Source organism: Mchenga conophoros, linkage group LG15 (genome assembly GCF_057382185.1).
Source record: "Mchenga conophoros isolate Kocher_MC1m ecotype Shallow Benthic linkage group LG15, M_conophoros_male_GT1.1, whole genome shotgun sequence".
In the NCBI taxonomy this organism is placed as follows: domain Eukaryota; kingdom Metazoa; phylum Chordata; class Actinopteri; order Cichliformes; family Cichlidae; genus Mchenga; species Mchenga conophoros.
The window spans coordinates 42,067,990-42,212,168 of record NC_140540.1 but is presented as its reverse complement, the minus strand read 5'-3'; the positions used below and the strand labels follow the sequence as shown (position 1 = coordinate 42,212,168).

At 42.2% G+C, this 144,179-nt stretch overlaps 5 protein-coding genes and 1 long non-coding RNA gene across 7 annotated transcripts; 2 read left to right on the top strand and 4 right to left on the bottom strand.

Moving 5' to 3' along the window:
* Positions 1 to 33,281: 33,281 nt before the first annotated feature.
* LOC146558979 (uncharacterized) lies at positions 33,282 to 38,646 on the bottom strand. The gene is made up of 11 exons (XM_085246426.1): positions 38,423 to 38,646; positions 38,236 to 38,324; positions 37,890 to 38,039; positions 36,884 to 37,008; positions 36,321 to 36,457; positions 35,882 to 35,975; positions 35,462 to 35,579; positions 35,100 to 35,323; positions 34,799 to 34,970; positions 34,493 to 34,620; positions 33,282 to 34,004 (listed from the first exon to the last, which is right to left on the bottom strand). Exons 2-11 carry the CDS (start codon positions 38,321 to 38,323, stop codon positions 33,687 to 33,689), a joined length of 1,554 nt encoding a protein of 517 aa, XP_085102552.1. The 5' UTR covers position 38,324; positions 38,423 to 38,646; the 3' UTR covers positions 33,282 to 33,686.
* Positions 38,647 to 57,123: 18,477 nt separating this feature from the next.
* On the bottom strand, positions 57,124 to 59,643 carry LOC146558978 (uncharacterized). Its single transcript, XM_085245925.1, has 2 exons — positions 59,415 to 59,643; positions 57,124 to 58,975 (listed from the first exon to the last, which is right to left on the bottom strand). Exon 2 carries the CDS (start codon positions 58,969 to 58,971, stop codon positions 57,124 to 57,126), a length of 1,848 nt encoding a protein of 615 aa, XP_085102051.1. The 5' UTR covers positions 58,972 to 58,975; positions 59,415 to 59,643.
* Positions 59,644 to 60,325: 682 nt separating this feature from the next.
* On the top strand, positions 60,326 to 66,483 carry LOC146558977 (uncharacterized). Its single transcript, XR_014888669.1, has 3 exons — positions 60,326 to 60,388; positions 66,183 to 66,277; positions 66,386 to 66,483. It is a non-coding gene; the product is annotated as an uncharacterized LOC146558977 (long non-coding RNA).
* LOC146558974 (uncharacterized) lies at positions 61,608 to 94,978 on the bottom strand. Of its 2 annotated transcripts, XM_085247688.1 has the most exons (6): positions 94,898 to 94,978; positions 72,521 to 72,642; positions 63,748 to 64,714; positions 63,269 to 63,436; positions 62,852 to 62,947; positions 61,608 to 62,375 (listed from the first exon to the last, which is right to left on the bottom strand). In XM_085247688.1, exons 3-6 carry the CDS (start codon positions 64,711 to 64,713, stop codon positions 62,043 to 62,045), a joined length of 1,563 nt encoding a protein of 520 aa, XP_085103814.1. In that variant the 5' UTR covers position 64,714; positions 72,521 to 72,642; positions 94,898 to 94,978; the 3' UTR covers positions 61,608 to 62,042. The 2 variants fall into 2 exon arrangements, with proteins under 2 accessions (XP_085103814.1, XP_085103813.1); XM_085247687.1 differs by lacking the exons at positions 72,521 to 72,642; positions 94,898 to 94,978 and having other exon boundaries at positions 61,621 to 62,375; positions 63,748 to 66,198.
* LOC146558976 (uncharacterized) lies at positions 83,102 to 86,782 on the top strand. Its single transcript, XM_085247378.1, has 2 exons — positions 83,102 to 83,577; positions 83,701 to 86,782. The coding sequence occupies exons 1-2, from the start codon at positions 83,503 to 83,505 to the stop codon at positions 85,555 to 85,557; spliced, it is 1,932 nt and encodes a 643-aa protein (XP_085103504.1). The 5' UTR covers positions 83,102 to 83,502; the 3' UTR covers positions 85,558 to 86,782.
* LOC146558975 (uncharacterized) lies at positions 86,627 to 88,563 on the bottom strand. The gene is made up of 2 exons (XM_085247379.1): positions 88,243 to 88,563; positions 86,627 to 87,737 (listed from the first exon to the last, which is right to left on the bottom strand). Exons 1-2 carry the CDS (start codon positions 88,546 to 88,548, stop codon positions 87,402 to 87,404), a joined length of 642 nt encoding a protein of 213 aa, XP_085103505.1. The 5' UTR covers positions 88,549 to 88,563; the 3' UTR covers positions 86,627 to 87,401.
* Positions 94,979 to 144,179: the final 49,201 nt, after the last annotated feature.

The following is a 144,179-nucleotide window of genomic DNA, read 5'->3' as shown; positions in this document are numbered from 1 at the left end:
CACACTCCCCAAAAATACTCTATATCCCAGGTCCGGGTACCCCTGCCCCTAGAGGGGCAAACCGTACCCAGACCCAGGAGATCTAGCCCTTCTCTATGGGGTGGAGGAAAGCAGGCCGCCTCCTTATCTGCAATAGCAGGGAGGCCCCGCATCCCAGACCCCAATCCGACGGTTAACAGAACAGGAGTGAGTGAAGACCCCAAACCTCCCTCCGCCCGCTCATATGTAGTGTTGCTGCATGCTGTTCTAAAGTGCATTTAAAACATGGGAGGGCATGGTGGTTCCATGGTGGTTGGAGACTGGGGGGCCCTCGGGCCTCTGGATTTCTGCGGCCTGGATCCATGCCTGCTTCATGCCCTGTGGGCTATGGTTCCCCACACTAGTGCCACTGGGCCCTTTGACCACCACCAGTAGGCAACGGGTGAAGTGTCTTGCCCAAGGAGACAACGACCGAGACTGTCCAAGCCGGGGCTCGAACCAGCAACCTTCTGATTACAAGGTGAACTCCCAACTCTTGAGCCACGATCGCCCCAATCTAAACCCTGCAGTACATGATCTCACCCTGGGTCAACACACCTGAATCAAATGATTAGTTCATTACCAGGCCTCTGCAGAACTTCAGGACATGTTGAGGAGGTAATTTAGGCATTGAAATAGCTGTGTTGGATCAAGGACACATCTGAAACCTGCAGGACACCGGCCCTCGAGGCCTGGAATTGGACACCTGTGATCTAGCACACCATTACATGGGGAAATCTTTTGAATACAAGCACGCTGATTCACACAGGTGTGCACACGGGTGTTCACTGTTCATAGACATAAACTACACCTTTATTGGCTGCTATTTCCAAGCACATTGTGCGCTGTCGGTCCTTCTTGCTACACAACAACATTCGATATTTAGTATTTACTGCTGTTTACACTTGGCTAGATTAACGTGATGGTGTTGTGTTTAGTTTGTTGCTCTGGGTTTTTTTTTTTGCTTGTTTTCTCTTCTTTTTCTGTCAACAGGTGATCCAGGAGATTTTTTTTTCTTCTTTCTCTTTTTAAGTGCCCTTTCTCACTGTCCCTCCTTTTGCTTCTTGTTCGCTCTCTTTTATTGTCTTCTCTCACTGTCCCGTTTCTCCTCTGTTTTTCTTCACCCCCCCCCCCCCCCCCTCCTCTTTCTGTTAGGGTGAAATTGTTAAATGTTGCCATTATTGTACGTACATTTTTAAGCCTTGGTTCAAACTGTATGATCAAAGACATTCTGTTTCTGTCCTTATTTAGTGAGGATGTTTACTTCTTTCAATTTATGGCCCCGCCTGTGCTTGTGTATGGGTGACCATTAAAGGGGTTGAGGCATATACAGGGTGAGGGGAGATGACCCTTTGTGATCAGCAGGAAGTCACACAAAAACACCCACATCCACACACAGACTCACACACGTGCACACACACGTGCACACACACGTGCACACACACACACACACACACACACACACACACACACACACACATGCTCGTACATGCATACGCACACACTCAGTGCCGTAGTTTTATGACGCACTATAGGGTTTTTTTTTACGATGGGTGTTTTTGTAAACTGTGTTCACAGAATAAAGGCTGCAGGGGAATCAAAATTCAAATTCAAATTCAAATTTTATTTGTCACGTACACAGTCATACACAGTACGATATGTAGTGAAATGCTTGGACAACTGCTCGTGACCTAAAGAAAACAAAAAAGGAAAAGGCTATGAATAAGATAGGAAATAAATATGAAAAATTAAAAAGGGTAAATTTAACTAGGAAGGAATAAAATATAAATTAAGGTTAAAAATGAAATAACTGTACAACACAAATTAGAATGAAGGGTAAATTTAACTGGGAAGAATAAGATAAAATATATAAATTAAAGTTGAAAATAAAATAACTGTACAACAAAATACACAATACACAATATAGAACTATATAAGAATGTATGAAGAAATCTAAATATAAATAAATATATACACAATAACAGCAGCTGTACAAGTATTAACCGGAATGAAGAATATAGTGACCAGTGTTGTGCAAAACCAAAGTCCAGAAAGTCCAGTGTGTGTGTGTAAGAACCATATGTGTGGGTCAGTACTGTGTGGTGGTGTGATTGAGAGACCGTATCGCCTGCGGGAAGAAGCTCCTCCTCAGTCTCTCTGTGTTGGTCTTCAGGGAGCGGAATCGCTTTCCTGACCTCAGCAGAGAGAACAGTCTGTTGTTGGGATGGCTGAAGTCCTTCACCATCTTCCTGGCCTTGGTCCAGCACCGCCTGCTGTAGATTGAGTGCAGGTCAGGGAGCTCGGAGCGGATGGTGCGCTCAGCTGACCGCACAACCCTCTGTAGAGCTCGTCTGTCCTGCATGGTGCTGTTCCCGAACCAGGTTAAGATGTTTCCCACCAGGATGCTCTCTATGGTGCACGAGTAAAAGTTCCTGAGCACCTTGGAGGGCAGTTGGAAGTCTCTCAAGCGTCTGAGGTGGTAGAGACGCTGTCGGGCCTTTTTCACCACGGTGTTGATGTGACAGGACCATGACAGGTCCTGCGTGATGTGAACTCCGAGGTATTTGAAGCTGTCCACTCTCTCCACTGGGCACTCGTTGATGACGGGGGTCTGGTAGTTCCTCTCCTGCTTAGTGCTGAAGTCCACTATCAGCTCCTTTGTCTTACTGACGTTTAGAAGGAGGTTGTTCCTCTGGCACCAGTTCTCCAGATTCCTAATCTCCTTCAGGTAGGCCGTCTCGTTGTTATCAGAGATCAGGCCCACCACGACGGTGTCGTCAGCAAACTTGATGATGGTGGTGGAGCTGGTAGTGGCCACACAGTCATATGTGTACAAAGAGTACAGTAGGGGGCTCAGAACACACCCCTGGGGGGCTCCAGTGCTGAGAGTGGTGGAGGCTGAGACATGTCCGCCCATCCTTACTGCCTGTGGTCTGCCAGTTAGGAAGTTGGAGATCCACTGACACATAGATGAGCTGAGTCCCAGATGCTCCAGCTTGGTGGTGAGTGTGGAGGGAATTATGGTGTTAAATGCAGAGCTGTAGTCTATGAAGAGCATTTTAACATAATTCCCCCTTCTAGTGTCCAAGTGAGTGAGTGATGTGTGGAGGAGATGAGAGATGGCATCGTCTGTGGAACGATTTGGACGGTAAGCGAACTGTAGTGGGTCCAGTGTGTCTGGTAGTGAAGAAATGATGAAGTCTCTGACCAGGCGTTCAAAGCACTTCATCACTACTGAGGTGAGGGCTACAGGGCGATAGTCATTGAGAGAAGCTGGGTTCTTTGGAGTGGTCTGAGACCGAGGGCAGAGGTGCTGCTCTGAGATCCTCCCCTTGCTAGCAAGTAAAAACCGGTTAAGTTGTTGTCTTGCTTTCTTCACGGGTGATAAGTCTTTGAACTAGCGGGGCCGACCTAACACTTTCTCTCTCCCTTTCCCATTCCCCAGTCATGTCTGTCCCGTCTGAATAAAATAAATAAATAATAACAAAGATCAATCAAATTGACCAATACGGCAAGGCCGTGATAACAAAGGTAAAGTAAATCTGTTGGGTATCTTTCTTGGCCTTCACACAGTAATTCTGATGGTTAAAGAACCAACCGGGACAGGCAAAAAAAGAAAAGAAAAAATAAACAAAGTGATTGTACTTTGTTCCCACTTCTGTAGTTTAGCACACAATTTGTTTGTTAGCTAAAGGTACGGTGGGTGTATTTCCCAGGCAAAAAATTTATGTTAATGCATGGCAGCCAAAGGGATAAGCAGACTGTGCAGCTGCTTAGGGCCACCATGGTTCTCCAGAAGAGAGCTTGATAGTCAGGCAGGTCACAAGACAGGTTGATGAATGATTATTTATTGTGTTTGTGTATATCAATAGTAATCACACAGTTCAGCACTCATACCCAAAAATCTATGCAAAATATTTTGATAAATCCGTCACGATCACATCTTTGAGTCCAGTAAAAACAGAAATATATGTTAGTGCAAGTTCTCTATTCTAATGATTTCAATTCAATTCAATTCAATTTTATTTATATAGCGCCAAATCACAACAAAAGTCGCCTCAAGGCGGTTCATAGATACAGAGAAAAACCCAACAATCATATGACCCCCTATGAGCAGCACTTTGGCGACAGTGGGAAGGAAAAACTCCCTTTTAACAGGAAGAAACCTCCGGCAGAACCAGGCTCAGGGAGGGGCGGGGCCATCTGCTGCGACCAGTTGGGGTGAGAGAAGGAAGACAGGATAAAGACATGCTGTGGAAGAGAGACAGAGATTAATAACAGATATGATTCAATGCAGAGAGGTCTGTTAACACATAGTGAGTGAGAAAGGTGACTGGAAAGGAAAAACTCAGGGGATTGGGAAGGAAGCATATCTGTAACCTGAAGGTCGCTGGTTCGATCCCTGGGCTCTCTGTCCTGGTCGTTGTGTCCTTGGGAAAGACACTTTACCCTGCCGATGGCGCGATATGGCAGCCTCGCTTCTGTCAGTCTGCCCCAGGGCAGCTGTGGCTACAACCATAGCTGCCTCCACCAGTGTGTGAATGCAAGAGTGAATGAATAGTGGCATTGTAAAGCGCTTTGGGTGCCTTGAAAAGCGCTATATAAATCCAATCCATTATTATTATTATTATTATCATCATGGGAATCCCAAGCAGCCTACGTCTATTGCAGCATAACTAAGGGAGGATTCAGGGTCACCTGGTCCAGCCCTAACTATATGCTTTAGCAAAGAGGAAAGTTTTAAGCCTAATCTTGAAAGTAGAGATAGTGTCTGTCTCCTGAATCCAAACTGGAAGCTGGTTCCACAGAAGAGGGGCCTGAAAACTGAAGGCTCTGCCTCCCATTCTACTTTTAAATACTCTAGGAACAACAAGTAGGCCTGCAGACCGAGAGCGAAGTGCTCTAATAGGGTGATATGGTGCTACAAGGTCATCAAGATAAGATGGGGCCTGATTATTTAAGACCTTGTATGTGAGGAGCAGGATTTTGAATTCTGGATTTAACAGGAAGCCAATGAAGGGAAGCCAAAACAGGAGAAATCTGCTCTCTCTTTCTAGTCCCTGTCAGGACTCTTGCTGCAGCATTTTGGATTAGCTGAAGGCTTTTCAGGGAGTTTTTAGGACTTCCTGATAATAATGAATTACAGTCGTCCAGCCTGGAAGTAATAAATGCATGAACTAGTTTTTCAGCGTCACTCTGAGACAGGATATTTCTTTCTTTTTCTTTGTGTCCTGTCTGGCACTGTAGCAATCAGAATTATTGTCTGAAGGCCAAGAAAAATGCCCAACAGATTTACTTTCCCAAGTGGGCCTTTTGCTATACTAGTCCACTTGATTGTCATAGTTTATTTGATCTTTATTAGTTATTTTTATTCTAAGTTATTGTAATCAGACCAGACTGGACTCAGGGATGGGAAAGAAAAACAAGAAGAAAAGTTCAGAAGAAAGTTAACAGAAGGAGAGGGAAAGAAAAAGGAGAAAAGAGATAGAGAGAAAAGACAATGAAAATCTGCTTCATCACCTTTTTTTTCTTTCTCTTTTCCTGGATCACCTGTTGAGAAAAAAAGAAAACAAGCAGAAGAAGACTAGAGCAATAGAATAAACAACATCACGATGATCTATGGGAATATGACAGTAAATACTAAATATTAAACATTATTGTGCAGCACATAAGATCAACAGAACACAGTGTGCTTTGAGGTAGGAGCCAAAAAGGGTGTAGTTTGTGGGTGTGATCACCCGTGTGTACACCTGTGAGCATGGACGGGCTTGTTTTTAAAAGGTTCCTTCATGTAATGATCTGCTAGAGGGTGTGGGGGGGCCACAGCCCCGTCCTCCAGGGCATGAAGCAGGTATGGAGGAGATCAAGACTCCAGACATCCAGAGGCCCCCAGAACACAAGAGACCAAGGAAGACCAACAGAGGGGCAGCCGCGCCACTGTCCCAGAAAGAGCTGAGGAGAGTCCCAGATGAGGGCTCACTCAGCAGCCGCGGAGCAGAAGCCAGGGGGAGTTGCAGTGACGCGCCCGTGAGCTCCGCCGGCAGCCAGCCGTGCCTGACTGACCGAGCCCCAGGCCCAGAGGCCGGAGACAGGATATTTCTAACTTTAGAGATGTTGCACAAATGGAAGAAAGCAGTCTTACATATTTGTTTAATATGTGAGTTGAAGGACATGTCCTGGTCAAAAATGACTCCAAGGTTCCTCACAGTGTTACTGGAGGCCAAGGTAATGCCATCCAGAGTAAGAATCTGCTTAGATACCATATTTCTAAGATTTTAGTACAATAACCTCAGTTTGATCTGAATTAAGAAGCAGAAAGTTAGCGGCCATCCACAATCATAATCATAACCCAGACTGCTCTGGTCTTCTGATGCTCAATTTGAACTTCAACAGCTCAGACATATACATGCATTGAGCTGCTGCCGTGGGACTGATTCGATAGTTGCATTAAAGACCATTTGAACAACGGGTGAAAGATGGGATCAGCAGCCTAATTTTCCCTAGATTAGCTATGCTGATAACAAAATTATTGAAAGTGAGATCATTATAGTTATTATTATACTTAACTTCATTGATAGGATGATATTAGGATATCAGGATTGGGATGAGAAGCTTTAAGAATTAAATTAATTTTGTCATGAATTGCAAAAAAGGCATTGTTAATAAAATGAGATGGGATTTGGAAAGTGGGCTCTTGATGAGAAGCCTGAGACACAGCCATACTTACCATGGTTAAAATATTATGTAGTATTCAGTAATGTTACACTGTCAATTTTATAGGAAGTTAGAATATAATTCATTGATACTGCAGTTGGGAAACTTGAGCTCTGTTAATCATTCTGATCATCAATCTGTTTTACAAGTCATGTGATTAGTTTTTTTGTTTTTTGGTCTCATTTGCTAGTGACAGCTACAGAGTGGGTGGGTGGGTGGGTGGGGAGGGTGGGTGGGTGGAGAGCAAGGAATGACATCCAGCATGGGCCCTGGGACTGGATCAAGCCATTAAAAACTCAAACTGGGAATAAGGGATGAGATCTGCAAGGTGAGCAAAGGGGGTGACCCCATACTTTGCATTTATAATCAGCTGAATTTGCTCAATTTTAGTCAATTAAAAGTATGATATAGTCATCTTATTGAATCTTATAGTCTTTGGTCCTGTCTAATATTTCACAACATTTCATATTTTTTAAAGGGAACATTTAGAAGCATAAGTAAAAAAGCTAAATAAAACAACATGGAAACAAAGTAAATTTTACTTAAGCAACCGTCACATAAATCATAATATTTGGCAGAAAAATGGACAGAGTCAAAGCAACAAGCAGAAATTAAGCAAAAATAAATAAACGGTGTCAGAACATGACAGCAGATAAAAGCAGAGCAGGCAGATCTGCACCAACAGCAGTCACCTCAAGGCACTTTTTCACACTACCAGAGGCGACTTGCTGAGATGAAGCTACAAATTGATGCCTGACACGTGTTGCTACATGACAGGTGTGACCGTAGACCAAATTAAAAGTGGCTAAATGCTTTTAGTGTTGTTTCTGTGTATTCTAGCTTTAACATCAACTTAGCAAAACTGTGTAGTAGCATGTTTGTCTGTGCATGATTATTATTTAGACATCCATTTATGAATAAGTGAATTTTGTTGATACAGCTGGTCACAAAGGCATCCTAAATAGATTTGTATTTGATGAACAAGAAGAAATTGGTGCATGAATTCTATGGATAGAAATGTGTGCCTACAGAAACACAAATATTAATTAAGGCGTCAGGTGTAGCAGGTAGGTATGAACAAATCCAACTTTTTTCAGTTCTGATACGATATCATAAGTAAGAGAAAATGTAATTACAGCTTTTCTAACGTTATGTAAGAAATTCAACAAAGAATTATTCAAAAACCTTAAAGTTCTTGAATTTGCGTTGAAGTAGTAAAATAAAAAGTGTTGTTTATGTTATAAATCATCTGATATCAGATGATTATTATAACTGTACTGTAAACTGATTTTGTTTACAGTCCCACTAGTTTCTCATTTCCTTGCTCTCAGTGCAAATTACACACAAAACCTGCTCTGTGTGCAGCTTATAAGAAACACCAAATCTTTGTTTTCAGTGCAATGAAAGCACTAAAGTCATAAAATCTCATTACTGCACTTTGTTAAGTCCCAAACTACTGCAGCCTCGGTCGTTGTGTCCTTGGGAAAGACACTTCACCTGTTGCCTACTGGTGGTGGTCCGAGGGCCCGGTGGCGCCAGTGTCCGGCAGCCTCGCCTCTGTCAGTGCGCCCCAGGGTGGCTGTGGCTACATGTAGCTGCCATCACCAGTGTGTGAATGGGTGGATGACTGGATGTGTAAAGTGCTTTGGCGTCCTTAGGGACTAGTGAAGCGCTATATAAATACAGGCCATTTACCATTTACCATATATAAAGAACAGCTGTTGGGACAGCAGGTGTGAAAATCATTCAGACTTTTAACTTTGTGCTGTTAGCTTCCACCATGCTATGTTAGCTCGACTGCTAGCTACTGATGCACGATACAGTAAATATAAAAACACATAACTAAATAAAAGGGTTCTGCAGATACCCAACTTCATTGTGCCAGGGTGACGATACAATGTGCAGGCTGCTCAAACCATTGAGCTAAACCAGCACCCACCTTAGCCTTTCTGACTTATAATTGAACTAATAATTAGTAAGAAGACTAATGAAGGAAATCATTCTTTCACCAGCTTAATTGCTTGGTAATAAAGAAATGTCTTGAAATGATGTTTCCAGCCAAGAAAAAGGGAATAAGCAGAACAAAATAATTCACCCTCCACCCTCCATTACCAGTATGAAAGAGCTGTACATTATTGAAAGACCAGTGTAAGCACTCAGTTGTCCATTGTCTGAAACAAGCTTCCAACAGAAGGAAGTAAACATGAAGAGTTGGTCAAAAACTTTAAAGAACTGAAGAGCTTTACATAATGTGATAAAGGTTGGGTGTTGACAAAGTTGTTATATATTACAACGTGTGTGTGTGTGTGTGTGTGTGTGTGTGTGTGTGTGTGTGTGTGTGTGTGTGTGTGTGTGTGTGTGTGTATGAATGGGGTCTGATACTCCATTAAAAACAAAAACAAAAGTCACCTGTTTGAAGGCTTAACTTAACATGATAACTTAGAACCCAATTTGCCTTTTGAGGCAAATAACAAATTTAACTTGAGGGGTTTTAAACCTGTACAGCACTAAGCGTTTATGTCTTCAGATCTTAAAACAAATGAAAAAAACATTATTACAAAAGAAATTACAAAGAAAATATTTTTTTAAAAAAACTAATGGACGAACACCTGAGAGAGCATACTTCAAGCAGAACAGGTGTGAAACAGATGTTTTGGTTTCCAAAGGGCAACATAGCAGATTAACAACACAAAAAATATTCAGTCACTACACAAAGCTTGTTTTATCCATTGGTGACCACACTGGTTATCACTTTGTTGCCTGTTGTATCAAAGAGGCAAACTGTACTGACTGAGCTGAACTTGTGAATGAGAGATCTGAGGATTAAATAACTATCAGCCTTTCACATCATCAGTCTAATGCAACAAAACAATCAGCACACACCTCCTACCTATTAGCTTTTGTTTCCTGACATCTCCTTAATAATGTGTTCAAAGTAAAACTATGTTAAGTGACTGTCAGCCTCATCAGGTAATTAGAGCATGGTTAAGACTGGACTACTCTCTCCTCCAGGAGAAAGGTCAAATCTAATTGGATACAAGACCACTTTCTGCTTCTCGTTGATGAGAGATGATCTATCCTCAAAGGTATGTTGTGAAGTAGCATCTTGGGCTAAAAAGGAACCACAAGGACCAAGGTCTTCACATTAATACAGCTTTCCCTTGCTTCTCTTGCAGTACTTAGAGATATGAAGTGTTCAGTCAGCTATCAATGTTTTATCATATATTTAACAAAGGATGGCCATGGATAACCTTTGCTATAGTCCTTAATTAAACACTATCAGAACTATCAGAACTGTGCATTACAGTGACACATTTTCAGAAGGGTTGTGCACCAGCAGCAGCTTCACATTTAGACTGAGGGGTGTAGTGGCCTAGGACCAGAGGACTCGTTGGCATCACCCAACCCAAACAGTACAGGCATTCTGTCTTTCCTGTATTATTCATATCAGTCTTATAAAAATAAGAGAAAAATAGAAAAATCATGGCTAGACTAAGAGCTTTCTAAGAATCATGTCACAGTAAAGAAACTAAAGGACAGCTTAGAAACAAAGTCACTGAAATTCCCCACTGACCCAGGGGGCAGCCTTTACCCTTCAAATCCTCTACCAAGGCTTGAAGGTCCTGTGCAATATCTTTGCTGTTCCTAGGACTGTGCTTTTCTGGAGAGAGATCTCAGATGTTGTTCCTGGGATCTGCTCACTGCCCCAAGTGCTCCACGAATGCACAGAGACCACTGCTTCTTGCTTACTGACGTTGCTATCACTTGGTAGAGCTACATCTATCACTACAGCCATCTTCTTCTCCTTGTTGACCACTACTATGTCTATTTGTTTTCTGGTTAACTATCACCAGTTTTTCTGTGTGTATCTGGAAGTCCCACAGGATCTTACCTTGATCATTCTCAGTCACCCACGGGGGCAGATCCGATTTCGCCCTGGGAACATCCAGGCCGTACTCAGCATATATATTTCTGTATATTATCCTGGCCACATGGCTGCAGTGTTCCATATATGCATGCCTGCTAGCTTCTTGCACCCTGCTGTTATGAGCTAGATTGTCTCAGGGACCTCATGCACAGCCTGTACCTGGGGTCTTGCCGTGTGTGGTAGACCTTAACCTCTACGGATCTTGTGTTCAGAGCTTGTTCCTGTGTTGCAGTGATTAGTGCCTCCAGCTTTATCCAGCCCCTGGTAAGTTTTGTGAAGGTCAGCCACGTCTTCTATCTGATGGTGGTACATACCATCAGTTTAGGGACTAATGCGTTATTAAGTAACGCGTTACAGTATCGACGGTATTATTGTGGTAACGAGCACGGTAACTAGTTATTATGCCAAAATTAGGAAAGCGTTAATCGTTACTGGGATTTAGATAGGCTCGTTATTCGTTACTTCATGTGTTCGTTCGACTTACCTCCGAAATCAGAACACGAACCTGGGAATGATGTCACACTCGAGTAAACGGAGTTCTGGTTAGCCTCGTCAGAGAAGTCGGGATTCCAGTGCCCTCGAAAACGGTTGTTTTGCTAGCTCTCTACAAAAAGAAATTCCTACTAAACACATATGCAGCCATAGCTGGACTCAGTGGGCCGATGGTGATTTTTTGTTTTTATGGGCTGATGGTTTTTTTTCTTTTTTTTCAGTATAAACAGTGAAAGGTGGTGGATTGGCCAGATGCTGGCAGATGTGTAAAAATAGCTCAGTTGCTTGGTGGTGGCTATGGCGGAGCTTCCACAGAGGCCAGCGGGTGGATGAGGGAAGGGGAGGCAGGAGAGCCCCGAGGCGGCTGCCGGTCCGAGTGTCAGGTGAACTGAGCTTCAGGTAAGAAGTTATGACCTGCAGTCTATCTGGGTCAGATATGAACCAAGTTTAGCTGGAGTTTATTTTCGTTGTGCTGACTTTTTACAGTCAGTTACAATAACTCGTACTGCGTGCTAGCTAGCATGATGGAGTTTCTATACAGCTGGGTGGTGCTATGATGTTACTGATGTTGCACTTTATTCATAAGGTTAGTTAGTAGAGTTGCCAACCGTCCCGTAAAAGACGGAATTGTCCCGCATTCAGAGAAATTATTACGCGTTTCTTATTGAGGTGAAAAGGAACAGTTTGTCCCGCACTTCAGCTACAATGAAAAAGACACAAAGCTGGAGTTATTCTGTCTTTACGCTACAGCTGCCTCTTCTCCTCTCATCCTCTCCCCTCCCTCGCCTGTTCCGGGTCTAGCAATGTTTTGCCAGGGGGGCAGGTAGGGCATTAACAGGGGAAAGGGGGGGCACAAAGAAATACTTTTCTTTCTTATTCTCATTTAAAATGTCTCGCTTTTAACAAATAAATATCTGAATCTTACAACCAACGTTTTCATCCGATGTAAAATGCATAGAAATCCATTATTGTACATGGTAATTTTTTTCAGGGTCCCATCTTAATTTCTTCAGAAGTAAGTACTGTAAACGATGCCAGTATTTTCCCACATTGTCTAGATACTGTACCAGTCAATTAAGTTTTATTGTTTCTCACCTGTCTCTCTGTCTCCTTTCACTTTTTAAAGGTTGCCATGTTAGAAAAAAATATTTTGCTTTCCATGCTGTTTATTGATGTGGTAAATAAATAGTTTATGAAAATATCACTAAATCTGTCATTTATTATTTTTAATATTCAGTAATGATCAACTCTCACCTCTAGTTTTCTCTGTTTTAATTTCAGGTTTCCACCACCTGTTGTAGATAGTTCAGGAGGTTAACTCGACCAAGCAGTCTTTTGGGTTTCGGCTAAGTACTGTTTAGAATACCAGAATAGGGAGGATGGTGTAGGTTTAGGTTTATTAGATTGATTGATTAATTAATTAATAGATTAGTGGGATTTCTCTCGTGGAAATATGCACATTTTTTTTCTTTCTGTTGATAGGTGGCACAGTGCACTGTGGCAGCAGGGCTGGACTGGGACAAAAAATCGGCCCGGGCATTTTGACTAGAGACCGGCCCACCAAAAATGTGACGTCATTCAGGGGTAAAACCGCAAAGGATTCTGGGAACTTGTGGCAAGAGGTACTAGTGCATGCAGGCTTTCAATTGAACTCAGTCACACAGCGATAAGAAGAAACACAAACAATGGCAAGAAGCTGTTGTATTATTACTGCAATAGCCGGTGTTGTGCCAAAAACTGATTGTCTGCCAAAAACTGATTGCTCGTATTTAAATTGCTATAAGTAACTTGTTGGGCTATAATATGTGAAACACATGTCAAATGCATCCCTCATGGATGACATGAAGTCATCTCTCCATCTCTCTCTGCTGCTCTTCTGTCTCCTCTGTCACAGACTTCTCCACTTTAGATGATAAATCAGCCTGGTGCAACATGTAAGGATTGGCACAATTTGTTAAGATTTTGAGGAGTTTGAGAAACTAACCTTAAGCATAAAATAAAATTAACTATCAGTAACTTCATAGCACCCGCCCAGCAGTATATAAACTCCGTCATGCTAGCTAGTACACAGTACCAGTTATTCTAAGCGACTGTAAAAAGTCAGCACAACGAAAACAAACTACAACTAAACTTGGTTTATATCTGACACAGACAGCAGGTCATAACTTCTTACCTGAAGTTCAGTTCCTCTGCCACTATGACCGGCGGCCGCCTCGGGTCTCTCCTCCTCTTGCCTCCCCTTTCCCTTATCCACCTGCTGGCCTCCACCACTTGCTGATGTTGCTAAATCTGTGGAAGCTATGCCATAGCTACCGCCAAACAATTCAGTTATTTTTACACATTTGGCAGCGTCTGCCTGAAGGGCTTGTTTCTTTTTGGCCCTAATTTTTTCTGCACCTTCTTTCCTTTTTTTGTTCTCCATTTTCTTTAGTCCGTCTATAAGATTGCTAAACAAGGGGGAGGGTGCATCCGACCTCCTCGGCTGTAATTGGTCCAGCCCAGAGTCGATCATGACCAATTGGCCAATCCAACACCTTTCATTATTTATACCCTTCCAAAAAAAATCGAGCAAGCTAGAAGACTGGCATCCTTGCTTGGTATCCAGTGTGGGAAGCAACACATTAATAAGAGAACTCTGAGTAAAACCAAAGTTACTTTCCCTAGTAACTAGTTACTTTGAAAGTAATGAGTAACTTGAAGTAACTGAGTTACTTTTGATAGAAGCGACTAGTAATGTAACTGCTATCACCACTGGAGATCAGTTTCACCCACCCAGGAAGGGATGACTTTGCATAGAGACAAACAACTTTTTTGCAGCAGACTGTAAATATGCTGTGTGGTGATTATTACTTTGGTATTTTAATAGAGCGATCTACGATTGACTCTATTTTGAAAGTAGCTTCAAATGGCACTCCAGGAATCATAGCTTCAGTTTTATTTTTCAGCTTGCTGTTTAGAGCAGCCCATTTAGCTCCTCTACCTCTCCTGTTAACTTTCTTCTGATTGGCTGCTGTCATAAACAAAAGATTTCAATAGCAGGTGTTCATATATCCTACTGACATCATACAGCTAATAGCTCTGTGCTAGTGTGAGTTCTCCTTGGAACTTCTCGCCAGGTTATTTATTGCACTGCAGTCTATGTAAAGCATGTGTGCCATTTAGGCTCCCTCACAGTAAATCGGCAGACTGATGCATGAGCACACTCCTACCTGGGGTTCGATGCAGAAACAGACTCCCTCATAATTAGCCTGGAATTCAATTAGAGCACACTCCAGCTGTTTGCCCTTGAAATCAGTGCTGGGTTTCCAGGGAAGCCACCTGGTGTCAGCGTCTCAGTGTGGACAGATACACGCCAGCACTCATCACAGAACCGGCCAGGAATACAGGACCACAATGCCAGCACTCATTACCCATCTACCAACCTGAGTTTTTTCACTGGTCTTAGGCCAATAGAAAATTCCAGTACACACACCATCTTGGTCCATTTTGAATAAACAGAAATTTCTTCTGTTTTACAGTTATTGAGAAGCTTTTTCAAGACACTACAAGTTCTAGCACCAAGCTCTCCCTCCTGTTACCAGCCACATTAAGATTATCAGCCTTTGTTTAACCATTTATGTTTGTAATTACGAAGGCTAAAGTTTCATACAGCCCTGGGGGCCTATAGTGTTAGTTATGAAGCAACAATATAAATAGTTTTAAAACGAGATATGATTTGGAAAACTTAATTATTGTTCTTCTCTTGCAGCTTTGATAAAATACAGAAATTAAGACAATATGGAAAACTGCCGTTTATGACAGCTTGGTTTTTATATTCAGTTTTTATTTATTTATTTGTTTTTACATCAGTCTCTTATGGATTGAGAAATATCACAGCCCGTCACCTCTGAGAGGCACTGATCCCGTGGTGGCATTTTTCCTAGCAGCCTCACTTTGTTATCCACCCTGGTGAGATGAAAGAGCTTCATACCAGTCCAGAAGAAACATGGTTCCCATTCTATGGGTTTTGCTTACTGTAAACATTAATTTCTTTATTAACTACATATAGCTGCAATTATTCCAGTGCTCAACCATTGCAAATCTGCATACAGATAGGGAGAAGTATGGATCATGTTGGTTCAGTTTCATTAATACAGTAGTAGACACAGAAGCTGTTATCTAAAGGCACTTTGTGTGCCCTGGGACATATGCTAGGGTTCAGTTTTTGGACATCAGAAACTTCAGACTTCAGGCATGATGGTGTAAAATGCCAAACTCACCAGCCTCCATCTGTCAGTAGATCACAAACGTTCTGGCAGATAGGAAGCAGGTGAGACTAGGAAGAATCACATCTGGTACTTGGATAATCAGCCCTGGAGGCCCCCAGAGATGCGTCGTCTCTCCTCTGCTTTTTTCCCTCTATACAAATGAATGCACCTCAAATGGGCCGTCTGTCAGTCTTGTAAATTTTGCAGATGAGATGTAGGGATGGGTACCGGTAATGGCACCGGTTCTGACATAAACGGTAGTAACCAGACCGAAAAGCAGCGCACATTTCGGTGCTTTATTTCGGTGCTTTTTTTTCCTGAGCTGTGATACACTTGTAGCCAATCATTTTACGTTTCCGAGGATAGTAGGCGGGCCCAGGTACGTCCGTTCTTTTAGAGCAGAGCTACAGATTAAAAATGCCCAAGGCGAAGCGGCCAAACGCTGGCTGTACTTCACAGCAAAAGATGCAAACTCAGCAGCAACAAGTGCTTTAAGCTGATACTGTGATACTGTCAAAGGAGGTAACACCTCGAATCTGATGAAACACCTGGCGACGCATAGCGTTTTTTTTAAAAGCCAAGAAATGCGCCGTATTTGATAGCTTGCTGCGAGACCTCACACCGAGCACATCTACTGCGGGTGTGGTGCCTGTTATCAGACCCGGAGCAACATCCCCCAAAAACCTGAAGAGGAGAGTCCTGGCCCCTAGCCCTGCCAGTGTAGCAGGAATGATGAGGATGATGATGCAGCAGCAGCCGTTCTTCTCTGCGTGAGTAGCTTAATGTTGTTCGTGTGTAATTTACATTGAGTAGGCTAACCACGTTATTACATTAATGCATGTAAGGTGAACTAGCAAACATCATCATAGCTACATGAGGCTGTCTTCTTGTTTGATGGCAGATACTCCCTTCACCCTGGCCAAAAAGGATAAAATGACCAAAGAAAAAGTGGAAAACAGCTAAACATGAGAGGTTTTTGGACAAAGTTTGTGTTTTTTCCATTGTTTAAGCACTGCTTCCAGCCAAGAGTGATGCCATATATGCCCCATAGCTGCAGAAAAGGCTAACATTGTTATCTTTTTACATAAAAACAGCTGAACACGAGAGGTTTTTGGACCAATTTTGTGTTCTCCATTTATTAAGCACCGGTTCGAGCACCGCTTAAGCACCGGCACCGTTTCAAAAGTACCGCTTTGGTACTGGTATCGGATAAAAGCTAAACGATACCCATCCCTAATGAGATGACAGTTAATGGACTCACCAAGAACAGGGATGGGTCTGCATGCAGACATGGGGTCAACTCTGTGGTGCAGTCAGAAGAACCTGGAGCTGATTATGCTGAAAACAGTAGAGATGTCAATGGACTTCAGAAGGACCCCGTCTCTATTATCCCCCTCACCTTAATCAGTGTCTGGGTTCCGCAATCTCACAGGATCTGAAGTGATCATCCAATTTAGACACAATCATCAATCATTAACAGCTAAAGATAAACTCCAGCTCAGGAAGTTCAACCTGCTGATCCAGTTCTGCAGTAACTGAGGCTCTCTGCTCATCCATCATTATATGGTTTGGATCAGACGCCAAACAGGACAAGAACAGGTTACAATGGACAGTGCGATCTGCAGATAAACTGACTTGTTCTTGATTCTGGATTTGTACAAATCGTGTGGAGTGTGTGAGGAGGAACCAGGAGCTGACACAGACAAGGAGACAGAACTGAACGAAGAGGGAGCCTTTATTTGGCTGGAAGCAAGTGATACACATGAAACTATGAAGACTATGAAAAACAAAGAAACTACTACGACTGTGACTATTATGACTTTATGACATACGCTATGATTTAAACTATGACCATATGTGAAGAATAAATAGAAAACAGAATAAATAAATGGAAACACATGAGGAGACAGCTGACACAAATGCACATAATGACACACAGGGGAGGTGTAAAGCTAAGGGAAACACAGGACCTTTACAAAATAAAACAGGAAACGTAGACAAGACAATACCAACTTAACAGACTTGGCACACATTAAAAAATTAGACAAGAACCCAGAAACCAAGGAGACAATGACAAATAATGACTGAACTTATCCTCAACTAAAACCTAAATAAGAACCAAACAAACTATATAATCACAAATCTAACATAAGACAAATACAAACTACAGTCAGAGTGCGGGGTCAGAGACCCAGCCTGTGACAGCTGCTGAATGAAAGCTCGCTGTACATTTAGTTCTGTTGTACATATTTGTATACCCACTATGCATATATATTGATAGTCAAACCCTGTGTATATACTGCATACACACTAGTTATCCATATCCTTATTTTTTAAATAATTTATTATAATATCTTTGCCCTCTGCATCACTGCACCATACATATAAACATGCTAAATGCCCTGTTGTTGTCTGTTGCACAGTCTGTTATGCACACTGAAAGCAAAGAAATATCCAGAGTCCAGGTCTTTGTATGTGTGCTCATATTTGGCCAATAACTCTGATTCTAATTCTGTTTCCATGATCCTGATTCTGATATCTGAAAGTACATACTGTACATATTCATCCATATACCGGTATATATACATATATACTTAAACAGTCAAATACACAAGTACAGTTAAAAATATCCTACAGTTTCCTTTCAGTATTCCCAACGGACTTCCCTGTCTGTAATTCACAGGTTGTTCAGCTGTTTATGTCCTATGATGACATCTAACCAAGGACTGTGCACCTCATCAAATAGTTGTAATTATGAACGGCATGTTTTTGGAGTGTAGTGCTTCTTCTTCCAGTGTATTGTGAGAAAACACATTCCATATGACAGAAAGCCCTGACTTGAACCAACTGTCTTAAGAAATTATAGACAAATCATATACATTATATTCTAACAGCTGGTCAAATGGTTTGTTTCAGGCAGAACTGATCACAGCACAGAAACATCGCTGGTTAAAGTTATAAATGATCTTCTTATGGCGTCACTGGATTCATCTCTACCTCAGTGCAGTGTTTGATCTCACAAACAATATTATTTTACTGCAGAATATGAATGATCTCAATAATAATAATAACATTGGTGTAGTTTTCATTGTACTCTATTGTGGTTTCTTTTCTATGCAAACATTTTAACCACACTGGTTTTACACAGTGCTAAAGGAACTTTATCATATTATTATCATTCATTTGCTCACAGAGAGAATTCAGTATGACACATTAAATGGTTTGTGTGACTTATAACCCAATTTAATTGTAGAGTTTTCCTGTTTTGAGGGAGGGATTTTCATTTGCGTGAACTTAAAAAATGTTGGTACTAAAATGTAAAAGAAATCGACAGCAATCGGTGAATCTTTCCACTCTAGATTGTGTACTTTTTTAATAGATGTCTGGGATGAGTCAATAGGTGATCACAGTCCAGCAGTTATTCATAGAAGTGTTACACACAATTTAATATGTGCACTGATCGCTCTCTCAGCTGGGACAGACACACTGAAACTCTTAAGGTAACATCAGAGACGTTTAAAGAACATTCACACAAACCTGCGTGTAAACTCTGCATCTGAAATCTGCGACTCATTATAATTAATGAAGGCCTGACGCAAAAAACTAAGACATAACTTTAAATACTACTATTACTTTTATTATTATTATTAGTAGTAGTAGTATTTCAACTGAATTATTATTGACTTTTACAGTGAAAGGGACAAAAAAAGAAATTAATAGATTTAATTGGATGTAATGTTCTCATTTTATGGGTTTTTTTTTCTTTTGAAAACAACATATAGGATGATTATCATCATCACAGTGAACATGGAAAGCAATTCACTGCATAGAGTACAGCTCTGCTCTATTGGTGTTTTATCTGGTCTGGTTTCTTTCCCAGGGCAGCATATGTATCCATTTAATCACAGCCTGTGGTGTCTCACGGATACACACAGGGTGTACTATAGCCTCAGTGCCTGATTCAGCAGGTTTAGGCAAAAAGGACATAGATCTGTCTGGCCTGTTTATATTCCACACAGACAGCAGTTAGTGTTAAAAGTCCCTGCTCATGTCACGTAATACAGTTTAACAACTAAGACCTCTAATCAGAAGTACCTGACTCCGTGGTATAATTCTCAAACACGTAGCCTAAAGCAGATGACTCGTAATCTGGAGAGGAAATGGCGTGTCACAAATTTAGAGGATCATCATTTAGCCTAGAGAAATAGTTTGCTGCTTTATAAGAAAGCCCTCCGCAAAGCCAGAACATCTTACTATTCGTCACTGATTGAAGTAAATAAGAACAACCCCAGGTTTCTCTTCAGCTCTGTAGCCAGGCTGACAAACAGTCAGAGCTCTGTTGAGCCAACCATCCCTTTAACGTTAACTAGTAATGACTTCATGAACTTCTTCACAAATAACATTTTAATCATTAGAGAAAAAATTACCAATAATCATCCCACAGATGTAATATTATCTACAGCTACTCTTAGTACCATTGATGTTAAGTTAGACTCTTTTTCTCCAATTGATCTTTCTGAGTTAACTTCAATAATTACTTCCTCCAAACCATCAACGTGTCTTTTAGACCCCATTCCTACAAAACTGCTCAAAGAAGTCCTGCCATTAATTAATTCTTCGATCTTAAATATGATCAACCTATCTCTAATGATCGGCTATGTACCACAGGCCTTCAAGCTGGCTGTAGTTAAACCTTTACTCAAAAAGCATCTCTAGACCCAGCAGTCTTAGCTAATTATAGGCCAATCTCCAACCTTCCTTTCATATCAAACATCCTTGATAGAGTAGTTGTCAAACAGCTAACAGATCATCTGCAGAGGTTTATTTGAAGAGTTTCAGTCAGGTTTCAGAGCTCATCACAGCACATAAACAGCTTTAGTGAAGGTTACAAATGATCTTCTTATGGCCTCTGACAGTGGACTCATCTCTGTGCTTGTCCTGCTAGACCTCAGTGCAGCGTTCGATGCTGTCGACCATAATATCCTATTAGAGCGATTAGAACATGCTGTAGGTATTACAGGTACTGTGCTGCAGTGGTTTGTATCATATCTATCTAATAGACTCCAATTTGTGCATGTAAATGGAGAGTCCTCTTCACACACTGAGGTTAATTATGGAGTTCCACAGGGTTCAGTGCTAGGACCAATTCTGTTTACATTATACATGCTTCCCTTAGGCAGTATCATTAGAAGACATAGCATACATTTACACTGCTATGCAGATGACACCCAGCTCTATCTGTCCATGAAGCCAGATAACACACACCAATGAGTTAAACTGCAGGAATGTCTTAAAGACATAAAGACCTGGATGGCCGCTAACTTTCTGCTTCTTAATTCAGATCAAACTGAGGTTATTGTACTCGGCCCTGAAAAGCCTAGAAATATGGTATCTAACCATGGTATCTAACCATATTACCTTGGCCTCCAGTAACGCTGTGAGGAACCTTGGAGTCATTTTTGACCAGGACATGTCCTTCTATGCCCATATTAAACAAATATGTAAGACTGCGTTCTTCCATTTGTGCAACATCTCTAAAGTTAGAAATATCCTGTCTCAGAGTGACACTGAAAAACTAGTTCATGCATTTACTGTATTACTTCCAGGCTGGACTACTGTAATTCATTATTATCAGGAAGTCCTAAAACTCCCTGAAAAGCCTTCAGTTAATCTAAAATGCTGCAGCAAGAGTCCTGACAGGGACTAGAAAGAGAGAGCAGATTTCTCCTGTTTTGGCTTCCCTTCATTGGCTTCCTGTTAAATCCAGAATTCAAAATCCTGCTCCTCACATACAAGGTCTTAAATAATCAGGCCCCATCTTATCTTAATGACCTTGTAGTACCATATCACCCTATTAGAGCACTTGGCTCTCGCTCTGCAGGCCTACTTGTTGTTCCTAGAGTATTTAAAAGTAGAATGGGAGGCAGAGCCTTCAGTTTTCAGGCCCCTCTTCTGTGGAACCAGCTTCCAGTTTGGATTCAGGAGACAGACACTATCTCTACTTTCAAGATTAGGCTTCAAACTTTCCTTTTTGCTAAAGCATATAGTTAGGGCTGGACCAGGTGACCCTGAATCCTCCCTTAGTTATGCTGCAATAGACGTAGGCTGCCGGGGATTCCCATGATGCATTGAGTTTTTCCTTTCCAGTCACCTTTCTCACTCACTATGTGTTAACAGACCTCTCTGCATTGAATCATATCTGTTATTAACCTCTGTCCCTCTTCCACAGCATGTCTTTATCCTGTCTTCCTTCTCTCACCCCAACCAATCACAGCAGATGGCCCCGCCCCTCCCTGAGCCTGGTTCTGCCGGAGGTTTCTTCCTGTTAAAAGGGAGTTTTTCCTTCCCACTGTCACCAAAGTGCTTGCTCATAGGGGGTCATATGACTGTTGGGTGTTTTCTGTATCTACCGTACAATATTAAGCGCCTTGAGGCAACCTTTGTTGTGATTTGGCGCTATATAAATAAAATTGAATTGAATTGAATTGAACAACTATTATCTTAATAATTATCAGACTTTTTTTTATACAAGAGCAAGTCTTTAAACAATGTGTAGGTGTGGTTTGACCAGATGGGTATTTGCACGTGTTCTTCTCTTCTATTCTCTTTTTATACTAAACTAATTGTAAATATTGAAGAAAACCTGCAGTCATTAAAATGATAAACATAAAAATATTTAATGAGTAACACTGAATTACATTTGTTTAATGAGTTCTAGCCTTGTTTGTACTCTGTAAGCTGTTGTTGTAGAGGCTGCTTCCTAATCCAGAGTTCTTCCTCCATCACTCTGTCAGCTGTGTCTCCTCTAACTCCACTCAGTGTGGGTGATAAAGAAGTGCCTGTCTCAATTCTACTGCATTCTTCTTCTATGTAAGTGTGCCTGTGTCCCCCGAGATGACACACTTGTGGGTTCAGTGCATTTATTAACACAGGATGTGTAGAAGTATGTGCCTATGTAATTGGAAACGAGTGTGGTTTCTCAATCAGCAGCAATGGTATTATCAGGTGAGTTTTATGAAGGGCACGCTAACATTATCACCTGCCAATCACAAGCTTTGCTATTATTTCTCCTGTGAAGAATGAAGGCTTTGCTGAATGTCAGTGCAAAGTGTGTACAATTATTCCTAATGATGCTTAGTCTGCGCTGGTGTGTGAAATATTACATATGTGTTTTCAAAGCACAGCTTTATATAAGTATGTGAGGTTTAATGTGAAGATGAAAGTGTGCAGACACTCCTGTGGGTCATATTTCAGCATGCAAAGAAACCTACCCACCACAGTATTTACATGTTTCATTTACATATATAAAGCTCCATTTATAGAAAACGGCAGGTAGAGCTCATGGTTGAGTGTTTTGCTTATGTTCCCTTTGGTTCCTCTCCCTGAAAAACAGGGCTGAGGGGCGTTGACAGTGATGAGGAAAGGCCGGCTGTGAGTTGAGTGGGAAAGGGATGGATAGCAGGGATCAGAGGGAGAGCTGGGGTGGGCAGAGATGTGAGCTGTAATTGATGTGTTTGTGTCTCCAGAAGCAAAGAATTCTACTGCAGTTGATCTCATTTGGCACTCCTCCAGAGGACTGACGATTCACACAAGAAGAAAAACACAGTTCCACATATTATTCATGCCCATTTAGCGCACGCACGCACGCACACACACACGGTAAATACAAAAACACAGGCATGCATAATAATAAACTCTTCTCCCGCCCCGCACCTACTCCCACACAAATCACCCATTTAAGTTCTGCATTTATGTTTTAATGAGTTTAAATGCATTGAAATCATATAATTCTGTACTTGAAAATCTGCTTGTTGAAAGTATAATTATAGTCTTTATGTAATTAAACTTTGTCAATTAATTCTGTTTTGCAGAGCTTACTGAGGCCTACCTACTTAAATAATACACACAAATATGGTATTTCTCTCCACTTGACATAAGCATATCATATGGTCATTTAGTATAACAGTATTAGTGTGGGCTGTGTCGAACAAATTGTGTTTTACCAGCTGAAAATGCTGAAAAGCTCTTCAAAGATCCTGTGTTTTGTTCAGCTGAGACACTTTGGTTGATATCATACTCACACTTTTGTGGAAGTAACGCTACCATTAACTGTCTGTTTGAGATTACTGGTCCTGCAAGCATAATTTTTCATAGTCCAGAAGTGTCCCCATGTTCAAAAATGGACTTATATTAACATAACTCTGTACTCATTAGTGCCTTAACGTGTCTGTAATCAACACATAGAAACACACAAATATGACAGTTTCACTGAAAGACACAGTTGGGATGTAAGACACAGTTCACTGGCTCAGATTACTGAAGGTGAGGCTCAGCAGACAGTGGTCAGCTACATCTGCCAGCACAGTCAGCACCTGCCAGCCAAAACAGACATGCCCCAAACTTTAAGTCTATTACAGTGAAATTCTGAATTTTTTGGGATTCGAACTTGTCGTGTGAGGTGTATAAACACCAAACACATTGTGTTTTTGTGGAAAATCTGTCCTTAAATATAATCAAAATAGTTCCTGTGAAATAATAAAGTCAGCATCAAACAATAACCAGCTGGTCTGAGTTAATATAGTATTATTATACTATTTGTATATTTAGTACCAGTGATATAAACCTGGCAGAAGCTTTTATCTGCAAACAAGCTGTCTGTGACACACTCAGATGCATTTGCCACAGAGTTGTATGAGAACACCAAGACCCTATACAGTATCCCTGAACCAGGTGCCAAGTCAAGGCACAAACAGAGGAAAATGGAGGATTTTGTGCTGGAGGCAACTGTGGGTTCATGAACTGAAAATCTCTTTGTGGCCTAAGATGTTTAATCTGTCCAAAAAAGTTGAAAAGCAATTTCTCAGTCTTTGTTTTCTGTTTGTGAAATTTTGTGCTCATGTACTATGTTCATTCATATTGTGTGCTTCTCTTGGGGGCTAAGGCCCCCCCTTTACTTAAAACCATGTGACGCCCCTGTTATGACCCAGGTCATTGGCTGTGTCCCAATTCAGGGTCTGCGCGCTTGAACTACGCGCACTACGCGTACTACGTACGGTGCATACTATGAGTACGAGAAGTGCGGAAGTGAGAGGCTTGTGAAATGGGACGGTCTAGCCTTCGTCGCACTGTCCAGGTTGCCTAGCAACCATGATACTAACCGCGAGAAACGTTACATACAGCTTTGATTGACAGAAATGAAGGAGAAAAATGTTTTGTTGGTCATTCATTTTTGTCATGACATCACTTTGATTAGGTGAGTATCTGAGGCTGAGACCACAGGACTGTAAACATGATTGTTGGGCTTCATTTCTGTGCTGAACAGTCATTTCAAGAGTAGTTAGGAAATAACAATTAGCTCATGTTGTTCATGAGACTAAAGTCATCTCACTGTGGTAATGTAAATATAATATGGCCAATATTATAGTACTGTCAGATTATTATGATATATATATATATATATATATATATATATATATTGCTTGTGAAGCTCGCACGCAAGGATTTCACTCACATGTACTGTACCAATGTTCCTGCACATGTGATGTGACAATAAAAGTGATTTTGATTTGATATATATATATATATATATATATATATATATATATAGCAGTTGTCAGCCACCTCCTGTAAATGGATGACATCAAGCTGTATGCCAAGAGTGAACGAGACATTGATTCACTGATCCACACTACCAGGCTATACAGCAATGACATTGGAATGTCATTCAGGCTGGAGAAGTGTAGTCGGATGGTAACAAAGAGAGGGAAGGTAGTCAGAACTGAGGGGATTGAACTACCAGAAGGCAACATTGCAGACATAGAGGACAGTTACAAGTACCTGGGGATCCCGCAGGCGAATGGGAACCATGAAGAGGCCGCTAGAAAAGCTGCAACCACCAAGTACCTGCAGAGGGTCAGGCAAGTCCTGAGGAGTCAGCTGAACGGTAAGTACAAGATCCGGGCCATCAACACGCACGCCATGCCCGTGATCAGGTACCCTGCTGGGATAATAGGCTGGCCAAAGGAAGAGATAAAAGCCACTGACATAAAGACAAGAAAGCTCCTTACCATGCATGGAGGGTTTCACCCCAAGTCCAGCACCCTGAGGCTGTACGCTAAGCGGAAGGAAGGGGGCCGGGGACTGGTGAGTGTCAGCACCACAGTCCAGGATGAGACAACGAACATCCAAGAATACATTGGGAAGATGGCCCCAACTGACCGAGTGCTCAGTGAATACCTCAGGCAGCAGAAACCCAAGAAAGGAGGGAGACAAGGAACCATCATGGAAAGACAGGCCCCTGCACGGTATGTACCACCGGCAGATAGAGGAGGTGATATCCAGAAATCCTACCAGTGGCTGGACAAAGCTGGACTGAAAGACAGCACAGAGGCACTAATCATGGCAGCACAAGAACAAGCTCTGAGTACAAGATCCATAGAGGCTGGGGTCTATCACACCAGGCAAGACCCCAGGTGCAGGCTGTGTAAAGATGCCCCAGAGACAATCCAGCACATAACAGCAGGGTGCAAGATGCTAGCAGGCAAGGCATACATGGAACGCCATAACCAAGTGGCCGGCATAGTGTACAGGAACATCTGTGCCGAGTATAACCTGGAAGTCCCGAGGTCAAAATGGGAGATGCCCCCAAGGGTGGTGGAGAATGACCGAGCTAAGATCCTGTGGGACTTCCAGATACAGACGGACAAAATGGTGGTGGCTAACCAACCGGACATAGTGGTGGTAGACAAACAGAAGAAGACGGCCGTAGTGATCGATGTAGCGGTTCCGAATGACAGCAATATCAGGAAGAAGGAACACGAGAAGCTGGAGAAATACCAAGGGCTCAGAGAAGAGCTCGAGAGGATGTGGAGGGTGAAGGTAACGGTGGTCCCCGTGGTAATCGGAGCACTAGGTGCGGTGACTCCCAAGCTAGGCGAGTGGCTCCAGCAGATCCCGGGAACAACTTCGGAGATCTCTGTCCAGAAGAGCGCAGTCCTGGGAACAGCTAAGATACTGCGCAGGACCCTCAAGCTCCCAGGCCTCTGGTAGAGGACCCGAGCTTGAAGGATAAACTGTTTTAAAATGTTTAAATGTTTAAAATGTTCTAAAATGTCTTAATGTTCTTCGTTATTAAACATTCGCACATAAATAAGTGACATCATATTCAGTACTTACTTTTGACAGTTCACTCTTCGGCCGCTACCTTCTGCCGTATTTTGCGGCAAAATTATCCACACCCACCGCCGCGCTATGAATTGTGGGATATATGGGACCACGAAGCGTGCACGACCACGCTTGATATTTGGGGAAATCGACAGCGCATTTGGAGTATGCATTTGAAGTATGCATTTGAAGTACACTTGCTGTTACTCGCCACACCAGGCGGGAGCATTGTTTGTACTCTGTGATGTTTGTGTTATGTAAGTTTCCAGGTGAGGCTGACCATTGGTGGAAGATGGAATGAGGCCGGCTACAAACTGGGACCTGACTGGGCCGGCAGCCCCTCCTACTTCCTGTTTCCAGTGAGCCGCGCGTTTGGCCTCTTTGTGCCGTGTGACTGAGTTTTCCGAGATGAGAAGAGCTAGGCTGCAGTGAAAATAGTGTAGAAAGACTTCTATCTGGACATGGTGGCTGTAGGGGTGGAGGTGGAGGAGTTTCTTATGTTTTGGTTTATTTTTGCATTATGGATTAGTTCTTGTTCTCTGGTGATACCGTTTTGATTATAATTATATTCTGATTCTTTAGTTATCCGATGATGATGATGATGATGACGATGATGATTATTTCTGGTTTAGGTTTTGTTATCTCGCCCTCGTGTTTGGTTCAGGTTGCCTGTGCTTAGTCTTCTCTGCCCGTATGTCCCTCTGTTTGCCCATGACGTCATTATGCCTGTTTCAGAATCAGAATCAGAATACTTTATTGATCCCTGGGGGAAATTATTTTTTGTTACAGTGCTCCATTATAAACCAACATTAAGACAAGACAGACAATACACTAACTAAGAATAAAAAAAAAGAATACGTAAGAAAAAAGAGCTAAACTAAGAGAAAAGCAGGAGTGACTGTAACAGGCTGCACGCTGGTTGGCGCATGTGTCTCTGTCTGTCGTGTGCTTCCTGTTTTATTTTGTAGGTCTGTGTCCTTTGTCAGTGCGTTCAGCTTTGTGCTCTCCCTGTCTCGTCAGTGTAATCCGCGTCAGCCGTGTCTCCCAGCTGTTTCCTCTTCGCTCCGTTCACCTCTTGTATTTAGTGTCTGTGTCTTCCCCTACTCGGTGTCGCGTCGTTAACGTCTGTTCACTCTCGCTTCCTCTGTGTGTTCCGTTTACCAGCCTTCCTGCCTAGTTATTCTGTTCTTCTAGTTTAGTTAGTGTTTTTCTGTTCTGCTTCCTACCAGCAATAAAGCTGTGTGTTTTGAGTTACTTCCGTCTCAGTGAGTCCTGCATTTTGGGTCCTCTCTTCCTGCCTGCCTACACACAGACATGACAAAGAGGCTTGTATTTTCTTTTGGGGTTGTCTCACTGTAGGTAAGTCAGTTCGGATTAATTTCTAGTGTGTTTATTTTGTTGTTTTGGCCACGCCCACCCTGATGCTCACTACCTGTCGAGTTAATAAAACGTCTAGTCATTGTAAAGCTGTGGCTGTGTGATTTACTTCTTTGTGGTCTTTTTCTTGTAGTCCTTGTGTTGCACTCCGGTTTCCCCTAGGCCAGTGTGTAACAGCCCCTGCATGTCAGAATGAAACATATAGCATATTTCCCAGTATATACAAACATCTCATAACCTGAGGAACGATGAATAACCTGGGCGCGCACACACACACACATCCTATTATTACTATTGGCTATTGCTCTTTCATTGTACTGTAAATTGTATTTGGATGCACTGGAAATATTGCTTTTAAAATCTGCCAGTGCCAGTAAAAACCACTGAAGTGAAATTAAGAATGTGTCTCACCAAACACACCCACAACCTTACCATTATATGAACATGCAGACATTGTGGTCCAGTGTTTTAAATTACAACAAAAAACACGTTTTTTTCTTCTGTTTTTTGCCTTTTATGCATTTTGTGTTTTAATAACAAACATAATATCCTCACTAGTCCAGGTTTGTTGTCACCATGGACTTTTCCAAACTACTGCAACAGGTGATGTTTTGGTTTGAGGCTGGTTGATAATACCAACCACATTAGCTTCAATTATCCAGCCCCTCACCTCCCATTTTTACAATGAATTTCTTAATAACTAAACTTCTTCGGGTTCCTTAATGTTGGAAAGTGTATTAAAACAGCTACATGGCCTCTTTTGTAAACAACAGAAGGTACGCAGTGTTAAAGTGTATTGTTTGGCTATTTTATATACTTTGACAAAGTAAGTTCAAAAATGTGTGTGACAAACTCCAATAACATTTAACAAAGCCAGTTTTTGCCTTGTGATCAGAGATGGGCAGTAACGCGTTACAAGTAACACGTTACTGTAATCTGATTACTTTTTTCAAGTAACGAGTAAAGTAAGGGATTACCTCTGTCAGTGCGCCCCAGGGTGGCTGTGGCTACAATGTAGCTTGCCATCACCAGTGTGTGAATGTGTGTCTGAATGGGTGGATGACTGGATATGTAAAGCGCTTTGGGGTCCTTAGGGACTAGTAAAGCGCTATATAAATACAGGCCATTTACCATATTGCAAAAACGGTAATTAGATTACCGTTACTTTCCCGTTGGAACGCTGCGTTACTGCGTTACTAAAACCTTGATTTTTTTGCGAGAATGTCTCATGACAGTGACGTAAGCGAGTGCGATGTTCGTGACAACAGCTGTGTGCAGATCAACAATGGATCACATATCGATTGTGGGAGAGAGTATGAGCGTGCAGCGTTTAAAGCGTGGAAGTACTGACCTTACTTTGAGTTTGATTCCATAAAAAGTGACAAAAACATTAGTGTCCGTTGTGCGTGGGAAGAAAACTTCTCTTTACAGCGAAAAAACCCCTAAACTTCTGAGCAAGCACCGAGTAGCTACGACGTAATGGGAAACTCACAGAGAAACTCGCGGATTCTTCCACTGACCGCGGCACACCTGCACCAGGGTAAACCTCCGCCTACCCCACTCCTGCTTTACAGGTGAAAATAGAGCAACAGGACCGCTGAGTCTTTGACTTCATTTATTTTCTGCTGTGTTTTACTTGCATCTATTTGAAAGACTGAGTGTAAACACAAAAAATATTTTATTTTCTGTGCTGGAATGTGCAGAAAATAGGTTTAAATGTTAAACTAATTTCTTCCAGTCAGAGAATGTTGCATATAATTAAATGTTTGCTTGATGCATAAAGTTAAAAGATTAAAACGAATAAAACAAGTTTTAAAAAGAGACTTTTCCATTTGATTACATTTTGTATGATGGATTATGCAGAAAAAGTAGAATTGGGCTGAAAGATCTATCGCTTTATCACCTCTTCAGGTTGTAAATCGTGTTTTTAAAAAGTAACTAAGTAACTAAGTAATTAATTACTTTTGAAAATAAGTAATCAGTAAAGTAACGGGATTACTTTTTAGGGGAAGTAATCAGTAATTAGTTACTGATTACTTTTTTCAAGTAACTTGACCAACACTGTTAGTAAGTGAGGTTCGTAAGGTAAATCACAAAGAGAGCTTGAAACATGAGAGTCAGCTACCAACTGGGTCGATGACTAACTGGTGGTGAATGAGCATCAGCGTGAGACTTAAATCCCTCTGCCTTGATTGCCTGCAATCAGCTCCAGGTGTGAGGAGCTGGAGGAGGAGGTGGCCCTGCCCAGGGGCGAGTGTGAGTGAGTGCTTACTCCTGTTTACCCTCAGTGGCTCAAAACTGCAACTTCTGTGGCTGGGTCAGTCCACTGAAGAAGTTGTGGCTCAGAGAGGCACAAAAGGCTTGACCACAGCTGTGTCTACAGTTGGAGCAGTGTTCATCACTGACCAGTATGATGTGAAAAAGAAATATCAGGCCTTCAAGTCTTTAGAAGTAAAGCATGTTTGTTTATCTCCTACTGTCTCAGATTTTCTCTTGCCCTACTTTCATTTGTCTGTGGTTTTAGCCTTAATAATCTGTCTTTTTAAAAATGTCATCTGTATTTTATCAAAGTCAAAGTCAAAGTCAACTTTATTTGTCAATTCTGCCACATGTACAGGACATACAGAGAATAGAAATTTCGTTACTCTCAAACCCTAGATGAAATAGCAAATGAACATTTAAATATAAGAGAGTGATTAAAAAATGCAAATAAAATAATTAAAAAGTAAAAATTTAAATAAATAAATACAATACAAATTAACAAGAAAGCTATGCAATATACAATATTCAGGTAAGGGTAAATGACATTGAGTGTAAACCAGGCAGAGTAGTGCAAATAGGCAAATGTCCTAATGTCCTAATTCCTGCCAAATCCTCTTTGTGACTGCACTGAAAAGTTAGGAGAAGAAAGAGGAAGCACTCTTCTTTTCCTTCCTACTGTTGCCAAAGCGCTTGTTCACAGGGGCTCATCTGACTGTTGGTGTTATTTGGGGGCATTTTTTGACCAAGTATGTTTGCACATATGAAGGAATTTGACTTTTCTCTCAGTGTACACAACAGAGCAGACAACAGAGAATACTGACAACATGGCATCGACATGACACACACAGCATGGAACACACAATAACAATGTGTATAGCATGAAACCGATACCACAGATGTGAATGAAATTCATGTTTTATCAATTCATTTATCAATCTCCAGCACTCAGCTTGCTGTGAAAAGCCAAAATATTCCCTAGAATGCATCAGATTGTAATTAAATAATAGAGATCAAACTAGTAATTTCAACCATCAAGTTTAAAATCTAAAAAAATATTACACTGACAACACCGTTACTGAAAAAGTAGCAAAATACTGAATCAAAAAGCATCAAGATGCAGCACATGAAGGTAACATCATCTTTCATGCTGTGCCTTTTGCTTTGTCTTTGTCTCTGCAGGTTTAAAGTGAAGTTTTGCACCTGATTGCCACGAGTAGTGTGTGCGTTGACTGTAGCACCTTTACTCTTGCCACACTTTATCAGTATCACCAAACACGGCTCATAGTCTGTAACTGAACGAACCAGCTAGAAGCCAGAAGGCTGGCTTACATGTAGAAAAAACACATTTATCATGTAAATACTAGGGGTGCAACGATACACAAAATTCACGGTTCGGTTCAGTTCGATACTTTGGTGTCACGGTTCGATAGTTTTTCGATACAAAAAATGTTCATGTTTTTTAATTTGTCATTTATTAAAATTATAAAAATATATTTTAACTCAAAAGTACAGTTTTTAAATTTAATGTTGCTGAAACAACAAAATAATAAATCTATCTGATGGAGGAATCCCTCATCTTTGGAAAAGAGAGTTTATTACAGAGAAATGGCTCTTTCAAAATAAAAGCTATACTATCCACTTCTTCTGGGCTATATTCTCAGCAGCATATTAAACATATCAGGTCCCCATAAGGAGAATCATGTGCTAACGGCTGTCTAAATGACTCGGCTAAAGTTTGTAGCATGCGTGCTTGTTGTTTTTGTCTGCTTCCACTTGTCTTTGCACTAGGATGCTGTCGGAGTAAATGTGCAGTCATATTCGTTGTGTTCCCACTAGTGCTGTCAGCGTTAATCTCGTTGAAATGACCTTAACGCCACAACACGGCAAATCTCCGTTAACAAGCTACCGCGGATCGCCCCGTGCATGGGGCTGGACGGCCAACACGTTAACGAGCTAGCTGCGCTAACACACTAGCTCCCACCCATGTAATTGAGCACTGCGTGGCACATCCAACATACTGTTTTACTTTAGTCCATGACGCGCTTACCTTCAGGGTCATACGTCACATGAAGACCAAAATAGTTCCAAACGCCAAATCTGAATGAGGGTGGGGGAGGTTCAATTTGCCATGTTGCAAGGAGAGCTTAACTTCTGTCTCGCTAGCTTGCGCTGCGCTCAGTGAATCTGCGTTCGACTACTCCGCCTAGGCTGCACTGTCGAGCGCAGATCCACTGAGCGCTCAACACAGACAGCATCGTCAGAAGGAAAGTTGATAAAATAAATTTAAAATTTTGTATTGTTCGATACATATGCGTACCGAACCGAAAGCACTGTATCGAACGGTTCAATATCGATACGAGTATCGTTGCACCCCTAATAAATAGTATTACCTATAAGTGGTATCGACGATACTGATCCGATACCGATACTTTGTACAAAACTTAATGCTTCATTGTATTTCGTTATACCATATATAATTGTATTGTGTAATTGTAATAATAATACAATAATATAGCTTCATAATGATTACAGGACATCAGACTACTTGTTCTTATCACTTAATAATGCAGAATTATCATATAGAAATAAAAGACCTGAAGTTGTGGCTATTTGAACACCTTGCCTGCAGCACTAAAGGACTCCCTGAGACGTCTGTCTCGCCCTAGCAGCACCTGCACAGTATAATTCACTGAGTAAATTTTACTCAAATTGAAAAAAATTTTACTCTAAAAAAGACAGTATTTGGTCCCAGTCTAAATGGAGTAAAGTTTACTCTTACGGTAGAGTTAAACTTTCAGAGTTAAATCTACTCTATTCAGTGCAAATATTTTAATACACATGATGATAATTTACTCAGTTTAGTATAAAATAAAAACAACTCCACCCTAATTTTACTCTGAGTAGAACAGAATTTTACTCTACATAGTATTTTATTCTAAATAGAGCAGAATTTTACTCAGAATTGAATTCTAATTTATTTCAAATAGAACAACATTTTCACTCCAAATAGAATTAAAATTTTACATACAACTAAATTTTACTCTAAATAGAATTAAAAGAAGAAAAATATGTGACTTTATTTCGCCCTCTATGTATTATCATTCACTGCAAGGTACAATAAATAAATCAGAAATTATTTATATTTTAACAGCCACCTTTATTGTTCACAGGAAACAGTATGGTACAATATAAAAACTGGAATCACTATCACTGTATGACACCTGTAAATCAAATGCTTTACAACAGAAAAGCTCTTCAACACAAATTACATGAGGTCCATCTCTTGTACACAAAACTTGAACCCAGAAAATGTGCCATAAACTTGAGCACAACCAAACTGGCCACATTTAAGACGAAGAGTCTTACTAGAACAGAGTCCATGGATCACTTTGAAATGCTTTATCAAGGAATTAGCATTTGTCTGGGACCTCTTGCAAATGAAACAAAACATTCCAGCTCAACACTCTTAGTAGAAAAAAAAATATTCAACGCAGCATCCGAGCCCTCAACTCTGCAACCCTAGGATTCACTTTGGTTGTATCAACATCTATCTCGTAAATGGTGGTCTGCAGGAAGTTGTACATATTGACCAGATCGTGGTCATATGACGTACCAAAGACAAAGTGAGCTTTGAAAAGCTCATCAAAACAAGCAAGAGAGCCTGGTGACTTACAAGGTACTGCATGTTTGTCTATCACAATGAAGTACTTGTGAATCACATTCCTCTGAGTGCCCACTGCAAGAAGGTATGGTTGAAGGCTCTCTGTGATGCCATCGAGATGCCCCTGGATGCTAGTTCCCGTCTGTGACACAAAGACAGATAAACGTTCCAACATGATAAGACTTCGGTTAAAAAACAAGAAGCTGACAGAATTAAGGACAGATACAAAACAGACAAAACTAGTTCAATTTTAACTACTAGCTTGTCAAAACTAGTATCTGTTATCTGTATATCTACAAAAATCTATATGCAGATATAATCTATAAAAATATGTTAATTACCATGACAGTTAATTTGTTGAAATTGTAGCATTTCTATTTACAATGAACTTAAAGTTTGGAATGACTTGTTGTTTGTGTACTTTACTCAAGTGATAAAAGAAATGTGTGATGTTGCAAATACAGCCTACATATGGTTGTGGAAGACATAAAGGCTGCTTGACTGAGCTGTATACATCTCTTGGTAATGACTAAATTCATAGTTGTATTTAAACATACACCTTTTAGTTCGTCTGAAATATTGTTATCAATGTAAATATAACTAGTTATGTTTCCTTTACTGTAACTTTACCTTGACAAACTTGACAAGATGGTCACAGGCTTGTCTGGCTGAGAGCTTTCCTGGTCTCTTGCGGCCATGAGGTGATGGTGGTAACAGGTGTACAAGGATCAAAATGGATGACATGTCACTGTCCCATCCTGGAAACATAAGTAAATTGGAAACAATAATTAGCTGCCAAAACACGTTATCTGCAACTCTGTTAACACTTACATTATAAAGTTTTGAAAAAAAAAAAAGCGACAGCAGGTGACGGTGTTACACTTTCAAATGCTCCAATTAAAACATAACAATAAAATTCCATTTATTTTATCTCACCATTTTCCACTTCTATTGTGCATTCAGCATTTTGCACAAGGTACTGAAGGTCATCTGATTGCGTGAGACCACGGCTTTGTTTGAGGACTTTCTGCTTGTAGATAGTGGGCCACTTCTCCAGGAACTTTGCAGAGGTGGCTTCATCGAACATCAAAGTAAAATCTTGTTCAATCTGCAGAAGAGATGAAATTAAGTTTTTGAAACTCCTTGTATCAAACAACTTTTATGCTCACTTTTTTCTCAGATGCACCTCAACTTATAAATGTAACAGTGAGGGAAGTTGAAGGTAAGATAAACATACTAATCCTCCTATATCCAGGAATCTTGGGAAGTCCAAAAAGATATCAGATGACTTCACTGGATCATGAATCATCTTTTGGCGATAGTTGAAGGTCTGCTTCATCTTCATCATAACAATTCCTTCATCAGCTGTATGTTTCATCAGTGCAATAGCCTCAGAACACAAGCTGTCTGTCATTAGGCAGTTGTCTTCTCTGAAACAGTCTCTATCAGATGTTGGGCCCCCTAACAGTGGATATGAATAAGACAAAAAAGTGACACCGTGTCCTACAAGGCTTGAGAACTCAGCTAGAATTTTCATGCATGCAGTTTAGTCTCCAGATGAGTGAGACTTGAATTATAACTACTAACAATATCACATACCCATTTGCGTTTTTGACATTCTGGGAGTCTTGTTTTGTCCATTAGAAGCTTCCTTTTGGATAAACTTCAATCTCCAAGCCAGATACCCACTCCCATCTTCTGCATTGTAAAAATGCTCCTAAAATTAAATGAAATATTTTAATTAACATGTTAAAATATATTTACACTTTCAATCTGAAAATTGCAGCAATTGAGCTCCCTTGCTCGGGACTGGAGCGCTGAACTCTAAAGGGATTTAAATAATGAGAGTTAAGAAAAGGCAGCACAGAGGAAAGTCCTGCGAAAAGAAAAACATCTTCAGCTTTACTCAATCCAGAGCCAAACTGTTAAGTAAATTCTACATATATTTCATGCCTGAAAAATGTCTTACATTCACGAGTGAAAAGTAAATTGTTTGAACTTATTCTTTTTTGTACTTACATAGCCCAGCCTGCTCCTAGGATCAGCCAGGTATGGGAACAGCGTGATGATACCCTTTGCATATTTCTCTTTAACACGTCTTGAAGGACTTGTCCTACACAGACAAACACAAAGTTGAAAGTCTAAATACCACCTCTAAGAAAATAAATGAATGAATAAATGACAGCAGGGCAGGGATAGCTCAGTAGGTAGAGTGGTGGCCCCATGATCGGAAGGTCGGGGGTTCGACTCCACTGAACGGCTACCCTGAGGTACCCCTGAGCAAGGTACCGTCCCTACACACTGCTCCCCGGGCGCTGCACTGGCGGCTGCCCACTGCTTCACTGGGTGAATGGGTTAAATGCAGAGGAACTATTTCTCTATGGGGACTAACACGCACACTTAAAATGATAAATGAATTTATCATATATATACTTATGAAATAACTATGTCAGCATACCCATGTTCACTTGTCATATGTGCAACTAATATCTTGACCATGTCACGCCGTCTGCTATCCGTTAGGCTTTTTGTCCGGGCATACTCATTGATGATCCTCTCTCCTCCTGGTTTGTTCTTTAGAACATCTTCAACCATCTAAGTTACAGTAAAATAGAGCGATATAATAATATATAATCAATATATCATAAATATTTTTCTTGTGATACTAAAAAAGCTTTCAGGTTCGTTCTAGATCAAATCAAAGGTCTATAGTCACGAATACATGTTATTTTTTTTAAAGTATGTTTTAGTATAGAATTGAGGTTCATTAGATATTCATGATCACTGTGCTTCAAAGCCACCTAAAGTTCTGTTAAAAAGCACAAATAATTACCCTTAAATTTGTCTGTCTCTCAAGCACACTAACTTTTTATGTTGCCGATCTGGTCTACAATTTGCAGACCTGTGCTGAAGGAAAGACAGCAGAATCTTGTGCTTTTATGACAGTGATAATAATACATATAATATATTCAAATTTGTGTCAACTTTCTGAAAGGGTATACAGCAAACTACATAGCTTACTCGGGCAAGAGAAGTGTCGTCAGCTCTCCGTCTTGTTGTAGGACTGTGTTCCAATAATATGGTGTCATCAGAGTCCACTTCAATTTCTCCACTGGAACTGGTAAAGGAGGTGCTTGCAGAAGAATCTATCAAATCATAAAAATTATAGAGGTCACTTTTGTGCTGCCCCTGACTGCAACAATGAGGTTCATGTAGCTGGGTTTGTAAAGTGCTTTATGAGTGAGCAGTGTTGAAGATTTTTAGTTGTAGTGCCTTGATGTTCCTGTTTTAGCCAATGAGTGACAGAATCGATAACATAAACTAATTTAAGTTTATTAGTCACAACCAACCACATGACATCACATTCCATAACAAACAGAAAATCTTTTTAAATGTTTAGCAGTTATTTCTTAAATCCAGCTTCAGAAATAGTTAAATCCATGTCAGTTTTTGAGAGCAGGGCTCCATGATGTAAATTAGCCTTTATATGTTTAGTGTTTCATGTCTTCTTGCCTTCTTGTTTAAGTTTGTATGATGGTTAGTGTTATTTACACAATCATAAACATTGTAGTACCCAGCAAAATATAGGATTATTTGAAAACAATTCAGTAAATTTATTAGCTTGCCTTACACAGAACATGTTCTACTAGCCAGGACTTAAAGCATGAATGACACAGTGGCTCAGTGATTGAGTGATTCTAGTGACATTTACCTTTCTGCAGATGTTAGATTTTTCTTTGCTTAAGTTAAAATGCTGTTACCAAGCTGATGGGACATTAAACTGTTAAAAATTCCATCAGGGATAGAAACTCATCATTATTCCATTCCCGTGGGATCCTGAAAAAAGTTTGGCCAATCTTAATATTTGGACCAAGTAATTTGATAGGACAACTGACTGTGTTACGTAACTGCTCACACCCTATCAACTTGCAACCAGGAAATAAACTGGACTGTGGTTTCTCTCCCCACTACCCGGTCAATTAAAAGTTTAAAAATGACGATGATGATGACATTCCAAGATACTTACCATCTGGATTTGGACCTTGTGCTTGACAAATCTCTAGCACACCAAGGTTTTGTTTTTTCATAAGGAAATCAAAAACATCCTCATCAACTTCAGTCTTTGAGTCATCAAAAACTTTGAAGTCCAAGTTTGGAATGTTGAACTTCTTGGCAACTGTGAACATTATAAAATTGCATTATACATTTGAAATTAATACCAGAACAAGGCAAAAAAAAAGTGAAATTACATAAACTGAACCAGAAAAAAAGCCTAAACATTTGGTATAGCAGCTATTATAGCACCATCCCCAAAGCTTGACTGATTCACACAAGCTATGAAACACACTGGAAACTTTGATTTTTTTACTCACCACATTCCAAAAACGATGTGTAGGTCAGTTGGCCCTCAAAACAGATGTACTTTTGTTGTTCTCTATACTTTACACGCACAGCTTGCATCCTTCATGATATGAAAAGGATATTGTTAAATAATCAGATTTATTACAAATACTTGCAAAATTGAACAAAACACACACATATATTCCTTGTATGTCTTACAATCTCACGATGCTCTGTTCTGATGAAAAAGCATGTAAAAAAAAAACACATAAGTAATAGAAAGCTCTACATTGCAGCAATAGGAAGTTTGTATAATGCTAATCTAATACACTAGGGGCTACAGACTGCAACCATGCACACAATTCAATTCTGAGTAAAAAACATGTGCTCACCTACCATTTTGGATAAAACATTGGTGCACAGGATTTGTTAAAAACACACTTCCCTGGTCAATTATACTACCTAAAAACAGCTATTCAGCAATGCTAAATTAAGTTTATTGAAATATAGCTGTCTGAGTGGTCGAACAACATTAATTTTGTTGGAAGCTAACATTAGCATAAACCTTGGCAATTATGTAGCATGTAAGACCCACAAACTCAGAAGCTGTAATATAATACATGCATTACCCTTCACATAAACAAAAACTCCACATTTTATTCTATATAAAATCATTATTTAGCACTTTGCTCACTTACCTGGCTTATGCTGACAGTCGCCTCCGTTCCACTGCGGGATAAGAAAATGGCGGCAGAAACTAAACTTAAGAAGCGAAAATGGGCGTGGTCTTTCTATATTACTCTGATAGAATTTCCTCTGTTTTTTGGCTCCAACTCTAGCGGCCAATTGAAGTGATTAGGTTCCAAAACGTGCAATAACTACTCTTTTAGATGAAAATGATGTTGACCCTGGAAAAATTACTCTCTCCGTTTTCCTGTGTGTCCTTCTCCTCCTCTTCAGTTCGCCTCAACATAAGCTCGTCATATTCTGTGATATGATTTACTCTGAGATGTTTGACGAGGTTAGTGATGTTGCCACAACACCGCACTTTCTTGCCGGGGCCCTGTGCTTCGTACGTCGCTTACTACATCCAAGATCAAATGAAACATCCAAGACCAAATCATCGCGCTAACTCTGAGCTCGCTATTCCGGTTCCCCGAACACACCTGTTGTTGACGATTAGTATAGCTGGATGAAGTAATGTGAGATCACTGGGTGGCCCAACAGGGGCTACGCATCGATAGTAGAAACATTGATCGGCAACCCTTTGATTGGTCGGCGAAAATGTCGAAGGAGCGCGCTCGGTATTTTTCGGCAGCAGAGCAAGAACTCTTGAGTGAGGGATTTCAGGAGTTTCAGAGTTTAATTAAAACGCAAGGGAACACTGCAAAGGCTGCAAAAGCAAGGAGAGAGGGCTGGCAGAAAGTTGCTGACAAATCAAACTCGTAAGTAATTCAATAATAACAATAATAATGGAGTGGATTTATATAGCGCTTTTCAAGGCACCCAAAGCGCTTTACAATGCCACTATTCATTCACTCTCACATTCACACACTGGTGGAGGCAGCTACAGGTGTAGCCACAGCTGCCCTGGGGCAGACTGACAGAAGCCAGGCTGCCATATTGCGCCATCGGCCCCTCTGGCCAACACCAGTAGGCGGTAGGGTAGATTTATCATATCACACCATATTATCCAATATTATATTACATTATATTATATTATAATATGTTATATTATATCCCCTTTCACATTAGAGCCACAACAGGACCCACTAGAACATGGGAACAAGTAAAAGTGGAATATAAGAATATTCTACAGAATGGTAATATTTATCACTTATATTGCTTGTCGTCTCTTGGAAAGAGACCCTGGAATACTCTGTTTGTTTGTTCATAACAGCAACCAAGAAAAGGGCAGAGCAAAAAAAAAGACAGGTGGTGGTCCTGCACCCCCTCGTCAACAAGTTGGTTAAGTAAATAATACCCTCACGGGAAAATCGATATCTCTCTATGAGCACACTGTCGCGCTGAGCTAAAGGATCCTGTCTGTCCCGCAATATACGCTGAATTCTGAGGACTCTCCTTATCAATCTTGCACCTTCCGCAATGGGTTGCTCGCGTAAACGGACAGGATATGACTGCGACAGACTTCCCAAATCCACCTTCGCTTTTATAGCCGTGGTCTCTCATCTTGATTACACGAAGTAATTTACAATTACTACTCTGAAATATGAATTACATCTGTAATAATCACATACATGTAATAGAATGTTAATAGTACATTTCCCTTTTTTAGGGAATGACCTGTATGTATCTGTGTGACATCAATAAAAGGATCAAGTGCTGCATTATCTTTGGTTACAGTGATGTTATTTATTTATGGTGAAACAGTGGTGGAATATCGCTGTTGCTTTCGTATGAATGACGTGGCCATACCTGCGTGGCCGCGATCTAATCCTGTTTACATAAAGTAAACCTGCTCCCCAGCAGGTTTACGCTTACGGCTCTGTTGCTATGACAGCAAGTCCCGGATGAGTTTCGGGGAACCGAACGATCCAGGATCACGCGAAATCGTCACCAACTCATCCAGCTAACTCACTTAGCGCGGTACGAAGCACAGGCCCCGGATGTATCGCAAACCAGGTCTTGGCTGTTTGTGCACAGCAAATTCAAAAGTGTTAAATGTTTTGGTGTTAATAGTCTTCTTGCAAAAGTAGAGTTAATTTTACTCTAAGTAGAGTCACATTCTTTTAATGTAACTCTGAGGTGTAAAATGATAGTAGTTAAAATCGAGTGTTAAAAATGAGTGTTTCTCTGTCAAATCTGGAGGTGTTACAATGGAAACATTAACTCTTGACCTCTTAACTCTGAACTCCTACAGGGGCTATGACACCAACAGAGTAAATTCACAGACTCCGCCCTCAGCACGGCTCCAATCGAAGCTGAAGTGAAGCCGTTTCAGAACATTTTGCAAAAGAAATTTCTAGAAGTTCAGAACAGTAAAATTCCCGCTTTTTAGAATGAATTAGAAGATAACTCTTACGTAGTTAAACTAAAATACTCTTTGAGAGTTAATATATAAACTCTTAACACCAAGTGTTAAATTATCAACTCCAGACAGATTTGGTGTTTAACACTAAATCAGAGTTAACGTACCAACTCTCCAAAAAGAGTTAAATTAACACTCTCTGGTGTGGACCCATATAGACACTTTAATAGTGTTGAAATCAAATCCACACATGACTCTGTTTACACTCAGCCATTGCTGTGAGTGCGCACGCCAGGGGCTGTGACACATTTATACAGCCGTGTTTTGCACATGACTGTGAAAGTCGGTAGAGGAAGTAGTTCCTTCCAATTTAGATGATCCGAATGATATAGTTTCTTTCCACTGTGTTCCTGTTAATGAAAAACTACAAATTTACCCCAGAGTACTAAAATATTGATATTTTAATATGAGAATCGATTCTAGAACATAAATTACTGGCATCGGAAGAATCGATATGTCAATATCGATCCGCACACCACTAGTAAGTAGTAAATATAAACACAAACATGCCTATTGTTAACATCACACACTGTAAACTTGTTTTTTTAGAAATTAACTTAAATATATATTTACATCTACACTTTATTATACATGATTGTCGACATGGGTTTTATATATGGATCATTATGAATATTTAAATAAACATGGATTTTAGTGTTTCAAAGCTTGTTGTAACTTTATTATAAGAGTCTATGATAGTGTGTGTATAACCCCAGCCTGAACTTCAGGTTCCAGTTTCCCTCTAGTGTCACCAAAAACATCCACTACAATAAAATCCAATCTAAAAGTCAGAGAAATTATGTGTTTTACACATTGTGTAATGCTTTTGGACCAATGTTGACATTCAAATGTGGAACACAGACCTTGCGTTGTGGGCAGCAAAAGCATATTTAACATTCAAGAACTACATCTTTGATGAAGGAGGGGCTTTGAGGCTTTTCCTGAGAGAGATTTGTCTGGGCAGAGCGACACAGATCCTGAGAGTATGTCCTGTGGATGAAGTCTCTAATCTTCCATATGTTGTCACTTTCTTCCAGTTCCTTTTAGAGGTTAAATGTCTCCAAAGCATTTTGAAACTGCTCTGAATAAATTGCGCTATTTAAATAAATTTGCCTGGCTTTGCTTTCACGATGCAAATGAACAGGTCTCTCTTTCAACTTAGCTCAAACTCCCAGTAATGCCTGTGTTTGACAGAGGCAGGAGAAGGTGCAGCACGGCAACAAAGGAGAGCGATTCTAATATCAGAAAAAGACTAATAGGCGATTATGTTAGAAACTGGAGGCTTTCTGGAAGAGGCAGCAAATGCACTGTGGACCACGGATGGCATTAATTTGCAATGCAGACTGTACATTGGCTCCAACAAAAATCTGATGGATGCAATACTTAAACTAAACAAACAGCAAAGGTCTCAGAACAAAGGAAGTGTGTGACATGTAGATGATACAGAAAACTCTTACAGCAACAGAAAAAGAGGGAAACAATCGCAGGACTTTTCTCTGTTGCTTTGATTGACATCAGAACATTTTTTTTAAGAAATCCTTCAGATGTGTGAGCTCTGTCTTTGTCTTCTACAGAGAGACTCCGCCATTAACGCAAACAGCCAGTTTTTGGACATGAACTAAATCTAAGTCACAGCACTGACCCTGTACAACTGTGTATAATAATCTCTTACATGCCTGTGTTTGCTTGTTATATTAGCTAATGTTCATATCCCACACATTCATGTGAAGTAAGCACAGGGCAGGAAAATGATGCTTTCTTTCACCGTGTTTGTGATCCCTCTGTAGTAAAACGTTTTATTAATAAAAGGTCATAGTAAAAAGGTCAGACCCAATAAATGATTCACATCCATTTCACAACAGAAAAAAGCATGAAAGCATGGTGATGCAGAGGTTAGTGCTGTTATCTCAGAGCAAGAATGTCCTGGGTTTGAAACCTGCCAGCTGGCCGGTGTGTGCATGTTCTCCCACGTGTGCGTCGGTTCTTCCAAACACATGCATATTATGTTAACTGGCAAGTCAAGTTGGCCACTGGTGTGACTGTGAGTGTAAATGTAGCTCAGGAGGTAGAGCAGGTCACCTACTGATCGGAAGGTCGGTGGTTTGATCCCTGGTTCCTCCAGTCTGCATGTCAAGTATCCTTGGGCAAGATACTAACCCCAACTTGCTCTCCAATGCATCCATCGGAGTGTGAATGTGTATAAATGTCGTTAGAAAGCACTAAGTGTAGATAAAGTGCTTGTGAGAATGGGTGTGATTGGGTGAATGAGGCATGTTGTAGCGCTTTGAGTACTCAGTGAGAGTAGAAAAGCGCTCTATAAGAATCAGTCCATTTACCACAGTCCTCTGATGAATCTGAAGTGGGAAATGTCTGTATTTGCATTCATACCTGTGAGTATATCTGCACTGCTTCGGCATCCAGAGTGAAACTGAGCTGCTCCTGGTAGTCTTATAGGTAATAATTTTAAACTTAGCAAGGGGAAAAGAAGTGATTCAAGCAGTAGGAATAATTGTCACGGTCCCCGTGTCTCTCTGGTTGGCCCACGCTGGCTACAGGTTTTGTTGTTGTTAGTTTTAGTTTTTTGTCTCTCCTCCTCCTCTCTGCCTGGGTGGAGCTCATTACGGGCTCTCACTCTTGGCACACGCACCCCTGTGGATGGTGTCCACCTGCGGCTGATCTGGCTGATTTCCCCAGCTGCTATTTATGGCAGTGGCACAGAGCAGCTCACCGCTGGAACGTCGAACCACCTGAGTTCGTGCTCGCGGCATATTCAAAGAAGAATCGCTTACACGTGTTTTATGTTGTGGAACTAACCTTTGACCTTCTGTCTGTAGATTCTGGACCGAATCACCGGACCTGTCCAAGTGGGGCAGTGTGTGGAGTGTTGGAGCGAGTGCGGCTGAAGAGGAGTGCGTGTGTGCGGAGGAGCGGTGGCGGTGACTGAGTGGAAGAGGAAGCGTGTGTGTGGATTCCCCCCCCCCTTCTCTCCCTGGAGCCCTGGACCCCCTCCCAACTCACTGTACATATATTTTGCACTAAGGTGATCCCTATTGTAAATAAATCCCCTTTTGTTTCCTTGAAAGAACTGTCTGCGCGTGGGTCCGTTCAGTAGCCATGACAATAATGTTGAGTAGCTGAATGTCTATACTGGCAGAATAGCTATTTACGTTAGCATGATGAGCAAACTGATGCCTTATTTCCTTGTTCCTTTTACTCTGACACACACACACACACACACACACACACACACACACACACACACACACACACACACACACCATTCCAATTCAGTTCAGTTCAGTTTTATTTATATAGTACCATCGCAACAGCAGTCACCTTGAGGCACTTTATAAGGTAAAGACCTCATAATAATAGAGAGAAAACCCCACCAATCAATAGAGGGAAGGAAAAGCTCCCTTTTGACAGGAAGAACCCTCGGGCACACCAAGCTGTGGGAGGGCAGCCATCTGCCACGATCAAACTGGGGGTGAGGGAAGGGGGGCAGGACAAAAGACACAGTGTGGAAGACATAAAGAGATTAATAATAGCTAATGATTAAATGCAAAGTGTTGTATGAACACATAGTGTTTCACACTGTTTCCTTGTCTTGGCACACAGCTAACAAGTGTTTTGTACTGTTGTGATCATATTAAGTTATCTGCTGAGGAGCTCATCCTTCCCACTGTGAAGTAAAACCTGAACGCTGCTCCACAAGCAGTAACTCGAGTCTGTGTAGAAACATTACCATGCTAGTTGTGGATTATGTGGTGAAGGATATGAAGTCAAATCAATATATTCAGAGGTCAACAAACAGCAGGCTGCACACCCTGTGTATGTATCATCAGCACACACACGCTAAAGAGGTGTTTAGTTTTGCATTTCTCTAAAAAAACCTTCATCAGGCAGAAACATCAAAATGTATAGCATTATTTTCAAGGCTCTTCTCTAATGTCTACAAAGGAGTAAGGCCCCAAAACGAGACCTAAGAACTTTCAGAACATCTGCATCCAATCCATCCACTGGACTTGGATAATTGGTGTTAGATGTCTAGATCAGGGGTCGGTTTTAGCTGAAGTGTATTTTATTTATGTTAGTTATTTTTGTAGTTCTAAATTGGAAGATTATTGTGATATTGACATATAAAAATAAAATTATATTTAATTATTTTTTCATCGCTCAAAATCAGAGTCACACTCGTGTAAGCCGGTGTACCCACCGAAACGTGTGCATTTATGGAGACTTTCAACCCCAGCCAGGCCAGTTATGGATCTTCGGATCCACATTATGTCGGCAGCTGTTCTCCACCCTGAACTATGATGAAAACAAACGCCGCTCACGCTTCACAGATGACAGCTTATAGTTCTGCGTAAAGATGAAAGTGACTTCGTACAGCCCCGATCTGCAGACGCTGTGCGCAGAGGTTCGGGACCATAAGTCCCATTGTAAACATACCACGGCAGACCTGACGATGTTTCCATGAACACGCGTTTCAGCATCTCTTTATTGACCACTTTTCACACACAGTTGCTGTGCGCATACAGCCGGCTGTAGCTTTGCAGCTCACAGCCCGACATACAGTGGGGCAAAAAAGTATTTAGTCAGCCACCGATTGTGCAAGTTCCCCCACCTAAAATGATGACAGAGGTCAGTAATTTGCACCAGAGGTACACTTCAACTGTGAGAGACAGAATGTGAAAAAAAAATCCATGAATCCACATGGTAGGATTTGTAAAGAATTTATTCGTAAATCAGGGTGGAAAATAAGTATTTGGTCAATAACAAAAATACAACTCAATACTTTGTAACATAACCTTTGTTGGCAATAACAGAGGTCAAACGTTTACTATAGGTCTTTACCAGGTTTGCACACACAGTAGCTGGTATTTTGGCCCATTCCTCCATGCAGATCTTCTCGAGAGCAGTGATGTTTTGGGGCTGTCGCCGAGCAACACGGACTTTCAACTCCCGCCACAGATTTTCTATGGGGTTGAGGTCTGGAGACTGGCTAGGCCACTCCAGGACTTTCAAATGCTTCTTACGGAGCCACTCCTTTGTTGCCCGGGCGGTGTGTTTTGGATCATTGTCATGTTGGAAGACCCAGCCTCGTTTCATCTTCAAAGTTCTCACTGATGGAAGGAGGTTTTGGCTCAAAATCTCACGATACATGGCCCCATTCATTCTGTCCTTAACACGGATCAGTCGTCCTGTCCCCTTGGCAGAAAAACAGCCCCATAGCATGATGTTTCCACCCCCATGCTTCACAGTAGGTATGGTGTTCTTGGGATGCAACTCCGTATTCTTCTTCCTCCAAACACGACGAGTTGAGTTTATACCAAAAAGTTCTACTTTGGTTTCATCTGACCACATGACATTCTCCCAATCCTCTGCTGTATCATCCATGTGCTCTCTGGCAAACTTCAGACGGGCCTGGACATGCACTGGCTTCAGCAGCGGAACACGTCTGGCACTGCGGGATTTGATTCCCTGCCGTTGTAGTGTGTTACTGATGGTGACTGAAAGAAATCTCCGTCCCGGGTTTCTCCGTGGATCGGGTTTCCTCCAAGGCGTGAGCACCGATAAGCAGAGTTTTGTCCTTTCCTTATAAGATTCCTAATTATTCAAAGTAACGCTCAGGTATGCCGTTCAGCAGGTTAGTTACGACGTCGGGAGCAGTTAGGAGAACAAAGCGATACAGAGACTGTTCAGGTTGCTCTCCCACAATCAACTCAAAGGTTTATTCAGTATACAACAGTTTATATAGAAGAAAAAAAGGTTCGTGTGTCAGCAGGTTCTCAGTTCAAACCGGTACAGACCAAATAAGGAAACGTCTTCCTGCCTTCTGAGCAAAGAAGTATCCTTTGTGTAGTTTATCAGTTCAGCTACAATTTATGATCATCCCAGCAAAATACACTCCTAGACATAGAATACAGAGTTCTTTCATTAGTGAATTCTGAAACAAACCACCTGGCCTTTAACAAGCTCTTTTCCAGGAGATAAAGAAGGGAGGATGGGAGTAAGGGAGTGATCTCTGTGGTGTTTTCAACCTTGAGGTACCATCCTGTGATTCTTACACATTAATTCTTGGGTCACAGAGAAAGAGAAAAACAACTAGTAAATGGGCCTTATTGAGTAACAGTTTTCCTGTATAATATCACTATAAAACAATATCCTGTAAATGCTACCATGGTATCAAAATATCACAACAGTGACCTTTGTTACTTTGGTCCCAGCTCTCTGCAGGTCATTCACCAGGTCCCCCCGTGTGGTTCTGGGATCTTTGCTCACCGTTCTCATGATCATTTTGACCCCACGGGATGAGATCTTGCGTGGAGCCCCAGATCGAGGGAGATTATCAGTGGTCTTGTATGTCTTCCATTTTCTGATGATTGCTCCCACAGTTGATTTTTTCACACCAAGCTGCTTGCCTATTGTAGATTCACTCTTCCCAGTCTGGTGCAGGTCTACAATACTTTTCCTGGTGTCCTTCGAAAGCTCTTTGGTCTTGGCCATGGCGGAGTTTGGAGTCTGACTGTTTGAGGCTGTGGACAGGTGTCTTTTATACAGATGATGAGTTCAAACAGGTGCCATTCATACAGATAACGAGTGGGGGACAGAAAAGCTTCTTACAGAAGACGTTACAGGTCTGTGAGAGCCAGAGATTTTCCTTGTTTGAGGTGACCAAATACTTATTTTCCACCCTAATTTACGAATAAATTCTTTACAAATCCTACCATGTGGATTCATGGATTTTTTTTTCACATTCTGTCTCTCACAGTTGAAGTGTACCTCTGGTGCAAATTACTGACCTCTGTCATCATTTTAAGTGAGGGAACTTGCACAATCGGTGGCTGACTAAATACTTTTTTGCCCCACTGTATACCAACAACAGCAGAGAGAGCACAGACGTTAATGCGGCGAGGCGTGATTGCGGGTGCCGCTCAGGTGCGTCCGACTCCCCTGCTGCGGCGCTGCAGACCACGCCCCACCACACATATTAACCTGGTAAAATACATATTTAGGCAGAATTTTGCAAATATCTATTTTACTTTTTTTGTCATGGTCCTGCGCCATGTTGGCCCAGTATTCTTAGTTTTTGTGTGTTTTTGTATTTTGTTCCCTATTTATGCCTTGGTTCCTAGGTTATTTAGTTAAGATGTTTCTTATTTGGTTACCTCCTGTGTGCCCCTGTGTATCTGTGAGCCCTCGTCTCTCCTTGTGTTTTGTTCCATGTTTTCCCCAGCCCGTTATGTCTGTGTTCTCCCCGTGCTCTCTCTCCTCCTGTCTGAACCTCTGTGTACTTCCTGTTTTACTTTGATAGTCTCTCGTCAGTATGCGTCATGTTGTGTTCACTCCTGCCCTGTCTCGTTATGATTATCTGTGTCAGCTGTGTTCCCCGTGTGCTCCCACTTCCCTCGTTAACTCTCTGTGTATTTATGTGCATGTCTCCATCAGGTCAGTGTTGCGTCGTCAATGTCTTCTCCCCGAACCTGTGTGTCTTTCTGTGTTCCCACGGTCTTCTGTTAGTATTCCCAGTTTAGTTCTGTTCCTTTGTGAAACCTGCAATAAAGCAGTGATTTTGAGTTCAGTTCCTGCCTCCGTGAGTTTTGCGTTTGGGTCCTCATCTGCCTCCACACAGCCGGTTCATGACAGTACGACGCGACCAGTAATGGACCCAGCAAACTCCCTACGGAACCGGCAGCGTGCAGACCCCGCCTTCCCTAACGAGAGGAGAAGGCAGGAGGCTCGGCATGCCTGGGAGCGCGAGTCTGCCTTTTATGGGACTCGATTGGCTCTAGGTGGGCCACGCAGCCTCCAAACTACAAACGCTGCTGCCTTTTCCCCACATCGTCCCACGGTGATAAGAGTTGGAGGATTCAGCCTACCGCCACAACATTTCTAAGTTCACCTCTGCACCTATTAAGTATGAGACTGAGTTCATTGCCCCCCTAGAGACTGCAGTTCTGTGTGTGTCATCCCAGAGACCGTTAACTCTGTGTCTGGTAATTCTGGGTCAGTTAATCCACAGCCTGCATTACCTACCCTCACGTCCCTGTTTGAGAATGACTGTTTTTCCTTTGCTCCTCCCAGGTCAGCAGTAATTAACACACAGGCTAATAATCTCACCTTAGAGAAGCAAAAGACTAATTTTGAGTTGCATACTTGTGAACTGAATATTAAAACAAACAGTCCTGTGGTTCCTGTTCCTGCTGAAACCAGAGGGGACCCCCTGGAAACTGACCTGTGTGTCTTCCAACCTTCAAAGGCTGCGCTTTCTGTTCCTCAGGTTGCTTTTGACCCGCTGTCACATTTAACTCTTCCTGCCTTGTCTGTTAGCTCTGACTCTGTTTCTCCAGGGATAAAGAATGTTGCTCCTCTCGAGTTAACACTAGCTGATGCGAAGTCTGTTAACTCGGGTTTGGAAAACACTAAGACTGTGCATTCCATCACAGTTGTTAAGGTTAAGGGCAACAAGTTACCGTCCGTCATGTGTAAACTGCTAGGGAAGCTCAGGTTGACTATTCCTGAGTTAGTTTCGCACCCAGTTGCCTCAGACACCACCTGTGTTACTGAGTACCCATATGGAAAAGATATATATAAATCTTATAAAGTTTGTATCTGTCTTGTGTGAAACTTGTATGTAAAGCATATAAGAGTGAAAACAGATATAAGATCCCTTGAAAAATTATATAATGAAACTTGTATGTTTTGGATACTTACGAAAACAATGTATGAAAGTAATGAGAAAGTGGCCACTTTCATGAGTAAATCATGTAAGCCTTATATGATTTACTCATGAAAGTGGCCACTTTCATGAGTAATCACATATAAGTTTTTACTATTTCTTTTCCATATGGGTATACTCCTGTACCTGCTGAGTATAAGACTGTGGATGGTGTTTCTTCACTCCTGGACTATGCTGCTCTCCAACCTGCGTATTTAGAAACAGTCTATGAGAATGCTTCTATGTCTATAACGCCTCCCTCTGAGCCAAGAATTACAGACTCTAACTCTGCTAAGCCTGGATCTTTCTGTACGATGACTGTTTTAAAGACTGCTACCTCTAACATGGACAGCTTAAGAACAGCAGAGTTGCTAAGATTGGCCTGCCATAAGTCTCTGTTTGCTGAAACTGTGTTTGGCTCCACTAACTTGGTTTTCCCAGTGTCTGTTACTGCTCCTGAACTCAGCTCTCCAACTCTAGTTCCTGTAACCAGGGCGGCGCGGGCCCAGCTTTCCCCTGCTCCCGTATCAGTTTCTCGGGAGAGGGTGGCTGAGGTCCAGCTGGTCCCCGCTTCTGTCCCCAGCCTGGCAGAGGCTCCGTTCATCCCGGCGCCCGTACCTGCTCCTCGGGTGGGGTTGATGGACACTCAGCCTTTGCCTGCTCCTGTTCCGGTTCCCCGGGTGAGGTCAGCCGTGACCCTGCCGACTCCTGCACCCGTCTCAGTTCCTCGGGTGGGAGCGACAGAGGTCCAGCTAGCTCCTGCACCTACACCGGCCCCCAGGGTAAAGGCAGCCAGAGCCCAGCTCGTCCCTGCACCCGTATCTGTTCCTCGGATGGGGATGGCTGGTGTTCGGCCAGGCCCAGCACCCATTCCTGTTCCCCGGAGGAGAGCAGCCAAGAGCCAGTCACCTGCTCAATCACAAGTTCAACTACCTGCTGACCCACCATCACTACAACCACAACTACAACTTGCACTTCTGTCCATAGCGCAGTCATTAGCTCAGTTATTAGCACAGTTTCCTGTTTTGTCACCAGCTCAGTCTCTAGCACAGTTATCAGCTCCATTACCTGCTCAGTCATCCGCTCTGTTACCACCTCAGCGTCTTACTCCATTGCCTGTTCAGTTAACGGCTCAGTCATTATTAGCTCTGTCATTACCTCTGTCACCAGCTCAGTTCATAGCTCAGCAACCCGCTCAGACACTGTCAACCTCAGCTGGAAGCCTTTGTGGGCTTTCTCCACCAGCTGAGGACTGCGTGGTACTGACGGACTTTGGACAGACTGTTTGCCCTGCACAGCCCCAGCCGTTGCATCCCAAGCCAACTGCGTGCCCTGTGCAGCTACAGTTAGCGTCCGCTGAGCCAGAGGTCCCCGCATCTGCTGGCTCTGCATCCGTCTCCGCTGGGGGTTCAGGAGGACCCCTCCAGCCGCTCCTCGTTTCCGCTGGGGGTTCAGGAGAACCTCTCCAGCACCTCCTCGTCTCCGCTGGCGGCTCTGCTCAACCCGGCCAGCACCTCCTCGTCTCCGCTGGCGGATCAGGGGAACCTCTCCAGCCGCTCCTCGTCTCCACTGGCGACTCAGGTCAGCCCGGCCAGCACCTCCTCGTAACCGCTGGCGGCTCAGGTCAGCCCGGCCAGCACCTCCTCGTCTCCGCTGGAGGGTCCGAGGGACCCGTTCAGTCATTGCCCGGTCCGGCCTCTGTATCAGCTGCACCCACGCCCGGTCCGGCTCCCGCATCGCCTTCAACGTCGCCCGGTCCGGCTCCCGCATCGCCTTCGCCTGGTCCGGCTCCCTTGCCTGTGGCTGCCACGCCACTGTCTGGTCCTGCCTCGTCTGGTCCTGCCTCGTCTGGTCCTGCCTCGTCTGTTCTCTTCTCGGGAAGAGTTTGCCGCAATGAAGCGCCTCGGCATAGTGCAGCGCTCGAATAGTGCCTGGGCTTCTCCGCTACCCATGGTGCCCAAGTCAGATGGTCGGTGGCGGCCGTGTGGGGATTTTCGCCGTTTGAATAATGTCACGGAGAACGACCGTTACCCCATTCCCCACATCCAGGATTTTTCCGCCCACCTCGCCGGCACCTCGATTTTTTCTAAAATTGACTTGATGCGGGGGTATCACCAGGTTCCCGTGCGCGCCGAAGACGTCCCCAAAACTGCCGTTATTACCCCTTTCGGCCTGTTTGAATTTTTGCGCATGCCGTTCGGCCTGAAAGGCGCCACCCAGACTCTTTAGCGGTTGATGGACTCCGTTTTGCGCGGGCTGCCTTTCGTCTTCGTGTACCTTGACGATATATTGGTGGCCAGCTGCTCTGAGAGTCAGCACGCGTCCCATCTGCATCAGGTTTTCCAGCGCTTGGCGGCACACGGCCTGATCGTCAACCCCTCCAAGTGCCAGTTCGGCTTGCCGGTTCTGGATTTCTTGGGCCACCGCATTTCTGCTGACGGTGTGGTTCCATTGCCAGACAAGGTCCGGGCCGTTTCGGCTTTTCCGCGTCCTGCGTCCGTTAAAGCGCTGCAGGAGTTCTTGGGGATGGTCAATTTCTACAACCGCTTTCTCAGAGCTGCACACCTGCTGCAGCCTCTCTATGCTGCCTTGAAGGGTAAAACAGCTAAGAACCTGATTGATTGGCTCCCTGAACACATCCAGGCATTTTCTGGGGCCAAGACCGCGCTGGCAAATGCCGCCCTGCTGGCCCACCCGTTTCCGTCGGCGGAGATTGCGTTGACCTCCGACGCGTCGGACGTGGCAGTGGCCGCAGTGTTAGAACAGCGGGTCTCCGGTGTCTGGCAACCGCTCGCTTGTTTTAGTTGCACACTTAGAGACAGTGAGCGCAAATATAGCGTTTTTGACAGGGAGTTGCTGGCCCTACACCTCGCCACACGGCATTTTCGTTTTTTTCTCGAGGGTCGGAGCTTCACCGCGTACGTCGATCATAAACCTTTGACATTCGCGATGTCCAAGGTCTCTGATCCGTGGAGCGGGCGCCAGCAGCGCCAGTTGGCAGCCATTTCCGAGTTCACAACGGACATTCAGCACGTGGCTGGTAAGTCCAACTGCGTGGCTGACTGTCTATCCCGCGTGGTGGTTTCTCCTGTTTATGTTGGCATAGACGTTGAGGCTATGGCCGCTGACCAACAGGCCGACCCAGACGTCCTTGCCCTTCGGTCTGCGCAAACGTGCCTTGTACTGGAGGACAGACCAGTGTGGAACGGCGGGCCTAGCCTGCTTTGCGATGTTTCCACCAGCCGTCCACGCCCTGTAGTTCCCCTTTCGTGGCGTCGTCGCGTTTTCGACTCCGTACACGCCCTCTCTCATCCAGGCGTCCGGGCCTCGGTCAAGCTGGTCAGCTCTAGGTTTGTTTGGCCGGGCCTTCGTAAATCGGTGAAAGACTGGGCAGCCGCGTGCATCCCATGCCAACGCGTTAAGATCCATAGGCACACACAGGCGCCCCTCGAATCCTTCCGCGTTCCAGGGAGGCGTTTTGATCATGTGCATGTGGATCTGGTTGGTCCTCTGCCGCAGTCACAAGGTTTCACGCACCTTTTGACTGTAGTGGACCACACAACCCGCTGGCCTGAGGCAGTGCCTCTGGCGTCCACTACAGCAGCAGCAGTGGCCAGGGCATTTTTGTCAACGTGGGTTTCGCGTTTAGGTCCCCCCGCCGACATTACCTCAGACAGGGGCCCCCAGTTCGTTTCCGAGCTTTGGTCTGCCAAGGCTGACGGCCTGGCGGTCAAGGTTCACCGCACCACTGCGTACCACCCGCAGGCCAACGGGATGTGCGAACATTTCCACCGGTCGCTTAAGGCCGCGTTCCGTGCTTCTCTCACAGATGGCAACTGGGTTGACCGCCTTCCATGGGTTTTACTGGGGTTGCGCTGCGCGGTTAAAGAAGACCTTGGGGTTTCCCCGGCTGAACTTGTCCTTGGTCAGCCCCTCTGGGTCCCTGGGGAATTCTTGCCTGAGAGCCCACCCCCGTGCTTCGCTCCCACTGTGCCGTCTCTCCGTCCCCCAAGAGACTCGTTTTCTCTTCCTGGCCCAGTGCACCATTGTGTGCCTGACACCTTTGTTCCGAGGTCGTTGGACTCTTCGCAGTTTGTTTTTGTCAGGCATAACGCTCATAGGCCTCCGCTGCGTCCACTGTATGACGGCCCCTTTCGGGTTATTCAACCGGGCCGGAAGCATTTCCATTTGGATTTTGGGAGTCTGTTTCTATTGACAGACTTAAACCAGCACATGTGCTTCTGGATGACCAGGTGGTGCTGGCTCAGGCCCCCCGCCGTGGCCGCCCGCCTTCCACTGGACTGGACAACCCTGCTTCTTCCTCTGGGAGCGCCCCACACCTGGCGGGGCCCGAGCTATCTTCAGTTTTTCCTGACCGCCCGTGCCAGCCTGGCCCTCAGGGTCGTTTCCCCTCCGCCAGCTCTCCACCTCCCCGGTTCAGCCGTTCTGGACGTTTAATTAAAGCAAGGGTTCTGGACTAGGGGACTAGTAACATAAGCACTATAGTAACATAAGCGCTATAGTGACATAAGCGCTATAGTAAAATAAGCACTATAGTAACATAAGCACTATAGTAACATAAGCACTATAGTAACATAAGCGCTATAGTAAAAAAAGCACTACAGTAAAATAAGCACTATAGTAAAATAAGCGCTATAGTAACATAAGCGCTATAGTAAAAAAAGCACTACAGTAAAATAAGCACTATAGTAAAATAAGCGCTGTAGTAACATAAGCGCTATAGTGACATAAGCACTATAGTAAAATAAGCACTATAGTAACATAAGCACTATAGTAAGATAAGCACTATAGTAACATAAGCGCTATAGTAACATAAGCACTATAGTAAAATAAGCTCTATAGTAACATAAGCGCTATAGTAACATAAGCGCTATAGTAACATAAGCACTATAGTTAAATAAGCTCTATAGTAACACATAAGCACTATAGTAACATAAGCGCTATAGTAACATAAGCACTATAGTAACATAAGCACTATAGTAACATAAGCGCTATAGTAACATAAGCGCTATAGTAACATAAGCGCTATAGTAACATAAGCACTATAGTTAAATAAGCTCTATAGTAACATAAGCACTATAGTAACATAAGCGCTATAGTAACATAAGCACTATAGTAACATAAGCACTATAGTAAAATAAGCTCTATAGTAACATAAGCACTATAGTAACATAAGCGCTATAGTAACATAAGCACTATAGTAACATAAGCACTATAGTAACATAAGCACTATAGTAAAATAAGCGCTATAGTAACATAAGCACTATAGTAACATAAGCACTATAGTAACATAAGCGCTATAGTAACATAAGCGCTATACTAAAATAAGCGCTATAGTAACATTAGCACTATAGTAACATAAGCGCTATAGTAACATAAGCACTATAGTAACATAAGCGCTATAGTAACATAAGCGCTATAGTAACATAAGCACTATAGTAACATAAGCACTATAGTAAAATAAGCTCTATAGTAACATAAGCACTATAGTAACATAAGCACTATAGTAACATAAGCTCTATAGTAACATAAGCACTATAGTAACATAAGCACTATAGTAAAATAAGCGCTATAGTAACATAAGCGCTATAGTAACATAAGCGCTATAGTAACATAAGCGCTATAGTAACATAAGCGCTATAGTAACATAAGCTCTATAGTAACATAAGCGCTATAGTAAAATAAGCACTATAGTATCATAAGCACTATAGTAACATAAGCACTATAGTAAAATAAGCACTATAGTAACATAAGCTCTATAGTAACATAAGCACTATAGTAAAATAAGCACTATAGTATCATAAGCACTATAGTAACATAAGCACTATAGTAACATAAGCGCTATAGTAAAAAAAGCACTACAGTAAAATAAGCACTATAGTAAAATAAGCGCTATAGTAACATAAGCGCTATAGTAAAAAAAGCACTACAGTAAAATAAGCACTATAGTAAAATAAGCGCTATAGTAACATAAGCGCTATAGTGACATAAGCACTATAGTAAAATAAGCACTATAGTAACATAAGCACTATAGTAAGATAAGCGCTATAGTAACATAAGCGCTATAGTAACATAAGCACTATAGTAACATAAGCACTATAGTAACATAAGCGCTATAGTAACATAAGCGCTATAGTAACATAAGCGCTATAGTAACATAAGCACTATAGTTAAATAAGCTCTATAGTAACACATAAGCACTATAGTAACATTAGCGCTATAGTAACATAAGCACTATAGTAACATAAGCACTATAGTAACATAAGCGCTATAGTAACATAAGCGCTATAGTAACATAAGCACTATAGTTAAATAAGCTCTATAGTAACATAAGCACTATAGTAACATAAGCGCTATAGTAACATAAGCACTATAGTAACATAAGCACTATAGTAACATAAGCGCTATAGTAACATAAGCACTATAGTAACATAAGCACTATAGTAACATAAGCGCTATAGTAACATAAGCGCTATACTAAAATAAGCGCTATAGTAACATTAGCACTATAGTAACATAAGCGCTATAGTAACATAAGCACTATAGTAACATAAGCGCTATAGTAACATAAGCGCTATAGTAACATAAGCACTATAGTAACATAAGCACTATAGTAAAATAAGCTCTATAGTAACTAGGATTGCAAAGGGGCGGAAAATTTCCGGTAAATTTCCGAAAAGTTTCCGGTAAATTTCCATGGTAAGTTAAGCTTGGGAATTTTGGAAATATTCCATATTGGAAACTGTCCATGGAAATAATGGGAATTATGGAAATTAATGGGAATTTAGGAGAACTAACTGGGAATATATTATTTCCAAGCATAAATATAAACAGAAATCATAAGAAAACCTCCATGCAAAATGTTTTCAACAGATATTTCAACAGATTTATTTGTAAGTACAGTAGAATAGAACACGTTTCAATAACTTGTTTCATGGATGAATAAAAACAGAAATGTTGAGTTCAATATTACCATCCCCTAACCCCGCTCATTCAAAAATGCCCCCTGTCCAAAAATCTCCACAAAGTCCCATTCAAAAGGTTAAATGAAAAATGCCACTTATCCTCCAAAACGTCCCATTAAACATGCAAATCTTCCTTCAAGCAATCCTCTTTTCTCATTTTTGCTCAGTCAATAGACTCTTCCTGGACCTCATCATCATCCAACAACATGTCCACTTCCTCAGCATCCAACTCTGAGTCTTCGTCTTCAGTGTCACTTTCCAGCCTTGTTGAGGATGGCTCTGTGTCAGGCTCAAAGAGCCGTAGGTTTGCCCGAATGCCGACCAGCTTTTCCACTCTCACATTTGTGAGCCTGTTGCGAACCTTTGTGTGGGTGTTCCCAAACAGTGACCAGTTGCGCTCGGAGGCGGCTGATGATGGTGGGATTTGGAGGAGGATGGAGGCTACAGGTGCAAGGGCCTCAGATTCACATAGTCCCTTCCACCAGGTGGCTGCAGATATGTGCTGGCATGACTGCCATATTCCATCCCCTTTCCAAAGGCCTTGCTTTGTTCGATACTTTGCCAAACTGCCTAGAACTTTGCCTTTATCGAGACCCAGGTGGTCAGACATGGCTGTAATGACCGCATAGGCACCGTTGATCTCTTCCCCAGAAAGTATGCCCTTGTCATATTTGGGGTCCAGCATGTATGCTGCTGCATGCACTGGCTTCATGCAGAACTCCCTCCGCTGTTCCAATGACTTGACCACAGCCGTTTCCTCTGCTTTCAGTAGTAGGGAAGTGGGCAGAATTGTCTGGATTTCTTCTTTGAGTTCTGCAAAAAGGCACTGGACATCTGACAAGATGGCACCATCCCCCTCTATCTTCGCTATTGCTGCTGCAATAGGTTTGAGGATTTTCTGACTGCTAGATACTCTTTCCCAGAACACATCATCCAAGATGACCTTCTTGATGTCACTGTCGATGTCTACAGACTGGGATATGGCCATCTCTTGCAGAGACTCCTTTCCCTCCAGAAGGCTGTCAAACATGATAACAACACCACCCCATCGCGTTATGCTGGGAAGCTTCAGTGTAGTACTCTTGTTCTTTTCCTTTTGCTTTGACAGAAATGTAGCGGAAGTTACTTGTTTGCCTTTAACATATTTCAGAACTTGCTTCACTCTCTTATTCAGAGTGTCCATTGTTTTTAGTGCCATTATGTCTTTTAGGAGAAGATTTAGTGTATGGGCTGCACAGCCAATAGTAGTTATATGAGGGTAGGTCTCCTCCACATGTGCCCAGGCAACCTTCATGTTGGCTGCATTGTCAGTGACCAGTGCAAAAACCTTATCTGGTCCAAGGTCATTGATGATCACTTTTAGCTCATCTGCAATGTATTGGCCTGTGTGTCTGTTTTCCTTTGTGTCTACACTCTTGTAGAACACAGGCTGAGGAGTGGTGATTATGTAGTTAATAATTCCTTGTCCCCTGATATTGGACCATCCATCAGAGATGACTGAAATACAGTCAGCTTGGTCAATGGTCTGTTTCACCTTTGCTTGAACTCGACTGAACTCTTCATCCAGTAGATGAGTAGACAATGCATGTCTGGTTGGGGGAATGTATGCTGGTCGGAGAACATTCAAAAATCTCTTCCAGTACACATTGGATGTCAGCATCAGGGGTGAGCCAGTTGCATAGATTGCACGAGCGAAACACTCATCTGTGTTTTTCTGGCTAGTGTCATCCATAAAATCAAAGAATCCTCTGATGCCAGAGGGACCAGGAGCTGATGAGTGGGTATCTGACTCTGATACAGCTGAAACAGATTCATTTTCCCCTTGAGTGGAACTCCTGGCTGCTGCATGTGTTGGGCCTTGAGGAATTTTTTTGCACTTTGCAATGTGCTGCTGCATTTTTGTGGCATTCTTCACGTACGTCTTATCACAATACTTACACATATATACAGATTTCCCTTGTACATTAGCTGGTGTAAAATGTCTCCACACATCAGATAGCGCACGTGGCATTTTTCTGTAAAATAAAACAAGAGCTTGTAAAAATGCTAATGCAATGCAAGAGATCGTAATAATACAATTGCAATATGATAATAAACAGATATAAATAGTAAGGCTAGCTAAACAACTGGAATGATCTTCAAAACAAAACAGCCAAATGAGGAAGCTAGCATCTTCTTTATGTTATACTAGCTATGGCTTATTTAGCATCTAACAGATGCTAGCATTTTATTTAGCATCTAACAGATGCTAGCATTTTATTTAGCATCTAACAGATGCTAGCATTTTATTTAGCATCTTACAGATGCTAGCATTTTATTTAGCATCTTATCAGATGCTAGCATTTTATTTAGCATCTTATCAGATTGCTATCTACCAGATTAATACATTTTATGTGATATTCACAATTTAAACATTTAATGAATATATTTTCCCATAATATCATCAAAACTTACCTCACTTGTTAAGTCCACAGGCTCAAATGTGTGCCTTCAATACTCTTTGTCCTTCAGGCTCAAAAGTGTGGTCCATGTGTACATGTGATGGAGGCATGCACAGTGCCAGTAGGTGGTCTCAATAGCCATGCAGCAAGCTTGTGCTCTGTACATGTGATTAAGGAATGGCATGGATATTCAAGTGTATTTGAATTGCATTTGTTTGTTTTTGTCAATATTATGCTAAAATATACTTTGCTCAACTATATTTAAGTTCCCTAAAAAGAGCCAACCTTCAATTTTGAAAATTCCCACTTTATTCCCATAAATTCCCGTTTATTCCCATAAATTCCCGTTAATTCCCGTTTATTCCCATGGAAAGATTCCATCTTTGAAAATTCCGGGAATTTTGCAACCCTAATAGTAACATAAGCACTATAGTAACATAAGCACTATAGTAACATACGCACTATAGTAACATAAGCACTATAGTAACATAAGCTCTATAGTAACATAAGCACTATAGTAACATAAGCACTATAGTAAAATAAGCGCTATAGTAACATAAGCGCTATAGTAACATAAGCGCTATAGTAACATAAGCGCTATAGTAACATAAGCTCTATAGTAACATAAGCGCTATAGTAAAATAAGCACTATAGTATCATAAGCACTATAGTAACATAAGCACTATAGTAAAATAAGCACTATAGTAACATAAGCTCTATAGTAACATAAGCACTATAGTAAAATAAGCACTATAGTATCATAAGCACTATAGTAACATAAGCACTATAGTAACATAAGCTCTATAGTAACATAAGCACTAAAGTAAAATAAGCACTATTGTAAATAAGCGCTATAGTAAAATAAGCTCTATAGTAACATAAGCTCTATAGTAACATAAGCACTATAGTAAAAGCACTATAGACTGCAGAGGCAGTTTTGAATTTAGGAGCAGCAAGATGGAAGCGGCAAACCCTGGCGATTCTCCGGTAAGTATATTGTTTTTTATCTTCAAGTTTGTCTTTTGAAACGTTAATTTTATTTAAATCCGTTGCTCACGTATAAAGTACACAGACGGGGTCTTTGCTCAACTCGTCTGAGGCGTGTCTCACTAAGCGCTACATGCTAGCATCCTGCTAACCGAGCTACCCTTTACATGCTGTGCTTTAGAAAATAGGATACTCGTTAAAAAATACTCCGCAGATATTGATAGATAGACGAACACTGCAAATATAATGTTGTAAACGAAAACGGCCTTTGGTGAAGTGGTAAAATACACCATGAATAAAGCCATAGATTGAATGGCTGCCATGGTTGCAGAACGGCCTGATTTAATGACAAGAATGGGGAAGAGTGAGGCGAAGTGAACCACAGCCACAAAACACGGTCAGACAAGGCGGCAAAAGGGCAGTGATCTGTCCGTCAGTATGAAGTTGGTGTGTGCTTTGGTGAACAAAAACTCGAGACCGGTAGCAGGAAGATGGGAGACTCGTGTTTCACTGGAATAGTGGTGAATTAAAACATCCTTTGTTGGGGACATTTAGGTGTAAATGCATCCATAAAGGTGAGACAGAGGCAGACCAGACAGTGAAGAAAACAAGGCAAACATTAGAAATATTAAAACGGAAATATAGGATTAATATAACATACAATTGGGGAAAATGTAAGGAACACAATGTAAACGATATTGTAAAGTCATTAAAACAGCATACTCTGATTAAAAGAAACAGATAATTGGGTAGGATGATGATGATGATTTTGATGATAATAATAATAATAATAATAATAATAATAATAATGTTAAAGAACATGTACAAGATGGGTATGTATACTTGTAGCCAGAACTTAACAACTACACTGTAAACCCGAATCAGTTGACTGAACTTAAAACATTTGTGGAAACTGATTACCTCAAAAGTTTTAAGTACACAAACTCATCTTTTCTAAGTATGGGGTACTCAAAATTTGTATTTATTGTTAACTTAAAAATTTTAAATTATATTTTTATTTTATTAATTGAGCTTTACTTAAAAACTATATACTTTAATTTTAATATTTTTGTGTTTGTTGTAGTTTACTATTTTGATCCAACACAATGCAATTATATTACAAACTAAACGCAAATTATATGATTATTAATTAAAAGATATTTATTATTAAATGTTTGCGTGTAGACTAGTAAAAAAAAATTAGAGAAATTCATTTACTTTACATTTTGTTTATTTAACATTTTTTATGGAAATGTAAAAACATCACTTAGTGTTTTTATAAAACCACTAACATGGACATTGGCACCATAAAGTGAGCATTATAAATTCAATGTAGAACATGTATCTTTTTATAAAATCACAAAGGACAACATCAGTCCTAATTGCATCTTTCTCAAAATACATAAATTCAAAATAAAAAGTCAAATACTAATCACTTTTGTTTGAAAAAGAAATGAAAAACAATTTTATAAAATGGGTACAAATAAAGATGATCATCTTCCAAATAACCAGAGCAAAATTAGGTAAACTGATGGAGTTAAATCCACCCAAAGTCCGTAGTAAACTTAAAGTGCTTTAAATAAAGTGCTTAAAACAAAGTGCTCAGTAACAGAGTGCATGTCCTAACAAACATTGCCTTATATTCCTTCCAGAACTACTCTTTCAGCAACAAATCATTTTTAAGAGCATGTAGGCAGGGTTTCAGAGGTTTGCCGTCAACAAGCCCCATGAAGATTTTTTGGACAAAGGTAAATGTGTGAACGAGCTTCCTGGGGTAGTCTAAATGCAGAGCATAGATCAAGCCAAACAATAAGGCAAATGCATCTGCAAATCTGGGAATATCACGCATCACCAAGTCGCCTTCCACCACAATGGCCATGCTTGAGGAAGTAAAATGGACTGGACTGGTCTGGGAAGCGCCGTCGGTAACCACTGTGAGAAGGGCAACTGGAGTGTCAATGAGGGTCGACTCATCCAATGTGTCCGCCTGGAATAGACACAGTATCAATAAGTAAGGTTGGTTTGAGAGAATGTGACAAGCAAGACCTGTAATCTAGCAAAAAATTCAGCAGTGTAGTGGGTTACTTTGTAACGGGTTAGGGTACTCTACTTTTTTGAAAAATGTACATTAACGCGTTAGCTTCTTGCATTACATAATTAGTATGTTTGTTATTTTTCTAAAAAAAAAAAAAAAAGAAGTAATTTTTTATTTTATGACTTTATCTCAAAAATAAACTAAATCTTGACTTCAGCCTTGTTTTTGGGGCCACCTGCAGCGTAGCCGAAGTGCTGTGATACGCCTGTGCCCTGCCCCTGACCCTGTGTGTGTGTGTGAGGGTTTTCTAAAGAGAGGGTATTTTGCTTGTACAATTTGGTAGCTGCTAGGGTATTAAATTGTATTTAAAAAAATCCATGGTGTTTTATCTCACTGGCAGAATTTAAGTGATGCAAAAATACACTTACATTACATGTCTTAAAGAATTCTGGGTCCTCCTCCCGCAGGTATACAGGAAGGGCACGAAGCACTGCAGTGCGTTTCACGTTGATATCAGGTGCCTCCTAAAAAGGGAAAAGAAAAGTTCATTGAACACAAAGTTTTCAGGTGTCATTCTTTGGGGAGAATACATGTTTATGAAACTGCATGACATGTGACTCTACATAATTTTGGAGACATTTCTTTTAAGACACAACCTTTCTGTCTCTTATGACAAAGAGTCTGTATCTTACTCATTTGACAAAAATCCTACACAGTATTTTAAAGTAACATACCAGATCAGAGCTGTAATCTGTATAAAACACAGATGTTCAAAGCAAGGAAAAATTGAGTTTTTATCAGTGAAACTTTTAATTTGTGTTAATTTTATCATTATCAATATTCACCTGAAGATCATAATGATTCAGGATGGTTCGCAGAGCCTCTGATATCTTGCCAGTCCGTGCAGCCTTCTGTCTGTATAGAGCCATAAGTCGTGGTGTGTGTCTGTCAAGTTCAGCGTAGAACTGGTTCCGCAGGTTAATGTTTGTGACTCGGTGGAACTCCGCACAAATCTAAAATAAAACAGGACAAAAACATCCAACATGAAGCCAAATTACTGACCAAATTTACATCTTATCATTAAAGAGGAATTGTCCAACTTCTGTCTAACCTTGCTTTATAGATGTCCTATGAATTTTTTTTTTCTTTAAATTGGACCCGAACCACAAGCACAAATGTATCACAAAGCTGAAATATATTTTTGTTTGTTATCTATTATTTATTTATGTGTTATTTATTTATTATCTGAATCTGAAGAGATCTGCTGAACTTGCATTGTTTCATGTTAAACTGAAGAAGAAGAAAAAAATCAAAGCACAGATACCTGCGAGTCAAACCGCAGAGCAGGCCATTTCTCTAAGAAGTTCTTTACCATTGGGTTGTCTTGAACAATTTCATGGCGACGAAGTGCGAAGGTAGTCTGCATCAGTTTTTCAATCATTACTTTGTTGGGCTCAGTCTTCTCAACCTCATTTTTTATCTGGACTCTCATATCCTCCAAACTGACCTGATCTTCTCCTCTTGGAAAGTTTGGGAGGTAGTTCACCTCAGCTCTTCTGGCTCTTTTTATGTTTGAGTGGGGATGCTCTCCTTCAGGGTTGTTAACACTCCTCCTGCCAGCGTTGACAGACACCTCCACACATCCAGATCTGGCTAGCTTGGTGCGATAATTTCCCATCTTGAATTTTAAACTGGTCTTCCAACCATAACTTCCATTCCTACTTCCAGGCTCTTTAAGACATGGATGAGTGGTAACAAGAGCTTCTGCTGCCAAACCGACATCTCCATCACTCGGATAGGCTTTGAAGGTGTGCATCACTGAAGCCATGGTCTCCAAGATGTTGTGCTTTTGGGCTCGAGTCAACTTCAGATGTTTTCCAAACATCTCAAAGGCTCTATTTCCCTCCTCAAGGAGATGTTCAACTTCGTAAGAAAAGGTAGGTACTGGGAAAGTGTCAGGCCAACACTTCAGACGCTGAGCTAAAGGCACATGAGGAAGGATGTCTGTATCAGAACTTGCACAAGAACTGACATCACTTTCAGATCTCAGTACTTTTAGTGTGCCCTTCTCCGGCAACTCTTGAATATCCAGTAGGCAGGTAAGTTGCCCATTAAAGTCGGGGTCTTCGTATTGTAAGGTAAACTCAAAGTCCAGCCTTGGGTTGAGCTTCTCACGGAGTATGGTGATTAGTTCTTCCACCGACTCAGGCCGCTTAGTTAGAGAAACCTTCACAACAACATCTGTGGTGAGGTGAACTCTCAGCAGGAACTTTTGGGATACTGCCATCATCCTATGAATAAAACAAGGAATGGAGATGATTTTTAAAAAATGAATCGTCTCATATATAAAAACACTGTACATCATACCATTAACCTTATTATGGTCAGTGATAATTATATACTGAGCCATCATTACAGCTTTCAAAATTTTCAAAAGTACACTGTGCATTTCATGACAAAATAAACACTTAGCATGGTAAAAAAAAACCTTACAATTACTGCTGTTTACTTTGAGTGCAGTCTTGAATTCTATGGCCGATCATCCAACAGTCCAAAACATAGGTAAGAATTTCAGATGTTACAAAGTCACAGGCCATCATTCCATTTAGTCATGGTAAACAGTAACCCTCTTTTAGTTTTAAGTTTTTACCATATAATCAACATTGTCTCACCATGTATAAATTCTGTTAAGTTGGGAAAAAAAAGAAAAAAAAAAAAAAAGCACAGAATACATATGAATTTACACTGCAGTTATTTTAAAAAACCAAGCCAAACTGCGGGATAAATCTTTGCAAAGACACATTGTTATGCAATAGTACATAATACATCAGTGAGATACTTGTAATATTACACAGAACTTCTACTTACAAACTACTTCTTTTACAGGCTGCTGCTTAAGATAGAAGTTGCCACTGCTAGCTAAGTCACTTTTGAATGATGCTAATGAGAAGAAGAAAAAAACCCGGCCGAACAATGAGGCTGCTGTTGTAAAAACGCCAACTTTCTTGCGTTGGCAATGGGTCGTTAAAATATCACTAAGACACTTTCTTTATGTGCAATTCTTATTAAAACTGTGTTTTAATCGGTTAAAACTGTAAAACTGACGATATCATCGGTTTGAAAAAGAGCGCGAACAACAGCGAACAACAATTCACTACCTGGGTCTGTGCTGTTTAACACAACGGCGCATTCAAAAACAAGTTAATGGCTGCAACATATTAATATACTTGCTTTTTTACGGAAAAAATAAACATAACGAAGGTTCCGTTTTACTTACAAGTTTCTCCAAATGTGCTCTCCGGTTGCTCGAGAAGGGCAGCCATATTGAACAGAATTTTCTGTCAACGTCGTTCAGGTTAGAGAGAAAACGTCATGACGTCATGACGTACAAATGCGGAGCTCGAAAAAAAAAACATTTACTCAAAAATCATAATTAAAAAAGCAGTATTTACTCTTAACTTCTAAGCCATGTACAATTATAACTGTTTGAATCGTTAAGAGAACAGAAAAGTTTTAAGTTGTTTCAACTTTGTGACGCATTTTAATTGTTGTATCCACAAACTTTATAAGTCAGGTGGACTGTTGGGGTTTACAGTGTACAAAGTTGTAGCATGCCAGACCATCTTGATTGAATGTAACTTCGCTCCACACAAGTTTTATGGTAGACATATTCATATTGGTATCTAATAAATGATTAATTCTTAGATTTTATCAAACGTTAATTTATAAATTGTTTCTGTCTTTATGTGTTTGTTTCAGATTATGCAAGATGTAATTATTCAGTCAGCAAGACACTTGCTGCAGTTACTGACATCATCCAACTGAACTGCTGCTGTGATGAATCAGAATACAAGGTTTACTTTAGCAAGACCTATGAGTTAATGCTACATTTAACTAAATTGTTATATATTTTGTGTCCAATATTGTCTCCATATGATTTTGTTTTTTGCAACATCTTGCAGAGAACAGAGTCAAGGTACCAGCTTGGTCAACCCTAAAAGACCATCTGTTCATCAAGAAATGACCAGGTGAAAAAGTCATAAACTAAACACTCTGCATGAGCATGGAATTTAGGATGCAACTTTATTAGGGGTGGGTTTTTATAATCGATTCATCGATTAAAATCGATTCTGGCTTGGATAACGTAAAATCGATTCATTAAAATCCTGAATCGATTTTTTAATATAAATTTATTTTGTCCGAAATGCCAGAATCTCTGGTGACATCTCACAAAATTTCAAGAACCACCAAACAGTAAATGAGAGCAGGTACAGGGATTCTGCACATAGACTTAAACACACAGCGCAACCCGCGGATCAGAATCAGTTAGATGTCGCCTTTCTCACAGTCGGGGCTGAAAGCCGACAGCTCGCTGATCCGGGTCCGCGCTTTGTGTTCACGCCCTTTATGCGCTGATTCTAAAGCTGTTAGTTTGATCTCTCTCCAAACAATATTGACCGAACCAGCAGCAAAAGAAGATCCAAATGCTTCACATAAACATCGTCATGAATTCACTCTTTTACTGTTTTGCTTCCATTGCGATGCACAGCTCTCTCTCTCTCCCTCTCTCCCTCCCCCTCTCCCCCCCCCCCCCCCCCCCCTCTCTCTCGAACAGTTTCGCTTTCTTCATTATTCGCTTGCTTGTTACACACAAGTCTACTGTTGTTTACAGGCTGTCGGCCGCTGTTTTTTTCCCTTTTACATTCTTCCGAAAAGAAAACCTCATTTCTGCTGTTCAATACTGAACAAATTTAAACTTTTTAATATTATTCAAAATGCAAAATGCTTAGCCGTGTGTCTAATAAAACCGCTGTAACGTCAGAGGTAATGTTCATTAATTAATGGTTTTCTTTCGTTTTTGATGTACTGCAGAATATTTTTATAAAATCCCAGGCCAGGAAAACCTTCATGTTTTTCTGTGTTTTATCCTCAGCTACTTTGACACAAAGGCATCTGCTGTGATGCTCACACCTTGGATAAAGTCTTGCGAGTGTCAGCTTCCTTTTTATAGATACAAAAATATGTAAATGTACTGATCTGAATTATATCTCTGACTGTCAAAATTTCCCAGATTTAAATCGAATCGAATCGAATTAAATCGAATCGTGGATCGAATCGATTTGGGACCTTGTGAATCGGAATTGAATCGATTCTAGAAATCAGTGACGATACCCAGCCCTAAACTTTATATCTTACCTGCTCTACACTCAGGGCTTCAATTACAACAACAGTCAATCACATAGTATAATAAGCACTATAGTAACATAAGCTCTATAGTAACATAAGCACTATAGTAACATAAGCTCTATAGTAACATAAGCACTATAGTAACATAAGCACTATAGTAACATAAGCACTATAGTAACATAAGCTCTATAGTAACATAAGCTCTATAGTAACATAAGCACTATAGTAACATAAGCTCTATAGTAACATAAGCTCTATAGTAACATAAGCACTATAGTAACATAAGCTCTATAGTAACATAAGCTCTATAGTAACATAAGCACTATAGTAACATAAGCTCTATAGTAACATAAGCTCTATAGTAACATAAGCACTATAGTAACATAAGCTCTATAGTAACATAAGCTCTATAGTAACATAAGCTCTATAGTAACATAAGCACTATAGTAACATAAGCACTATATCAGAAAAACAAAATAGCTCAGAAAGGCAGAATAGAAAATACAAAAAAAGTGATGAACTCAAAAAAACAAATCTAAGTACGATACAAAGCAGAGAGCCTAAAATAGATGTAGAAACGCATTTTCCTCATAAGATATTTTTATATTATGTAAATCTGAGAAAGACAGAGCTGACGGTGCCTCTGTGTTGATGATAAGTGCAAAGGTGTTGATAGTGTAAATGTAAAAACTAAATCTTATCTCTTCCCAACAACACTGTGAAGTCGCACTGAATCAATAAAAGGGATTAATGTTTATAATGTCTCCTCAGAGCTACAGTGACAGAGTGTGAATGTCACCATCCTCGTAGATGAACAGTCAGTAATATAAATTCCACATGTTCAACAAGCAGGAATACAGCACTGTTTTATATGAGAGCAGTCACATGGATCGATTGCAACACATATTTATGAGCCGAGCTGATATAATTTGCGAGGGCCGATCATTAATGAACCACTGACACCATTTCCAACCAGCAGTGCTGCAACTCTGCTCCCCTGGTTCAGTTATATGGCGCTGCAGCACTGCTGAACATCATGTTCATGAGAGAGAAGTCTGAGAGGGCAAGTGAGAGGGAGGGAAGGTGCCGGATGTTTAAATGACTCATATAGCCACATGTTAATTAGAGGACTACACTGAGTTACTGTTGTTACTGATCAAACCTGCAGTGTGGAGCTTTTCACTGTTTACTAAACACTGGTTATTCTGCTGTTATTTACTGTACATTACAGTCATGCTCCAAGTTTACCAGAATACAGAAACAATCATAATCCAATGGCTTCACTTGTTAACTGTGTACAGTGACTCTGTGAGCTAAACAGTTTGGCACAGATGGAGTAAACTGCAAAAGCTAAGCTAGTTCAGAAAAACCTGTTTATTCAGATGTGAGATGAAATGTTTATGTTTCAATGACAAGCTGCCAGTAACAAAGTGCCTAAAACCTGGTTTCATTTCATTCATTTACGTTTGTTTTTCTTCTAATAAGTTACTGTAGGGGAGAGTGAGGTAAGATGAGCCACTTTTTACTCATGTTGCCCTGGATGTGAGAAAAAATGACACAGAAATAGAATGATAACATATTCCTTTATTTCAGGATGTCTCCTTTCAAATGTAATGATCAGAATCTATGTCTGATGACGCTGCCCAAAATAATGACCTATTAAAAAAAAATGCTCCTTTGGCTCAACTTGCCCCAGATTAGGGGTAAATTGAACCTAGTCAGTGGGTAAACTGAGCCATCTTGGGGCAAACTGACCATGTAGTTTTTAAAATGTAAAACTGATCATATTGTGAAAAAAACCATTTTAACAGTTGTAAACCTGTGAGAACAAACCTGGAAACTGGTGGTTTCTAAACAAACCACCAGTTCAAAACCATTTATTCAAAAGAACTATTCAATATTCCAATGATCAAGGTTGCAGGGGAATATGAACTGTTGCTCCCTCCTTGCAGTTCCTCCAGCCTGTTGAGGTTGAGGTAGCTTCTTCAGCACATCCTTGCGTGGGAAAGATGCCTCATCATTTTCCTTGAACACAAACGTGGGTTTCTTACTGCTAGTGATCCCTCGGATTCTTCTGAGAAATCTGGCACTCACTTCGTTGTCTGCAAAGCTGTCAACCAGGCCAATGTAATGGTGGCTCCTGGATTTGGATGCAAATCTTACGATGACAAAGTCACCAACTACCAGGTCTGAGACATCTGGTTCACTTCTTTCATCGCTGGAACTCAGCGTGTCAGAAGTGTACTCAGAAGTGTCTTCAAATGGGATGGGAACATCACTCTCCTCAGAGCTGCTTTCCACTGCAATTTTTGTCTGGGTTTGTTTCCTCTTCCACATTCCTTGCTTTTTGTGGATTATTTCTTTTTTGCCTTTCAGTTTATTTGTCCTTTCTTCATGGGCTCTCTCTCTCAATTGCCTGCTTTTCAGGTGTATCAGTCAGGATTCGTGTCTTCACACGCTTTCGATTTGTTTGTTTCCTGGGCTGCTGACTTTTGGGTAAGGGTAGAATATCAGTGGGAGACACATATCGAGCATGGTTGGGGTCACTTCGTGAACCACATGCATGTACAGGGTCTGGTAAAAATCTGGAACTGCTCTGCAAGCTTCTTGATATGCTCTGCTAGCTCCTTCTCCACCTCCTCAGAGAAGACTCTCTTTGCTGAAGCTGTTCCACTATAGCCAACCGATTTGACCTCCTATGTGTCCCTCTTTTTAATATATCTCCTGAGTGTTGACCTGTCAATTTGTCTTTCTTTAGCCACTGATCTTATGGACTTTCCTCCCTTGACTTCACTCGCTGCCCTTTCAATCTCCTCCAGGGGTGTTGAGCCCCAGCTGGTCTTCCGTCTGTAGGTCCTTGGCATGATATCTTTTCTATAATAGTTAACATATGACAAATACAACAAAAGGGTTCAGTATACTGAACTAAAATACCATTTAATAAGTCAGAGCCTTAAATAAATTTCAGTGCCTTATGGTGGGGTAGGTTGAACCATTGGATCAATTTACCCCATAGCCTTTGGCTCACTTTGCCCCATAGCCACCATTTTGAAAAAAACGGGCTAGCTTAGCAATTTAGGCTAATCTTTAGAAAACTTCTTCAGATGATATTATATTTTAGAAACCCACCAACATGTATAATATATCATTTTAGACACAGATACGTTTGTTTTAATATTACAGTCAATTTACCTGATATGCAGAAATTTTACTTTGACAAGCAAAAAACATTTTTTTGTGTAATACAGACTTACCCCTTCTCCAATGTGCTCCTCTTTAATATAGCAGGATGGAAATGATGAGTGCTTCCTGGATTTATGGTCACATGACAAAACATGTACACAGTTACCTAGATACAAGGGGTGGTTCAACTTACCCACTGGCTCATCTTACCTCACTCTCCCCTATATGTAGATACGAAAGTGCTCCATCCCTTGAGCGCCTTCTTTATGCCTGCCTGAGTCGTAGGCTTGTGTTAGTGGCTAACAAAACCAACTATAAGGTAAGCAGAAATATATGTGTGTAATTTTATATTGCTCACAAGCAAGGAGACTGTAGATTTTTATGGTTTAGTTTATGAAAGTGTTTTTATTTACATCAGTACTGAAAAAAATGTTTCATTGCATCCACTGTGATTCAAAAGTATGAAAACAAACACACCACGAAAGAACGTTTGTACTGTAGATTGTAGAGCTTATGTATTTGTGTATGCGTCTAATGATGAGAAACATGCCTGTGCCTGCGGCAGATGCTCCATTTTCAGTTCGAGGGCTGGTGTGGTGTGTTTGTAAAGCTGCAGCACTCACAAACTCACAGTTATGCCAACACAGACATCACTGAATCAATTTCAGAATAATTCCTCCAGCCATAAGAAGACATCGCAGGTCTGCACCTGCGTGCCCTTAAGAGTGTGCACATGTGCCAGTGTGCATGAGTACGTGGCAGGAAAGCATTGCAAAAGCTACTTTTTATCACTAATATAGTTTTTATACGGTGCCTTAACTATGTTCACAGAGTTGTATTATTGGGGGGGTGTCAGTCTCGTAACATAATGTTAGTGGTGAAAACATGTATGAGATTATGGTAACATTAGAGAATGATGTGTAGCTGATATATAATTTATCGAGTGAGGTGCAGCAAAATTCGTCAAAACTGTATTTAGTTTTTAAAATGTTGTATAGCATTTCACTGTAATACTGAGGCTCCAGATGTCACTTCACAGTCGTAATGGAGCATAAATCAGTAGGACACAAGACGTGAAGCATGTTGCATGTTTGGGGGTTCCCAGCCAGAGCGACGTCCGGTTCAGACCTCCAATAACCTCGAGCTTGAGCAGACATCAGTGTCTGTGTCCAGTTAGCTTCGTTTGATGTCTAAAGTCCACCACGAGTTATCCGAGCCAGTTAGACTAAAAGATCAATGTCTTTTTGATAGAAACAGTTGTTGTCAGGATTGCAAGCAGGAAATGTTTTGTTGTTCACTGAGTTTAGAATCATGAATTCATCAACCAGGATCAGACTGTCAACACAGAGTTTTACTGAAACCTCCTGAGGCCACCAAGTGAGAACATTCGGTGCAAACGACCTATACTGTGGTTTGTGCTACTGTACACCCACACAGGAGGGTTTGTTTTTAGCCACACCAACACAGTCTTCACTTGCCAAACTCTAAATTTGACAGATTTAACTCCCTTCAACTTCATCCTTGTTTCCAGAGAGATATTCAAGTTCAGGGGTTTGGACATATTTTTAAAGATTGTGTGGTGGAAATGTGTCATTCCACCTTATGAGTCAATAATGTCCTCTGAAGTCTAGATAAGCATGCACGTGTGCATCTGCATGCATGTGTGTGCATGTGTGTGTGTGTGTGTGTGTGTGTGTGTGTGTGTGTGTGTGTGTGTGTGTTCCTACCTGGCTGTGAAACTGTAAATTAGGGCCCCAAATTTAGTTCAGGCTCATTAAAAAGTTTCTGCTTCTGATTTGCACACTCCAGTTTTTCCATCCACTTATCAGCCAGCCATGGAAAGCTGTGTCTGTAAAGAAAGCAGGAAATAGTTTTAGTGAAGGTGCTGATGATTATCTGTGGTCCCCAGTGTCCTCAGCACCAGAGCAGAGTATCATCATCTAATCAGGAACTGATTTACACCAGGGATCCTGATGATTGCAGCTAACTAGCTGACCGTGGCGGGGGGAAACTTTTTGTCCTTCAAATTCATCCTAAAATGCAAATTGGAACTTCCTGAGCATTTTAGGAGGGAGAAAGGCAAAATAATGACACAGGCCAGCAGGAATGCTGTTGCCATGGTAACACTGCTACTGCTCAGGTGAATTAAATCTTGATCACAATACCAATCACTACTGCCATTGTGTTTTCACTCTGCTCTTAATAACACACATAATAATTAATTAATAAAAAAAATGAAAGCCCAGCGTGGAAAGACAGAGCTTCCACACTGGAGGGTGAAGAACAGCTCGCTGATTCTGAGAAAAATACATGTCGAAGTTAAAGATGAAGTCCTGAGACATGCACGCTGAGAATATGCAGGTCAACCCACTGCCCCATGGCGCCAGAGCTGTCCAACGGCTGTATGTGGGCAGAAGGTCAGGTTCAAAAGTGCTGAGCCTCCAGCAGGAAGAACAGAATAGTGATGGGATTTCCGGCTCTTTTTAGAGATGCGGCTCTTTCGGTTCGGCTCACTAAAAAGAGCCGGCTCTTTCGGCTCCGAACCGGCTCTTCGGGTTGTTTTGTTGCTTTAATTAATTTATTATTAACAATAATATAAAATTATGCACAAAAGGAATTACTAACGTAAAAACAAGTGGTTTTATTTATATATGTTTATATATAAATATATGCGGTGGCCCCTAGAGACAAAACACGTACAAACTCCAAAACACATTTCTAGCATGAACTGGGGCCTGTGCTTCGTACCGCGCTAAGTGAGTTAGCTGGATTAGATTGTTGACGATTTCGCGTGATCCTGGATCGTTCGGTTCCCCGAAGCCCATCCGGGACTTGCTGTCATAGCAACAGAGCCGTAAGCGTAAACCTGCTGGGGAGCAGGTTTACTTTATGTAAACAGGATTAGATCGCGGCCACGCAGGTATGCCCGCGTCATTCATACGAAAGCAACAGCGATATTCCACCACTGTTTCACCATAAATAAATAACATCACTGTAACCAAAGATAATGCAGCACTTGATCCTTTTATTGATTTCACACAGATACATACAGGTCATTTCCTAAAAAAGGGAAATGTACTATTAACATTCTATTACATGTATGTGATTATTACAGATGTAATTCATATTTCAGAGTAGTAATTGTAAATTACTTCGTGTAATCAAGATGAGAGACCACGGCTATAAAAGCGAAGGTGGATTTGGGAAGTCTGTCGCAGTCATATCCTGTCCGTTTACGCGAGCAACCCATTGCGGAAGGTGCAAGATTGATAAGGAGAGTCCTCAGAATTCAGCGTATATTGCGGGACAGACAGGATCCTTTAGCTCAGCGCGACAGTGTGCTCATAGAGAGATATCGATTTTCCCGTGAGGGTATTATTCACTTAACCAACTTGTTGACGAGGGGGTGCAGGACCACCACCTGTCTTTTTTTTTGCTCTGCCCTTTTCTTGGTTGCTGTTATGAACAAACAAACAGATTATTTCAGGGTCTCTTTCCAAGAGACTAAAAGCAATATAAGTGATAAATATTACCATTCTGTAGAATATTCTTATATTTCACTTTTACTTGTTCCCATGTTCTAGTGGGTCCTGTTGTGGCTCTAATGTGAAAGGGGATATAATATAACATATTATAATATAATATAATGTAATATAATATTGGATAATATGGTGTGATATGATAAATCTACCCTACCGCCTACTGGTGTTGGCCAGAGGGGCCGATGGCGCAATATGGCAGCCTGGCTTCTGTCAGTCTGCCCCAGGGCAGCTGTGGCTACAACCGTAGCTGCCTCCACCAGTGTGTGAATGTGAGAGTGAATGAATAGTGGCATTGTAAAGCGCTTTGGGTGCCTTGAAAAGCGCTATATAAATCCACTCCATTATTATTGTTATTATTGAATTACTTACGAGTTTGATTTGTCAGCAACTTTCTGCCAGCCCTCTCTCCTTGCTTTTGCAGCCTTTGCAGTGTTCCCTTGCGTTTTAATTAAACTCTGAAACTCCTGAAATCCCTCACTCAAGAGTTCTTGCTCTGCTGCCGAAAAATACAGAGCGCGCTCCTTCGACATTTTCGCCGACCAATCAAAGGGTTGCCGATCAATGTTTCTACTATCGATGCGTAGCCCCTGTTGGGCCACCCAGTGATCTCACATTACTTCATCCAGCTATACTAATCGTCAACAACAGGTGTGTTCGGGGAACCGGAATAGCGAGCTCAGAGTTAGCGCGATGATTTGGTCTTGGATGTTTCATTTGATCTTGGATGTAGTAAGCGACGTACGAAGCACAGGGCCCTGAACTTCCAAAGCAGAGCTACTAGATCACTTAAATTACACAATTGAAAGCATGTGTGTATTGTTTGTGTATTTATACACAGGCACTCATATATATATTCAAATAATTTTTAAAAAAAGTTCATTTACCTGTTATTACCACACACCAAATCCGGTCGTTAGTACTTGCTGGCTTGTGTAGCCACAAGATAACAAAGGCTCAACACTGCGCCCAGCATCCTGGAGCACTTCTGTTGTCTTTTGTACGTGTTTTGAGTTTTTATGTGCTTCTGAGTTTTTACGTGCTTTGGAGTTTGTACGTGTTTTTACATGTTTTGGAGTTTTTACGTGTTTTGGAGTTTGTACGTGTTTTGGAGTTTGTACATGCTTCAGAGTTCGTACGTGATTTGAAGTTTGTATGTGCTTTGTCTCTAGGGGCCACCGTAAATATACTTTTATTTATTCACTCCACATAAAATGTAATAAATAAATCATATAATACAAAAATCAACTATTCACATTTCAACTTTTAACTATTTAAATTTTCAGCTTTTTCCTTTCACAAATTTAAAGTGAAAAGAACACAAAACACTGCAAACCACAACACAATTAAATATAAATTATAATATGAAAACTAAAAGAACATGCATATTCTCTGTCATATGGACCTGCATGAATAAACTTTCTCAATCCTTTATCATCTGCAACCGAAAATAGTTGTGGATGATTACTATACCTTTCTAATGTTGTTGTCCCTGCCTCTCTTTCTCTCTCTCTGGCTCTGTTCCTGTGCTACTGAGTGTAACTACCGCCCCTCCCCCCTCTGCCCAGCGTAAAGCACAAGGCTCGCGTGCAGAGTGAAGCGGGAAAAAAGTGCGAGAGAGAGGCTGAGAGAAAGAAAAAAAAAAAAAACCCACGTGACGGCTCGCGATAAGGAGCCGGCTCGCGTCGTTCACGTCAAAGAGCCGGCTCTAAGAGCCATTTCGTTCGCGAACGACCCATCACTAGAACAGAAAGGTTAAAGAGTCTCCACACCACTGACAGAGATACGTATGGAAGCCCGTTTCCGCCACTAAAAAAAAAAAAAAGAAGATCCATAACTCGAAATTTCGACTTATTTTCTTGAAATTTCGAGTTATTTTCTCAAAATTCGGACTTATTAACTCGAAATTTCGAGTTATTAACTCGAAATTTTGAGAAAATAACTCGAAATTTCGAGTTAGCGCTGCCAATAAGAAATCTACGTGGCTGATGTCATTTCCTTGTTACCCGGAAGGATATGGTGCAAAGGGGTGCACACTCAAAACTGGATCGTGTCGTGAGCTGCTGTATTAACAACAAATGGCGCCAGGTTCTTCAGTTTTGAATGCCTTCCTACAAATGATAACTGGATAAAAGGTATATAAAAACAGTGTGACAGCGATTGTGTCATCCAGGGAAGGACGGATGTTGTTTTGCTGTGCTGTATTTTAATGTGAAGTGTACTTATTTATATTTTTATATTGCATGTACTGGTTATATTTTGTGCAGTGTTTTATTTAGATTGCATGTTTTGGTTATACCGTCAAATTGTCCTGGAGAGACTCCGCCTTTCCCCATTTTTACTAATTGGACACACCTGAGAGGAAAGGCAGTGTAATTTACAGAGTGCTGAGTGACACATAAGAGGGTTGGAGCTTGGCGTTCGAAACAGGACGGACAGCACCAGCGCACAGAGGACCAGCGCACAGGGCACCAGCGCAGAGAGTGACAGTACCAGCGGGGAGAGCGGAGACAGCACCAGCGGAAGGCACGGGACGGCTGTGCAGTTTTAAAGAAGCGGCGGGCGGAGTTGAGAGCTCTGCCCACCCGGGGTAAGTCTTCGACTTATCCCCTTTTATTGAATAAAAACTGCCGGAAGAATAGTGACTGCCGCTCCTCCCTTTCTCTAGCATATCAAGACGCTAATGCGGAAAGGAAGGAGAGGACTCCGCTGGGTTTCCCTTTTACTTCGCTGGATTTCTTAACTCCCTGGGACTTTTATGCTGTGGTGGATCCCACTGGACTTTTAATGTTGTGTTTTATTGATTTTTATTGTGTTATCCCTTGGCCAAGGTTGTTTTAATTTATCTTACATTTTTAACTATTTAAATATAATAAATTATATTTTAATTCTACAGTTTTTTAATCGTGTGCTTTCCCTTGGCGGCTCCACTGCTCTGTCCGTTTGGAGGAAGGTTTCCTTCCTTTAAAAAACGACACTGTGGAAATAAAATCAGCCTTTCCGCTCCGTTACATAATTGGCGTTGTCGACATAGGATACGGAGCCAAGAGCAGTTGGGTTAGCCAGGGGAATAGCAAATATGATGATGCCTGTATATCCCGGAGCCCCATGGCTGCCGAAGTTTAAAGGGCCTGATCAGGATGTGCAATATCAGGAGTGGAAGGAGCAGATGCGGGGGCTGCTGGGATCTCAGGACTTGCCTGAAGTGAGGAAAGTTGCTATTGTGTTGGGAGCGCTAGCAGGTGAGGCTAAACGTCAGGTCAGTGTTCTTGAAACCAGTCAAAGAGACCAAGTACAAAAAATCTTTTCTTTTTTAGACTCTTTATATGGTGATCGTGTCCCCACCCCAGTTCTTAGGTCACAGTTTTTTAGTTGCACTCAGAACTCAAGTGAAACCGTATCTTCATTTATCTTGCGGTTAAGAGAATTATACTGTAGGTTGCGAAAGCATGATCCAGATAATGTCCCCTCTGATGCAGCCCTGCGAGATCAATTGTTGCTAGGATTGCGGGAGGGCCCTGTAAGTCAGGCACTGAAGGTCTATGTGCGGCGTAATCCAGACCAAGATTTTGCTGCCATACGCCAGGAGGCACTGCTCCTAGACTCAGAACATGTACAGCCCCAGTCTGAGGTAACCTGCCTGTCTGTAAATAAGTCTCATGCTCCTTTTAAGGTTGAACAGAAAGAAGATTGGAGGCAGGTGTTAAAACAGGAGATACTGGAGGATGTTAAGGCACAAATTAAAGGATTGGCACAAGAGCTAGTAAGGGAAATTAGAGGCTCCACTCAGCCAGCTGTAGCTACTCTTCCGCCTGCACCTCAGTTTAGGAGAAGACCGCGACAATCAAATGCTAGCTGGGATGCACAAGGTCGGCCTATCTGTCGGAGGTGTAAACAAGCAGGACATATAGCTAGGTTTTGCCAGACTTCCATGTCTTCCCAGCCAAGTTTAAACTAGATGACCCTGCTGCTGAGGTCCGAGGGGCGGGGTTTTTTGGTTCACCTAAGGAATTAAGGGCCACAGAAACATTTATTGGGCAGTGTCCAACAGTGAAGATAGTGATCGAAGGGGTGGAGCTTCAAGGCTTGTTGGATACCGGGTCACAAGTGACTTTGATACAGGAGAGTCTGTTTAATGAGTATTTTTCCCAGGCTAGGCTTGAGAAAACTCCAACCGCCTTTAGGCTGAGAGCCGCCAATGGTCTGGAAATTCCCTATACCACCTATGCTGTCCTGGACATGGAAATAGAAGGTGTTAAGGTTCCTGGACGCGGGGTTGTGGTGGTAAAAGATGACCATTGCACTCACCCACTGATTATTGGTATGAATGTTGTGACTGCCTGTTGGAATGTATTTAAGTGGCCGGAAAAGACTACTCCTGCCCCACAGCAGTTAACGAATCAGCAGGCCTGGAGGACTGCCTTCGCAACATGCAGACGGATAGAAGCAAGTACAGTGGAGGATGGAATGGTGGGGTATGTACGGCTAGCTGGCCGACGCAAAATTAAAGTTCCCCCGAGGAGTGAAATAATGGTGTGGGGCCGGACTCAGACGGGTCCGCAAGGAACAGATTATTGTGCCTTGGTGGAGGCACTGCCTGAAACCCCTGATGTGGGGGTGGCGAGAACCCTTGTCATGGTAAGGGCCGGGAGAGTGCCAGTGAGGATTTGTAACCCACACCCCTATCCTCTTTTTATAGGTCGCTACCAGAAACTGGGAAAGCTATCCTGCGTGGATGAAGCTGACGTACATGGCTCACAGGACCTGAGCCTGTCCCTTGGGACGGACGGTGTGGTGGAGGTGGCCCTGGTCGATAGTGGCGCCCCCACGGAGGAGGAGAGATTACCTGGGGAGATGAATAAACTGATTGAAAGACCTGACCTGTCTGAACTGCAACAGGGCGAGCTACGTGCTTTATTGCTTAAATGGGAGAAGGTGTTCTCTAAAGATGACGAAGATTTCGGGAGGACTGACCTGGTGCATCATTGTATCCCCACAGGTGATGCAGCTCCCATTAGAGAGAGGTATCGTCCTTTGCCCCCCGCAATGTATAAGGAAATGAGGAGTCTCTTGGTAGATATGATGGCAAAGGGAGTTATCCGGGAAAGCTGTAGCCCATGGGCTGCACCCATTGTTTTGGTGAGAAAAAAGGATGGCGCCTGGAGGTTCTGTGTGGACTACAGAAAATTGAATGCGGTGACGCATAAAGATGCTTTCCCCTTGCCACGAATAGAAGAGACATTGACAAGTCTTACTCGAGCGAAGTGGTTTTCCACCCTGGACTTAGCCAGTGGATACTGGCAGGTCCAAATGGACCCGACGGACAGAGAAAAGACTGCTTTTACGACCCCAGTTGGGTTGTTTGAGTTCGAGCGGATGCCGTTTGGTCTGTGCAATGCACCCGCTACATTTCAGCGCCTGATGCAGCACTGTTTGAGTGGACAGATTGCCGAGTCTTTATTGGTGTACTTAGACGACATTATCATTTATTCACCTGACTTTTCGTCTCATTTACAGCATCTAGATGAAGTGTTTCAGAGGCTGTGGCGTCATGGGTTGAAGTTACAGCCGAACAAGTGCGAGTTCCTGCAACAAGAGGTGAAATTTCTGGGGCATGTAGTGGATAAGTATGGTGTAAGACCAGACCCGGATAAGATTTCTGCGGTGATGGATTGGCCGGTCCCTGATACCATCAGACAGGTCAGATCCTTTTTGGGCCTGGCTGGTTACTACAGACGTTTTGTGTCCGGTTTTGCTCAAATCGCACGCCCTTTAAATGCATTATTGACAGGGGTCCCTGTGAACAAGAGAACAGACTGTCGTAAAGTACAGTGGTCCCCAGAATGTCAAACGGCATTTGAGGCCCTCAAAGCAGCTTTAACGCAGGCACCTGTTTTGGCATACGCAGATTACTCTCTTCCCTTTATTGTGTATACAGATGCCAGTGGCCGCGGGCTGGGAGCCGTTCTGGCGCAGGTTCAAGAGGGCCAAGAAAGGGTAATAGCGTACGCCAGCAGAAGTTTACACCACACGGAACGGAATGACGCAAACTATAGTTCTTTCAAGTTGGAGCTGTTAGCCCTTAAGTGGGCGGTTACCGAAAAGTTTAAAGACTATCTGACTGGTGCACGATTCGTTGTGTATACTGATAATAACCCTGTGGCCCATTTACAGACTGCTCGCTTGGGCGCAGTAGAACAACGTTGGGTTGCCCAGCTGGCCTCTTTCGACTACGAGATCAAGTATCGTTCGGGTAAGAGCAATATTAATGCTGATGCCCTTTCTCGATTCCCCACTGTCCCAGCAGAGCACCTGGAGGGGGCTGGATCAGAGCGTGGAGTCACTTCAGCAGCCATTGAATTGACCTGTGAGGTAGAGGGGAGTGACTGGGCAGAAGCACAAGTTCACGATCCGGATATTCAAGTGGTAAAACAATTTCTGGAAGCTCAGGTCGCACCTACAAAGTCAGAACGTCAGGCATTGTCGCATGGTGTGCGGCGACTCCTACAGCAGCAAAAAAGACTTTCTATTAAAGACAGAGTATTGTGCCGTAAAGTGTCGGACGAATATACCCAGGAGACTCGTCATCAAGTTGTGTGTCCTAGTTCCAGGTGCCATGAGGTGTGGCGGAAGATCCATGAGGCTGCTGCCCATGCGGGGGTAGATCGAACCCTCTCTCGGATACGGCAGCGGTTCTACTGGGTTAATATGGAAGCGCAGGTACGTCAGTTTCATCTGGGTTGTGTCCCCTGTAGTCTACAAAAGGAGAGGGTAGAACCTAGGGCTCCACTGCACCCTATTTCAGTCTCATACCCTTTGGAGGTTGTAGGCATGGATTTTCTGTCCTTAGGCCGACCAACTGACACTTATCAAAACATACTTGTGGTGACTGATCTGTTTACGCGGTTCGCTTGGGCTATCCCTACAATAAACCAAACAGCAGAGACTACAGTAAAGGCTTTGTGGAAGTATGTGATACAGCCGTTTGGTTGCCCAGGCCGACTCCACTCCGACCGTGGGTCTAATTTCGAATCTGCATTAATGAAACAGCTTTGTGATACCTATGGTATAGCCAAAAGCCGTACGACACCTTACCACCCTGCAGGGAATGGTAGTGTAGAACGTTTCAATCAGACCCTATTGAACATGCTCCGCTCCCTAGAATCAGTTAGGCAGAGCCAGTGGGTAGGAAATCTGCCGGAACTCGTTCATGCTTATAATAATACTATCCATAGTTCCACAGGTTATGCGCCTGCCTATTTGATGTTTGGTCGACACTTGCGACTTCCTGTGGACGTGGTGTTAGGCGTGGCCCCCCAGCAGGCGAGGCAGGATGTAAGTGAGTGGGTGTATTCTCATCAACAGAAACTCTCCCTAGCTTACCGTTTGGCTGGGCAGAGGATGTATAGTGCGGCCTCCCAACACAAAAGCCAGTATGAGAAAAGAGGCTGTACCCTCCCATTGTTGCCCGGAGAGAGAGTCTGGGTACGTGACCGAAACAGACAGGGCAAAGGGAAACTGTGCTCCTGGTGGTCTCCTGAGCCATATGTGGTGTTGGAACAGGTGGGAGATACGGGCTTAGTGTATAAGGTCAAACCAGAAAAGGGGGGTAATATACAAACTTTACATAGGAATGCCTTAAAAGTGTGCATTGCTCCTCAAACAGACTTTACCCCTCCTACGGAGGAGCCGACCACAGGCCCTTCGGATTTCCCAGCGCCAGTGTTTTATGGATTTTTACCCCTTACTGACTGTGTGTCACCTCACCAGAGTGATTCAGGTATGTCCCTTAGACGGTCCATTAGGGCCACGCGTGGGATTCCACCAGAGCGTTATGGGGAGATGGAGCATTAGCAGGGACTGCTAATATTTCAGTGTGGGGGGATGTCATCCAGGGAAGGACGGATGTTGTTTTGCTGTGCTGTATTTTAATGTGAAGTGTACTTATTTATATTTTTATATTGCATGTACTGGTTATATTTTGTGCAGTGTTTTATTTAGATTGCATGTTTTGGTTATACCGTCAAATTGTCCTGGAGAGACTCCGCCTTTCCCCATTTTTACTAATTGGACACACCTGAGAGGAAAGGCAGTGTAATTTACAGAGTGCTGAGTGACACATAAGAGGGTTGGAGCTTGGCGTTCGAAACAGGACGGACAGCACCAGCGCACAGAGGACCAGCGCACAGGGCACCAGCGCAGAGAGTGACAGTACCAGCGGGGAGAGCGGAGACAGCACCAGCGGAAGGCACGGGACGGCTGTGTGGCTTTGCAGTTTTAAAGAAGCGGCGGGCGGAGTTGAGAGCTCTGCCCACCCGGGGTAAGTCTTCGACTTATCCCCTTTTATTGAATAAAAACTGCCGGAAGAATAGTGACTGCCGCTCCTCCCTTTCTCTAGCATATCAAGACGCTAATGCGGAAAGGAAGGAGAGGACTCCGCTGGGTTTCCCTTTTACTTCGCTGGATTTCTTAACTCCCTGGGACTTTTATGCTGTGGTGGATCCCACTGGACTTTTAATGTTGTGTTTTATTGATTTTTATTGTGTTATCCCTTGGCCAAGGTTGTTTTAATTTATCTTACATTTTTAACTATTTAAATATAATAAATTATATTTTAATTCTACAGTTTTTTAATCGTGTGCTTTCCCTTGGCGGCTCCACTGCTCTGTCCGTTTGGAGGAAGGTTTCCTTCCTTTAAAAAACGACACTGTGGAAATAAAATCAGCCTTTCCGCTCCGTTACAATTGTTACATACAAAGTTGAATAGAATGCAACGTCAGGGTTAACCAAAGGTACCTATAAGGTTTCTGTTACACGCTAATGACACCTGTTACGTCTGATGAAACAGACGTTTTGCTGAAAGCATGCGTAATAAGTATACAGCACTGTATAAAACAAAATCACAAATCACCCAAAACAGGGAATATGACTGACAACTATATAAATAAGGAACAAAACCAATAAAACTGTAACCAGACAACTGAGAAAATGTGGGATTGACTGTATTGTGATGCTGATTGTAGTTACAGTGCAAATGGACACTTAAAAATGCAGTTCCCACTTCTCCACCATAGTCAGAGCTCATAATGTAGGTAGGCACAGATACTTTGACGATAATATGGTGGCTTTATTTTAATTTTGTAATTTTAATTTACATCCTTCCTTACAGCATGGGAGACTTGACTGAATTCTTGAAACAAAGAGAAGTCTCTGAGGAAATTATACAGACCTTGGAGAATGAGAAGGTACTTAATTCCAACAAGATACTGGTTGAAATGCAACTTTTCCTCATTGTTCTTAAGTTAAAAATAGAATTGTATTTTCAAGGCTGGTTGTTTCAATAAATTAAATTATTTTTCCATCTTTAGATTGATGCCAGTGTCATAAGTCTAATGACAGATGAGGAGCTGAAGACTTATTTGCCATCATACGGTGATCGTCTAGCAGTATTTGGATTTTGCAGACGGAGGGGCAGCAGCCGCAAGTCAGCGCTTTTTGAACGGCTGAAATCCAAACTGTCCAAAAGAAAATTATCTGAAGAGGATGGCAGTAGCACACGGCAAGAAGAACATTCCCAAACAACCCATAAAAGAAATGCTCTGAAGAGAAATAGAAAAATAGAAATAGGATGGATGCATTATGATGAAGACACTGAGGTTTTCAAGCAGGTTAGAGCTAGACGAGGAGGAGGAACAAGAAAAATAGACATCTGCAAGGATGCCAAGAAAAGGGACATATTACAGGTTGCAACAGGCCTGTTCTTTCCAGATGGAGGAAACATTCAGGGGCCCTTAACAGATTTTGACTGTGATCTGAAGGATTATCAAGAGATGATAGTCGATGATGCATTGACAGTAGGAGAACTTTATCATGTCACAAAACTTAATATCCTCAGGTTCTACCTCACCACAAAGAAAAAACAAAATGACAGCCTTCAGAGCTCCAACCCAGGTTTGCATCCATCTTCAGAAATTGAAGCGAGTCCTCAAAACCAAACCTCTTCTTTTACTGTCACTACAGTCCAAACATCTGCTCCATTTGAAACAATCAGCCATGATGTGACATACATTGAAGACACTCCAAACGATAACCTTCCACAATCTTCCACGCAGTCTCTAAGCGCTAACACTTCTCACAGCAGTGACATTATTTTTGTTGGCCCCTTTTCTGACAGTGAGCCAATAAATTTGGATGACACCCTGATTTTTTCTCCACAACCTGGTCCATCCAGTGAGAGAGTGAGGAGAGTAGTGGTGGTCCACAGAGGGCAGGTAATGTCAGAGCTCATTTCACATTTTAGTGATAAGGACCTTGAAGATGTCGACATCAAAATCCAGGTCTTACTGCCTGATGGAACACCTGAAATGGCCCATGACAATGGGGGAGTTGTGAGAGACTGTCTTTCAGAATTCTGGAAAGAATTCTATGACCAGTGCACCACTGGAAACGTTTACAAAGTGCCCTTCTTAAGGCATGATCTTGGGCAACCGGAGTGGGAGAGTGTGGGCAGAATCATTGCATTTGGATGGGTTAGAGAGAAATATCTGCCTGTGAAAATTGCACCTGCCATTCTGGAACAAGCTGCCTTTGGATATGTAAAGAGTGATATTGTGGAGAATTTCCTTAAGTTCATGCCTGACTCTGAGCGTACAGTGTTAGAGGCGTGGCGATCAGACTTTAGCACCGTGGACCAAGAAGAACTTATAGACATACTTGATAACCACAGCTGCAGAAAGATACCAACAGCCTGCAATGCCACTGAAGTCCTATTGGAGCTTGCACACAAAACACTTGTCCAAGAGCCTGCCTATGTTATTGAACAGTGGGCAAGAACACTCAGCACTGCATGGGAAAGCCTTTGTGATCTATCTTCAGTTTATGAAACCCTCCAACCAACTGTGAGAAAAGTTCTCAAGTGTCTCACTTTCCCTGAAACAATGACGGCTCACCAGAAGCTGATTCAGAAATATCTAACTACATATGTGAAGAATGCTGAGAAGGAACATTTGTGTTTGTTCCTCAGGTTTTGCACAGGTTCAGATTTACATCTGGGAAAGAACATCATCATTGGGTTTAACGAACTGAAAGGTTTCCAGAGACGACCTGTGGCACACACATGTGGGTGTGTACTGGAGCTGTCGATAAATTATGACAGCTATCCTGACTTCAGATCGGAGATGAACAGTGTGTTGGAATCAAATGTGTGGGTTATGGACATTATCTAAAGGTTTGATTCACGGACAATGGCTTAAAAGCCATTGTTGTTTTACAACAGATTATATTTGAGTTGTGAACTAAGACTAAAGTGTTCCCATGTGAATGTCACAGCAAAGGTTTCAGGTGTTTAAAAACTGAGTTCCAAGAAAAAGTATTTGGTGAAATACCACTGTAATGCAATTTGAGGTACTTCTTTGTGTTTCTGTGTTTTCCTATTACAACTGAGGCAATATTTTTCTAAACACTTGTGAAATGCATTTCTGCAGAGGTCTCAGAGTGGCAGTCTGGAGACCATTTATAAGCATTCCCATTTCCTCAGTCAGCATGTGTGCATGTGAACAATGAAAGCAGTTTTTCCACCTTTTATTCATTTTTTCTATTATTTGAATCCAAAATCAACTTTAAAAAATGCATTAGGTTAATTTTAATTTGTCAAATTTTATTAATGTAATGTCAAAAGATGACATGTATTGTAGTGGTTCACCAGAAAATTAGAGATTGAGACCCCTGCAATATGTAGTGTATAGTACATGTAGGAGATATATGCAATATCTCCTACATGTTTTATCATCGTGCACACATTTTACAGTTTACAAGTCAGGTTTTACTTTATCATTGTATTTTATTACAGTTATGTTTGTACAGTTCTGTTTAGCCATCTGGGTTATGGTGACTTTTGCTAAATTGAATGGCCATAAGGCACACCTATATGCTTTTATTTTGGATTTCTGTGAAATCAGCAATTGCTTAGCTGAAGGTTGATTTTTGGTTGGCTTTTCCTGATTTTTGTAATGGAAAAAAACCCCTGTGTATCATAGCCCCCTTTTTCAAAACTACATAGCCGATGGGGTAGTTATTTAAAAGATATTTTCCTATATTTCTGTTTTCATGTTTGAGCCTAATGTATTTGCTTCATAGTGGTTTTAGACCACACGTTCTTATTCTTTAATTGTAGGATATTGTTATCAGATCTTGCCATATTATCCTCAATCTCTTTTTATTGTCCCATTCTTTTTGTATTTTTAATAATAATTGAACTTTTGCAAAACATATTGCATATTTTTGTTGAGTGTATTATCGTACTTTTTCCAAGTCTTGTGCTTGCAATTAGCTTTTTATAAGAATACTTTAAGGTTTTTTGTGTTACTGTAAATACAGTACAGTTATTTTGTTTTAAGACAAGATGATGGCAAAAGATCTGTGTTTTATAATAAAGTGTTCAATGAGACAAATTACATCTTTAATTTTGGTAATTTCTGGGTTTTTATTATTCTGAGGCGCAATCCGAAAAAAAAAAGGTCCATAAATCTCACTCAGTTAGGTTATCCATATGCTAAAAAATATATAATTATACTGCCCATAATCAGGAAAACAGTCAGTATATATAAAAAGTCTCAGCAGTGGAAAAAAATGACAGTGAAAAATTTTTTTACTGCTACATAACCAGATATTTCAAAACATCAATAATTACTCAAATAAAAAGAAAGATGAAAAAGCATATTTACAAAAAGTTGAAATCATAATTCCAAGGAGACATGCGCTGCATATCCTCCAAATAGCAGGTCTAACAGACATTATGTTTACATATGTTTTAATAATAAGGCTTTTAAAACAAAAAATTGGTTTGTTAATTGAAATAAACCATCCAAAAAAAAAAACAACCCTCCAAAAATTAAATACAATTTTTATAGCCTTTTTCAATTGGCCCTGTTCGTGAAATACATTTTCAGGCCCTCAAAACCCATGTATGTGTGCCCCAAAAACGACAACCATCCAAAAATTAATAACTCATAAAAGTTTACAATTTAAATATGAAAATACAGAATTAAAAATGCATAACGATGTCTAACCTTTAAGGCAAAAGCTCCAACTCAGTAAGCATCAACTGCCTTAGCTTTACATACAGATCCACTGTATGAAACACATCATCTGAGAAATCCAGGTTATGTTCTGACATGAGTTCTACACAGAGATGAAAGACATCCTCTTCACATGGAAAGTCTTTGAACACGCATTCTTCAAGGCAGGCTTCAACTTTGTCCATATTGACATGTTTGAGACAGTCCCTCGCGCCATAAATGTCTGGGAGGGCATACATAAAAGATGGTCGGCCATGAGGACTTCGGGAGTTGTGGACTGGGCGCATTCTGTGGTCATTCCAGGCCAAAGCAACTTCATTTAATTCTTCCTAGATGAAAACAAAATGAACAAAAGAAACATTTTCAGGCATACAATATGAAAATGTTAATGTACAAAAGCACAACTAACTTCTACATTGATTTTCTTAGCTTACACACCATTAATTTAGCTTTGAGCTACATTAATGATATATATCCGTATATATACACACACACATACCTATACACACACACACACACACACACACACACACATCATGAACAGACAGATACTTATTTACTTAGTTTTGACCCACCAAAAATGCTAACCGAGTACAGAGAGAGGCCTAAACACATAAATAATCAATGTGTTATAATGTATAATTGTGTTCCTTGATATATATGTGGAATTTTTTTTTTAACAAAACAGTTTAAAAAAAAAAAAAAAAAAAGCACTACTTTTCACGTGTACTTTAATATATCTGATGTTTCTATAATATACAAAGGCCGTGTGAGTTGTTACAAATTAAACAGTTACAATACATGTCGTTTACACAATCACCTATGTAAACTCACCTGTATAATGTGAAGAAAACAGAACTGGACCAATGATTTGTCCAAGAAAGAGTCTGAGAAGTGGCCATCCTCTCTTAGTTTGTCAAATAGTTCAATCCAGTACTGGATACACTGGCTTCGTAAGATTAGCCACCATCTTTCAATGCGTTGATTTCCTGTACTTGCTCCAAATATGACGTGCTCTCTTTCTGGTTCATTGTCTGTAAAGTGCAAAAATCGTTGCATGTGAGCCACATGGACGTTTTCTGTTCCTAGATCTAATCTCACTCGATCAGGGCAACCACCTTGTTGAATCACGGCATCCATGAAGTAGCCAGCAATTACTCTCGGGTCATTATTTGTCTTGTAAGCGTCTAGCCATATTATACTCCTTGAAAATCCGTCAATGCATCCACTGATTGCAATCCCAAATGGCTTCAGTTTATCGTAGCCGTCGATATGCCACACATAGTTGGGGCCTCTGCTATGATACACTCGCCTCCGCAGTCGTCTACGTGACCTCAAATCCACACCTTCTCCATCGAATAAACGGAGCAGAAGACGAACGGTTTCTCTGTCAGTAACAATGCCATTCATCCAACACTTCTGGTGCATCCAACGATACCCATGACACTGTCCTGAGGTTGCCAATTGTGCTTGTATAAAAGCTGCCACCTCTCCCACCTCTGTTTTGTTCTTTCTGCGCCAAAGTCGGTTGTTGTGTAAAATCCTTTCAAGTGTACGGAGGCTGATAGTAATGCCATGTGATTCAGCTAATAACGCAAGAATCTCCTCATTTGTGAAGCCACGCTTAAAATACTCAGCAATTTGTGAATTCATGATCCGTATCTATAATTAGCATTTCTGTAGCATTTGTAGCTGAGGGCTTCAGCTTCCGGGTAACACGGAAATGACGTCATTCACATAGATTACTGATTGGCAGAGCTAACTAGAAATTATGAGAAAATAACTCAAAATTTCGAGTTATTTTTCTCATAATTTCGAGTTATTAAGTCGAAATTTCGAGTTGCTAAGTTGAAATTTCGAGAAAATAAGTCGAAATTTCGAGAAAGATAACTCGAAATTTTGAGTTAAGTATCCTTTTTTTTTTTTTTTTAGTGGCGGAAACGGGCTTCCATAGATACGAGAGGCACAGTGAAGTGAACGAATACAGTAAGACTGCTCATCAGCTGCTCATCTCTTTTTCTTTGGCCACCTTGGGTCCATCGGAGCAAGCTGGAAGCACAAAGCTAGACGATCTCTATTCACATGTAGATTTTATTATTCATTTATCTGCATTGCTGCTTTTTTCCATCTGTACATTTATTCTTTGGTTTTTAAACATTTTCTGACCCTGAGGGCCAACTTAAAATGTGCAGTTTCACTCCATGTTTTTGCTCAGATCCACACCTGCGGTGGTTGTTTGACCCCACTACAGAGGCCAGCCCCACAGTGTACAGTGACTGGTGTGATAAACAGCACATAGAGCTAATTCTTCAGACTGTGACTCTACAAAACCACTACAAAAGAAAACAGGATAGAAGGATGCCTCATTCAGCCCCAGTGAAATCCCTTCAAATGTGCACCTAAGCTCGTTCATTGTGTCTCTTTAATAGGTCCAGTTTTGGCTGCAACTCCCAACATGCCAGAGAACTCAGAGCCAGTTGGTCTCTGTTCCAATAAGAACCATGTTGTTCGTTCCTGTAATGTTGGCAACATCATTGCACAGTATAATAGGTTCCAGCGTGCTGGCCATTTTGCCAACCACGTGTAGAATCAAACGATATAGAAAACATGACAGAAACGTGATGTCTGTGTTCACTGCATTAACGTAAAGATGTTCCTAACGCCACACACGGTGTTTTATATCACCTCATAATTTATTCAACAAACCTGTTTGTCACTTTTGCTCAGTAATATTAGATGAAGTTAAAATTCGTAAATCATAGAAAGCTTCTTCGACCGTGAGATCAGCCATGCAGACCTCCGAAGAAGAACAATTCAGGTTTAGAAATGAAACTGATGGTAACTGCTTGGCCCCGAGGGGGGTTCTTCCTACAATATACTCAGCAATAGCCAGTAGTCTGCATTGGAAGAGTGTGTTTAGAAGATTAGAACTGCACAGTATTTCATGCGCAGTACAGAAGGATCTGCACCCTGTACAGTCGGGTCATGGCCTTAAGGACCCTAAATGCTTTCAGGTATCAGAGCTTTACATATGAAGAAGCTTCATTAATGTATTTTCGGTCATTCTTTGTTCTACCAAGCAAAATGTCTTGTCAGAAGCAAAGGGAGGAACAATGGCAGCGAGCAGTAAGTGGTAAAAGAAAGACAAGAGGCTTGAGGGGAGACGGGGAAGATGGGGAAGGTGAAATGAGGTGAGAGTGAGTTTGGGATGCTTTAGATGATCAGAGCGAGACGTCCCACTGGGGCTGTTAACCAGATGACAGTAGAGGGACCTAATTATGGAGAAATCACACACTTAGCTTCACAGCCTCGCCTTGCTGCAGGAGATGGCTGAGGGTGGGCATGGAGTCTAACTTTGTGCTCTGCTTTGGGCCCATCTCTTGCTCATAAATGATTCATCAATCCTCTCCAATCATTTCCATTTCAATTCATCTTCAGCCCCACTTTCAGCCAAAAATACCCTAATATTATTTTACTTCGTTTTACAGAGTCACGCTGAGTTGCTGTGTAATGTTTTCAGTGATATTTGGAGGCTATTTAAATCAATCTTATCTTCAAGCAGGCGTCAGCGTGGCGCCACAGACGCAGACTCAGACAGGCACAAGTTTAAATGCCCTGCTATCAGGCTTCACTAAATCTGTTAGACATTATTAATTACCTGCTTACTAATGCAATGACTAACATGAGATTAAATTAGTCCAACAGAGCATAATCTCATTACTTTCAGACACTATTACAATTATAATACCAAATATAGCTGCAAGTCATCTGTAAGGGTCTGGGCGTAATACGTCTCTCTGACTCAGCGTGCTTTAGGAAGTCTGAAGAAATAGCCTGCAGTGTAGTCTTCTTTACTTTAAGATTGAAACATGATCGTTTTCATATTGACCTATGCTGCGTAACGCCAAGTGTAACCAAATCACAAAGACTGCTGGACGTTTTTAAATCTTGACGTGCTGTGTCACAGCATGTCAGGATTTCCACTGGCTCAACATGTGATGGATTAAGGACCAGAATTTTGTTTTATTCCACAAAGTAGCCCAAGTCACATTTATGAGTGGCACTCTTGTGATCAGTACAGCTTTCTTTTTTATTAATGCATTTTTTATTTATTTTGAGGAAACATTAGCTGCGGGTCTTCTGCTCGGAGGATCCCATACGTCTGTTAAATATGAAATGATGTCACAGCTCAAATTGATGAAGACAGCTGATGGTTCCCATCGTCAGTGTAAGGCACTTTGTGGGAGATGAGTTTACTGTTACTCCTAAATAGATAATGAGCTACACAAACACCATGACAATATTACCATTCTGCATCTTGCGACTGTTCCCACATGTATATTACATTACACTGACAGCATGCATCTTTCAAAACATTTTTTGCTTGTTGTTGTTTCAGTGTCATTATATTAGAGTGTCTTGAAAAGCTCCAGTTTAAGCAATAAGATTACATAAGACATCATCAATCTAATCTTACACAACACATGTTCAGGCTGCTGCACATGCAACCTGCCTTTATAGCAGCAGCTTCACATTAAAAGGGAGAAAATGTCATGCTGAACATCTCATGAGTTAATAAGGAAATTAGAAGAAGAGTCATTTTGACATTTTTCAAGAATATATTTTGTTATCAATGTGACTCTATAATGAGATGATTAAACCAAACATGGTAAACATGTTACAGCTAGTGAAAGGTTCCGCCTGTGATTGTGGTCTCGCACTGACACATGTTGTATTAATGAATGATTCTCAATTGGCTTTTTGTACTATTTTGTGGAACACAGTTTATCTGTAATAATAATAATGCTATAAAACTTACAGTTTAAATATTGTTTCACACATGATTCAGATTTATTACATTTTATGTTCAGTGTTTCTATCCTGTGAGTAATGACCAAAAAATGAGATTGCAGCTCCAAATAAGATTCCTCCGAATGGTGGCTGCAGTCATCCTGATGTAAAGTGAGGAAGCTTAGAGTAGAGTCACTACTCAGGTGTTTTGCACATTACAAAACATCCTGGTGCCTGAACAACTATCTGGTTTCTTTCGATGTGTCTAAGTCAGGTGTTTTGAGGATGATGTGGAGGAAGGCCCAGGGCAGAACAATAAAACTGTGCACAGTCTCAGTCGCATCAAAAAAGGAAATAGAGGAACACATCGCTGGTGTTGCAAAGTGTTAAAAAGCTATTTTTTCCCAAAATACCTGTGTACATGTGGACACATATTTTCTCCAGATTGGAAATTAAAGTTGGCCTTTGATATGAAAACGCTTAAGTTTGATGCTAGAAATGTGTCTTTGCAGTGAAAATATTTCTAATGCAGACTGAGTGAAAACCATGCCACAGTATTCAGAATAGTCCAGTTTATGCACCACGTGAAAGCACAATGTCTCACTGTTCAAGGAGTGTAAACCATTACGAGACCAGTACCACCCCAGCAGCTACAGTGCCTCACTCACTAAAATGAGCCATGAACTTCTCCAACAGGGTTTAATTAAATTTATGATCAGGTCATCACACAGGCCAAAATGACTACTTTACTTTGAAAAATTAGTTATAGTTACTTCTTCAAAAAAGTAACCAAGTTACTGAGTTACAATATTATAAAAGCAACTAATTACTGGGTAAAGTAACTATTGTGTTACTTAAAAAAAAGTTTAACCCTCTGGGGTCCAGGGTATAATTGGGCATTTTTGACTACTTTTGATTTGACCTCTGCATTTCACCTATAAAAACTATTTACCTCGTTTTGTTTGGTATCATTCTTTTGAGCATAGCTATTATTTTTTATTATTTTTTCATTTGGACTGTGTTAACACAGCTGATCTTAAAATCAGACAAAAAAAAAGACATTAAATGAAGTTGAAAAAAGTTCTATTTTTTACTGTAACAACTACAAATGTGTTTAAGGAATCATTTTCCTGAAATGCAAATATAAATTGTAAATTTAAAAACCTTTGCACAAGTTTTGCAAACAACAAAGTTATTTGCACCTAAAAATGCAGCCAAGGCATTTTTTTTATAACCATTTCAAACTATTTACAGAACAATCAGCTGTTCTGCATCAAATAAGATGCGACAGAAATTATTTGTGCCACTCCAAAAAATAATTTCTGTCCACTATAAAGGAGAACATCACAGCCTGCAGGCCTGAGAGGTGGATCGCCCCTCCAGCGTTTACACTGCAATCTGTGACATTCGCCTCATTGTTCTGACACAGAAAACTATTCACCACACTACACACTACCTACACAAGTAAACACAGTAACTACACACTCCAAACATGCTTAATGTCACAAATCTCTCACATCTCATAACTCTCTCTCTCTTTTTTCCTCTGTCTTTCTTCCTCTCTCTCTCTCTCTCGCCGCCGTCACTCCTGAAACGTCCCCCTCTTCCAAAACAACCAAACACCACATTGTCATATCATTTTTTGATTGGTCGACGTGGTACGTTTTGCCACCAATAGGAAATGGCTGTTTTTTCATTTCTTTTCTTTCTCACAAGCAGAGAGTGCTTGCGAGCGCTGTTCTTAAATAGTAAACGTGACGATAACATTCAGTAAAAAAGATCGTCTCAGCTAGCTTAACTCAATTTTTTTGTTTGTGATTTTATCCTGAAAACTAGATGAATAATTTGTCTTTAATAGAGCAAAGGATCTCTGCCCTCTAGCAGAATGGTAAAACGGTAAATAGCAGCTGGACTATGTGTTAATCACTCTGCATCTACAGAAGAGCTCGATGTTATTGTGCCATGGCCAGGACCAGCCTAATCCCAGGCTTTGGAGCGCATTAAGGGCCACATCAAAGGCTCTGATGAGTCCACTTCACTCCACAGTCCAAATGAGCAAGCACTAAAAAAGTGTCCTTATCTCACCTCGCGCTCTGAAGACATCCAGCTGACATCCAGATGAACAGGACTTTATTCCATGAAGGAGAAGCTTCCAGGCTCCATCAACCTTCAGGAGAATCAACCAGACCATGGAGGGTGTTTTGGAAACACAAGGACTTTACTGGAGGGGCGGTTTACACCCTAATAGACTCTGTTCTAGCACGTTCACAAAGCTGCACCTGTCTATAGCCATTCATGCACCATCCAACCACCACAATCACTGTTCAAACATCACTCCCTCAGGTGAGTCAGCAGTATGTGATGTCCTCTGTGTTGAAGGCTAACCCTAACCCTAAACAAATCTGTCAAGCAAAAGCAGTTGCATTTAATAAAATTGGATAAACAAAAACTTTACTTTTCAGTAGATTTGTTGTAAGATAAATAAATACAAAGAGCAAAATAAAAGAAATTAAACATTTTTGACTGATCCTCTGTTTTCATCACCCATTTTAGGAGCTGCCACTGGAGTCATTTTACTCGGGCCAGCACAGCGCAGTGTCCCTGACACACACACACACACACACACACATACAAACCACCACCACCACCAACAACAACAACTTATAATTGGTTTGGTTTATGTACAAGGAATACTCACTTTTCTCCGTGGCGCTCCATCACGTGTAAAATAAGTATCCGGACCCTCCATCCTTCACGTACGGATATGTGCAGGTTTTCTTCAAGACTGGCAACCAAAGATCTCCCCCTCAGGTGAACCTCACGGATGTTCAAAGTTAAATAATTAAAGTTAAAACCTTTTTCATGTTAAATTTGAAATAATTAAATATGCTTGTGATGGCTGCAGTTACAGCCACACGGTGGTAATATCTACTAGAGATGGTATGATACCACTTGTTAATGTCCGATACCGATTCTGATATCATAAATTTGGATATCTGCTGATACTGATATGAATCCGATATAGTGTGTTTTTAATCAATAAAACTGTTTTTTATAAATATCTTACTGCATTTTGTTCATACTCAAGCTTTAAGAAACAAGAGACTGAAGTTATTCTGTTACACCTGTATGTAAAAAATACACTCCACCCAAAACATTTCATAGTTCAGCAACACTGATCAATCTAATCAATTTAAACCTGCACCATCCTCCCTATTCTGGCATTTTAAAGAGTACTTACCTACCTAACTAATAGGGTTCCAACTCCCAGCAAAAATATTAGGGAACCAACCCCCACCCTTAATCGATGTAATCAACTTTAATTTAATGCAAGTATAAAACAAATGCACAGAAATCAATAATTTTTCTACAATATTTAAATAGATTCAACATCTTTCTTCAACAGAACTGCAGAACTGCACAGATGGTAGTTTCCCAAAGGAAAAAGTCCTATAGCTTACTAGGGTCTATTAGACTTAATAGTTATTATATACAATAATGGATTTCTATACATTTAATCAGATCACCAGTTTTGTTGCAAGATTCAGATAATTATTTATTGAAAATTTTTAAATGACATAACAAAGAAAAATATTTGTGCCCCTCTCTCCCTGTTAATGCCCTACCTGGCCCCCGACAAAACTTTGCTTGACCCGCCCCTGCACAGTTAATTCAATTCAATTCAATTTTATTTATATAGCGCCAAATCACAACAAAAGTCGCCTCAAGGCGCTTCATAGATACAGAGAAAAACCCAACAATCATATGACCCCCTATGAAAAACTGTTATTCATCCCCTTGACAAAGGATAATCTTTCACTAACTGTGCTGATGATGACGGTGAGAATATTGTCTGACACGCTGGTATAAAATCTGCCGTTGGTGTTTAAGTTGGTTAAGATTCAGTGAGGCCACAGTGCCATAGTACATGATCTCCATCCTCGAACCAGTCAGGAAACCCTCATGGTCTATGGATATTGGTACTTCCAATTCCAAAAGAAAACTCCCCATCAGGATATCAATGTTTTGAAGGTGACTTCTTTGACGGTCTTCAAGACGTTTCACCTCTCGTACGAGATGAGAGGTGAAACGTCTCGTCTCGTTCATTAAGAGTACCACCGTCCCTTTCTGTCCGTTGACTGTGTCACTGGGCAGGTGTTTGACTGTCACCAACTCAGGATGAGGTAACTATACTTTAAAATATCTTTTAAATGATCCTGACCAAAGGCCCAGTTTTGTATTTTCCAGTCGTCCAGACTTAAGCAGCATCAGCATGTTAAGAAAGTTAGACATCAGGCAGTTGAGTTGCAAGTGCTTCATCTTCAGCTCTGCCACTCAGCCTGCCCTTTTGACTCTGAAGTCCAAACTCTGTCTGTCCATGAGCAAGAATGCAAATCTGACCCCCTCATCCCTTCAGCCTGTGAGGCAATGCTGATCAAAGCTTCTCAATGCTGCATACAAATACACTGGCAGTCTGGCAACATGCGCCTGCACAAGCACTGAAAATCAACAAAATGTCAAAGCTCAGACTGCCATGAAGGTATGTCTCAGTTTGTGGAAGTATATTCAGATTATTGGGGTGAGGGAGGGGGCTAAAGCTGATGAGGAGAGGAGCCTTGAATAAAACATTACATTTACTGGGATAGTTTTCCGTGCATGAAGAAGATTACTTGCTCTGTTTCTGCAGGGAGCCATGTGAGCTGATCAGAGCGAGGACTGAAACACGCTCCAGTTTCGAGAGTTTTTAAAGATTAAAAAATCAACCTCTGCTTTTAAAATGCTTATTAAACATTGATAACAGGGTCCAGAGAAAATCAATGGCTGAGTGATATTAACCTAATTCTCTCTAACACAGACCCTCTCTGGGAAACGCCTCGTGTTCTCCAGCTCTCAAACACAAGTCAGATTCTAGGCTCTGGCAGGCATCACAATTGCATGTTTTCAAAGGCAGATAAAAGATTGGAGTCTGTGAAACAGAATAGATGTTTTTGATGTGAAGATTCAGCTGACTGAATTCAGGGCTGCTGCAGAGTCTCGGCCTCCTTTGGGTTCTCAGGTAAAGGAGAAAAGCACAAGAATCAGTTCATTTATCATTTATAATACTATATACTGATGACCCATAAAGATAGGCTTGTAGTGGTGTTTGTGCCTTTTAGACGGTTTTGTATGCGTTTTTATTACAAATAATGTAACTTGCTGTGTAGTACAGTGCACCCAAGCAAAATGGGTTTCAGTTTTTGTGAGTTAAATTCTAATATTTTCTCAGTATGTTAAACAGCTGCTAATAAGCATCTATCTGTATCTGTATGAAGCACCCATAGACTGAAGAAGTCACTTGGACGAGTGGAGGAACGATCCTCCCACTGAAAGCGCTACGTTCAGATGAACAGATGAACTAACTAATGATTAAATATACATTGAGACTGTTGTTGTGAATGTCCACTATATTAATAAAACTAAGATTACATTTCTTTAAATAAAAATAGAGCATATGAAATCTTTGACTCCCATCACCCTCAGGAACACAAACCTGGAGTAATTAGGACCCTACACCACCGGGCAGAACATGTTCCCTCTAAGCCTGGAGGGAAAAGAAGGAACACACACATGTAAAGGAAGCACTTAAATCATGCAGTTATCCTAGATGGGCGTTCATCAAGTCAGCAAAGAGGCACAGAAAAGAAGACCAGACACCAGCGAGGGAGGATGACAGACGCAACAACATTGTCATCCCCTATGTAGCCGGAGTATCAGAGGAACTCAGGAGAGTCAAAGACAAAACGCCAAAACACAGACTTAACAATGTGGTGTATGCTGTACAGTGCAGCGAGGAATGCTCAGACCTCTACATCAGAGAGACCAAACAGCCACTTCACAAGCGCATGGCACAACACAGAAGAGCCACCTCCACAGGACAAGACTCAGCAGTCCATCTGCATCTAAAGGTCAAAGGTCACTCTTTCGAGGATGCCAATGTTCACATTTTGGACAGAGAGGACAGATGGTTTGAAAGAGGAGTGAAAGAAGCATCTATGTCCACTGTGAGCGACCATCTTTGAACAGAGGCGGGGTTTACGACACCAACTCTCTGCCATCTATAATCCAGTTTTGAGATCCTTCCCAGACGCCTTAACGCCCACTCACATCCTGGGCCATCTGACCTGGGGGGGGGATACGCCCACAGGCCTGAAATCTGGGACTCTTCACCATTTCACCCTAGAACTGAAGAAGCTTCTCGGATGCGAGGTGTGAGTACAGTAGATGAGAGGAATGGGGAAGGATTTGTCTGTGTGTTTCAGTTTGGCTTAGCTGTAGCCTGAGAGTGTAATTGTGTACAGGGAAAGGAGTTTATGGACACCGGGGGTCTGCTGCCATAAAAGGAGACAGGAAGCTACAGTTGGGGGTTGCTGATGCTGATGCTTGTACCTTCAATAAAAACTCATAATTGTTATAACTTAGAAGCAGGTTTGCAGGAGACTCTACACATGCTTATCTGTAAATGTAAGACAGCAAGAGGCCACTGGCCCCGTGGAGTCTCAGTGTTTGTAATATGTTAACTCTGTTTTGTTGTGTAGAGGAATTTGGTGTAGCTTGGGTGAGGAGATTACTTTTATGACCGGCAGGAAGTCACGTACACAGAGACACACACACAGTGCTTTGACTGTTATGACGCACCCACACCTACATGCACACTCACTCACGTGCACACACATACACACAGGTACACACACAGGCACTCACGTGCTCGTGCATAAACACAGACACAGAGTTTGCAGGACACCATGGGGGTTTTATGATGGGGTGGCTTCTACAAAACTGTGTTTCACAGACAAAGGAGTGAAGATCTGCAGAGGGACACCGGCCTTGCACGTCTCCCCTTCTAGAAGATGCATGCATGAAGATGAATCAAGATGAATAAAGGTTTTTGTGAAAATGACTACTGAGTCCGGTGCCGTCTCTGGATGCCTCAAGGAATAAAAAAGAACCGGGGTGAAACTGATTTCGCAACAGAGGCGAAACGTCTTCAAGCAACTCAAAGAAGTCCAGACGCTTTTCTTTCTAAGCTCCTTAGACTACGATGACCTGGATGACTGAGACTCATTTAACAAAATTCAGATTTGTAATCTAAAACTTAACCAAAACTATTAATTATAAATAGACTTTTTACAAGTAAAGAAAAATAATGCTTCCTTTCTCTGAAAAAAAGATGCATATGGGGAACAAAACCTTAGCACATCTAAAGAGGAACAGTCCACAAAAATATGGGATTTTCGTTACACATGAGACTTACTGTGCTGTTCCAGTCAACCTTCTTTACCTTTACCTCCCCATGAAGTGACCATTTTATGGCACAATTACTTTTCTCGTGATCACTGAAATTCCTTTTTTCCTTTACTTGTTTTTAATGAAATGTCTTTCTATGCAGACACGTAGACGATAATTCATTAAAGGTTTCTTCCTCATTTCCTGACTGTTTTTGCACGGGTAAGTCTCACTACTGGTAGTAGAGGTGATACCTACAGGAAGTCCAACTCATCCAGGATGGCACGTCAGTATGTGCCATTGCCAGGTTTGCTGTGTCTCCCAGCATGGTCTCAATCTCAAGATGAAGGACATTTCAGAAGACAGGCAGTTACTCTAGTAGAGCTGGACAGGGACACAGAAAGTCCTTAATCCATCAGCAGGACAGATAGGGCTGTGCGATATGAATCTCGGGCAGCTCGACTTGCATGAAGTGTTTCCAGCTGCGCGTCATGTAGCTGGAGTCGAGTGTTTTAACCGATGCATGAAACGATACATTTTAGACATAAGTTTTAACGGCCGCCGTTTTCTTTGTATTTATTACACGGCGTGCTGCGGGGAGAAGCCTGTTCTAACGTTTGAGTCTACGGTTTATTTTTTAGCACCTGGCGGCTCTTTTTTACTTCTCATCCGTAAATAATCTGCTCTTTCACGTGATTCGGTTTATTTTGAAAAGTCTCAACAGGATCTTGAGCTTTATTGTGAAAGTTTTATGTGGAACATAAACAAGCGGACACGCGATGCTGTTACCGTCGTTGTTGCTAAAGACAACACATAAAAACAGGCGCTTGTCCGTCAGCAGTGTGGTTATATAAAATATAAGAGAAAGAGAGAACTTGAATACAGCCACTACAGTGACCATCAGAACAATGAGAAAATAAACAGGTTTATAAACAAAAACTGTTTATTTTGTGACACCATGAAACAAACGATAGCGTAAAATGAAACGATAGACGTTTTTATATCGTCATCCGATATATATCGTTATATCGAACAGCCCTAAGGACAGATATTTGCTCCTTTGTCTGAGGAGGAAGAGGATGGGCACTGCCAGAACACAAGGAAAACCCAACGGGACCGATGCTGCAACAAAAACAAAGTGGAAAGAAATATTTATGCACATGTGGGTAATCAGAGAGGAGGAAATGACTCAGGGAATAAGAAACAGTTCCACGTAATCACACAAAGACAATCAGTGAAAGTAAACCAGGAGGGGAAGTACAACTTTAGTTTTAAGAAGAAACCAGAGACAGAAGACCACAAAAATAAAACAGGAAGTGAGCAACTGAGGGGACTTTTCAAAATTACAAATCAGAACTAAGATATTGGCAGATCTGAAGGCCCCCAGCAGTCAGGAATTTTAAAACTTACACTATAAACAAAATTAAGAAGTAAGAAGAGAATATAAATACCCTAGAGGAACCCAGCACCACCACTGACCTGCTGCTCCGCAGAGTTTCAGTTACGTTTATCACTTTGCTGGAAGCCACTGTGTGATGTTGCTATTTTTGTATTTTTTAATTTGATGCTCTTAGTTGAGGTCTATGAGGTCTTGTTTATTTGTGCTTCAAATATTGCTCATTTTTAACTTTTTATCCTTTTTAACTTTATTTGCAATGATTAGTCCAAAGTGGACCGGTGAGCGCACACTGGCCACCGCATAAAGGCCTTTTCACATCAGGCGCTGCGCTGACCGCTAACTACAGCATGTGGCTGAACCTAGCGCAGCTGTAGGCTTCGTTTCTATTGGTCACGCGAAGGTACGTCACAGCGCACTTGACTCACATGAACGAGTACTCCTTGCTGGCGCACTTGCGCTACTCGTTGTTCAGCGTAGCGGGAAACTGTTATTGCGCGGCACCAGCAATAGAATGGAACTGGTTTCAGCGCATCGCTGCACGTGCAGCATCCTGGGTGAAAGTGCCGTTACATAGCAAAGCAGATCCCATCCGACAGTGCTGTCAAAATAGTCTTATCTAACTTCTTTTCTGGGTAATAAAGTTAGATTACGTGCTAATTCTCCATAAGTAATTTTAGTACATTTTTCTACAACATTCTCATCACTGAAGTTGAATTTTATCTTCTGCAGAACACGTACTTTTCTGTCCAAGTGATTTCTGTGAGCCAGACCTTTCATCTGCTGCTGCTGCAGTTATAAACTCAGCACTGGGGTGTCTGTTCAGGCCCTGAATGCTGGCTCCTGCCCTGCATAGCCTCGGCCCAGCCTCCTGGAACAGCTTTGCATGACAGCCGCTCCTGACTGATTGTGCTGCTTGTTACTGTGTCTTTGATCATTAAGCAGAGCAATGTCACCGCCTTTAGTGGCATCAATTATAATTTGGGTTGTGTCACTTTGATCTTAACAAATATTATCCCAGTTTTTTAAGCTGTTGTTGGGCCACGTGCTGCAGACTTCCAGCTTCTTCTATTAGATGCAAGCCTTGTGATGAATAATTTACCTGAGTGGATTTTCCTCCCGCATGCTCTCTCTACTAAACCTCAGACTATACAGCCCACAGCCAAGAAGTTTAGACTGAATGAGGGAGAGAGCGGGTAACATATAAATAGCTCATCACCAGTCCATATGGCACCGTAAGTCAGCTCCAATATTCAATGAGTCAACAACACTCAGTATGAATATTAGAAATGGTCAGAGGGTGTGTTCAGAAAATTCCCATTCAATGTTTTCTATATTCATCGTGTATTAATATTGTGTGGCTGAGGTTCCAATGCTATATGAGGCTCATATAGCAGATTGAGTTCTTCACCACAGACATGTAGGTACACGGTGTTTAACTGGTATTCTTCTCAAGTGTAATCGCACACTGAGCATTAGTGCAGGCAGGCCACAAAATCACACACAGGCTCAACTGAAATCCAGCTCCTGCACATTCCCTCTCTTTGCATTTTCAGCCTTTGATTGCACAGCACAGAGAAGAGGCGGGAATACAGGGAGAAAGTGGACGAGGAAGAGGGGACATGCAGACATGTAGCCTTCAGTGTAGGATGCTTGTGCACAGCCAGGTGGGCTACAGCGCCATCAGCTCCATTTGCATTTTTTTGAGAGAAGACTTCGAAACGTTTTCAAACCACAGACTGTAAATAAAAGATGGGCACATGTAGCTTCTGTATCTGTAAAATGAGAATAATGCAGAAATGTCTTAAATGCATTCTTTCCAGCAAGAGCTACTTTCCTATTTGAGCAAAGAAGTCCAGTTCTGTGTAAGTCTCTCATGTTTGAGTTCATGTGAAATTAAAAACAAAAAAGGTACAGTGTGTAAAATATCAGTGCTAGTTGTCAGTAGATTTGACACGAGTCATTGGACCCGGCGTTTCGAGTTTTCTTATCCCACTTTGAGGTGTTAGTGGGTTATAAAGCCCATAATCAATGTGTCCTCCAGATAACAGACACATATAGGCCCAATCACGGGCACTAATGGCAAGTTTTGCTTAATAAGGCCTGATGTCATAAGATGGGTCTGATAGGTTATGGCTTCTATTCGACCCAAATGTGACCTCCTGCCCATATGAGCTGGACCTGTGGCTTACATGAGGTAGCCAGACTCACCCTGTCTAACTCAAGGTCCAGTATGGCCCACTGGAGTATTTATGTGTATGTATGTATATAGGAACTTCCACACACACCTACAAAATTAGACTAGTGTGCCTATTTCAGACTAGCTTTTTCATTTTAAAAAATAACAATAGTAGCCCGGCTTTAATGAAAATGTAAAATCCATAAGATTCTAAATATGGCCTGTAGGTCTTTTCATCACTAAGGGGTTTAAAGTTACAACAGATAAGATTGCCTTCTTTGCCTTCTTTCTCTGCACTCTAACAACACAATTTCAACTTTATTTTGCCTGTTTTATTTTAATACCATCAGGTGCACCCCCACCACCCACCTCAGCTTCAGTTTGTAAAATGTACTGTAACAGCAGAGCTGGTGTAAGCTGGCTGACGAGTCTGTTGGCTACTGGTTTCCCCTCAGGTCAGAGGATAATCAGAAAAGGTGCAATCAGCAATGTTTATTTCACACACCAGGAAAGCACTAACACTAAGCTGTGCACTCTTATCACTGCCCAGTCAATTTAAAGAATTACAATCAGGACAAAGAGACATGCCACACTCCTTTGCTCTGCTGTGTTTTCCTCCTGGGCTCTGAGCTCCAAGACCGAGATAAACGAAGAGAGTAATTAGCAAACACAAACCACCTGTGCATATCAGCCTCCATGGCCCCATTACCTGAACCATTCCCAGCAACTCCCCCCTCCCCAGCTGAGCTCTAACCAGTTACATGTCCAGTGAGTGCAGCGTCTGCTCATTGTACTTCATAACCAACCTTCCCCCAAGTCAGACCTTCCCAAAGTGTGGGGCCTGCCCCCTAGGGGGGGGCGCAGAGCCATTGCAGGGGGGGGGGGGGGGCACGGTATGAAAAGGGGGGGGAGAAAAGCAAAACGCTTGGACACTGCTAGCACGGGGCGGCCACAGAAATGCAAAGCAGGAGATGAAGCATCGCTGAATATGTTTCCAAACCAACTTCATTCTGAGCCAAAGACTAGAAAATATGGTGAAGCAACTCTGCCCTTTGGTTTCACCTGCACAGGTGCCGAGGTAGGTCTCCCTGCAGGATTGGTTTCCCCTGGAGCAGCGCTGGGCTCTTCAAATCAGACAAACAGGATCCCACATTCGTGATTTGTAGTTCAAACACTTGTTGTAATGACTAACTACTCCTGACATGTTGGAGATGTGAGCTCTTTATACAGTAAAGTTACAGCAGGATACAAATAACATCAGGCTGATCCTGCCACGATTTGTCCCCCCGGTTCTAAATCACAGACAAACAGGATCCCACAGCTGTTTATGTTTTTAAACCCATTTTGAACAGAGAGGCGTTTTTTTTTTTTAATGTATTGACAGCAATGTTGAACATTATTACACAGGAAAAAACAACTACAGTAAAATAATGACACCGTGACGCCTCTGCCTTTGTAAATGGAGGGACAGTAACTGCGTGTAAAACCTGCAGACAGTCAGATTAACAGTATTTCGTCTCTATCATTCTGCAATTCATCTCATGTAAACAATAACGTGGCCACAGCGTGACGTGGAAAAAGGCACATACCTTTGACGTTGTGTGACGAACTCTGTATTCCTCGTAAAATGCAAAAAAAAGTTTTAAAAATCTCCGTTTTCGGTGATTGGAAACGCCGTTTACGTGGACGAAACAGCTACGCTTTCAAAAATACCCGTGTAGGTGCGGACGCAGCGTAAAAGAGTTAGTAGTTTCTTTTATTACCACCTGTAATTTATTGCAGGTTACTTGTATTTGCTTAATTGTTTACTAAATGTTTGAGGTGTGAAATAAATCGCAATGGAGCAAAATATGGGCGTGTGTGGTTGGAGGATGTGTGCGTGCGGGGGGGGGGGGCGCGAACATTTTTCTTGTAAAACAAAGGGGGGGGGGGGGGGCAGCAAAAACAGTTTGGGAACCACTGGGTTAAGTCTGGATCCAGTTGCAGTTCAGGATAATGCTCTACTTCTGTCAGCTAGTAAACGGACCAGAATTAAAAGTCAGAAATATGTATTTTCATTGTACATAAAGCAAGTTACGTGTGACTTGAAGCATTTTGCCAGTGAACACTTTCCAATAAAGCATTAAAGCTGTTCAGCAGATAACATCCAAGCTGTTGTGTTGTTGGTTGTGTTTGTGCATCACAAATGTAATCATCATTGCTTTTTGCACAAAAAGTAATCTGAGAGCAAAAGGGAGCACATATTCTATGCATGTTCATTTATATTTACATATTCATGTTCTTTGAATATGAAAGTATGCTTTTGTCATCCTCGGGTGCAAGGTGCTGTGATGAAGATGTGGCAGCCCTTCAGGGACATATCTGCACCTTTTCAAAGGGGACATTATCTCGTAGCAAAGCACCGAAGCTTCTTTATTCTTGCTGGGGACAAAATTGTTCTTTCAGATGTACAAAGTAAAATATATATTTTTTAAAATAAACCCCTGCTGAGTGCACAGGCATAGTGACAGGGATCATTTGTACTAAGAGTCTGTCTGAATATACTGCATATAATGGTTTATTAGCAGCATGGCATGGTGCAGTAGTAAGTTAACAGTTTCGTTTGTGATCATTTAAGGATGTTTTTCTTCCTCTCGTGAATATTTCAGTTGTTTGCTGTGTTTCGTTACAGAGTAACGTCTCACGGAGTCGTGCTTATCAAATCCAAACCACTAATCACAGACGCACTCTCGTGGCAAATACACAATAGTTATTGCAACAAAGACAACCTTGCGCAACTGGTGATTTGCAGAATGTCCAATTTTGTGTCAATCAAAGATTTTAAAATCAGCTGTATCCAGATTTATATCAGTTATATTAAATATTATCTTTATATTAAATATTATCTAGGTCTGGTCCATGACAGCATGGACAAGGTGTCACTGGCCCTTGACAGATTAAGAATTGGGATGTTTGTTCTGGTCCCTAATCGCTGGAATGAACTGAGATCTTTGATTACTTAGAATAAGTAAAACCAAAACATCCAAATATGCAGTCACATTTTAGCTTTCATTATGAACTGTGTGGATCATCTTCTTATTTCAATTTGACCTTTTAGGAGTCACCACATCAGATCGTCCGCCTTCATCTCACCCCATCCCTGCCATCCTCACATCTACCCTCTGCTCTGTCTGCACTGCTGTTCTGCACAGGCCTGAACCTGGTATCAGACTGAATGTGTGTAAATGAGGACATATTTAATTAGATCATTTCAATACTTAAAAATGGTTAGGGAGGAAAATACAGTATAAAAAAATAACGTAAGGAAAATAATCGACGGGGGAAGTTTCATGGTGACGTCTAATAGTTATGACTTTTTACCCCTGTTACGACCCGTCTAGGGCCAGGCCATAACATGAGCGAGGCACTCGCTTCCCCCCCAAGACCCAAGCAGTCACACGAAACCAATCCGTTAGACATGAGGTGATTTATTTACAATGTGAATAAAGAGAACCAAAACGGGAGTGTCAACACTTCAGGGTGAGCCAAGGCCAAAACAATAAACAAAACAAACCTACACAAATCCCGCACCCCTGACCTCACCAAAATAAAGTCAAAATAAAGACAGAGTCTGACCTCCTTAACCAACTCAAAAACAGGAGAAAACGGGTGATCAAAATAAACGGCAGCTCACCCCTACCCACTCCACTTCCACAATTTTCGCACGTATACTGCAGCCAGCGGCTACCACAGGACTACTGCTGGGTGATGAGGAGAAATGCGAGGACCTCTCCCGCTGTAGCGCTCCAGCCTCCTTTTATTGGGCGGGTCCTCCAGCTGGATCCAATCACGCCGGGGCAGTAAGTCCACGCACCAATCGGAACAGGGACCTGGCACAGCTAAATTAACATAGACAAAAACACAGCACTTGCACAAACAAACACACGGACATACAAGTTCGTAACACCCCCTTCCATAAGATTTAAACAATCCTCCTATTGTTTAATTCCTAAACTACAAAATTGCTCTCGACAGGGCGTCCGCGATGACATTTTCCGTCCCTTTCTTATGCTTGATCTGCAGGTTGAAGTCTTGCAAAAGAAGGGACCAACGCATAAGTCTCTGATTTGAGTTCTGCATCTGGGAGAGAAAAACCAATGGGTTATGGTCAGTGAACACTTGAACAGGGATAGAGCTGGATCCGATATACACCTCGAAATGCTGTAGGGCTAACAACAAGGCAAGGGCTTCCTTTTCAATGGTACTGTAGTTCATCTGATGTTTGTTGAATTTTTTTGAAAAGTAACAAATTGGGCGATCCACGCCGCAATGGCCTTCCTGCATAAGGACAGCTCCTGCACCAACCGCACTAGCGTCAACCTCGAGCTTGAAAGGGGACATGAAATTTGGGGCCGTAAGAACAGGGGAACTGCACAGTAATGCTTTCGCAGACTCGAAAGCAGTCTGACAAACAGGCGTCCACACAAAAGGCTTCTTCGGACTGATCAAATCGGTGAGAGGAACGACGACAGTGGCAAAGTTCTTACAAAACCCTCTATAATAACCACACATTCCCAGAAATCGGCGCAGCGCCCTTCTCGTTTGTGGGACTGGAAACTCAACGATCGCCTGTATTTTCGCGGTCACCGGCAGTATCTGTCCCTGACCCACCTGTTTTCCCAGATATGTGATGGTGGCTCTGCCAAATTCACATTTGGCTAGGTTTAGCGTAAGCGAGGCCTCCTGAAAACGGCTGAAAACAAGAGAGAGTGTTTGTAAGTGGTCAGACCAGGTGGATGAGTAAATGACAACATCGTCCAGGTAGGCATCGCAGTTATTCACGCCCGCCAGTACTTTGGCCATAAGGCGCTGGAAAGTAGCGGGTGCATTACGCAACCCAAACGGCATAACCGTGTACTGGAGAAAATGATCTGGCGTGACAAAAGCAGATATTTCAGAGGCTCTGGGAGTTAAAGGTACTTGCCAGTAACCTTTTAACAAATCAAGTTTGGTTACAAACGATGCCGATCCCACTCTATCAATACAATCCTCCATTCTAGGAAGAGGAAATGAATCAGGTTTGGTAACAGCGTTAACCTTCCTGTAATCATTACAAAACCGAGGAGTGTTGTCAGATTTTGGTACTAGCACACACGGCGAACTCCATGCGCTGGCGCTCGGAAAGGCTAAACCGTGTTCTAAGAGATAGTCAACTTCCTTCTGCATTATCGCCCTTTTCACTGGGTTCACTCGGTAAGCATGTTGCTTAATCGGTTTATGTCCTTCCACATCAATATCGTGGCACAGGACCGCAGTTTGACGAGGGTGATCAGAAAAAAGTGATAAGTTGTTTTCTATCAGATCAGTGATGTCAGCTCGAGCGGGTTCAGACAGGTGGACTAAATATGTGTCTAAATCATTTAAGATCTCCGAATTTTTCAACCGGCCGCTACCCAGCGCTTCACTTTTCTGGAGTAGCCCGTCATCAGAGGGTTCATAGGGAGAAACAGTACTAGCGGCGCACACTGGAGACGGCGCACCCGAAGGACTCCTCGAGTGAAACGATTTTAACAGATTAATATGACAAACCCTAGACTTTCTCCGGCGGTCTGGGGTCTGGATCACATAATTGTTGTCACTGAGTTTTTGTTCCACCACATATGGGCCAGCGAACTGAGCTGATAAGCTGGACCCTACCACAGGCAACAACACCAACACTTTCTCACCCGGCTGAAAACTTCTGCAAACAGCTTTTTTATCATAGCGAGTTTTCATTTTAGCTTGCGTATGTGACAGATTCTCTCGAGCTAACTGACAAGCAAGGTGAAGCTTTTCCCGAAGTCCGCTAACATAATCCAGAACATTATGCTGAGTTTCAGAAGTTTCTGACAACCACCTCTCCTTCAGAAGGCAGAGGGGACCGCGGACCACGTGTCCAAACACCAGATCCATCGGACTGAATCCCAAGGATTCCTGAGGGACTTCTCTGACTGCAAACAATAATAACGGCAGACCCTCATCCCATTCTCTATCCGACCCCGCGCAGAACTTGCGCAGCATAGCTTTGAGGGTTTGATGGAATCTTTCCAGAGCACCTTGACTTTCCGGGTGGTATGGACTGGATTTTACATGTTTTATGTGCAACTCCTCCACAACCTGTGCAAATATTTTTGAGGTGAAATTCGTTCCTTGGTCTGTTTGAACAACCTTTGGAAGCCCGAAAGTAGAGAAGAATTTAAGTAGTGCTTTTAGCACCGGTTTTGCTTTCAGCGTGCGTAGTGGAATTGCCTCTGGGTACCTTGTTGCTGAACACATTATTGTAAGTATGTATTGGTGTCCGGATTTGGTTTTTGGCAGGGGACCCACACAATCCAATATTACTTTTTCAAACGGCTCACCTATTACTGGAATAGGATGTAACGGAGCAGGTGGAATGGGTCTGTTAGGTTTCCCCACCATCTGACATGTGGTACAGGTACGGCAATATGCCACCACATCAGCTTTCAACCCTGGCCAAAAGAAGTTGCGCAACACCCGATGATATGTTTTGTTCACCCCAAGATGTCCAGCCATGCTGGCATCATGCGCTAGGCCAAGCACCTGCCCTCGATGTGGCTTCGGCACCACCACCTGCGTAGCACCAGGCAAACCACACCGGTCAGAGGACCACCTCCTCATAAGAACTCCATCTTGCAAAAAATAAGAAGTGGGTGATTCACTTCCTGCACTCTTAGCTGCAGATAGAAAACAGGGAGCCAGTGATGAGTCATTCTGCTGAGCGGTTATCAATGCATCCCTATTCAATTTCTCATCCAGCTCTGGCATCAGTTTCATCACATCGCTTTTTGTTCTGTCACTCTCACGGCTGGGAGATATTCTCTCGTCTGGCATCGCCATAAACGTGTCAGCAACATCCATAACGTCATCAAATTTGCGTGACTGCGCACGAGTGATTGCACAAACAGGAAACACATTTAACAAAGGGGCGGCAACCTCAGTGACAGAAGAAATAGGAGTTTCCACCACTTCAGGCGGTGGGAAAACTGTCCCACCAGCCAAGTCATTTCCTAAAATAAACGAAACCCCTTTAATCGGCAACTGGGAACTCACCGCAACTTTGACATGCCCCGTTTTCACGGGCGAATGTAAATGGACTTTGTGTAACGGCGCCCGAAGAACGCTCATCTTAATTCCCCAAACCAACACATCCGAATCACAAGCAGTTTTATCTGACAATGGTAGTACACTATCCAACATAAACGACTGATGCGCACCTGTGTCCCGAAGAATAGTAACAGGCACTTTGTCCCCCTCTTCTCCCGTCACAGAAACAAAGCCTTTCGTGATGAACGGTTTAAAACGTGGCTCTATTTCTGCATCCACATGGTGCAAATCACGGGTGAGAGTGGAATGCGATTTAGGCAAAGGGACAACTTTGATGAGACCTATGCCCGCTGGATTTTTAGAGCCTTTGCGCTGCTCTTTCCTCCGGAGCGCAGGACAGACAGCGATCAGATGTCCGGGTTCGCGACAATAAAAACAGTCGCGATTAACACCATCCTCCTGTCTATCTTTCAGTCCTATCTTTGGTGACTTTATCTTCCTTTCCTGTCCCACCCTAATATTCTGTGAGACAGCGGCTGAAAATATAGTTTTGTGGGTGAGAGTAAACTCATCAGCCATCACTGCCGCTTTAGCAAGTGAGGGCACCTTTTGCTCATTCAGATAAATAACTACTTGGTCCGGCAAACATTTTTTGAATTCCTCTAACAAAAGAAGCTCTTTCAGCCCCTCAAAATCCTGTGCTTTACTGGCCTGCAACCATCGTTCAAACAGGCGACTTTTCTCACGGGCAAACTCCACAAATGTCTGATTGGCGGTTTTTTCACACTTCCTAAATTTTTGACGGTAGGCTTCTGGGACGAGCTCATATGCCTGCAACACAGTCTTCTTCATGACGTCATAATCCAGGCTATCTTCAATTGATAAACTGGTACACACCTCCTGGGCTTTGCCAACCAATTTGCATTGTAACAGCAGCGGCCAAAATTCCTTCGGCCAACTTAACGCGGCCGCTATACGCTCAAAAGCGTTAAAATAGGAATCCACTTCGGCCTCACGAAACGGGGGAACCAGTTTAACGTGTTTGGTGATGTCAAAACCTGTCGGGACCGCGGTGGACGTACTAGGATGACTAGAGGCAGATGTGGAGGGCTTTCGCTCCAGCTCCAAAACTCTGACACGGAGGTGCATTGCTTGTACCTCAAGCTCTTTAGCACGGGCTTCCACCTCCCTAATACGGAGGGTCAAACGGAGATCTTCCGTAGACCGCCCCGCCAGGGGTTCCCCGGCCGTACCAGACTCAGCTGCTTCAGGCTTCGCCCCAGCAGCATCAGGGTCTGCCTCGGCTGTGTCAGAGCCCGCCTCAGCCGCCTCAGAGTCCGCCTCGGCTGGTAGCACGTTAACAGGCCCTTTGGGATCCGGCCCCGGCTCAGCCTCCGGAGCCACCTTCACACCCCCGCCATCAGGCTGCTCTACAGCTGCCTGCGGGGCAGGAAGAACGCCTCGCTCCACCAACTCTGCACACAAAGCGTCCCTAACCACCGCTTTGCGGGCACCATAGGACACTTGAACATCATAACAACTAGCAATGATAAGCAAATCCGCTTTCCTGCACCTCACAATTCTATCCCACGAAGGCGAAGTAACAAAATCATCCAAAGAAAACTCCATAATTCCACACACCTACCACCCCCACACCCAAGAAAACCGCCAACAGACCAAACACACGCAAAAACCCACAGAAAAAGGCAGAGGACGAGCCCCCAATTCATGTTACGACCCGTCTAGGGCCAGGCCATAACATGAGCGAGGCACTCGCTTCCCTCCCCAAGACCCAAGCAGTCACACGCAACAAATCCGTTAGACATGAGGTGATTTATTTACAATGTGAATAAAGAGAACCAAAACGGGAGTGTCAACACTTCAGGGTGAGCCAAGGCCAAAACAATAAACAAAACAAACCTACACAAATCCCGCACCCCTGACCTCACCAAAATAAAGTCAAAATAAAGACAGAGTCTGACCTCCTTAACCAACTCAAAAACAGGAGAAAACGGGTGATCAAAATAAACGGCAGCTCACCCCTACCCACTCCACTTCCACAATTTTCGCACGTATACTGCAGCCAGCGGCTACCACAGGACTACTGCTGGGTGATGAGGAGAAATGCGAGGACCTCTCCCGCTGTAGCGCTCCAGCCTCCTTTTATTGGGCGGGTCCTCCAGCTGGATCCAATCACGCCGGGGCAGTAAGTCCACGCACCAATCGGAACAGGGACCTGGCACAGCTAAATTAACATAGACAAAAACACAGCACTTGCACAAACAAACACACGGACATACAAGTTCGTAACACCCCGTTCACCTGGTGTCTCACCTTAGACCCTCAGGTTTCTACAAGTAGTCAGGAGATGCATAATAATAAACTTTTTTAACAAGTTCAGTACGTGGATCCCGACAGGCAGTCTCAGGTTTTGCTTGTCTTCACACCCAAACAACTTACACTCTTAAAAGTCGGCCTCAGTTTTACCTTGGAGCCTATTTCACCAACTGTGCCTCCATATTTATGAGGCGTAAGAACAAGAAGTCTCAGCCTGAGCCATGAAACAAAGTTCTTAAGTAAACTGCTGCCATCCCAGCCTGGTTACTCTCGAACCTCTGATGCAGATCGCCTGCTGTAGGGCGTGTTTCACAGCACTGCGTGATGTTCTCAGATTCTGAAGACGTGTCTGATACAGAATATAATGAAATGCATCTCCTGAAGGGCTGTTTGTTCTGTATGTGTGGGTCAGGAAGTAGCTGGGCTTTTTCAGTGCTGTAATGTGAAAGAAGAAACCAAACAGTCCCTGTTCACTGGGTCAACAAACAATCTTCTTTTCACAAGCGCACACACATCTTTGCATGTGCGAATGAAATCACGTTGAACCGATATGAGCAGACATTATTTTTCTTTACAAAACAGTTTCACGCTGACACTTTTTACCAAATGTGACATAAATTGAAATCACAGTTATTAGAAATACTGCAACATGAGCGAAGGATGCTGTGATCTGAGGCACTGGATGAGCTACAGTCTGATCGGTTTGGTGGATTCACTGATTGCTGCATGTGTCTGTGCCAACATTTACTGTTGATGTCTTTCTATTGTCTGTACTTTTATCAATCAACCTCTTTGAGCCAAACGATTCTTTTTATCATTCATTCAGTTCTGATTACTTGGCACCTGCATCTGTTTGCATGCTCAGGGTTAATAATGGGCGCTACTCACTGTGTTGTGTTGCGGTTCAAATCTTTAAACCTTAGTCAATAGTATGGAAATGCTCACATGCGGACACCCACTCAAGCCTGCAGGCTGAAGGAGGCGAGGGACCGGGGGAGGCAGCCATCTACCAGGAAGAGGTTTTAATCACTTTCACACAGTGTCAAAGATTGAGAGGCTGAATGTGAGTGGGTGGCTGCGGAGCAGTGCAACATATTGTTAGCGCTTCTGTGACAAACACACCCTGTCTCATTAGAGAAAAGAACACATTTATCTGCAGCGTTTTCCTTTGTGAATCAACTGTATACGAGACACAATCACCACAGACTGTCCTCACACTTACATGTGGCGCTTTCTGCTTCTGGAAACTGCATCGAGACAGTCTAAACGCGATGTCTGTTTTATGGCTAATTCGGTTTTCAGAAGCAATTTATTCTCTTCGTTTACTTCTTTTACTAAGCAGGTGATGGATGATGGTGGGGATGCGGGGGGTAATAATAGATCAGTGCCTGCATGATTCCATTTCCACCCTGTAATGGATGAGACAGCCTGAAAATTAAAGGCATCCACTTTATGGTGGAGGGCAAACCCATCAGGGTGAATAATACTGTGTAAACCGTGTTTGGTGTGCAGCAGTTGAGTGATAAATAATTTCCTTGCTCCCATTCCACAGGCCAGTGACGACATCTTTCATCACAGCTGAACAGCACGGCTCACTGTAAGCTACCAGGGAGGTGGGACGCATCTGGTCATGTAGCAGTCACAGATGGTTTTACATGTTGTGAAGAAGCTGCCCACAGGAGCAGTCCTTCAGAAAATTACCAGAAACATATATTTCTTTGTACCCTGTTCAGCTGGCTGTGCCCTCTCGCAAAATAAAAGGCAAAGTGAGCAGAGAAAATAGTACAAGTTTCCTTACACTGCAGTCAAGGAAAAAAAGGAAAGGAAATCCCAAAAAGTTGATTCTGTTCATCTGGATGTTTTCAGTGGGAGAAACGTTTGATGTCTTCAGTCTCAGCTGACTGCAGGTGTCCAACCTTATAAACAGTAACCACTGAATGAACAATGGGCTGGGAGGTCAGTTACTTGATCATTAATATGCAAATTCTCATGACCACTGATCAATGGTCCCCAACCGCCGGGCCGTGGACCAGTAACGGTCGAGTCGTTTTGTACCGGGCCGTGAGAGTTGAGGCTCAGGTGTGAAGTTTATGGTTTTCAGGATTTTTATCGTTAGCTTGGTTTCCCTGGGTCTTTTCCCGTGTTGTAGTTGTGTCTTATTTTGAAAGAAATATTTATGCGTTACCATAGCGGCCAGAGAGCATTAAGGGGCAGAGAGGAGGATGTTACTCTCAGTGTTGTTGGCGCTTTTCAGGAGGACGCTGCTAATAAAGTTACACAATTACACAGTGAATTCACGTTTATTGTTATATTTACAAAATACCACAGTTTTTGTCTTTGTCTGTATCGTTTTATTTTGTTGTGTTTATCTGCAACACCTTAAAGGAAATTAGTGTCTGACATTAAACCATCTGTGGAGCAAAGGTTGAGGACCGGATCCTTGTGGGTGACCAATATTTTGGTGCAGCATGTTTTGGGATTCACTGTGATTGCAGCCATTCCCCAGCTCTGTGAACGGTACTCATGACTATTGATCAGTGGTGTTTGATCAGTGGTCATGGCACTTTGCATGCTAATGTATTTGGGGAAACCTGCATTTAGCTGAGACTGCAGAAGTCGCTTGGATGAGTGACAAAAGTTTCTCCCACTAAAAACACTTTGTCCAAGGAAAAACATTAAAATAAAACTTTTATCCATCCATCCATTCGCTTCCGCTTATCCTTTTCAGGGTCGCGTACGGCGCTGGAGCCTATAAAACTTTTATTTTCTTTCAAATTTACACTCATGTCTGTAATCTTTTACACATCTTCAGTGTATGTGATTTGTTTCTGTGGGAAAAGACTTAACACAGGAATTAAACACATAACTGGCATGATGTGAACACTACAGCCACAGGCTACAACATGAATGTCACATGGTCACAGAAAAAGCTGAGACTCATTTTCTGTGAAAGACGAAACGTTTAATTGCACCAGTTTGAATTGATTACATTTATTAACCACAGTGTGAAGCTTTGAAGTTCATGAAATGAAATAAAATCCTGACTCTAATCTGTCTGTATTTTTTTTTTTCAAACACTGAAAACACTAGTTGAGAGTTGATTCACTAAACTTAAACCAGCATGTATGAGAAGGACCTCTCAGGATGATTATGAAAAGATCCATAACAGAAAAAAACTAAAAGCTATTAAAGCTATACTATTATGAAATGGATAAATGAAATGCCAATGAATAAATAACAGAATGAGTACTTGGTGTGACAACCACTGAAGGCCTTTTGCGCTGAAAGGCGATTGAACTATGAATGCAGTGAATAAGGAGGAGAGAGGAGACAGCTGTGAATACTGAACTATGTTTGAAGTTAATACAATGTGACGCCCACAAGTGTATGGTCACAATTGTAATTTTTTTGTGAATTGTTTTTGATGTAAAAGATCGGATTTTATGGTGGTATTGTGGAGGTAAACACAGACGACACGAGAGCTCTCGATAAACACTGCTCGTTTATTACTCATCACCACAGAACTGAACACTTTCCCTCCAAAACACAGCAACAACACTTCCTGAGTACTGGGTGTGATTGGAGCCCTCCAGTGGTCCACCACACATGTCTGTCTGAGGTAATGTCGGCGGGGGGACCGAAACGCGAAACCCACGTTGACAAAAATGCCCTGGCCACTGCTGCTGCTGTAGTGGACGCCAGAGGCACTGCCTCAGGCCAGCGGGTTGTGTGGTCCACTACAGTCAAAAGGTGCGTGAAACCTTGTGACTGCGGCAGAGGACCAACCCGATCCACATGCACATGATCAAAACGCCTCCCTGGAACGCGGAAGGATTCGAGGGGCGCCTGTGTGTGCCTATGGATCTTAGCGCGTTGGCATGGGATGCACGCGGCTGCCCAGTCTTTCACCGATTTATGAAGGCCCGGCCAAACGAACATAGAGCTGACCAGCTTGACCGAGGCCCGGACGCCTGGATGAGAGAGGGCGTGTACGGAGTCGAAAACGCGACGACGCCACGAAAGGGGAACTACAGGGCGTGGACGGCTGGTGGAAACATCGCAAAGCAGGCTAGGCCCGCCGTTCCACACTGGTCTGTCCTCCAGTACAAGGCACGTTTGCGCAGACCGAAGGGCAAGGACGTCTGGGTCGGCCTGTTGGTCAGCGGCCATAGCCTCAACGTCTATGCCAACATAAACAGGAGAAACCAGCATGCGGGATAGACAGTCAGCCACGCAGTTGGACTTACCAGCCACGTGCTGAATGTCCGTTGTGAACTCGGAAATGGCTGCCAACTGGCGCTGCTGGCGCCCGCTCCACGGATCAGAGACCTTGGACATCGCGAATGTCAAAGGTTTATGATCGACGTACGCGGTGAAGCTCCGACCCTCGAGAAAAAAACGAAAATGCCGTGAGGCGAGGTGTAGGGCCAGCAACTCCCTGTCAAAAACGCTATATTTGCGCTCACTGTCTCTAAGTGTGCGACTGTTACGTGCCAAGGGGTGTGGCTTTGCTTTTGTGCTCTGTTTTGTGTTCTATTCATCTTTCAGGCGTCAGGCCTCCTCTGATTGGCCAGTTCGAAGTTGATTGGCAGGTGTCTATTGGCTGGACTGGGCTCAGTTGGCCAATCACACTCCAAGGAACACTACAAATGAGCCGCTCCCTGGCCAGCTGGGGGCTGCTGGCTTCTGCTTCGACAAACATTTGCGAACAGGCTTCTGTATGTTGTGTGTGGTGGGAGGCTGGACAGGTAAGCCGGGGTACCCTATACATTGGTTGTAGATTTTACTCTGTTAGACACACTAGGTTATGCGGTTGATGCCACCCTTGTATGTTTTCACTGACTTTTATCGAGTAGCTAGGTAGGCCTTTTGTTTTGCATTTTTCTTTCAGTTAGGCTAGGCCCTGGAAGCTACCGACCTCTTTTTGTTTTATTACTTTCTTTGATTTGGATCAACCGCCCAGTCCTCCTCCCCCCCCACCTTTTCTCTGTTGTTAAGATTGACTGTCCAACCATTAAATTCTGCCTGATACCTAACTGCTCTGTGGTCTTCCTCCTTCATTGATTGTGGTTGTCCAGTGTTGCTGTCTCCTTCCTACCTTTGCCTCCGCCATGGTGGGTGGGGGGGGGGGGGGGGACGTAACACAAGTGGGGGCTCGTCCGGGATCTTTGTATGCTGTGGACAACCTATATTAATGAGGAGGGTGCCGTGATTTTAGGGTGTCTACGTGTCATAGTATCAGCCGGAGATGAGTTTCGACCTGCTTGGTTTTGTTAGTCAGCCTAGCGTTGACAAAATTGACTTGTGTCGCAAAGACGACTTGTTAAGTATTGCTGCCCAGTATAAACTTTCCGTACCAAAGTATGGAGTGAAGAAGGATATTAAGCAGGCTTTGTTGGAGGGATTAATCGAGTTGGGTATTTTAATCAGCCCTGTTACAGCTGGGGTGCCTTCACCGGACCCTTTAGCTCCCCCTGGAGCCTCTGCTGATCCAGCTTCCCCAGAGAGAACTGATGAGCAAGCGCTGCTTGCTACACCTCCGGGTGCCCAAGTTAACTCGGATGCGGCTCCCCAAACTCTGCCTCGCTTTAAGCCTTTCACTCCAGAATCCCAAACATCTAGCAGTGATGCAAAGCTTAAGGTTCGCTTACTGCGTTTACAGTTAGAGGCACAAGAGAAGGATAAGGTGCGTAAAGCAGATTATGATCTCCGGCTGGAGGTCCGTAGGCTGGAGATAGAAGCTGAAAAAGAAGTCAGGTTAAAGCAGCTTGAAGTAGAAGCACTGAGGGTGTCATCAGGACAGAAAACAGATGCCACTAAAGAAATCCCGAAAGTCTCCCCGGAAAGTTTTAACGTTAGCAAACATATTGCCCTAGTACCTACCTTTCGTGAGACTGAGGTAGATTCGTACTTCAATGCTTTTGAAAAGGTGGCTACTGCTCTGAAATGGCCAAGAGACATGTGGCCCATATTACTTCAATGTAAATTAGTGGGCAAAGCTCAGGAGGTAGTAGCTTCACTTTCGCTAGAGCAAAGCATGAAATACGACGTGTTGAAGGAAACAATTGTACGTGCCTACGAACTGGTACCTGAGGCCTACAGGCAGAAATTTAGGAACCATAAGAAGTCCAGCAGTCAAACATATGTGGAGTTTGCACATGAAAAAGGGGCTCTTTTTGATAAATGGTGCGCTGCTAACGGAGTTGGGGATGAGTATGACTCGCTGCGTGAGTTAATGCTACTGGAGGATTTTAAAAATTCATTACCTGAGAGGCTCATAATGTTCTTAAACGAACAGAAGGTGACGTCAATGTCCAAAGCAGCTGTGTTGGCCGATGAGTTTGTGTTAACTCATAAGAATGTTTTTACCCCTGTTTCCCATCCAGATAGGCCCACTGCCTTGCGCTCAGCACGGCTTGAGTCTAGTTGCTCTGCTGCGAGGCCAGTGAGGGTGCCCTCGCCTCCCCACGGTGAGCGTGAATGCTTTTATTGCCACAAGAGGGGTCATCTCATCGCAGAATGTCAGGCATTAAAGCGTAAACAGCAACTATCCTCACAACCAAAAGGGGTGGGATTGATTAAAGCCACAGAGACTGGGAGGGTATTTCAACCAAACACTAACCACCCTGACCCCTGTTTCAAACCATTCATTCTAGAGGGAGTGGTTTCGCTGACTGGGAATCCAAATGATCAACAACCAGTAAAAATACTGAGAGATACAGGGGCCTCTCAGTCCATCATTAGAGAAAACGTCTTACCGTTTTCTGAGGAGTCATTTTGCCAGTCCAGTGTTATTGTCCAGGGAGTAGAACTCGGATTTGTATCTGCCCCTTTGCACACTATTCACATTCAGTCTTCATTAGTCAGCGGAGTTGTTAAAGTGGCTATTCGTTCTGCGTTGCCCATACCAGGCATTGACTTCATCCTAGGTAATGACCTTGCTGGAGGCAAGGTCATACCCATTCCTGAAGTGTTAGACAGACCCAAGCTGAGCCGGGATTCTGACTCAGCCCAAGACCAGCCTGCCATCTTCCCAGCTTGTGTAGTTACGAGGGCCCAGACAAAAAAGTATGGTCCTGACTTGGCCAATTCCTTCATGAGGTCAGATCCCGTTGGTGACGTGATTAACTTTACCTCTGGATCTAAGGTTCAGGCCACAGTTCCACCTGCTGACAAAAAACAACCAGTTCTGGATTTGCCAGTCTCCCGAGAGGAGTTCATTATTGCACAGAAAAATGATGTAACCCTGTCCAAGTGTCATTCCTCCACTCTCAGTCAACAGGATGCCAAAAGGAAAAAGCTGGCTTACTTCTCTGACGAAGGTCTTCTGATGCGCAGATGGACAAGTGAGGTCTCGGAAGACGCTGACTGGTCTGCAGTTTATCAGGTGGTGGTACCTACTGCTTATCGTACCCAGGTACTGTCCTTAGCACATGACCATCCATGGTCAGGACATTTGGGGGTTAATAAAACATACACCAGAATTCTGAAACATTTCTTCTGGCCCGGACTGAAATCTGATGTTGTTCAATACTGCCGTACTTGCCATGTATGCCAAATGACCGGCAAGCCAAACCAAGTAATCCCCCCCGCTCCTCTCTGTCCTATCCCAGTAATAGAGGAGCCATTTCAAAAAGTGATTGTTGACTGTGTGGGGCCTCTACCTAAAGCTAAAACTGGAAACCAGTTTCTGTTGACGATCATGTGCGTTTCGACCAGGTTTCCCGAGGCAATCCCACTACGGAGAATAACAGCTCAGATTGTTGTCAAAGCACTGTTGAGATTCTTTTCAACCTTTGGTCTGCCTAAGGTTGTGCAAAGAGACCAAGGCACTAACTTTAAGTCTAGAGTGTTTGCCCAAGCCCTGAAAACATTAGGCATTGAACACATAACCTCGAGTTCTTACCATCCTGAAAGTCAGGGGGCACTAGAGAGGTTTCATCAGACTTTGAAGTCTATGTTAAGGAAACACTGTTATAGTTCCCAACGGGACTGGGATGAAAGTGTTCCACTTGTTTTATTTGCCTGTCGGGAAGCAACCCAAGAATCTCTGGGATTTAGTCCCAGTGAGCTTGTGTTTGGGCGTGAGATGAGGGGTCCTTTGAAGGTTTTTAAAGAGAGGCTGGCTACACCGGTTGACAACACCAAAAGCCTTCCAGAGTATGTCAAGACACGAAAATCCCCACACGGCCGCCACCGACCGTCTGACTTGGGCACCACGTGTAGCGGAGAAGCCCAGGCACTATTCGAGCGCTGCACTATGCCGAGGTGCTCCATTGCGGCAAACTCTTCCCGAGCGACGGAGAGTTTCGCGGGGTCGAGGCGGCGCGCGCGTGCGAACACCGGGGGACCGACCGTCGGAATATAATGTTCAACCCCGTGCTTCGTTGCCGTGTTCGAGAAATTAGGAACAGTCAGTGAAGGGAACTCCAAGAGCAACCGCTGAAAAAAATTCCCTGAAGTCACTAAATTAGCCCGATTCAGGGGCTCAATGGCGCGAGTGAAACAGGGCATTGAAGAAAAAGACAGTGCATCGATAGGTACAGAATAGGTACAGAGCTAGCGGCAACAACAAAGGTCCATTGGAAATCCCAACCATGAAAACAAACAGTCACGAACCTTTCCCCGAACGTTGCGATGGGAGAGCCATTAGCCACAATAAGCTGCGGTCCGCAGCCTGCTGCTAAACTGTCGGCTCCGGACGGGGGAAGGAGGCTCTTCTGGGAGCCGGAGTCGACCAGGAAATGTCTCCCAGAGCGCGAGTATTCTATGAAGAGCAGTTTTTCTTTGTCGCCAGCGGTCGCGGCCGCTACAGCGAGCTGGCGGGGTCCATGTCCCAGGGTCGGAAAAGCGCAAGGCGGCAGGCAGCGGCGCGCTCCAGCGCCAAAACGCTGATGGTAGAAACAGAGGTCCGCTGTGCCGCGATCTTTGCCGTCAGCGAAGGATCAGGTACGTCGTGGCAGGTCAGCGGGGAAGTGGAAGGCGCCGGCGGCGAGGCTGGAACTAGGTCGTGATCGTGGAAAGTGCGGGTAGCCAGGAGAATACGATCCGCATCCTCAGCCAGGGAGCGATAATCTTTCGTGCCCAGAAGCGGAGAGTTGGCGAGGCCGGCCCTCACGGCCGCCGGCAGCTGTCAGAGGAAGATGTGGGCGAAGAGGAATCCCCCGTCGTCCAGTCTGAGAAAGGATAGCATGTGCTCCATCAGTTCGAGGGCCGTACCGCCACCCAGGCCTGAGAGGGAGAGGAGCTTCTCGGCTCGCTCTGCGTCGGTGAGGGCATAGCGCCGAAGAAGCAGCTCCTTAAGGGCGGCGTATTTCCCTCGGGTGGGTGGGTCCCGGAGGAGCGTCAACGCATGACGGGTGGCTAGCGGGTCGAGAGAAGCCACCACATTGTGATATTTCGTGTCGTCAGCCGAGATGCCACGAAGGGCGAACTGAGCCTCCACGTGCACGAACCACGACGGGGGATCGTGAAGCCAAAAGTCCGGCAGCTCGAGCACCACAGCAAACGTAGTTGCAGCCGGAGGCAGAGAGCTGGCGGCTGCTGATGCATCCAGAGCGGAATCGGTGCCACCATCGGACTGCAGCATATTCGAGTCAGGGGTCACCAATGTGGAGGTAAACACAGACGACATGAGAGCTCTCGATAAACACTGCAAGTTTATTACTCATCACCACAGAACTGAACACTTTCCCTCCAAAACACAGCAACAACACTTCCTGAGAACTGGGTGTGAGTGGAGCCCTCCAGTGGTCCACCACAGTATTGTACTTTTCATTTAGCGTTATGGACAATGTAATTGCGTGGCATTGCCACAAGGGGGAGACAGTGGTGAGTGCGATAGGCCGTTGCAACGCGTCTCTGCCTCAGACGAGGAAGAGCCTGCAGACCGAACGCAACTGATGTCTCCTGTCTCTGCTTTTCTGTTAAAAAAACAGTTTAAAAACAGACCCCATCGAAGGCCTGTAACAACAACACAAAGTTGGTTTAAAAATGTATAAAACAGAATACAATGATTTTCAAATTCTTAACATTCTGACAGCATGAATACATCAGATGGTGACTGAATCTGAGATGCCAGCACTCGCCAAACAAGACGAAACCAAAGTAGTTGTTTGTAATAAAGTATTTGTCCTCACACAGAACTCTGTGTAACTTCAGGAATTTAGGAAATAATGAAATTGACATGCTCCAGTTCCATAACAGGTAAATAATTATTATGACTATTAGAGCAGATGGCAACACTAAGAGAGAAAAATGAACTCTCATATGTTGGGATATGAGAACTGATTGACAGGCAGATTTAACAAAAAGCGAACAGTTTGTTGCCGGTTAAAGCAAAGGTCCAACATCCAAAAAGTCCAAAAGAGTGGACAAACTGAACGAGAGCAAGAAAAATGAAGGAAATACACTCAGAGTGGAAACAGAGTGGAAGACCAAGGAATCATCCCGAAGGCTAAAGAGAAAGACATTTACCAAAGTAAGACAGGAAATGAGATAACATGGTCACGCACTGAACAATGAAGTCAAAGGTGAGCACAGACCACAGTCCAAAACTGTGGACAATGAAACCCAAACGCACTGACAATGCCAGAAAAGTAATCAAGTAAGTGCTCCAAAAACAATGAGGTCTGAAAATAATAATAACAACAGTATCAGACTAAACAAAACTCTCCCATGAACTAAAAACTGAGAATGTAAGAACAAAAGTATCACACAGAGAGGAAGTGGGTCCAAACCTGAGCCTCCGCAGCAGGTACTGCTCTGCCCTCTCCTGCAGAGAGTCCAGGTTATTGTTCAGATGCTACCTTGGTCGTCCCAAAATCTAGGCATCTAGAGGAGAACGAGCCTTTTTCATTATGGCCCCCAAATTTTGGAATACGCTGGTAAACGGACTGATTTTTATATAGTGCATTTCTACTCAAAGCGCTCTATACAACTTGCCTCATTCACCCATTCACACCCACTCATACAAGCACTTCCTTCTATACTTAAGTGTAATCTAAGCATTCACACACATTCACACTCCGATGGATGCATCAGAGGGCAACTTGGGGTTATTATCTTGCCCAAGGATACTTGGCATGCAGACTGGGGAAGCCAAGGATCGAACCACCAACCTTCCAGTAGTCGATCTGCCACCTGAGCCACAGCCACGCTGCCTTTCCTGTTTTTAAAACGCTTTTGAAAACACACCTTTTTTTGATAGCATTCAGACTGGTGTGAGTTGATATGTTTATTATGTGTATTATTATACTTTTATGTGAGTGTCAGTGGTTTTATGTTTTACTCCTTTGTTTCTGTACAGCACTTGTTGTTTGTTTAGGATGTTTATGCCTGAACAATATGAACAGTATGCACATTTGAGTTTGTTTGTGTGTGTTTTTGCATTTGTTTTCACTGTGACAGTGAAGAGAAACTTTGGAAATCAGGTCAGTTACCAAAACTACGTTTTTTTCTTAGTTTTGGTACTTTTTCTGCTCGTGGGTTTTTTAGCAGCATGGCTGAGGCAGCTGAGGACATATTCTGACTGTTCCCAGCTCATATCCTCTGATATGCACTCTGAATGCCATCACTAATTAACTCCTCATCAGCAGCAGCCTCGAGTACATTTTCATCTGCAGAGATGTTGTCATCAAAGCCCTTTATCAAAATAAAAACATAAAAAAGATCTGAAATAAAACTGTAAGAGCAGTCGTGTCATCATGTCACAGTGACAGAAGCCAAACCACAGTCTGTGTTTAGGTGCAACAATACCAACATAGTGAAAAACTGGAAACTTAAATATTGGCCCCTAATAGTTTTTTTTTTCAGCAAATAATTGAAGGAAAGTAAATTATTAAACAGAGTGCATGTTTTGTTATAAATGCAGTAGGAAAAGCAGCTGCAGACAGCAAACACTGAGTTATTAATACAATTCAAAATACTGTGAAAAATACACTCTGCTTCAGCTAAAGCTAGGACAAATGTCAAAATGATGTTAAATACAATCTGGAATTATATTAATAAACATAGTCTTTATTAGCATGTGAAAAACAAACAACTTCACAGCAGTTAAAAATAAAAAGTGCATTTAGTTCATTGAAGCAAGGTTATTTAGTTTAATATTCATGGTGAATTCTCTCCTACGCTTTATGACTTCCTGCTTCTACCTAGTACGGTCAGGTCATCTAAAACAGAAAACACGAACAAAACATTGATTAAAAGTTAATAAAGTACATGGAGAAAATATAAAAGCGGCACAATTTGGGGGTTTTTGGCTAATTTGAGTCTCTCTTTCTCTAAACGGACTTAAGCTAACATTGCCAGTTACATTAGCAAGCTAACTTAACTGTCATTGATATTCAGAGGTGACATTTTAGTGCCAAATCTATTTAATGTATGTACATGTAATGTAAGACAATCTAAAGAAGCTGCACTCATCCACTCGGTCAGGCACACCTGACACTGGGTTGAATCAAGCACTGAGTTATTTCATGTGTGACACATCTGAGTGTCAAAAGATAACAGTGGAAAAATGTGAGCGCAGGTTATTATACAGCTATGGAGATTAATAGATTACACAGTGTGCCTCTGTTTGGTCTGGCATCCTTCTGTGAGAACATGAATCATGATTATGTAGTGTGCATGCATGTATCCTGCTCACACACTGCAAACATCTCTCGAGTCGGTATACTCATTACTACAACGCCATGAATGATCACACTGAGAAGTCTGACACTTTCCACTGAGCCGAACATGTGTATAAACAAATGTTCTCATCTGGAGTGTTTGTGGGGCGCAACGGCCTGATTGATGCAGAGCTTCTTGCAAAGCATCGACTATATTCAAGAAAGATAATTAAACTACAAGAAAACACTTTTCCACAGGACGTATTGATCAGCTGTGAAAGCTTTGAAGGGGTCAGTGTGTATGTCGGATTGTGTGTGCACTAGAAGGTTAAGAACCAACAAAAAGCAGCGAGCTTGATTCTGACTTAACAAGCAATATCTGCATGTCCTTGTGGACAGAATTAATTATATAGCTGCATGATGGATGAAAAACTCACTTTTTGACGAGGCCATTACTTTTTACTGAAAAAACCAGCTGTATAAAGAACTGCAAAAACTGGTATGATCTTCATCCTCATGAAAAAAGCCCGTCCTTGTGCATGTACTTCAGCAGCACAGGCTTTGTCAAGTGCATGTTCAAATTGTTGTTTGACAATTCAGCATGTCTTCAGTGCAAGTATCCAGGCCAAAACGACTACAAAATCATTGCTGCAGTGTTTCTGCTTTGTCTGTGTGACTGCTCATCAGGTCATTCGTTAGCTCAGAAAGGCCAGGCTAGGCTGGGGTTAGCATGCACTTAGCTTTAACACTACTTTGGTTCATTGTTAGCTTTGTGTTATCATGCTGTGTGTGCAAATGTCGTGTTAACAGCATTATTCAACTTTTTCTGTCCTGTATGCAATTTGCATTTTACTTTAATTGTGCTCTTGTTCTTTTGTGGAATGAAAACAAAAGTATCTCCACTCCTCAGATGTGATGGACTGCTTTGTTATTTTCTTTCTCCCTGCATATGAACCAAAGTCCAGTGTTGCCAACTCCTCAGTAAGGAAAATCACTATTGGCTGTCCTAAAAGCCGCTAGAAGCCGCTAAATGATGTTATCGCGTAATTTGCATAATTGGTCATGCTTATGTAATTGTAACCTACGTTGTAGGAGAGAAAAATATCATCATGGAAGAGACAAAGTGAGGAAAAAACACAATAAATGCATTTAGAATTTATTTAGAACCACAAATTAAATTTCTTTTAGCAACTATTGTGTTTTTTTAATGTCACAATTCCAACCCACCTCCTTTATCCGGGCTTGGTACCAGCAAAAGTGACCCGAAATGGGCGCTCTGGCAGAGTTACTTTTTGTGTCTGTGTTTTTTTAAGTAGTTTTAAAACCTGTGATCCACAAAAAGTAAGATTAAAAGAAGAACTGACTGCATTACAGTCAGGACAGGAGCAGCGGCTTCGCTCATGCACAATTCATTTGCAGTTTTGGACGCGTATGGGTCAACATCTCCTGCTCTGATAGCAGCTGGGGGCGACTGCTGCGTGACGACGATCCGCCGCCTGTGAGCGCTTTGGCACGGGCGAGATGCCCACGGCAGCATGTGCTGCTTGTTGAGAGTAAGAGCGATACGTCCTAATAACACCAGCAAAAGTCGCCAGAATTGTCACTAAGGGGGTCTGAAAACTCGCTAAATATAGCGACAAAGTCGCTAAGTTGGCAACACTGCCAAAGTCAGCTGACTGCATTGCAAGCGTGCAGCCAGAAAAAGACGCATTTGAATTTTTTTTCCTTTCTCTCGTTCTGAAAAAGAGAAAAATCTTTATAACAGGTATATGGCACAATTGCAACTGTAAAGTGATTACCAAATATGATGCCAATTTCGTTAGCAAGCTAATTTAGCTGTCAATGATATTTTAGAAGTGTCTTATCATTAACATATTAATAGTCTCAAATGTATGTAACGTAGTTCCATGGAACGTAAGACAATCAGTCCAGTAAATTATTAAACTGCTGTGTTACTGAAAATGTTCATGTGATTGCGGTAACACGTCACCTTGGAACGTTTAAAGACAGTTCCACAGTCTTCAAACTACTTTATATAGTTTGATTCAGGGTTGTCATATCTATAGAAAGTTTTATAAAAACCAGTAAAATAGCTATCAGTCAACGTAATGTAGAAATGTGTTAGATGTTCACTGTGTCTTTTTCTTGCAAATTAATAAATGCACATTTCGTGATGAGAGTGTGTAATTAAGAGTAGATGCCTCTGCTGTGGTTGGGCAGTCAGCTAAACTCCTTCCCCACATCAAGACTCTGACGATACGATTCCCGGTTTATTGACACAGGGAAAGGTGAAAGGTGAAACTGTAACACACTGTACAAGGCATAATTACACACATGTATAACAATGAACATATATTAACCCAGTTTTTTAATATAAGTCAACATGCAATATTCATATGAATTACTTCCCTTTTTAACTCAAATACAAACATTAAATTATGATTTTAACAACTCTTGCTGTAATGAATGCCTCAAATTTGTCGTTCCCCTTTGACTAGCCCCATAAGCGATTGCTTGCGTAAATTGCATAAGATTGGTTTTATCATTAAACTTGTAGAAAAATGAACTTACTTGAAAGAAAATGGTCTATACATGCACATAAAACATAAAACAAGTCTGTACATACCCACAATGCTACCAAAGGCATAGGATGTATGTGGATGTCGCTGGATTTAACTGGCTAAGGCCACTAGTGATGCGTGAATCATGAACGAATCGTTCAATACTCGAGAATCTTTTTACTGACTCACTGACTCATCCCTGTTGCTGTTAGCAAACTAATTTCATTAGCAGCAATGTATCTAGCTTATAATTAAAATTGTGGAGAAAAACACAGCATCCAGTATCGTGACAAAAATATTTCTGCTCTGAACTGGAAGAAAAAACCCTGAGTAGAAGCTCACATCAAGAAAATAGCTCCTCGGTTCACAGTAGCATCGCTCTGCTAACATGCTAACAGCACATTTAAGCTACTCACCCCCTCCCTCCTGTGCTGAATCATAGAGCGAACGAATCACTCACTCGCTCACCCCCTCCCTCCTGGCTCACAGCTTCTTCTTCTTCTTGGTTGGCAACCAATGTTAAGGCGCATTACCGCCCCCTGGCTCACAGCGCAGTGGACATTTAGATGAGAAAATATATATTTGACACATTTAAGGAAAATGCTAATAAAATACAAATAAACAAAATCAATTTTCCCTTTAGAAATGTTTTTGCTCTTTTTTGCTCTATAAAATAGTTGTTTTCTTTTAGAATCATTCATCTTAACAGTAGGATTTACATGAAAAGAGAAACAAATTAAGTTTGAGGGAAAATGTACATTTTTTGCACTCTCTGGTCGACTGACTCAGTGAATCAAATGACTCAAAAAATCCGATTCACTTTGATGAGTGACTCATGAAAACTCGATTCAGTAAAAAGAATCTAATTTACCATCACTAAAGGCCACCGTGCTGCACATGCCTTCTCCTTAATAGGGCTTTGGAGTTGACGTAACGCCGCAATGCATTGTGGGAGCGCTGCACCATTTTAGCAGGCCACGAGTCAAAACTGACACAGATTTCAGCACAAGACCCCTGCTTGGTTTCGCTGGCGTGCAGGGAGTCACAGCTTCGGTGATGCATGCTGTATTTGGACACACCAGCCCAAAGTGTTGTGAATCGTGTGTGTTACCCCGAAAAGTCTGTGTCCACTGTGCAAACAAGATGTGGCGTTACACATGAAGAGGCCTACACCAAGACAATGGCAGCACATCACCACAAACTGCAGGTTAGTTTATGCGGTTTTTTAGTGAACACAAATTTTCCTGAACTCGGAGCATCTTCAGACGGACTCACAATGTGTGACTGTTGTGGGAAGGTGTGTCTGGGGATTAAGTGTTCTTTTTAACACCAAACAGACAGCATAAAGCAGGCATTGCGTAGCCATGTTAATAGTTTGCATGTCATGTGTATGTACTTACTAAATACATCTGAGCAAGTCTTGACTAAAAAAACAAAAACGTGTCTTTTCTGTTTTATTGAAAACACTTTATAGAAAGTTACATCGGTTACAATGAACTGTACAAACAACACAGCATTTTTAAGAATATTTAACAAGTTTCATTCGCCCTGGTTTGACAACCACACTTGGGCACATATTTACCAAAACGCAGCAAATCTTAACTCTCTTATCCAGCAGCACACCAACAGAAATCTGGGGATGGTAGAGAACTCGATATCAGCTCGTCTCACCGCTCCTATCCAGGCCTGACGTCTTTGTTTGGTAACATCCGATACATGAGATCCCTCACGTTGCTTCCAGGAGGGGAAACGATAAAAAGAGAGCCCATTTTCCAGCTTATTCCCTTCCCGATCGTGCGATCTAACATTGCAATCGACAACACAGCAAGTACGAACCATGGCTCATATTATCCATGTGCTTTCGCCCTTTGTTTGGTCTGCTCAAATGGCGCGTTGACCAAAAATCCTGGCCACGCCCCCTCCCGTGACATCACGCTCCAAAGCCCTATTAACAGACTTACTTCCTGTTTACTGACGACATCATTTCCTATTACCGACTACAGGTTTTAAGGTGGCACCAGAGAGTTACAATTGCATATTTAACATTTACCAAATCTAAGAAAACATTCTAACTTAAATTAACTTTTGATATCAGAACAGTAGAAAAACACAGAAAATGATAAACACCAGAGTATAAAAGTATTTGCAAAATCTTCAGGGCATAATTGTATACTGTTTATTGTAGTTGTTTCAGGCATTTTTGAGAACTTGCCACTCAGACTGTTGCGATCAGGACTCTGCTGTCAGCTCATCAGCTGCTCTGGTCAGTTTGTTCTTACACTGGCTCGAGGTTTAGGTTCATAGTTTTGCTGCATTGTGTAAATTCACAGTGAGATGCCTCTAGATGGTTTTGGTAATAGAGACAAATATGCAGCTAAGAATGTATACATGGATCACTCTGTGCTACCAAACCAAATGTTCATGTGATGGTTTCCTGGGAAGAGGAAGTGTAAAGAGCTCGATCGTCGACATTTCTGAGTTCCACAGTTTGGGCACTTTTATATTCAGACTTGGCCTTGGGAACACAATACAACAGCAGTGGTTAATTTGGATATCAGGGGAGTTGGTGGTGTATATGTGGTGTAAGCAGAGATGGAGCCTGATGTTGTTATTTGGACTGATATAAAAAAGCTGGACTTCATTCTAAGATCTTGCCTAGTGCGGGTTTAAACTGTGATGTGAAGTGGGCATCAGTCACAGAGTGTGCATGTCATGTGTTTGGTGTGTGTGTGGTGCAGGGCATGCAGCCAGCAGGCTGCTGGAGTGGAAAGCTTTCTGCCTGGTCACTAAGTGGGGTCGCAGCCCAGCACTGATCACTGCTCTCCTTCATCCTCCACTTCACTCCCTCCTCTCATCACTCTCTTCCTCTTTACTGTCTGCCTCCTTCCTTCCAATGGACCAGTCCCCCTCCTCCCCCTCCCTCTCCCTGCTGCTGTTTCATAGCATATCTCCTTCCATCTCTCCCTTTTTTCTCTTTATCTGAGACATCCTCTCCCCGTCTCTCCTGTCCTTTCCATTTCTGCAGCTTTCACTTTCTTAAAGCCTCTTTCTTCCCCATCGTTTCTTTCCCCTAAGGCACCTCTTTCTCTTCGTCTAACCACGTCTATTCTCTCACCACGGCTCTGTTTTATTTATGTTTTTGCTCTTTCCTCCACTCACTTTATGTTTCTTCATTATAAATGGATCCGTCAGCTGCAAACACTATACACTGTGCTGCTCCAAATACAAGAAATAATTAGATAACCATGTTTAAAGGTTTCATCATATGTTGGTTATATATACAAACACTTGGAATATTTTAGACACTTAGACATTGTATTCTGCCTTAGTGTCACATTGAATTAGAAATAATAATGGGCACTACAGTGTACAAGTGCAGAGTCTCAGCTTTAATTTGAGCAAGTTAGCATCACTATTGAAAGAACTGTGTGGGAGATCACGTTCTTTTAATGCTAAGTTTCTGAAGTCAAGGGATTTTTAGTAATTGGACAGATACCCATGAACTTAAATAGATTCATGATACTGAAGCTTTTGTGCAAAAGTGTTTGCAGTCAGTGAATGTTCGAAGTTTTGCACCCACAGAGCCGATTCTTTGCAGAAGAGCTTTCACGCATCCTCACGTCCACGCAGCCTCCAAAATCTTGACTGCACATTATTGGATGCAGATGATGATTGGTTTACAAGTGGGCCATAACAGACATGCAGCTGACCAGGAACAGGAGAACTGTGAAACAAACGCAGTGTAAAAAGCACAGATAGTAGCTGCAGTCAACACTTCAATGTTTTAAACATTCGGTTTCATTTCAGCGTTTTGTACATTAAAACTCGGCTCTGCTCCGGTGCTGGCTGACTGACGAACAACAGCACAGGCAACAGTAGCCAACAGACGGCTAGCACCACAGACTTTGTGCACCATCTGCAAACGAAGCTCACTGCAGGCAGACGGGCAGTTTTTGGAGTAGAGTGGGCACAAAATGTGTCACCTTTCCAAGACCATAAAAGCAGCTTTGGACTTGACAAGGCACGACAAAGTGTAGGGAGCAGGCTGGACTTGGGCCCAGCGGTCTGCTTTAGCCTCTTCCATTTCACCTTTATTCAGGTAAGAGCGATGGAAAACCATGCACACCATATTAAGCACCTTGAGGCACCTTGTGATTTGGCGCTATATAAATAAAATCGAATTCAATTATCCAATCCTATAACTTTGTTGATCATATGTACTCATAGATTTTTCTCATCTATTTTTCCCAGGCTGGGTTTTACTCCTCGAGTTCATGTCGATTTCCTTTTTTTTTCTCATCGTGTTAACTTCTTTGACTGGCTGTATCTATCCAGTTGATTCTTGAACAGTTTTGGTCTGCATTCATTATTTAATCCCTTTTAGAAATCAAAGCTGAACAGAAGGTTCCAGCTTAAAGGCAGACTAACAACAGGCAACCTGTGCTGTGCCCGAGTGTGTTTCACCCCCTAAATCCTGTTCAGCTGACTAAATGCTGCATGCCCGTGTGACTGGGCCTGGTTAGCCATGGGCCCAAACATGGAACAATGTTTTTCTCAAGCACTGCTTTGACAGCTGCCTCCGTAAAAACTGCTTTAAGTAAGTAACAAATAGGAGAAGACAGGATGTCACTGCTTCTCCAATTAAGTAACGACGTGCATAAAATCATGAAACTCCCGCTCTGCAAGAATGCTGTTCAAAAACACCGAAGAGCAAGTGGAAGAAGTGAGGTTGGTGAGACAGGCTGATGCCCACTCGTGCCCAGATTATTCTGCACACGGTGAGCGCAGGCGAGCATGCTTGAGCACAGTACGTGCAGAGTACGAGCACACCCTCATTCATGCTTGTGTTTGCCTCACAGTGACAGGTCACAACTAGCTGAATGTTCTTTATGTATGTAAGGTTTTCTCTTTCCGCTTGATAAAGATGGTTTGCTCTGCACTCAATAAACAAATTATTTTCACTTGTGTTCCTCAGCCTTCATCTTTTTGACCCTTTTTATGTTTCCTGTTAAACACGTGCCTTGTTGTAAATCCAGCTGATGATTTTGACAAACCAACCAAGTTTTCTGTATATCCTCCTTTAAATGGGCGTCTCTTCTCATCATGAAACACACCAGTTTAACCTCACAGTCAGTTTCAGGCAGCTCATCATGAATATTCAATATTACTGTGAGGACAGTGTCTCCCACATCAGAGGGTTGATGCTTTTTGTTGCTTTTGGTTTAATTTTTGAATGTCCCTAAAAACAATTTGTCACCATCAAAATGCTTTTTACAAACCTTGTGATTATTAAGGGATGACGGGGACACACGCACCATGTTCACTTGTTTTTATTCTCCATTTAAGAATTTAAATTGTGATTTTTATCTCTTCTCTTAGTGCTGTGGTAAACCAGTGTCATAACCTACACAAAGTGCAGGTTTTGAGTTTTTTGGCAACTGAAGAGCTTCTAATTCTGTTACAGTCTCTTTTTTCATCTGCCAAAGACGACCCAGATACTGTCGGGTCAAATTTCTTCCTTCCTCTACTTTCATGTTTCCTAGTTTGCCCTCGCTCTCTCTGTCTCCCTCTGCTCTTACCTCCTCCTCTCTCATCTGTCTACTTGATTACTCGTTGCTCTCATCCCAAGTCCTCTCTGCCAACTTGAATTAGAGCACAATCTCAGCTGATGGCCTCGGTTTTACACCCAGATGTGTGCGTGCATGTGTGTGTGCATGCATGGCAGTGACACATGGCATAAAAGATGCTTGAGGCTGAAAAAAGTTCCATCGCATAATGTTTTTCCTCTTGATAAGAAAATGTTACGTAAAAGAAAAGCCACTTTTAAATCAGGCACTCTAAGAGAAGCCAAACACTCTACTGCACACAGACAAACTGCACAAACACTGTGCACCGTGGTACTATTGTTTGAAAATCAGTCGTTTTAAACAGTGACATGGTTTCTGTTTTTGGTTTGTTTCCCAAACTATCTGAGAATTATGTCCAGTGTTATTCAGCTCTGGAGATACGGCACCAGGTTTATGGTCACAGTGAGTGTTTGATTCCACCTTCGTCACACTGAACGCTTTAAAGGACTCCTAAGTATCATATTTATATACATTCACAATGTCGATACCAGCCATGTTAATGCTAAGGAAGTATAACAATTAAATACTGAAAACACTAAATCACAAAGTGTTTCGGAGCATTGTCACATTTCATTTTGCTTGGCCATATTTCACACAAAACTCCAAGCGAGCATGTCACTAATAAACCACATCAGAGTGTTTAGAAATCAAAGAAATCTAGAAATCAAAGCACACAGGAAGGTGTTCAGCTCAAACTTGCATTGTACACCTGGTAGTTTGGTCAAACAGAGATCGGATCTCAGTGGATCCAAACTGCTCTGCAGTTCGTTTGGAATCTCACTGAGACCGCTTCATCCAAAGGTTTTGGTTTCACATCTGCCCAAACAAACAGCACCAAGAAGCAGAACAACAGGAGTCCGTTTGAAAGCACTGAACAGCTGAGGTGTGAACACAGCCTCAAAGGCTGTTATGTTATTTCAGTCTTCGGTAAACTGTGATCAAGACTGAAGTGTTAATACATCAGTGTGTTTCTGTCCCTGAAGGATTCATAACAATAATATAATGTACACTTTTATTGATCCCCTTGGGGAAATTCTTCTCTGCATTTAACCCATTCACTCAGTGGGCAGCCACCAGTGCAGCACCCGGGGAGCTCAGGGGCACCTCAGGGTAGTCGTTCAGGGTAGTCGAACCCCTGACCTTCCGATCATGGGGCAACCGCTTTACCTACTGAGCTATCCCTGCCCTCAGTGCATCATGGAAGGGTTTCCATTTAGTGTTTTACTTTCCCCGTGATCAGTGTCTTCACTAGCAAACATTCAGCAAATGTAGCTGATTTCAGCTGCTTCTCATGGAAGTATTGTGTGTGTAGCCTTTAGCAGGATGGGCTTTTTCCAAGGGCCTAATTGTACCATCATCTACTCTCACCAACAGACTTCACAAAGAGATCGCTTTAATATAGCGCAGAGCTGTGTAGCACTGTATCACACTGTGTACATACAGCACAGGTAGGACATTACTAATTTAAAATCTGAAAGAAAAAATACATTTTGCTCTTTTGTGCATATGATTCAACTTTCATTTTTACATAATTTAAAGTGAAATAGGACAATATAGAGCTTAAATAAACAAGAATTGATTGTAATTTTAGCTGTGCCTACATGAGATTAAACTGATTTTATTGAATGTCTCATAACTTAAAATTGATCGGTAGAGAACGTTGTTTATCAAAGACGGCTGCCTTCGTGTTGCAGCGAGTTGGCTGCTACGCTGGGTGGAAGCAACATTTCATTACAAACAAAGTAAAAAAGTTTCAATGTTGTGACAAAGTATAATTCCTCTTTTTATTGAACACAGAGCAAGAGCGGTTAAACATGACTGAGGCTACAAACAGAGTAAAACAGTTTTTCAAATAGCAAAATATTTGCATAGGAAGCAACTTCCACACTAAAAAAAATGACATTGGGTGGTTGTTACATGTACAAGATTCAAACTTGTAATTTGAACTAAATAATTTCATGTTTCTATGGTGAACATAATTACATCATGTAGCATCTGCATGAAATTCAGCAACTTAATTTGTTCTTGTTGAGATGACAGGATACAATCTAGTCAGAGTGGTTCGTTGCCTGGACTCACAAAGTTCACAAGATCACATTAGATGTCAAACTGCAGGAAAATGGCTGGAGTCTTAAGAGGCAGACAACGACACCCACAGCTTGTGTTTGCTAATTATTGTGGTTTAACCTGTCAAGGACAAAAACGTACAGAACATTCTGCATCAATCACAGCTTTTCTAGTTTTGGTTTTGGTTTTGGAGTGACAGCTTGGTGGCTTGATGGTTGGTGCTGTTGCCTCACAGCAAGAAGGGCCTAAGTTCAAATCTACAATCTGGCTGGTTTGCAGTGTGTAGTTAGAGTTAGGTTAGTTGGTGATTCTAGATTGTCCATGAATGTAAGTGCAAATGGTTCTTTACCTCTATGAAATAATCAACCCCCATATTGGTTCATTAATTGCCTTGATTAACAAAGTAGTTGTTCAAACAACAAGATTTCATTGTGTTTTCCTAAAGTTTTTAACTTGTGTAGAATGAATTAAAACAAATTTCACTCTACATACTTAAATGAATCACTTCAAGTCAATGTAAGTATACTACATTGATCCAACGTAATCTGATTACATCAAACCACCAAATGCCAAATGTGTTGGTTTGACATGGTCAAAAATGGGTTATTGTACTTGGTTAAATCACGTGGAAAAAAGGTGCCGTGATTAAATTGTGTTCATCCAACAACAGATTTTTTTGAGTGCACAGGACCGGTCCATCTATTTTCCTGTATGTCTTAAGCAGAGTCAGTGTGTGTGTGAGAGAGAGACAGAGAGAGAGGTCCAAACACTTGGATTGATTTTGATGATGGATAATTTATCTCCTTGCAGCTGAAGCCTCCTCAAAATGTAACGAGTTGTTTGTACCAGTCCTGCCTCTCGCCTGCAGATGATGCTCTCTCAAATGCACATATTTATTTAAAAATATCACCCAGAATAAGATGATGGTAACACTGTGACAGTAGATAGAACAGTGTCAGACTCTGCAGGTGAGGACAGTTCGCCGTGCAGGTGTGAAGGCCTGAGCCAGGGATTAAATTGCTACGACTAGACGACTGAGTTGAAGCATTTCTGAAATGTCAGGGTTTGTGAGAACCTACTGACAGCAGTATGGGGACGAATACACCATGAACCAGTGACAGGTACTGTTCTGGAACAACACTCGTCTGTGAAGGCTCCAGCTGATAACTCTCTGTACTTAAAGGAGCCACGACAAGACCTTGGTGCCAAATACCACAGAGTACCATCCCTGTAATCTTAATTCATCATATTTAACACATTTAGATTTACTTCTTACCACATAAATCTGTCTCAGTTTTAAAGAATTCTAACTAACCATGCGCACTGTGAGCATTATTGCTGGTAATGTTTCCTGGGAGATTTGCGATGCTACCGTAATGTATCAGTCAATAAAGTCAGCATAGTTTGTCAGAGAGCCTGGCGGGGCCACAGCGCTAAATGGTTAACGATCCTTAAGAGATGAGCAGGCCGTGACTAATCTTGCCTCCAGGCAAGGTGCATTTATCTGAGGAGGAGGCTGGAAATCATTCCAGCAGCTGAGCAGCGCATGTTGGACAAAGTGAGTTCAGTCTAAACCAAATGTATGGTGAGCTATTTTTAGGGAGCCTGCATTTTGGTTTGATTGAAGGTGTAACGGCAGTGCAGCCATGGAAGCTTTACTTAATGTAATGTCTGGTCTGCCTCTTCTGTAAATGGCTCGAGGACTTAAACTTGATTTGATACAGAATAGCTTCTAATGGGTCCTGGGGTATTGCTGCACCGCTAAACTCATCCTCAGCCTCCTGAGCTCTCTGCTCTCGTCTGCAGCTGCCACAAGAAAATTCCTCCAACAGCCTTTGCTTTAGAGCAATGAAATGGTCGGGTCAGCCTGTGTCAGCCTCCCATTCACACCTGTCATGTCCTTACAACAGGAGCAGCTTTCTAAAGCTCTTAAGGGCCACACTTTATGACATTTTAAAGGCCACTTGGAATTCAATACCAATTAAAAACCAAAATTCTTCCTTCAAATCTTTTGTGACAGCAATCGTAAAACACCGTGAAGGGATTCAGGGGATTGCACACAGGATATTATAAGTGTGTCAGTCACCAGATGGTCAGTGCTTTGATTGATGCATTTTAAAATATAAAAATATTTAAAAACTTTTAGTCGCCTTCGGTAGTGCCCGCTCATCTCATCCATAACCTTTTAACTGAGAGCTGTTTTCATAATGTTCAAACGTAATTGTGTAATCTTTTGCAGTCACTCTGCTCCTCCTCAGCATTGTCAGGAAAACACACAACAATGGGTAACGTTTCACTTCAGTTATGTTAACAGCACAAAAATCTTACATGCAGTCCTGCTGAGAAGTTTAAGACCACTTGAAAAATGTAAAAAATAAATCATATTTTGCATGTTTGGATCGAAGCAGAGCTTCAACACGAAACAAGAAGAAATGTGAGACAAAACATTTCTTTGAGCATGTAATTTATTACAAACATCGCTTAAACTGAAACAGGCCATTTTACAGCTGATCAAAAGTTTAGGACCACGTGCCTTTAAAAGGCCAAATCTGTACAAAAATGTGGATTCATTCTCATTTTCTGTCAGTCACACTGTCATGACGTTCTGATGGCAAAGACAAAAAGACTTTCCCTTTTTGAACGTGGTGGGCTGTTCAATTGCATACACAGGGTCTCTTGCAGCTCGCTGCTTGACCCAAATTAAGGCCATTACTGGTGCAGCCCCGTAACCATCAGACGGCTTTTGAGACTGAACGGCTTCAAAAACAAAAAACATCTTCAAAGGCCTCGTCTCCTTGAACGCCACAGGACTGACTGTTTGGATTTTGCAAGGGAAAACCAAAGATGGAACTTTGAAAGGTGGAAGAAAGCTTTTTTTTAACCTTGATGGTTTCCAACGTTACCAGCTTGACAAGCAGATCCCACCTGAGATGTTTTCTATACGCCACAGTGGAGGGGGCGCCATAATGGTCGGGGTCCTTTTTCCTTCAGTGGAACAATGGAGCTTCGGGAGGTGCAAGGGTGTCAAACAGCTGCTGGCTATGTCCAGATGTTGCAGAGAGCGTCCCTCGTGACTGAGGGCCCTCGTCAGTGTGGTAACCACTGGGTTTATCAACAGGGCAACTCTACAGTACACAATGCCCGCAGGACAAGGTCCTCCTTCCAGGAGAATAACATCACTCCGTTGGACCATCCCGCGTGTTCCCCTGATCTAAATCCAACTGAGAACCTTTGGGGATGGATGGCAAGGGAAGTTTACAGAGATGGACAACAGTTCCAGACAGTAGTTTCCCTTCGTGTGGCCGTCTTCACCACTTGGAGAAATGCTCATATCACCTCATGGAAACGCTCGCATCAAGCATGCCGCACTGAATTTTTGAAGTGATTAACAATAACAGTGGAGCTACTCGTTACTGAGTTTATGTTTGGAACTTTGATTTCTGATTTGGGGGTTTACAGGGTTTTTTGGAGGTGTGGTCCTAAAGTTGATCAGCTGTAAAACAGCCTGTTTCAGTTTAAGTGCTGTTTTCAACAAATTGCATGCTCAAAATGTTTTGTCTCACTCTTATTTCTTCTTGTTCATGTTGAAGCTTGACTTGGAACCTTGTTAAGATCCAACCATGCAAAATATGATTTTTGCCATTTTTCAAGTGGTGTTAAACTTTTGATCGGGACTGTACAAAGCTATGCACGATCTGATATCGTCGTGCTGGTGTTGTTCCCAGATCAACATAGTAAATGTTGTTCCAGGATCAACATTGCAAGTGACCAATCAGAATGTTGTGACATCATACTTTTGTGACTTCGGGAAAAACCACCGAAAACAAAAAACTGTACTTAAGCTGCGAGAAACCGCCTCTGTCCGCCGATCAACGGACCCTGACCCTTTAATAAACGCTGAGCAGAATTGATATTGTCCTTGCAACATTGGAACTTCATAAATGCACGAATGGCTTGGCGCGCCAAAGAATAATGTCACAACAATGTGATTGGTCACTTGCAATGTTGATCCTGGAACAACATTTACTATGTTGTTCCAGGATCAACACCAACACGACGATATCAGATCATCCACATAGCTATAGCTCCATAGCTCGACGATCCAACAAGAAGCAGTGAAACACCGGAAGCTACTGTTGTGTATGTTCATGTAGGGTTGCTCTGCATCATATGATATTAAAATTCATTCAATCCTCTAAGTTCAGAGGAAGGACACACTGTGGGCAGGTTTCCAGGCGCACAGCTAACATGTGCAGACAGCCAAGCTCACATTTAGTTTAGAAACACAGACTCCTTGCATATCTTTGGACTGTGGCAGGAAGCCCAGAGAGAACGCACGCAGACACAGGTGGAGCATTATTAAAGAAAAAAAAATACATTATTTAAATCGTTGAGAATTTAGACAACTGGAAGTTAAAACAACCTCAGATCCCTCTGCAGCGTCCTGTGGCTGATTTGCCAGCATGTTACCACAGTGCCTAACACTTTGGACGCTTTTTAATTTTTCTCCTTCAGTCATCACCTTAATTGACCAAAATGAGAGTGTGCTTACAGGCATTGACTGTTGGCTCACCATAAACTCACCGCTCTGGCTATTTATCTTGCTTCCCACAGCTCTGTCTCCAGACTTCAACCTGTGAACTTTGTACTCTTCTCTCCAGGCAACAGGCTTTCTTTATGCTGATGTATATCCAATTACCCTTTTCACCAGACGCCCCCAGGTTGTGCACAATGTGAATGAAGGTTAAATTGCTGTTTCTTGCTTGTAATGTGTTTTTTTAAATGGTATGTCTTCCTTTCTGGCATCTTTTGCTTTGTTAAATTATATTTTTGCAATTTTATCATTCAGTCAGAATAGGATGTGGCTGCATTCCTTACAAATCTGACAGCTGAATATGCAATAACCTCAAGCTGGATGTTGTCCAAGGGATAAACTGTTCTTTGTCCTTTATCTTCTGATTTTTCTTGTCATCGTTTCCCAGTGGGTTCTTGCTTTACAGCTCTAAAGATATTTTCCTGTTCCCCCTCTAGGCAGACCTTAGCCTTGGGAAATCACAGGCATTAGCACTTGCTTAGAATATCACAGTATTCTGCAGGAAATATCCATGCTTGATGACAAATAGTTCCACATCAGAGGGATTGTCTTCCTCCTCAGGCTCCTTCAAGCCAAACATGAGCCTTCTTTCAGACGATCTCCATTCTGCTATGCAGATTATCCCTTAAGGCCTTTCTTTTGTTTCTTGGCTATTGGTTTTGCCTAAATCGGCCACTCGGTAATTTGCATGACGCCTTTGTTTTTAGAGGAAAAATGCAACGCCGAAGCACATTTTAGATACAGTGTGCTTATTCAGGGAATGGCTTCTTCTTCCTGTGTTTTAGTTTCATTCAGACGTCCTAATTAACGCTGCCCCTTAGTGGATTAGGTCCTCTGTTAATGAATGCCCTTCATCCACCTGAGCCACCTCCTGCCCACTAACACAGTTCATAAAAGGGACACTTCATTCATTACTGTAAACGTTACATTACACAAAAACAGTTGAGTTGCATGGGAACATTGTTGCTAGGAGACAGGATTGTATGGTGTCTAAAAATGTTTCACACCACTGTGCAGGATGTGCTGTAATACACAGACTGCACAGTGCTGGGCAGTGGTGGCTACGCCGCTCGTAAAGGACAAAGATGCAACTAGAGACCTGGACTGGACCCATTCCAAATTACATGCCATCTCCTTGGGTTGGGTGAGGTTTCATTTTAGTGCCACAGATGTCTGATCTCTTTGTCAGTATGTCTCAAGACCTGCTGCTGCTTGACTATCAACACTGGCCGAGTAGAGTAGCCGAGTTTAGATCAGGCAGGTGCTGGCAGTCAAAAACAGCTAGTGTGCAGTAGTGAACGTACAGCTGAAGCTACAGTTTGTCAGTAAATAAACACTACCGGTCCTTATTGTGTGAATGCCTCATAGGCATTCACACTGTTGAGATCCTGTTTCTCTTTATTCTTTGTTCGAATCCTGCTTATGGCAACAATTCCTTCAGTTAGCAGTTCAACTTTTTTTAAACTCTTTTCAACACAAATTTCAGCTTCTTCACCTCTTTTCAGCGGAATTTTGAGTTTTTCAGCTCTTTTCAGCAAAAATTGCAGCGCCTTCACCTGTTTTCAGCTGAAGGTTCAGCCTTTTCACCTGTTTTCAGCACAAATTTCAGTTTCTTCACCTCTTTTCAGCAGAAATTTCAGCTCTTTTCAGTAAAAATTTCAGCTCAGTTTTCTGTTTCATCATCCCTTTTCAGCAGAAAGTTCAAAAAGTTCACCACATTTCAGCAGAATTTTCAGCTTTTTCACTTTTTTCAGTTTCCTGCGAACCAATTTGGCTCAGTGAGCTGAGTAGCAGCCTTGAGACCAGAAAGCCTGGGTTCAAACCCACCTCATGGCAACGTTTCCTTTCAGCAGACAGTTCAACTTTTTCACCTCTTTTCAGTACAAACTTCAGCTTCTTCAGCTCTTTTCATCAGTTTTCACTAGACAGCATTCACACTGCATTTTCACAGGAAATGCAACTTTTTCTAGTTTTTCTTGCGGGCCTCTTCATTTGGATACGCCTGAAGTTAACCACACAAAGACAAATTTTGAAAGTCTGAAGTTGAAGCATGTTTACCACAAAATGGCTTGTCACAATCACCGCAGCTCTGAACATTTAGTAGCAGGTATTCAGTCTCCTATATTTTAAGTGTGTCATTATATAACACATTCAAATTCCCAATTTATCATTTGGGCAGGAATCTCTTTATGATTGTTAAATCATACAGGCTCCTTTCCTCCTGCTTTGTTGCACATAGTTGATTGATTAGGTCTGAGTAATTGTCACACACGTCCAAAGACACAAATTTGCTTCCTGGTTACCATGGTTATGACCCCCATGGCCTTAGCAAAATTGCAGGGCACTTTAATTTGGCCTCATACTGTCTACATCAGTCTCCCTGTGTCTCTGTTGCTCACACAGGCGCATTTGTCTACAGGTGCTGACCGAGCGCCGTGACTTGATTATCAGAAAAGTATCTGATTGGATTTCAGGTTAGGCAAAGTGTGTTATTGCTCGTGGAGGAGTACATTTTTCAGTCGTGCTTGTAATGAAGTTTTATAGCATATAATGGTAAATGGCCTGTATTTATATAGCACTTTACTAGTCCCTAAGGACCCCAAAGCGCTTTACATATCCAGTCATCCACCCATTCACACACACACACACACACACTGGTGATGGCAGCTACATTGTAGCCACAGCCACCCTGGGGCGCACTGACAGAGGCGAGGCTGCCGGACACTGGCGCCACCGGGCCCTCTGACCACCACCAACGGGTGAAGTGTCTTGCCCAAGGACGCAACGACCGAGACTGTCCGAGCCGGGGCTCGAACCGGCAACCTTCCGATTACAAGACGAACTCCCAACTCTTGAGCCACGATCGCCCCACACATTATTTCCACAAAACGATGCTCTAGCTACAGCACTGAGTTAATGCAGGAGTCTTTGGAGTGACTAAAGCTGTTCTTTGATTACAGTGGACTGTTTTTATATTCATGCAGATCAGGTTCAGTTTGTCTTACAGAACTTCAGAGTAGTTCTTACACTGTCGTCTTGAAAATGGATTGTCATTTCCCGAACTTAACACTCTTCTAGTCTTACTGACCACTCAAAGCACTTCAGACTACATGCTATATTTACCCACACAACTACGTGCACTTTGTCTACCTCACATTCAAGGCCATTTTAGAAGCACCAATTACCTGAAATGCATGTGTTTGAACCATAGAAGGACCCACACACACAGGGCAACATGCAAACTTCACATAGAAACGCTTCAACCAATTTAAACTGAGAGCTTTGTTGCTATGAGCGACGGTGACAACCACTGTCATGTCTGTTGGTTCATATTTTTCAATACTTTAAGCACTTTGACTGGAGATGCTACAGGTATTAAAACATACGATGGCCAGCTGGATAAAATCTAAAGTCAAGAAATGTATCACTGACTGTTCTGAAGATCTTTTACATGTTTTCATGTGATGTGTAAACTGGTTCCAGTTGTAATTTTTAGCCATAATTAATTTTATGTATATCATGTCAACCTCTACAAGGCCTGGGTACTCTTTTTCTGACTGCTATTAAGGCAAAATAATTTCTTTGCATTGTGTGAAGACAATAATAAAAGAATAGAATAAAAGCAAGAAATAGTTGTAATTCTCAAAGATGCTCCGCAGGGAAAGATAAAAACTTTCATCTCTAAAACCGTGTTGCTTTTAAAATGTAACCTACAGGTGAAAATTGGCTAACTCTGATTCATTTACAGCAACATTTATTCATGTACATCATCCATGTTAAAAATAGATTATATAAAAAATCATAGACTCTCTAACTATCTGTGGATTGAGGCTCATAAGCTGTTCTTGTTGTTGCAGTGCAGATGGACAGACGTTGATGTAAAAAGCAGACGAGTCAGGTTTGCAGTGACATAATCAAACCTTCTCATTCTAGAAGGTCTAACAAAGATGCCCTGCTGACATTTAAAAGGTTGATTTCCTATTGACAGTTTTTATTTTGAAATCATCTTTTTAATCAAGACTGAGACATCGAGACAGGACCACAATCCGGGGTCCCTACATGTGGATCATTTGTCTTGAACATAACCTGCTCTGCAGATTTAAACTATGTTATGAAATTACATTCATAACACTGAAAGACTGGTGTTGAACCTGAAGCATAAACTAAGCCTCTAATACAGACCCCTGTTGCATGAATGTGAGCTGAGAGACGCTGGGAAGGACGTGCTGGCTGGACTGGAGGGCAAAGATCGGGCTTTGCAG

Coding starts and splice junctions, on each gene's coding strand:
- LOC146558978 (XM_085245925.1), bottom strand. CDS start 58,971: ATGCCACGTGCGCTATCTGATGTGTGGAGACATTTTACACCAGCTAAT.
- LOC146558979 (XM_085246426.1), bottom strand. CDS start 38,323: ATGCAAGCTGTGCGTGTAAAGTATAGAGAACAACAAAAGTACATCTGT. Junction 35,976..36,320: donor CATATGACAAGTGAACATGG/GTATGCTGACAT, acceptor TTGTCTGTGTAG/GACAAGTCCTTCAAGACGTG. Junction 34,621..34,798: donor CACAATAGAAGTGGAAAATG/GTGAGATAAAAT, acceptor TTATGTTTCCAG/GATGGGACAGTGACATGTCA.
- LOC146558974 (XM_085247687.1), bottom strand. CDS start 64,872: ATGCACAGTGTACTTTTGAAAATTTTGAAAGCTGTAATGATGGCTCAG. Junction 63,437..63,747: donor CTCTGCGGTTTGACTCGCAG/GTATCTGTGCTT, acceptor GTTTTATTTTAG/ATTTGTGCGGAGTTCCACCG. Junction 62,948..63,268: donor TGAATCATTATGATCTTCAG/GTGAATATTGAT, acceptor TTCCCTTTTTAG/GAGGCACCTGATATCAACGT.
- LOC146558976 (XM_085247378.1), top strand. CDS start 83,503: ATGGGAGACTTGACTGAATTCTTGAAACAAAGAGAAGTCTCTGAGGAA. Junction 83,578..83,700: donor AGACCTTGGAGAATGAGAAG/GTACTTAATTCC, acceptor TTCCATCTTTAG/ATTGATGCCAGTGTCATAAG.
- LOC146558975 (XM_085247379.1), bottom strand. CDS start 88,548: ATGGATGCCGTGATTCAACAAGGTGGTTGCCCTGATCGAGTGAGATTA. Junction 87,738..88,242: donor GTTTTCTTCACATTATACAG/GTGAGTTTACAT, acceptor GTTTTCATCTAG/GAAGAATTAAATGAAGTTGC.